Genomic DNA, 122,199 nt, shown 5'->3' with positions numbered 1-122,199 from the left:
CCCCATGTGCGCATACACAAACACACACATGAATACACACACACACACACACACACACACACACACACACACACGAATTCACACACACAAAGGCAAAAACTTCAAGTTGAATAATAACAGATTTTGGGAACCAAATGGTCACTTATTTCCAGGAGCGCAGGTGGCACAGCTATTCTGTGAGAAAATTATCTCAAGCCTGGAGGTGTTGGCACAAGCCTTAAATCCCAGCACTCCGGAGGTAGAGGCAGGTGGATCTCTGTGAGTTCGAGGCCAGCCTGGTCTACAGAGGGAGTTCCAGGACAGCCAAGGTTACACAGAGAAACCCTGTCTCAAAACAAACAAACAAAAACAAAAATCAACCAATCAAATTAAAAAAAAATGGAAGGAGAAAATGATCTCAAAGCACACTCAATTCTGTCATTTGCAACAATTATTTTCTACAAAGTTACACTGAGTTAGTGGACACGAATCGAATTGAAAGACTATAGTTAACACTTTTGGCAGCCAAATAATCCATAGCTTTACTTCACAAATGTTTGTGTTTAGAGACACTTTATTTAATGCATACTGTCAATTCATTGGACTTATGGCCGATAGCACTGTGACTCACGCCTACACAGAGCTTATGTAACACATTCCGCCTCTGTAGGCACATCACAATCTTCTTGTACTCGGACATTCTACAGGACAGGACAGCTACTTGGGGACATTTTAAGTTGAAAAAAATAAAAAATTAGCGTAGAAATGAGTTGGCGTTCTTTTTAAACTATTTTATTTGGGGTTTCTTAATACCTCTACCTCCCTTCCAGCCCTTTGCCTCCAGGTAGCAGAGAAAGAAGGTTAGAAGGGACAGGTGCCGTAGACCTCTTTAGACTTAGTTCTGGCTGGTTAGGGTCACCTGGTTCTTTGGGAAAATACCAATCTCAGTCATCAGGATATCTAGCAATCTAGCAGAACCAGCAGGCTTCTTTCTCTGGGTTCTGTATTTATATTCTCTCAGAGTCCTCAGAACTCCACTAACTCCAGCTGGCAAAGACACCACACACACACACACACACACACACACACACACACTCACACACACATACACACACACACACACTCTCACACACACACACACACTCGGAGCCACAGAAGGCTTTTATCAGCTGTGGATGAACTAAAGCAACCCCACATCAAAAACCCGCTTACATAACATAACAAACTTCCATTACAGAAATGTGGGGGGGAAAATGGCGCTAAATACATCACACAAACACATGCTGCTTCTTAGTCATCTTCAATGGACAGTTGGGTACTTTCTACCTCTCCAGTATGGTAAATGACAGAGAAACAAGTACCTATGCGGCCTCTTGCTTTCAGTTCCTTTGGTGATTTACCCAGAAGTAGCATTGCTAGATTCTAGAGTAAGTCTGTTTACCTTTCGGGTTGTTTCAGACAGCCATGGCTGGAACTAGGTAGGCGTGGTTGTCCTCAGACTCACAGAGATCTGACTGCCTCTACCGCTCCCTACCCCTGAGCAGGGATAAAAGGTGTGTGCTACCATGCCCAGGTGCATGTCATTGTTTTTAAAGTAGTCATCTTGAAGGACGTTTGGTGATGGCTCACTGTGGTTTTGACTTGTATTTTTCTCGTGGTTGGAGACTCTGATCTCCTCTTGTGCTTTTTGGCCACTTGCATGTCTTCAAAGGACTGTCTATTCAAGTCCTCCTACACTTCAAAGTGAGGAGGGGGCAGTGAATAAGGTTTAGATGGAAGGGCATGAATTCATGTGTGTGTTTCCGGATATTGGACTCAGGGTCTTGGGCATGACTAAGCTTTATTCACCACCCTTCTCACTTTCTAATTGAGCTGTTTGCATTTTTGTTGTCAAGCAAGAATTCTATGTCTATATTGTTGGTAGCCATTCCTTAACTTGTTATCAGATATGAAATTGGCAAATATCTCCTCCCATTCTGTGATGCTCTTCACACTCTTGATAGTATTCTTTGACATAAAAGTTGAGAAACACTTTTTTAAATGTGAAATGCAAAGAGGCTGTGCCAACTAGCAGGTGTGGCTATGGGTGAAAAGTCTTAACGCTGCTATGTGGCTACCGTTTCGTCTTTACTCATGATACACAGAAGAAGCCCCAAGAAGACAGTAAGTGGTGGGAAAACTATCCTGAATTCCATTACCAGTCCACTTTCTGTTTGACTAATCTTTTGTGTCATCTGGAAGGAGGCTTAAAGATGAAAGACGTCTGGGACAGAACAGGCAAAAGATTTCCCTAAAAACTGACATTGATACCCAAAGAGACATCCTGAACACAGAATTCCAACAGAGTGCTAGTTAACAAGGGGGTGAGTTGATAATTGTTCATCATTTGGTAATGGGGCAGAGAGAGTGAGACTTCACCTCTCCACATCCTTGGGTTAAATTATAATAGTTTTTAGACCTCGGGGCCAGGCTCCTGATTCACCCTCATCTTTTGAACTTGAAGATTGTGGTCCCACTGAGTCTAGACATCATTGCCAAAGAGTGAAGACTAGGCATGCTGTAGAGTGAATAAGCTTTAGATGGAAGAACATTAATCCCAATCCATTTTCCAGAGTCAGTAAAGGACACTCAGGGTCTTCCCTTGACTTGGCTTCAAGACTTAGCTTTTGTTGTCAACGCTAGCACAGTGTGTCCCAACATCTTTAATATGGTGACCCTTTAATACAGTTCCTCATGTTGTGGTGACCCCCAACCAGGATCTGAGACTTCCTGAAAGCAGAGTCCCATGATGACCATGTCCTCTTTGTTTTTTGCATTGTCATTTGAGCTCTGTCCTAGTTAGTTTTTTTGTTATTGTGGTAAAAAGACCACAGCCAAAAGCAATTTATGGAGGAAAGGATTTATTTGCCTTATAGTTTACAGTCCATTCTTAAGGGAAGCCAGGTCAGAGAGAGACTCGAGGAAGAGACCTGGAGGCAGAGGAATCATGAATCATGGCGAGTGGTGATGACGGGCTCCCTTCTCCTGCCTTGCTTGGCCACTTTTACAGCCTCGGTCCACCCGCTCACAGAGGGCTGGGCTGCCTCACCTCAATCAGCAATCAAGAAAATGCCACAGGCAAGCTGATGGAGGCAATTTCTCACCTGAGATTCCCTCTTTATAGGTGTGTAGAGGTTTGTGTCAAGCTACACCAAGTTTTACATAATGGAAAAATGGTTAGAGGTTGATTGACAGAAACTCCATATCCTGGAATGACACTGTACGTGAAAAGCCAGAGAAGAGAAAACCCAGTACTTAGCTCCCCTGCTTCTTGCTACCTAAATGCTTTGTACACTTTGGTTGGTCCCTAGATGAACAGAACTGATAGGTATTTAGAAACTTCCCTGGGGCCAAAGACGTGACTCGGTGATTAGGAGTACTGGCTGCTCTTCCACAGGACCTGGGTTCAATTCCCAGCACCCACATGGCAGCTCACAACTGGCTATAGCTCCAATTCCAGGGGATCTGACACCTTCACAGACATACATGGGTAAGGAAACTGTCATGTAGCAAGAATTAAAAGAAACGTAGTGCTTCTTGCCCAGGGGAGAAGGCTGAGGCTGCTGCACCATGTTTATGAGGAATGGGGGAGGTGCTTGGCTCCAGTGACTAGGGAGAGTCTAGTGAGCAGCACCGTGTCCCCCATGGAACTGGCATAAGGATACTGTGGTGACTGTAATGCTGGGCAGCTAAGAGAGTCACCAGTTTCCACTGCTCCCCCGAGAGGTGTTTTGAAGTGATTACTTCTGCAAAAAGGGCAAGAGTGAGTCACAGCTACGTGTCAGAAACACTGGGAATTTTCAGGAAATTTGAGACTAGATCCAAAAGGAAAGAATTACTTGGCAGCCAAATATTAACATCTCTGAAATCAACATTTTCGGAGCTGTGAACCCCCTCTCCAGTTACAATCTCTGTCTTCTCATACTTTAAGAGTGGCAACTTAAAAGTGGAACAAAAATTGGACCCATTTAGTTTCTAAAATAAGAAAAAAAATTACAATGGAGGAGACATATTTTGAGAATTAGTGGTCTGATTATTTAGCTGAGTGAATCATCCACATTTTCCTCTCTACTATTGTTGATGATTATAAGTTCAGTTTATACCATGAGGGGTAAATTTAGGGTTTCCCAATATTCTTTGGATCCTGATGACATGTCATTTTAGTGATGGCTGCCTTGACATCCTTGTTCCTCAGAGTGTAGATGAGAGGATTGAGGACAGGTGTGAGGATAGCATATACCACATTACCCATGATGTGGAAGTCCAGCGGCAGGTCAGCCCTGTAGGCCACATAGGCTATGGCAATGGAGGAGTAGTAGGTGCCCACTACCAGGAGGTGGGAGCTGCAGGTGGAGAAGGCTTTGGAACGCCCTTCCTTGGAGTTGATACGAAGCACTGAGGCCAGGATGCGGGCATAGGAGAGAAGCACCAGGAGGAGGGGGAGGAAGGACACCACCATGGCAATGCAGAAGCCCATCAGAGTCTGGTGACTGGTGTCTGAGCAGGAGGCCTGCACCACAGCCAGGTGGTCACAGAAGCAGTGGCAGATGTAGGTGATATTGTCAAATGCCATCTGAGAGGTCTGTGTCACTGCTGGGATGGGCAGGAGGAGGGCAGTGATCCAAGCACTGGCTGCCAGGGAAGTGTTGGTCTGTGGGGTCATGTGGACAGGATAGTGCAGAGGACGGCAGATAGCCACGTAGCGGTCATAGGCCATGACCACCAGGATGAAGGCTTCTGAGCAGGAGAAGCTGTGGAACAAATACATCTGCAGGAAGCAGGCAGGGAAACTGAGGAAGTGGTCCTCAAGCAGGAATAGGGACAGCATCTTAGGGACGGTGGTTGTAGTGAAAAGGATGTCCAGAGCTGAGAGGTTGACTAGGAAGAAGTACATGGGCTTGTGCAGGCTGAGCTCTGTCACCACAGCCACCAGGATCAGGGTGTTGCCCAGCAGGATGAGCAGGTAGAGGAGGAGAAAGATGAAGAAGACAGGAAGGAAGAGGGATTTTTGCAGAGAGGGGATGCCTGTGAGGTAGAAGACAGTCTGAGTGTCCCCTGACGCATTACAGGCTACTTTCTCCATAGTGGGTTAAAACCGGATGCTCAGGAGGTTCCCACACCCATCTGTAAAGAGAAGCACCAAGGTTCTGGGGTGAGAATTACATAATGGCCATTGTCTAATCGAGCTAACCAATTTATTTACTATTAATTCTAGAGGAAATACAATGGGCTCTGCCTTGTACCAGATTCCTCAACCTATGCCAGAACTCCCTTTTTCCTCTAAAATCAAGGATCAGTCAACACTTGCAATATAAACATTATATACATATATATATTACATACATATATATGTATGTATATACACACACACACACACACACACACACACACACACACTTACAATGTAAGTGCCCCTGAAGTGCCCTGCAATATAAAAACTATGCAGATTTGCTGATCAGGAAAGAGGTCTTAGCATCATAGGACTGAAAGTCTCCTGGTAAAGAAAGACATGACATAATGACAAAACAATGACATAATTATGTGATTGCAGGATGCTAAGTATTATGGATGAACTTGGATCTCATTTCCATGTCCGAGGTGACTCTTTTGGGGATATCAGATTTCTTCACTGAATTAATTTTGTCTTTGAGATTTGTCTCAAGAATTTGGTTTTTTGTTTTGTTTTTGGTACCTTCGTGGCCCTAAAGGGGGGACAGCGGGGGTGAGGCTGGGTCTCTCTTTATGGAATCTCTCTGCCTTTCCAGATTAACTATTATCCCACCACTGACTCCCTTCTTTCTTGCTGCTCAGTCCTGCTGTCTACTTCAAAGCTGAGACTTCTGTTTCCTCTTTCTGTGTGAGGGTCTCTGTCATTTTAAGGAAAGGGGGGTGACACTGAGAATGCTTTAGATAACTTCTTTGGCAATTCTGCAGGACAGACTCCATGGTGGTCTCTCTGCAGGACCCCTGACTGCTTCTCCCCAGCCCAGCAGGTGCCCTAATTAACCCCTACATGGCCATCCCCCAGCAGGTCCCCCTGACCTCTGCTCAGAAGGGGCCATGATGTTCTGGGGTAGATGAAGGTGATTTATAGCGAACTTGAGATACACTCTCACTATCAGTTCCCATGGAAAAGAACTCCCCAAAGAATCAAAATGGACTGTTTCCACCCACAGATGTAGGGACTTAAGCTAAAGGAAAATATTATTTATTCTCAGCTTTAGGCTTGACCCCTAGACCATTTGAACAATTGTTGGCTGACATTGGTGATACTGTGTCTTTAATCTCAATGATCCCATGACTTCTATTTCATCATTTTCTAACAAAACTTTTCTCACGCACAAACCATTATGTGATATTAAGAGTTCTTTTCCAGCCATCCCACTCCCTGGAGGATACAGATGTTGAGCAGGAAGATGGGGTCTTTCCCAGGCCCCATACCAACAGGCTGAAATGCCAGGAAGGTTGTGCTGAGCCTCTCATTTCTGGAACATGGCTCTTTCTCCTTTCCATCTTTTTCAAGGAACTCAGACACCAAGTTTCCAAGCCAAAAATATATGGGCAGAGGTTTTTACTTCCCCTTTTTCCAGTTGATAATATCTGAAAAGACTAAATTTCAACTATTTCTCTGAGGTTCTTTACGGTAGAATTTAAGCTAGTGTCAAGCTATACAAATACCTCCTTGGCAATATATGTCCTTGATGAAAGAATGAGCCAGCTTTTTCCCACACTGTGGCTCCATGAGCAGACCCCCACAGGCCAATAGCTTCAGTAGTCAGCCACACTCTAGGAGACGCCAGCTGTCCTACCTGGACATTGCTGTACTCATCCAATCATAGGCTGTCCGTCCTCCCAGGGTCAGACCGAGCTGGAGGAGGGGAGGGATGATGGAGGGATGAACCCTGAGGGGATACAACCCCAGTGGCCCGGCTGCCCCTGATTCTCCCTCCTCTGCCCACTGTTCGCTGACAGGGACATGGATACCAAGCTCCTGGTGGAGAGCTCGCCTGTGGATTTTGACTGCCCCGTGATGCTAGGTTGTCTAATAGGCAGTCCAGGCCTGGACCGCCGTCAAAGCTGGGCACCAAAGCTGCTCAGTTTCTTAAAGCTTGGTATCTGGTGCCAACCAGCTCATCACAGGAAATGCCAACATCTCTTTAGACTTGACTCCATTTTCTAAGACACGGTTGTTTTCTCCTGAATTAAAGGTCGTGTCTAAGCGGTACAGTCTGTGTTCAGTTAGGGCAAAATGCTAGCCCCAGGGGATCTAGCACCAGTTCTACCACTGATAGAGAGAGGACAGGTGGATGAGTCGCCTCAATGTCCAACCTGTCCTTGATGTTCACCATCTCCCACAAGAGCCCTCCCTGCTGGTTATGCTTCTTAAAACTGAAGAAACTGAGCTGTCAAGACGCTGTGGTAGGTAAAGGCTCTTGTACAAGCCTGAAAACCTGAGCTTGATCCCCAGAATCCACAGTGGAAAACAGAACCAAATCCCCAAAGCTGTCCTCTCATAGTCACACTTGTGCTGGGCACACAGATACCCATCACTCCCACATCACACACACACGCGCACACACACACACACACACACACACACACACAAACTAATAAGCCAAGTTTTTTTTAAAAATGGGAATATCTACTCAAAAAAGGAAATGAAGCAGCTAAGAACAGGTTCTCGTCCACAGGGTGGCCACAGGGTGAGGATTGAGAGCGAAGGGCTCCGCTGAAGCCAGCTATGGCTACCTGCAAGGTCTAAGCTCTACCTATTTTTTAATTTTATTTTTATTATATGGGTTTTTTGAGACAGGGTTTCTCTGTGTAGCCTTGGCTGTCCTGGGCTCTCTTTATAGACCAGGCTGGCCTCGAACTCACAGAGATCTACCTGGCTCTGCCTCCTTGAGTGCTGGGATTAAAGGCGAGCACCACCATGCTCAGCATCCCTACCTATCAATTCAGTTTGGATGCAGCCGGGCATGGTGGTGCACACCTTTGATCCCAGCAGGCAGATCTTCGTGAGTTAAATGGCCAGCCTGCTCTACAAAGCGAGTCCAGGACAGCCGAGGGTGCCGGACCAGCCTTTACCCCTTCTTGCTGTGACCTTCAGCATTGTTTATCTCATCTATACAGTAAGTTTTGATGGCTACATTTCTGAAGGATTTTCAGTTCAATGAACGCCTTCCCTGTGTTTGGCAGAGGGGGGAGGGGGAGAGACTCCTCACCACAAAGTTTCAGTCTCCCTTCACTGTGCCCCACCCACTGTAGCAGACAAGTACGAGGACTTGGGAGATAGGACAAGCTACAAATGCCTGTTCACCACTATCTCTGTGACCTCCAGCAGCCACTTCTTTTGAGCCCCATTTCCCTGTCTGTGACCTTGTAAGCCTTCATTTAGGTAGACAGTGCTTACAAGGTGCTCACGAAGGCTGGACCCCATAAGCTCCTGCTTCCATCAGCCTTGTCTTTCTGTGGGGAAAACCCGGGTCCAGACACTTCGTATCCCACTGTTACCACACCTCCTTGCTCCCTCCTGGTGGTGTACCTAACCCCAAGTCCCAAAGCTACTGTGTGTGCACTCATTCTAGAGCCTTGGGGGCCCGCCTCTGTTTACAGCCAACCCAACAGGTCTGTACTCCACAAGCCCCTGTTCTCCTCCTCACCTCTGCCCCTCTCTGGCTCCTCCATCCCCTGCAGCACTCACCCGTTGGGTCTCTTCACACTGGTGATTCTCCACGCCAGGCTTTGGTGGAAGCAACAGGCTGGGTCGGGCTGTGGCCCATTAAACCCTCAGCCTTCTCCTTTCAAGGGGGTCTCTTGGGTACTCTTCTTTAAAACACGTCTCCCTTAGCTCCACTGAAGCATCTCCAAGGACCACTTCCTGCTATCTCCTACGTCATGTATATGATGGAGGTAGGATTTGTCCCTAGACTTTGTTGCTAATGAGGAGATCATCATCACTAGCACTCATGAGCCCAGAAGTTTACATTAATGATGTAACCTTTGTTCTTGTTCCCCCACCTCATGCTTACAGGGTACAAGAGGAAGTCTAAGTGAAGGGCACTGAGGCCCAGGGAGTGACATAACACATAACCTGCCTGTTTTAACAGTGATGGCTAAAGGCAGTTAGTTTCCTGACTCAGGGATCTATATTCTGCCTAGGGTCTAGACCACTATAGCAGGACTGCGTATTGCTAGAGGAAGCCCTGGCCTATTAAATATTAAAGAACCTCCTGTCTTGGTTTTCCGGCTTCCCGCTAACTTTCATTGTTGCTCGTAGGAACACTGACACGCCTTTCTGAGACGCCCCTGGTACCAGGAATAGTTCTCCTGGCTCTCACCACATGGCCACAACTGAGTTTCCTCTTTATGATTGAGAGAGTTAGCAGTACCCTTCTTTGTCTGTTGAACACGAAGTATAAAGATCCCCAAAATCTGGGGAGGTGAGCTCAGCTTCCAGGCAAGTGAATCACTGGAGTCCTGGAAGATGTATTCTATTCATTGTTTTTGTTTTTAACTTTTTATTGATTCATTGTGAATTTCACATCATGCATCTCAGTCTCACTCATCTCCCCACTCCTTTGTATCCACCCTCTGCCCTTGAAGCCTCCCCTCAGAACAAACAAACAAACAAACAAACAAACAAACAAAACAACAATGACAGACTCTCATCATGGAAGCTGTCGTGTGTTACAGTGTGTCCTACAGTTTCACAGAGCTGGGTATCTATAGGGGCAGGACAAGAAGCCAAGATCACATTTCAACCACACACAGGAAGCAAAGAAAGCAAGCAGGAAGCGGGGTGGGGGCAGAATCCCTCAAAGCCAGCCCCCGAGTAACACTTCCTCCAGCAAGGTTCCACGTCCTAAAAGTTCCATAACATCCCAAACAGCAGTACCAACAGGAGACCAAATGTTTAAATACTTGAGCCTGTGGCGGACAAGCACATACAATGCATTTTTGGAATACACAGAAGGTGACACTGGGAAATGCATGTGAGTAAGAGGGGTGAATCCTGGGCCAAAGGTTTGGTGGGTGGGTTGCTGCCCCCTCCCTCTACTGGAAATCCTGCCTTGCTTTGAAGTGGCCACTTCAGTCTCCAGGTACCCCGCTACTAGGATTCTCAGCTAGAGTCACCCCCATATCCTCCCAGGGGCCTATTCTGTTGCAAGTCTCCACCTTGTGCTAGAGATGTTCCCCACTCAGTTTCCCTCCTCTCTCTAAGCCCTCTCACCTCTCACTGATGCTCTCCCCACATCTGACCCCACCCTTGCTCTCCTCCCCACACTCTCCCACCCAGTTCCCACACTTCATCCACTTCTGATGTCTATTCTCTTTCCCCTTCTGAGTCATAGTCAAGCATCTTCCCCTGGGCGCTCCGTGTTACTTAGTTTCTTTGAGTCTGTGGCTTGTAGTGTGATTATCCTATACAACATAGCTAACAACCACTTACATGTGAGTACATTCCAACTGTGTCTTTCTGCATCTGGCTTACCTCCCTCGGGATGATATGTTCTAATTCCATCCATTTGCCTGCAAATTTCTACATACAAGAAATGCAGGGATTAAAATAGATCAGAGATTGAGGGAATGGCCAACCAACCTGGGACCTACCCCATAGCAGAGAGCCAACCCCTGGCACTATTAATGATACTGCGTTATGCTTGCAGACAAGAGTCTAGAATAACTGTCCTCTGAGAGGCTCCACCCAGCAGCAGATTGAAACAGATGCTGAGATCCACAGTCAAACATTAGGCAGAGCTTGGGGAGTCTTGTGGAAGAGTTGGGAGAAGGATAGAAGAACCTGGAGGGGACAAGAACTCCACAAGAAGACGAACAGAGTCAACTAATCTAGGCCCATGGGGGCTTACAGAGACTGAAGAACCAATCAAAGAGTAGTCATGGACTAAACCTAGGACCTCAACACATATATAACTGATGGGCAGTTTGGTCTTCATGTGGGTTCCCTAGCAAATGGAGTGGGGCCTGAATCTGACACGGACTCAGTTGCCTGCTTTTAGGTCACTGGGCTGCCTTGTCTGCACTCAATGGAAGAGGATGTGCTTGTCCTGATGTTACTTGAAGTACAGGGGTGGGTTGGCGGGGGGGGGGAATCTCCCCTTTTCTGAGGAGAAGGGAAAGGGACAGGGGAAAGGGGAAAAGGGTGGGAGGAAAGAATGAAGGGAGGGGGTACATTTGGGATATAAAGTGAATAAATAAATATATTTTTAAAAAGAGGAAATAATTCATGTTCAGAATAGATTTTTATTCTGCTAAAGAAAAAACATCAACCCATGACGATAAAAGAGATCCAGTATCATCCACAGCTGGTTTCCTTGACCAGTGGGTCCTTTACATCAAGGGCTCAGTGTTGGTCCTTGTTGCTGGTATCTTGGGTTCTTAGCAGAAGATGAGGCATATCAGCCTCGATGAAATCCTGTCCAGTCTCCACCAATGCCATTGCAGCACTCCTTCCTTTTTCAGGATTCTTTGGAACAAATTCTGGGATGTTCACAGGCTCTAAGCAGCCTTGTGATTTTTCCAGCTCTTGCTCTTTTTTATGAGACCTTGACTATCATGGACGTACTTCAGTAAATAGTCACATGGGTGAAGATATCTTCACAGTGTGTGTCTGTTTTAGAGACCTACCACCTTAACTGCCCTATTCATGCCCTTAGACTGGCATAGATCCATGGCTTTTTGGATTTTACTTTCAAGGTATAATGGACTTGGGTAGAAAGCAGAGACATTGCTGTAAGTTCCGCCCATTGCTAAGGCTCATTTGCTTGATAGTCTCCTTGAGGGCCCTCAGCAGCAGGGCAATGTTAGCTGGTTCTGATGTATTTTGGAGAAATAGTTGTTGTTTTAGGCTTGAACTTTTTAATTCCTGAGGGAATTAATTATAAGGAGCAGAGGCTTTCTCATGAGACCATAGTTAAGAGTTGATGGAAAGATATAAATGCCGTGGGACACTGGATTGGGACTGCCTGCTCATGCAAGCTGTTCATGTCTTCAAGGGCTATTTAAGCCTCGTGATACTGATTACTTCCACTCGGTCATGAGATACTTCTGTACAGGTCCAAAGTTACCTTTTGTGGGTTCAAATGATGATGGATCCTTTTATGTGTGTCCAGTTTTATGCTGTGTGTTCAGTTTATCAGTCAGCTCATAAAGAAGGACCAGGGACCCATGTTCACAGTCTTCCTCAGTCAGGCATTCGCTCTGATTGGGGCCAAGAACTATCACTCAAAACAAGAATAGAAAATGTGTCATCTCTAAAATCCTAGGGGCTGTGATTATTCTATTAATAATGTGTGTTACCTCGAGAGACTTTTAAAGTTTGAGCTATGAGAGAGTAGCTTGTTTGAGATTAAATTTTCATTAAACTTTGCCCAAAAATTACCTTAAAAGACTGGATATACTGTATAAAACAACTGTTCAAATTCTCTGGAGTGCAGATCATGGCAGGGCTTGAAGGAAAAGAGGGACACTCAAGGTAGAGTCAATACTGGCCCTTTACTTGACACTCTTCTCCAAGGTGCAAGGTGGAAAAACAAAGTTCACTCAGAATTCCTCATCTCAAATTCTGAGATGAGGAGACACAGGCTGCAGTGTGGGTGCTTGAAGTTATTGGAAATTAAGAAACAAAGTCCTGGAAAGAATATGATAGAGAAGCACCAAAACTGCAATATAAAGTCCTTTCAGAGTGTTGGCCAACTCTCGGGTTGAGAGGAGATGACTGAAGAACCCGGGAGAAGGTAAGTGCTCGGATTTTAAACCACCTTAGACAGCTCTGAACAGCCACAGGATGCGTGTGTCTATGTGAAGGGGTCAGTAGTTAGAGTTCATACACATATATAGCAAGTCACAGGAAACAAAAACTGTGGAAGTGAAGGAAAGGTGGGCAAATCTCTGCTTAGGGCTGGAGATTTAAAACCCTCTCTCAGCAATTGCTAGCACAACCTGAGAGAAAGTCAGCTGAGGCCCAGAAGGTCCAGACAGCACTGTCAGGTGACAAGATCTAAGGGAACACTCCGTAGCAAAACACATGTCCAAGTGCATGCAAACTTCCTCCAATGTGGGCCATACTTGGGGCTAGTAAGCAGAAATGTATTTTAAAAATAGAAAAAAATTCACTGTTTGCTCTTCCTAAATTGGACCCGGGTTCAAATCCCAGCACCCACATGGCAGCTCACAACTGTCTGTAACTCCAGTTCCAAGGGATTTGACACACTCAAACCAATGCCCATAAAATAGCATTAAATAAATTATTTTAAAAAATAGAAAAAATGAAATGGATATAGGACTAAGTATATTATTCTTGAATCACAGTGGAATTAAGATAGAAAACAAAAGATAGGTGGGGGGATTGTAAAATGTCCTAAATAAAACAGTTCTAAGTGATCCATATCCCTATTTTGAAATGTCAAGGAAAAGTAAAAGTAAGTTGTGATATGTGTGTGCATGTGTATCCACGTACGTGCATGTTTGTGTAATATTTGTGCACATCTGTGTGCAGGTTTTGAAGGCCAGAAGTCAATGTCAGTTTTCTTCTTCCATTACATTTCACCTTGTTTTTTGAGACAGACTCTCTCACTATTTGATATATTTAAGTACTCATCACCAATCCCAGGTTGCTTTCCTACGGAAAATAGTAAATTTCCAGAAATGTCATAGTTTCATATTTTCCATTTCAGTCGTGTCTGATTCTTCTCCCAGAGACTCTCTCAGCCTGGAAGTCCCGCCTTTCCTCTCCTGCCTAGATATTGGTCTTCAGATTCTTATTAAGCCAATCAAAAGATGAGGAAAGAAGACCTTTACAAAATAAGACGCAGCTGCTGAGCCATCAGAATAGCAACAGAATAATAACAGAATAACAACCAAAGTCCAGACAGTGCTCAGCTCTCTGCCAGTACAAAACTAACAACTGAATACCACAGAGACACCTTCGTACAGTGCACAAAAGGATTATCCCAACAGAACAGCATGGACCCGCATGAGCAAGCACACACACACACACACACACACACACACACACACACGCACACAAGCACACACACACACACCTGCCTACACACTTGCACCCATATGACATGGACATGCACACACACAAACACACCACACAAAAAACAGAAAGATCAGTCACTGACTAGAGGAATCCACTTGTTAATCACGGGACTTCTACTTAGCATATATAGTAAAGTTTTAATATTTAACATGAAAACAGGAAACCCAAAAGTTCTGAAGAGACCTCACCAACCAGGATCAGCAGATGGAAAATGAGCATGTGAAAAAGATCAGTCTCTTAATAACATTTTAGAGTTCAGAAATCATTTCTGTCTGTTTGAGACAGGGTCTTACTATGTAGCTCTGGCTAACCTTGAGTTCATGGAGATCTGGTGCCTGCCTGTGCCTCGTGAGTGCTGGGATTAAAGACCATCGGACCGAGCCACAAAGTCTCCTCTTTGATAATTCTCAAAAAAATGTCTACCTAGCAAATGTAGTCTATGCTTACTTCAATGATAAGAACTGTGTAGAAACTAAATTCGATAATACATGTACCAAGAGAGTCTCAGCAATGCTTGTGCCGTCAGGGCCAGAGCCAGCACCCCTGGCTAGAGAACTTTTAAAGCTACAACAGTTGTAAGAATGGCTGAGGTTAAAGAACGCCAACAAGCAGGACAGCTGGCGAGAATGCAGCAGGCACGCTCATTGCTAGTGAGCATGCACGCTCAGAGAGCCCCTCTGAAGGCAGTCAACCAGCTTCTCCATAAGCCAAATGCTCACGATATAAGCAACGTCACCACGCCCCTGGTGACTAGGGCAGACTGGTATCACTTGTGCTCTGATATACCAGATGAGATGAAAGCATCACCTACATAAACCTCTTCTCCAACGATTACAGGATTACAGCACATGTCCACAGGTGAGACAACTACACGTCAAGGAACCTAAGACAAAACAGCCACGACTCTTAAATCAGTAAACTTCATCAATTTCAAGTTTGCATCAAAATTACAAAGTTTCATCAAGCCCCTCAGAAAGATATCCACTGCAGACATCCGGCAGCACTGGATAAATTCCTTTCATCTATGCCTATTATCAGGATGTGCATCAGTGTTGGTTTGGCTTTTCTTCCCAACACCCTACCCCTTCCTTCTCATTGGTTTATAAGTTAAAGAGAGGATTTCCCCCCCCAAAAAAATTTAAAAAGCTACCTCTTTTCTTAGAAAAATACACCTGCAGTTTGTTCTTATTCAACGTATCCTAGAGATGACACCATATCAGAACTTAGAGAATATCATCCATCAGTTTAGACATTCGACAATATTTAATGAGTTTCTACTCTGTGTTAAGCACCCTTGGTTAGTGTCCTGGGACTAGAACTAACTTGATTTAAAGGTTAATATCCTTATCAAAGCCTGAGTCTCGATATATATGATTTTAGTGATGGCTGCCTTGACATCTTTGCTCCTCAGGGTGTAGATGAGAGGATTGAGGACAGGTGTGAGGATAGCATATACCACATTACCCATGATGTGGAAGTCTAGCGGCAGGTCAGTCCTGTAGGCCACATAGGCTATGGCAATGGAGGAGTAGTAGGTGCCCACTACCAGGAGGTGGGAGCTGCAGGTGGAGAAGGCTTTGGAACTCCCTTCCTTGGAGTTGATGCGAAGCACTGAGGCCAGGATGTGGGCATAGGAGAGAAGCACCAGGAGGAGGGGGAGGAAGGATACCACCATGGCAATGCAGAAGCCCATCAGGGTCTGGTGACTGGTGTCTGAGCAGGAAGCCTGGACCACAGCCAGGTGGTCACAGAAGCAGTGGCAGATGTAGGTGATATTGTCAAATGCCATCTGAGAGGTCTGTGTCACTGCTGGGATGGGCAGGAGGAGGGCAGTGATCCAGGCACTGGCTGCCAGGGCAGTGTTGGTCTGTGGGGTCATGTGGACAGGGTAGTGCAGAGGACGGCAGATAGCCACGTAGTGGTCATAGGCCATGACCACCAGGATGAAGAATGATGTGCCAAGTTCCTGAGACCCCAAAAGACCACCGACCACACCAGGAGTCAGAAATCGTATGTAAAAGCAAAGAGCCTTTATTACAGGCTTAAGCTTGGCCTCCCAGCATGAACTGACCCAGCAGTCAGAGGCTAGGACCTCTGAGTCTACAAAGAAGCTATGTTTTATAGGGGAAGGCCCTTCCAGACATGGCAGTTACAGGATTGGGTGACATTTAGCAAGAGCAGGCTCGTTACATAGTGATTGGTTAGAGGCAAGCTGTAACCATCTATAGTAACTATTTTGGTAACCATAATGACAACATATAATTGTTTTAGTAACCATAAGGAAAACGGTCATTTTGACCTGTTTTCTCATCAGCTGGTTTCAGGGTTGGCACATTTTGCGGTCCTTCTCAGAAATGTTGTGGCTTTCTACAGGTATAAGCATGTTTTTCTGAAGCGGGGGTAAGTTTTAGGTCACGTATAATATGGAGGACAGTGACAAAATGGAGTCTGTTATGTTCAGGAACAAATACATCTGCAGGAAGCAGGCAGAAAAACTGAGGAAGCGGTCCTCGAGCAGAAATAGAGACAGCATCTTAGGGACGGTGGCTGTGGTGAAAAGGATGTCCAGAGCTGAGAGGTTGATTAGGAAGAAGTACATGGGCTTGTGCAGGCTGAGCTCTGTTACCACAGCCACCAGGATCAGGGTGTTGCCCAGCAGGATGAGCAGGTAGAGGAGGAGAAAGATGAAGAAGACAGGAAGGAAGAGGGATTTTTGCAGAGAGGGAATGCCTGTGAGGTAGAAGATAGTCTGAGAGTCTCCTGATGCATTACAGGCTGTGTCCTCCATGGTGGGTTAAAACCTGATGCTCAGGAGGTTCCCATGTCCATAAGACCCATATGGCTCAGAACGACCATAAATTCTGCCATGAGAATCACATAACAACCATATCATTGTTTAATTAATACAAACAATTCATTTACTACCATTTCTAGAGGAAGTTCAGTGGGATTGGTCCTATTCCAAGTTCTTCATCTCAGGTATGTCTTTAGCTCAGTGGGTAGAGGCCTGGCCTGGTACACTGAAGATTGCTCTACTCCCTAGCAAGTCCTGAATCTGGCCAGCTACACAGAGCAGGAGGATCAGGAGCTAAAAATCTTCCCCAAATTCTTTGTCTGGTACCAAAATATACTCTTTGCTTTTTAAAATCAAGTATAGATAACACATCTGCACCACTAAGTCCATGTGACGTTTGCTGAGGAGACAGTAGGCATATTTTACTCTTCTGAAATCCTAATGGTAAAGACAGACATTACCCGGCCTGTCACATGACCGCCTCGTTGAGTTATGGGAGAGCTTCGGGTGCTTGTATTCTTTGTGTATTATATGATCTTATGCGAGGGGAGGGTGTCAGAGCCCCTAAGCAAGGACTCTATTTTTTTTTTTCTGTTTTGAGAATACCTCAAGATTTTAAAAAGCATGATACGCCCTGTCACATCCACGTAGGGAAACCAGATGTCCCATCGTAGTTACTAACTGGGGACTTTCTTCCTTGTTTGCCTGGCTCAGTGTTCTGCTCTCCGCCTCTACGTTGAAACATCTGAGTTCTGCCTCCGGGATGTCTGTATCGTGGCTCTAATTTGGGGGCAGGGGTTGGCTCTGTGGCTGTGACAGGGCGAGGGGGACACTGAAAATCCTCCAGGTGTGAAGAATCATTCTCGAGCGGGGTCCTGATGACTGTCCTGTCTCACAATTCCTCAGTGAGAGAGAAACATCTAAGCAGGTCACTAAAGGCTATTTCAGCTCAGCAGGCTTTCTGATTGAACACGCCCACCGCCGAGTGGAACTCCTGGGACATTGCTCAGGGGTGCCATGGTACCCTGGGATGGTTTGTGGGGTACTGGCACATGAAGTGATTCCAAGTAAAAAGAATCTTTTCAAAGAAACCGGAAGCCAGTATTTCGGTCCACAAATCTGGAGGTTCTGAGCTGAAGAGAAATAATGACTTAGCTTTGGGTTCATCCCTTGGACGAAATAGCTCTTGCCGCATCCTTAATCCCATTGATTCGTGAGTACAGTCTCCTTGCTCGCTTTCGAGCAACCTAATTTCCCATTCTTCTAAGGAAATGTCTCTCATGCTTAACTTATTAATGCAATAACTGGAAAGTTGTTTTTTTTTTTTTTTTTTTTTTTTTTTTTTTTAATTTCAGCTCCCTACATAGGGAAATGACTGCGCAGGACAGAGGTTTTCCAGATGCCACAGTTAGCTGGCTGCTTCTGCGGGATGTCTCTGCCATGCCTTTGTTCCTGGGAAAAGACTCATTCACCCACAAGTCTTTTCCAGCAAACCTAGAAGGTCAAATTTCCAAGAGAAAAATATTATGGCAAAGGTTTCCCTCTCTATTTTAATTGATAATGCCAGATAAAACTAAAAGTTTTTAATTTTTTCTTCCGGTCTTTGAGGGCTAGGTGAGGCCGGGGTTGTTTTCATCGGAAGTACATGCTAGGTCTGAGCAGTGCTGCTCTGTGCTTAGACCAGCAGGCCCTGCCCTGAAAACATCTTCCTGGCAGTGGCCATCTAGGTACCAGTTCCAGCACTGGTGGAAAAGGAAGAGAGATGCAGGAGTCATCTGAATGTGCAACCTAAACTTGTCACCATCTCCTCTTATCACACAGCACTGACTGGTAGAAGCCATCCCTCTGCAAAACAAAGGGCCTGAGTGTAAGAGAATGGCAGGTCATGTCCAAAGCCACGGAGAGTGATGGTCCAGAGCAGAGGGTCTTTTAGAAGCCAGCCTCGAAGGGCTACAGTATGTACCTGTCAATCAAGAGAGCTCAGCCACTCTCAGGCAAAGACTTGAAGCTTTGCGCCTTGTTTCGCTCATTTGTACAGTGACGGCTGTGAGGTAAAGGTCTCTGAAGGGTTTCAAGTTCAAAGAGACACCTTCTGAGTGTCCCTTGTGTGTTTGGCAAAGAAGGGGCTTCAGGACAGATGTCCCACGATCCATGTTCTAAGTGGCAGAAAGCCTCTTCCCTTCACAAAGTGCTGGCCTTTTAAGAGTCAAGAATGTGAACCTGGGAGACAGAAAACTGATTTGCATGCATATGAATTCCTGTTGCAACCTCCACGGGTGTGACTTCACATTCAGAACCTTGGTTTTCTCATCTGCAACCTTGAAAGGTTTTGTTTTATTTTTCTAGAGAGACTGCTTAGAAAGACAATGCTTACTGAGACTAAACCACGTCAAAGCTCAGAATTTGCTGGAGTTTCCCCTGACTCCAGCTGTTGTTATCTGCCTTGTTCTCCTGTGGGAAGGGCTGGGCTCAGATGGTCTGAACCTTGCCTGTGGGCACACCTCCTTGCCTTCACCGGGCAGTGTATTTAGCCTAGGATCCCACAGCGTGTGTGCGTTGATTGATCCTGGATCCTGGGACCTTTTCTCTTTTTATACTCAATCTTTCTGGCCCAAATCTATAGTCCCTGGACCTGGTCCATGTCTCTCTACTTTACCACTCTCTGCATCTCTTTGGCTTCTCCATCCTTAGCAATGCTCACCTGTTGGATCTTGCCCCTAGTGATGTCTGCCGTGGTTCTCCACACCAGGCCTCAGCAGAAGTAGCAGGCTGGGATAAGCTTGAGCTCATTAAAACCTCAGCCCTCTCCTTCCAGCCAAGTCTCTTGGGTGCCTTTATTCAGTATGCCTCTTCCCTTGTACCATGCCACACACTCCCAGGAAATCACTTGCTGGCGTCTCCTACAGCATTCATCTCAGGGAGGTAAGATCTGCCCCTGGGCTTGGTTAATCATGGGAAGATTGTCACTAACAACCCTCAAGGGCCCAGAATTTTACAATAATGATATAGGTATATATAACCTTTGTTCTCATTATCTTTTCTGTTCCTCACAACAGAAGAGACGAGAAGTAACAATATGGCACAGCAGGAAGTTCAAAAGAACAATGAGACTTAGGGGATAAAACGACTTGTTCATTTTGGCAGTGATGGATGGAGGCAGAGTTAGTTTTCTGACCCAAAGCTGTTTCTTTCCTACTGCTCAAGAGCAAGTGACCCGGGGCTGTTCAATAGGAACTCCTTCCTGGGTTTGCTGGCTCTCCATTAACTTTCATCATAGCCCTAGGAATAGGAATATGCCTTCCAGACAAGCCTCTGGTTCCAGAAATAGTTCCACTTCCTCTGTATTTTTTCTTCTGGGCAAGCTATATTAGTTGTGTCTTCCTTAGTTTATAGATTCAGTGGCCCGGGATCTCCAAACTGCACATGATAATCCCAGCTTCCAGGCCAGTGAAATTACTGTTCTGATCTTGGGAGATGTGTGCATTCTTAGGACCTATGGTTTAGAGACACAGAATCTAAATCTGAGGGGGAGGGAGGAAATATTTGGTTCTCAGGGCTAGAGAGAGCGACCCGCCTAGCTCACATCCTAGACCTGTCTACTCTGCATGGACTGGAAACTGCATATTTATTGGCTGCTTGTTAACAGTATAGATTTTAACTTACCAGGCGGCATGAGTGCCCCCTTCCAGCTATGGTCACCCAGCCAGCACCCAGGCTGAGTCTTCAGTCTGTTTTTGGTCCCTGCCTTGTAAGTAATGGGCTGCATTGTAAGATCTGTGACTCTCGCGTGCCTGAGACTCGCTGCTTCACCTCTTTTGCTATGAATTGTGTGCCTTCTTCGAAAGCAAGGTTATACAGGACATCATTATGATGAGTAAATGATTATGGCTCGCACAGGAAATATTTCCAGAGGGCTCCTGTGTTGAAGACTTGGCTGCCAGTCAATGTGATTTGGAGAAGTGATTGGATCATGACGGCTCCCACCTCCTCGGTGGATTTAGTTATCAGTAGCGTCATAATTTGATGTGAGCTGGGAGGTGGGGCCTAATTTCAGAAAGTAAAGCACCGGAGGCGTGTCCTGTAGGGGTTTAGCTGACTTCTGCTCATGTCCACCATGAGGTGACCAGCTTTGCTGTGCTCAACACAAGCCCGTGGAAACCACGCCAAATAATCATGGCATAAGCCCTCTAAAGCTGCAAGCCGAACCGACGTTTAGGCTGACTTTACCAGTCATTCTGTCACAACCGTGAGGAGTGGCTAACAGTTAAGGCGCTTATTAGGGGCGCAGGCAACAATGGCAGATACACTGCGAGCAAGAAGGGCTGATTTATATCCAGATGGGCTTCCATTCTGGAAAGACAAACAGTGCCCCTTCATGATGAAAGAGGTCCAGCACCATCCTCTGCTGACTGACTTCCTTGAGTGCTGGCCATTCACATCCTGTGTGTAGGGGCGGCCTTTGTTGTTGGCATTTGGGGTTCTTAGCAAAAGAAGAACCAGATCAGCCTTGGTAGACCCAGGTTCAGCCTCTCTCCTTATCACTGGAGCCTCTTATTCATGACTCTTTCATACGTACATTTCATGGAATGTAGTTTAGTCATTATGTCTCCCATTATTCTCTCTCATTCCCCCACTAGCACTGAACCCCTTCTTTTCCCTCAACAAGCCCACCTCTTACTATCTTTTTTCTTTTGTTTTCTGTTTTGTTTGTTATTTTGTGATCCACTGAGCTTAACTAGGGTTGTTTGCATGAGCATAGGTGTCATCGATCTCTTGGTAAAACTGAGGTGTTGGCAAAGTATCAAACCTTTAACCCTTCAGGCCAGGGTCACCTTGCAGACTCCATTCTGCCCACTCCCGTTTATGGTGACCTTTTCTACCATGGGAATCCTTTAGAAGTCACATGGGATGGAGCAGGCACCCGACAGTTCTCACCCTGGAAATCCTCACCCCAGAAAGCTTAGCTCTCAAGGAACCTTACCTGCCTAAGCCTGCCTCCTGCTTAGTTCCTTGCTGCTTCTTACCCAAGCAGAGGAAGCCAGCCTCTTGTGTCTTTCCCAATAAATCTCTTGTGTGAGGTTTTTTTGTGCAGTGTGACTTTGTGGTATTCATAGGAAGATCCTTTGTAAATATGAGATGCTGGCTAGAAAGTTAACTCTGTGTATTAAGTAAGATATCTGTAAAAGAAAAACAGTGAGGGTTTTTTAAGTCTCCCCAGATAAACTTTTTTTTTTAACCTACACATAGCATGGTTAAATAGCTTCAGCTTTTATCAGTGAAGATCAAAGAATGGATTGGTAGCATGAAGATAATTGACTGGGTTATGTCTACCTCTCTTCTAGGAATGGGAAGGTTCATGTTTGGGATGTACATTGACGGATTTGTTTATGAAGGCAGTTTACATGGTTTAAACATTGGAAGTTGAGTAATAGTCTGTGGTTTGTGGCTTTAATTGTGAAATGGTGAACGCATAGAATCAAGATTCTTTTTTTCTCAATCATTTATTCACTTTATTTTGTTGAGTGTACAGTGGAAGAGGACAAACGGGCTGGGAGGTAGGTAGAGAACCACTTATGGGTCAAGAGGAAGGGTGGTCTTCCTATGCTGGCATGATGAAGCTTTTTTATTTTGCATCTGTGCCTTGGGGAGTAGGACAGTCAGTCAGTCCGGATGGGCTGAGGTGTAGTCCTCTGGCTTTATCAAGAAGAACCCTTCTTCTGGCCTTGACTGCTATTCTGGCCTCCCTCATGATTTTCCAAGGTGGTCGGGAACCGTTAACTCCAACGCTAGCTGAGTCTGAGGCCTGTCTGGTCTTCTTAGCAAGGACAGCCAGGAAGTGCTTCCACATTGTGCTGGAAGATATCCTTGGTGGCTCTATGCTCTTTGAGAGGCCTGCCCACTCCTTCCATGAGCCTTTGCTTGACCATGAAGGACCAGATGCTGCTGGACTCTTCTTCCAGATGACTAACCAGTGACAACCTTTGATGACATCTGTTGATAACCAGAATCAAGGTTCTTAACCTAAAGCCAATAGCAACCAACACAGGTGTTACCTCTCTGACCTCAGGCCTACTTCAGAATTGACTGTGAAAGGTTTTCCCCTTAATACAGGTGTTACAGCTCTAAGCAAAAGTGATTTGGGCCGTCTGGAACCAAGGAATATTGCCAAGTCACACCGTACAACATGGCCAAAACCTCATCTACATCAGCACTGAAATAAGCCTCAAAGATGGGAAAGTTGCTGAAGCAGAAGCACTGGCTTTTGGGATTTGTTTTGACATGAACCCAAAACAGTGCAAGAGCAGATGTGATCCAGTGACTACCACCATCCGTTGAGTATGGGCGGGGCCGCAGCTCTGAGCTCAAACAGTGCTCAGTGCTTTGGCCTTAGCATACCAGCAGGTCCTCAAGATGTCTCCTGGAAGAGGAGTCGCTGAGGGTGTGAACTTCCCAGGCTTTCACCACAGATCATGTCCTGCCTCTTCAGATGATGCTTGCTGTTTAGCAGTCTCTGGTGGTGCAGCTAACCTCCCACTTCAGCCCCACGGCATGATGGAATTCAACTCTCTTAAGTTTTTTTCATTGTTTTCTCTCTCTCTCTCTCCCTGTCTCTCTCTCTGTCTCTCTCTCTCTCTCTCCCTCACCAAAGCCTGTAATCCCAGCCCTTGGAGGTACAGACCAGAGATCAGGAATTCAAGACCAGCCTGGGCTACCTCATGAGAACCTAGATTTTTTAAAAGGGGGTTTTCTTTGGAAGCTGGCTACTCATTATGTCAATGATTTCTTTATCTTCATCTTTACCCACCTAAACAGCCTCTTCTAGCAGTACCTTTTGCTTCATTCTCCACTTCAGAGTCATCCAGGTATCCAGAGATGAGCCGGTGGCCCCCACGGCAGACTGTCTTCATCGTCTTCCTCATGACCACAGCCAGGCCTGGCCCACGGCTGGCTTCCTCTCCTCCAGCCTCGGATGGCTCCAGGCGCCAGCTATCTGATGCCACATTACCCTGCACAGGAAACTTCATACATGAGATTTACTGCAAAAGACACAAAACGGTGGCTGCCTCGGTTTGGGCGAGAAGCAGCAAAGCGCTGAGCAGGAGGCAGGCTTTATATAGGGTTTCTTGGGGGCAAAGATTTCCGGGGTGGGAATTTCCAGAGTGAGGATTGGTGGGATTTCAAGTCTTGAGCTTAGGCGGGCTCAGGGATTGGTGGGGTTTTTCGAGCTCACGAATTGATGGGTTTTCAAACTCAGAAGTGGGTTTGGATCCTCTACCCTCCACAAGCTGTCAGGGTCTCCACGGGGAGGAAGCGCACTAAAGAAGACGTGAAGACTACAAAGCTTGTCTGCAGGCCAGCTCCTCGGCTCATGCTACTTCTCAATTCAGTGTTCTGGCTTCTGGGAATCTTCTTTAGAAGTGTAGTATGCCAGGCAGGCTGGCTGCCAGGTCATGCCTGCATTGTCTCCTGCAACTGCTGCCCATTCTGATAGCTCACCACTGTAAGCTCTTGTCTAGACCTCGTGTTTCTCCCTGTTCTTTCAAATGCCCTAAATATCCCAACGACACCAGTAGCCCTTGCTAATAGCCTGGCATGCACCCACATCTCTTTGGACTTCACTTTTTAGGGGACTAAATTTAGATGAAAAATCAGAGACCCTCTCATAGAATTTGTCCATTGATAGCATTCATTTCTTTGTTCCTCTCCAGAAATCCACCTGCATGGGCTTGTAATGTGGTCTTGTTCACTTTTTAAAAGCTGCAGTATATTTTTATTTTATTTTATCTTTTTTTGTGGTATTTTTTTTTTTTGTGTGACAGAGTTTCGCTTTGCAGCCTTGGTTACAATTGCTATGTTGACCAAGCTGGTCTAGAACTCACAGAGGTACAGAGATCCACCTGCCTCAGCCTCCTAAGTGCTAGGATTGCCACTACCACCTGGCAAGCCTCAACATAATTTTAAAGAAAGATTTATAATTCCTTCCCTGAAGCCCCACCCCCACCAAGATTCTAGAACTTTTCCAATAAGGCCATATTTAGAGTTGGTTAAAAAATATGAATGCCATGAGACTGGATATCACTGAAGTGTGATCTGCCTGCTCCTGCAGCTTACGCCTTCTGGGTCTGTTTGAGCCTCGTCTGACACCCTACTTGAGCATGTGATGCTTTTGTACAGGCTACATTTTATGTTTTGTGTGTTCATATTGGTAACGAAATCGTGGGCCATCGCTGCAGGCCTATTAGATTTCAATTTGAAATATGTCCCACAGCTTGTGTGTGACTTCTTGGCTCCTAGCTAATGTTGGTTTTGGGAAGCTCTAGAAATTTTCTGTTTGGAGGAGGTAGGCCATGGGAGGTGTGTCTTGTCTTGAGCCTTTCGTGCTTCTCCTGCTTGGCTTCCTGTAGGAAGGCTAGGCTGCCTTCCTACATGTTCTTCCTCCTTCTCCTCATGTTCCCACAGCTGTGTTCTTCTGGAGCCAAGTAACCATGGAGTGAGCATTTGAAATCAAGGAGGAGAAATCTGTCCTTCGTGCTGTTTCTTGGGTCTTTTGATCACAGTCATAAGAAAAATAACTAATACAAATGTAGAGTTTTGCTTTACCTAAATATGACAACATGGTTTTTAAGCCTTTGGGACAGATTGGTGGGAGAAATTTGAAGAGTTTGGAGATGTGGATTAGAGAAACCATTGCATGTCAGCAGCTAATCTTGGTGGGGGATTCCTGTTCTGCTGAGCTACAGTCCCAGTAATGTCTTTTCTCTTAGATTTTTCTGATAGGGTGTCTCTTGCCATGCAAAAAATTTTGAATCTTTGTGTGTACGTGATCTGTGTGCATTTCTGTGTTTCTATGTATGATTGTGGGCACAGACATGCCATGGCACACCTGGGGAGGGCAGAGGACCCTGTGACATGTCAGTCCTCACCTTCCACCTTGAGATGAGAGCGTTTGTTCACCGTGGGTGTCCTGCTACAGGCTAGATGGCCAGAGGGATCCTGCTGTCTCCACATCCCATCTCACTGCAGGAGCACTGAGATTGCAGGTGGATGTGACCACATCTGGATCCCTGTGGATTCTGGGGACCTGAACCCACATCTTCATGGTTGAACAGCAACTGCTTTACACATTGGGCCAACTCGCTGGCCTCCAATTTTTCAAATATACTTTGCTTATACACATTTTTTTTCTTGCCATGCTGTTTTTTGTTTTTTTACTTTAGTAAATGTTTTTTAATTACCCAGTGGTGAAATTTTTAGACAACCACAGATTCTTATAAAAAACAAAGGTTAACATTATCTCATTGCAGAAAGGAAAAAGCCATGAACCGAGTTATAAAGATTGAAGAGAGGGCTGTTCGCTTAAGTGAATTTTTATTGTACAACATTACATTCACTAATTTGGCCATTATGTAGTATTTATTGAGTTTCCATTCTGTGCACTGGACCACTCAGTCTTCTCTGAGCTGAACATTGTTAGTTGGAGCCCTAAAGGCAGAGTTAGCTGCATTAAGAGGTCAAACGTTCATGCCACACTTTTGAGATAAACAATTTTAGTGATGGCTGCCTTGACATCCTTGTTCCTCAGGGTGTAGATGAGAGGATTGAGGATTGGTGTGAGGATAGAATAGACCACATTACCCATGATGTGGAAGTCCAGTGGCAGGTCAGCCCTGTAGGCCACATAGGCTATGGCAATGGATGAGTAGTAGGTGCCCACTACCAGGAGGTGGGAGCTGCAGGTGGAGAAGGCTTTGGAACGCCCTTCCTTGGAGTTGATGCGAAGCACTGAGGCCAGGATGCGGGCATAGGAGAGAAGCACCAGGAGGAGGGGGAGGAAGGATACCACCATGGCAATGCAGAAGCCCATCAGGGTCTGGGGACTGGTGTCTGAGCAGGAGGCCTGGACCAGAGCCAGGTGGTCACAGAAGCAGTGGTAGATGTAGGCGATGTTATTATATACCATCTGAGAGGTCTTCACCATTGCTGGGACTGGCAGGAGGAGGGCGGTGATCCAGGCACTGGCTGCCAGGGCAGTGTTAGTCTGTGGGGTCATGTGGACAGGGTAGTGCAGAGGACGGCAGATAGCCACGTAGCGGTCATAGGCCATGACCACCAGGATGAAGGCTTCTGAACATGTAAAGCTTTGGAAGAGGTACATCTGCAATAAGCAGGAAGGGAAACTGAGGAAGTGGTCCTCAAGCAGGAATAGGGACAGCATCTTAGGGACGGTGGTTGTGGTGAAAAGGATGTCCAGAGCTGAGAGGTTGATTAGGAAGAAGTACATGGGCTTGTGCAGGCTGGCCTCTGTCACCACAGCCACCATGATCAGCGTGTTGCCCAGCAGGATGAGCAGGTAGAACAAAAGGAACAGGGAGAACACAGGAAGGTAGAAGGGCTCTGGCAGAGAGGGGATGCCCACTAGGTAGAAGACGGTAGAGCCATCGACTGATCCATTGCAGCTTGTAGCCTCCATAGGGGAACGGGACTGGAGGTCTGGGTCATGGGCTGCTGGGACACCTGAAAATCAGAGAAACAAAGAATTCTATCATCGTAATAACCCCATAGTGTCTGCTCTGAATCAACCTGAGCACAGTTGTTTATAGCCAGCTCCAGAGGACTGATGGTAGGCTGAGCCCTGGCTCTGCCAAACACTAATGAAGAGTCTGCCAAACAGAAGGTGGGTGACAAAGCAGATGAAGACCCGTGTCCCAGGCTTTCCCGTGGGAAAATCAGAAGTAATGTTTGGTGGTCAGACACCATCACAAAATGCTTTGGAAAGCTTCCCTCCAGGCTTTATCTCAGACTCCACTACGTGATTTAGGCTTTTGGACCTCTGACACCAAGCTCCTCAACTCATGCCCTACTTTTGCACTCACTCAAAGCGGCTTCGGAAGGACAGCTTTGTCGGAGGTTCCCAGTAGCACATTGCAGTTTACACATTCATCAGGCCTCCTCCTTGCTTGTGGTCCTCGGCCAGGGACTCTTTCGGTTGCATGCGCGCTGGGTATCTGAGCCTTTGCTTCTTGGTAGGGTACAGTAGGCCAGACAACTAGGAAAACCTGGATAAGTGACATGGATCATCATTTTGTTGAGATCGGGGCTCATGTGGCCTGGCCTGGCTTTGCATTCACGGTGGAGCAGAGGCTGACCTTCTCCTGATCCTCCCGCCCTGGTGTACCAAGTGCTGAGATTACAGGCCTGCGCCGCCACATTCTAGAAATTAAAGCGGAGAAGCACAGATGCAAAATGGATGAAATGAATTGGACTTCCACAGGCCTTAAGACCTTCTGGAGTAAATATAAAATCACTGACTTTTCCCCCCTCAGAGAGTGTTTGATTTGGGGCTGGCTTGAATTAAGCAGGGGAACTTGGGCATGAGAGAAACCAGCAAGCTTGTGTCAATCAGTAAAGGCTTACAATGTAGATTAAACACTTAAAGCACTCTGAGTGGATAAGCCTTTCCCATAAATCACTTGAATCCTGGGGCTGTGCAAAGGAGGTTGGAGGGCTAAACTTGACTAAGATCTCCCAGGAGCCATTGGTACATAAAAGGCCAAAGGAGAGGGCTTGCCTCACACATACACTGCTCTGCTCTTAGCATTTCGCAAAGATTTGAAGCTGTGTGTGTGTGGGAAAGGAGGGTATGGAGGTGGGTGGGAAGGACAGCCAAGCGCCTTACCAGTACCTTCCAAAATGAGGCAAATCTCCCCTGTCAGCGTGGAGGAGACAGAGAACCCTAACCCAGAAAAAGTTAGACTCTTACTGCGATTGAAGCAACCAAAAACCTAAATCAAATACCGATTAGCCTGAAATGCTCAGTACCTGATTCTTCCTGCCTGAGAGAGAAATGGGAAGTGTGTCTGGTAAGACATGTTTGTTATCAAAAGTGTCCAATGTGTCTATTATTAATAATGTCAGCTCACAAAAAAATTATTTAGTAAAGTCAGGAGAATATGACCAGAAGGGAGAGTATACTATAAATGTTACACAAATGATCAAAGGCTGGGCTGTAGCCCCAAAGTAGAGCATCCACTTAGCACACACAAGGCCCTGGGTTCAATTCCCAATATCGCAAAATAAAATGAAGTAAAATATACAAATAAATTAGTTAATTTAAAAAGTCTAGATCCCTAAATGAGTAAACAAGGACATAAGTATGAATGCTCATATTTTATATAGAAAAATGTTTGTGAAAATGACTTGAGAATTTCAACAGAAAATTGGAATCTATTAAAACATATCCCAGAACTAAAGTATCCAGTATTAGAAATTAAAAACTTGATGAAGCCAGGTGTGGTGGCACACGCCTTTAGTTCCAGCACTTGGGAGGCAGAGGCAAGCGGATCTCTGTGAGCTCAAGACCAGCCTGGTCCACAGAGCAAGTCCAGAACAGCCAGGGCTGTTACACAAAAAAGAAACCCTGTCTTGAAAAACAAACAAAAAGAACTTGATGAATAGGCTAAGGTCTGATTCAGGTTAATACTGACAGTCAGCCACAGAGCTAGAACTCTCTGTGTTGGACCTCTCCCCACCAACCCTGTGTTTTGTCTTGCTTTCCTCAGGGAGTCTGGAAGCCCAGGTGTCGTGAGAGGAAGGATGGGATCAGGCTTTCCCTTACAGTCTCTGTGCCTGTGCTAACAGTGCCACTTCATTGGCATTTCGGAGGACATTTGTCAATCTCTTTAAGTGTAAAGTGAAGATGTGCCTCCATCTCCATTATCAATGAAAGCTGGTGCCATGTTTTCCTGACCCTTCACTATAGGAGCCCTCTTGAAAGTGTGTCTGGGAGTGATCCCTACCATCTTAGCAGAAAAAGCAGAGAATTAACCCACAGTGACCTAACTTGCTTAACCCACCTCATTACCTAATGCCAAAGACTGCAAACTGCATTTCCCCGAATGGCATGAAAGGCCAAGAAGTCGCTGTGCTGTGTATGCAATGTTTGGACTTGGATCAAGTTGGATCTCCAATGATGGAGGTTCAAAGCCATCCAGTCCAATTGCACCCTCTTCCCCTCCTCTGCTTCATCTATCATAGAGTGAGAGAGAGGCTGGTGTGAAGGCTCAAGGCCAGAAATAGAGAAGCCAGCAAACTCCTTCCAGAGGCAGGTCTTGAGCCCCCAATGCCCCAGCTCACTATTTTGACCACCTATAAGTCCTTTCTCTTGCCCCATACTTTTGTGGCACTATCTCAGATGTTACCTCTTCCAAGGAGCTTCCCCCAGTTCTGCGTGGCTCAGGGGCTCACAAAGTCCCCGTGTTCTCCTCTGTCACCATCAAATTACGAATGTGGCTCTGGCTGTGTGGGCCAGGAGTGCTTTCAGGATCATAATGGAGTCTGAGCGGCTCTATTGACCGAGGCGCCCCCGCCCTTCCCAGGAGCTGTCACTGCAGGCAGAGACTACCGTGTGGCTCCTTCAGCCTGCCTCACATTGCTGGTGACCATGAAACACCAAAGCAGCCATTAGTGATGAAATCAATGAAATTGGCTTAACCCACCCTTTCATTACACAGAAGGGGACACAGATTGAGGCTTGGAAATGGGCTGTGATTGTCCCAAGGCCACAGGGAAAACGGACTCTCAGTATCAGAAACAGACTATGAGCTGGTCTCAGTGGTCGGCCTCTCTGGGGCCCGGGATAAGTCCGCAATGAGTCTGGCTGCCCTACAGACCTGGACCACTGCGTGGCCTAACAAGGGAAGCCTTTGTGCTCACCCCAAAAGCTCTGCAAGTTCTGGCTCTCCTAAGCCCCTTTTCCAGCAGAGTAGATCTGGGAGCTTTAGCCAAAGAGGAGCAAGAAAATGCTTCTGGAAGAATTTGGTATTTGATGCTATATTTTAGAAAGCACTGGCTTAGAGCGTTAGATTACCCTCTACCTTTATTTTGTAACCCAGAATAAGTGATTTTATTCTGAATTACAGTTTCAAAGGTGTGTTGGGCTCTTCCAGCTACTAAGGGTGTATAGGGGCCTGGTAGGGTTTTCTCTGTTGGAATTCTCTAACAGTGCCTGAGTGAGCCAGGGAGAGGAAGAAAGGAAGCAGTCGTCCAAATGCCCAGGCTGGTGCTGTGCTTTGCAGACAGCGTCCCTACCACACAGTCCCTCAAGGAGTGGTTATGCTTCTCAGCAAATGAGGAAACAGGGGGTCAGAGGAGGTCAGGCCCTCACCCAAGGCCACAGAAGGGGAGATTGTTTCTGTAGCCAGTCAGCCATGAAGATCTGAAACCACCCGGCAAACAAGAGTTTTGGATGCTGGGCCAGCCTTCCGCCTGGATTGCTGTCTTTGGGCCTCTGAGCTCAGTCCTCACATCTGTAAAATAAGTGTCTAGAAAAGAGAAACATTTTTTAAGTCCTCTGTGCTTCTGGCTAGAAAGGGGGCTTAGAGGTAGCTATCTCATGGCCTAAGCCTTTAAAGATGTACATCAAGAACCGCCCCCCCCCAAGTTGTGGTGTGTGGGGGGTGGGGGTGCGCGCGTGCGCGCGTGTGCTTGTGGAGGCTGAGGCCACTGTTGCGTGCTGTCCTCAGTCACGCCCTGACTTTCTGAGGTTCTCTCATTGAAGTGGAGCCCAGCGACTGGACTGTACGGGCTGCCCAGGACGCTCTGGGGTTGCAGCTGTCTCTGGCCCGCCCTTCCACTAGCACCGGGACTGCAGCTCGGTGCTGCCAGGCCATGTTTTTAATGTGGCTTCTGGGGACCTGAACTCAGTTCCTCATGCTGGCACGGCAAGCACTTTCCTGACAAAGCCTTTTCCTTGGGCAAGCTTGATTCTTCGGTGCCTGGGGCATAGCCCTTCCCTGTAGCCTGGAACTCACAGGATTCCGATTGTGCTTATCCCGCAGATGGGGGAGCTGTGTGAAGCAGAGTGTGCGTCTACTCGCTCCAGGATTAGACCCAGTTTCCATCCCGGCTCCACCACCCTCCGCTTCTCTGACCTGAAGTCCCCCCACCGAGACTCCGAACGTTGAAAGGTGCTTCCTTCCATCAAGAACCTCCGGGTCACCACTGTTACGGGCTTTGCTTGTAGTCACCTCAGACCACTGCAGGTCTCTGACTGACCTGCCAGTGTCTGATCCTGGATCATACAGACCAGGTACACACCTCATGTGCCACCGGGAACCGGGCAGCCGAACGTAAGGTCAGGTCAGCGTACCCAGCCTGAGCTGTGGCCCTTCAAGTTCTCGGCGCTCTTGACTGATTCTCCACCTAGCCTTTGCCTGCTTCTGTGTTCTCCACCCCCAGCCAGCTCACCCACCAAATCTGGTCTACCTAGTGATCTGTGGAGTCATCACACTTGGACTTGGTGAAAAGAACCAGAGAGGGGCTGGGCCACGGCTCATTAAACCCTCATCCCTTCCCTGGAGCCAGGCCTGCAGGGACTCTTCCTTCAAGCTGGCTCTCCTGTGGGACCACAGAGCCAGACAACAACTTCATGGAGTAAAGTAGAAGTCCTGGCTCTGGGGTTTGCTGATAATGAAAACGCCAGCATTAACAAGCCTCGTGGGTTCTAGAATCCATCGCCTGAAACAGTTACGCTCTTAATTTCCCATCTCAATTTCACAACCACCAGGGAAGATGTCAAGGCTGTTCTGTCCCACTCTTTTAGGTTTGAGGCCAAAGGAAGGAGTTGAGGATGGATGCCTCACAGCCCAAGCCCCTAAAGATGTATGGCAGAACTATAGAAGTGAAATGATGCATGCAGGAGCACAGAGTGCCAAACCCGGGTTTGAATCAAGGCTCCAGTTCTGGATAGTTCAGCAGTATGTATTCTATTGGCTGAGATCTGGGTATCACTGAGCCTCCAATTCAGTGATTTCATGGTGTTTGACATTGGGCTCCCTGGAACTAGAGTTACATTATAGTTGTGGGCTGCCGTGCAAATGCTAGGAATAGAACTCAGCTCCTCTGGAAGAGCATCTGGTGCTCTCAACTGCAGAGCCATCCCTCCAGCCAGCCCCCATTGTAGAATAATTGGTGCGCAGCTTTGTTAAATGAAAGCTCCCTCCTTTCACGGCCCTTCCCCCGCCCTTCCTCCCGGAGGTCATCACCTTTTGACTTAGGTTTCATTTTTGTGTATTTTGCTTTCATTTATCATAAATTAAATCAACTTGGATATATTGTGTAACATGCCTTGGCTTATAGGAAGGCTTGGAAGCGTTTAAAAACACATTTTTTTCTCAGTTTTTATTAAGTTTTTTAGTATTGTTCAAAATGATGAGTTCCATTATGAAGTTTCACAAGTGTGTGTCATTATTCTTCGTTCATGGACACCCCTGTTTTACCCTTGTTGTGCCCCCTAACTAGCCACTCTCCTTCCTCCAAACTGTCCCTTCCCTGCCTTCACAGCAGTTATATATGTGGTTAATCTCCACATGTGAGAGAAAAGGTAAAATGTGAGCTGTTTTTGTCTTTTGTTCCCAGTTATTCTCCTCACTCAGTCTTTTACCCAATGAGTCCTCCTTTTACTTTCATGTCATTTACATATGCGGATATTTAAATTTAATTTTTTTTTTAGAATTAATTCACTTTTTATCCTGATTGTAGGCCCCTCCCTTGTCTCCTCCCAGATCCACCCTCCCTCCTTATTCCCCCCATTCCCCTCTCCTAATCCACAAAAAGGAGGATCCCTCTTCCCCTTCCATTTGGCCTTAGCCTATCAAGTCTCATCAGGACTGCCTGCATCCTCTTCCTCTGTGGCCTGGAAGTGATCAAAGAGTGGGCAACCAAGTTCAAGTCAAAGATAACTCCTGCTCCCCTTACTAGGGAACCCACATGGAGACTGAGCTACCTATGGTTTACATCTGAGCAGGGGATCTAGGTCCTCTCCATGCATGGTCCTTGGTTGGTGCATCAGTCTCTGCAGGCACCCTCCCCCCACTCTGGGTCCAGATTTGTCCAGATTTGGCTCTGTTGGTCTTCTTATGGAGCTTCTGTCCCCTCCAGGTCCTTCTATTCCCCCACTCTTCCATAAGACTCCCTGTATTCTGCCCAAAGTTTGCCTGTGGGTCTCAGCATTTGCTTTGATGCTGGGTAGAGTCTTTCAGGGGACATCTATGGTAGGCTCTTGTCCTCTTCCTTCTCTTCAATTGCTTCTGGTGTCTATTCTATTTTCCCTTCTGAAAGAGAATTAAGCATCCTCCCTAGGGTCCTCCTTATTTAGCTTCTTTAGGTCTGTGGATTTTAATATGGTTATCCTGTATTATATGGCTAATATCACTTATAGGTGAGTATATTCCATGCATGTCTTTCTGGTTCTGGTTCTCAGGATGATCTTTTCATCCTGAAACTATCTTTTTCTAGTTCCATCTGTTTTCATGATTTCCTTGTTTTTAATAGCTGAATAGTATTCCATTGTGTAAATGTACTACAACTTCTTTATCCATTCTTCCATTGAGGGACAATCTAGGTTGTTTCCAGATGAATAAAACTATTATGAATAAAACTGCTATAAACATAGTTGGGCAAATGTCCTTGTTGTACAGTGGAGCATCTTTTGAGTATATGCCCAGGGGTGGTATAGCTGGGTCTTGAGGTAGCGCTATTCCCAATTTTCTGAGAAAGTACCCAATTGATTTCTAAAGTGGTTGTACAAGTTTGCACTCCCACCATCAGTGGAGGAGGGTTCCCCTTTCCCCACAGCCTCACCAACATGTGTTGTCACTTGAGTTTTTTATCTTAGCCATTCTGAGAGGTGTAAAGTGAAATCTTAGAGTCATTTTGATTTTAATTTCCCTGATTCCTAATAAAATTTAATTTTTTATATGAGAGAAAAATATACTTATCTGAGTCTGGTTTATTTTGCTTAACCTAACAAACTCCATTTTCATCTATCTTCCTTTTGGAGGTGGTAGAGGTGGTGATGTTTGTTTTTTGGGTGTCTTTTTGTTGTTGTTGTTTGAGACAGGGTCTCTCTACATAGCCCTGGCTGTCCTGAAACTTCACTGTGAGGGCCAGACTGGCCTTGAACTCACAGAGATCCACCTATATCTACCTCTCAAGAGCCAGGGTTAAAGGTGTTCACCACCATGCAAGCTTCATCCGTTCCTTAAATTGTGTGATGCCATTCATTATTAATTGTCAAATAAAACTTCAGTGTATGTGTATGTCACATTTTCTCATCTGCTCATCGGGCTTCCAGGCTATATTTTGGCTATTGTAAACAGTGCTTCAATGAGCATGGACACACAACTGTCTCCACAGTATATGGATTTAGATTGCTTTGGGTATGCACCACAAGTGTGTCTATGGTGGTTCTATTCTTCTTTTTTTCAGGAGCCTCCTTACATTGCTGTACTAATCTTCAACTCTCCCAGCAGTGTACAAGGGTCCCTTTTCCCGTGTTCTTACCATTTTTGTTGTTTGATTTCTTCTTTTGTTATTTGCATATGTCCAGGCCCTCACATGCGTGTGCCATGGTGTGTGTGCTGAGGCTGTTTCTCTCCTCCTCCTCCTCTTACGGAATTCGGGGCTTGAACTTGGGTGGTCGGGCTTGTATGGCAAACACTTTTACAGGATGAGCCATCTTGTTGGCTTCTTGATAATAATAGTTCTAACAGGTGAGATGGGCTCCCGATGCCATTTTGATTTGCATTTCCCTGATGGCTTAAGTTGTTGAATATATTTCATCTGTGTTTCCACTTTTGAGAACTGTCCCATATATTTGTCTATTTTTTGATTGGATTATTTGATTGGGGATATTTGATTTTTTTCAATCCTTTATAGCTGCTGTATTGACTACTGACATGAATATCTGGCAGACATCTCTCCCATACTGGGACCTCTTTGCTCCATGAACAGTCCTCTTCTCTGTTAGTTCATGCAGCCTCACTTGCCAGTTCTTGCTATTTGTTCTTGGTATCAGAATTCTTTTCAGAATGTCTTTGCTTATTCCTGGACCTTGAAGTTTTCTCCTGTGTTTTTTCTCTAGTGGTTCCAGGATCTCAAGTCTTCCATTGAAATGTTTTATTCTTTTTGAATTGAATTTTGTATAAAGTGAGAGGTAGGGAGGATATAGTTTCATTTATGTGTGTGTGTGTGTGTGTGTGGCAATATTTTCTCCAGTGTGTGTTTCTGGTCCTCTTGTAGAAAAGCAGATAGTTTCCATTTGTTTGGTCTGTTGGCATCCATCTTTTCCCTTTCTGTATGTGTGTCTTTGCTAGTGAGGTATGTTTCTTCTAGACAATAAACATGCCTTTTCTTTTGAATCCAATCTCCTAGTCTGCATTTGCAACCACAATGTTAAGATGTTTTGCATTGAACATTGCTGTAGAGAGGATTTGCCCAATTCCTGCAATTCTATGATTGTTTCATTTCCATGTATGATTAGCATATTGTTTTTTATTTGTGTTAAACCGTGCCCTATTGATTTAAACCCTTCCTCTCTGCCATACTTTTTAAATTATTATTTACATGAGAATTTTGCCTGCATGCATGTATGTGCATGGCATGTATGAGCGATGTCTAGGAAAAAAAGGCATTGGATCTCAGTATGTTCACTTACAGGCCAATACTCCAATGCACTTGCATCTGCCACCCACACTGAAAAGCAGGAGCTGCACACACTCTTTCATGAACAGAGACTTTGGGTTAGAGATAAATTTGCAAATGCAGCTCTTTGTTTTGGTGTCACAGAGGTAAATATTGAGTCTATTTCAAGAGAGTTCTAGTTACCCTTACGTTAAAAATAACCCCGTAGATTTACCAGGCTGATGACTCTCTCACTGTTTCTTGTTTCTCAGACACTACCACAGAGATCCTTAGTAAGCGGTAGAAAGCCACCATTTGGCAGCACAAGAATAACTGGAGGCTATTTGGTATGTGTTACTGAAACTAGAAAAATGACACAGGCTAAAAGAATCCACAAGGAGGTAATAGTTACAGAATGGTAGTAAGTAGAAAACAAATAAACATAAACAAAGTTTTATATTCCCCTTTAAAATGTTTCTTATTTTATTCTGTTTTTCATAAGAAAGCAAAAAGCCTTGGCAACGATTTCTTTGCAGAAATCCAACATTCTAGGACTTACTGTTGTAAGATTCGGAAGCAACCTAGAGACTGTTCCCAACAGACTGCACTGTTTATTTCAAGCATCGAAGGGTAGACACAGTGGGAAAGGGTGTCTGCCAAAGGGAAGGGCATATCTTTGGAGTTTATGTAAGTGGTTTGGGGAATGGGAAATTAATTAAGCAGCTCCAGGGAACTATGTGCCATTCCACAATTTCTCCCTTGTGGAGCTGTTTGTCCAGACAAGGCTGTTTTATCTTTAGAAATGGTCTTGCCCAGCTATCTGGATGCAGGTCATCATAGGTGACTGAGTTTGGTGATGATGGTGATCAGAAAGGGACTGGAGTTTCAACATAGGGCCTCGGTCAAGGTCTGGAAGAGTTTGTTCACACTTTATTCCAAGTACTGTTACAAAATTATGCGTTGAAATAGAATTTGTTCTCTTCCTTCTAAGAATAAAACTGATTTCACTTCTAGGAAATGACTGGCCACAGCCATAACAGCAATCATTAGAACTTGTTTGAACTTTTTGAATTATTCAATGATGGTTCCATGCAAGTATACTTCTGAAAGCTGGTCATGCAAACCATTTTACTCCAATAAAACTTCTGCAGCTGGAGGCAAATCAGTCCCCCTCCTACCTGGAAGGCCCACCAACTTCTGGTCTAAATACGAAACTTACAACATAGCCTTATGCACTGTGAGCCTGGATGCCAGCTGATGGAGTTTGGGGAAGTAACTAGATTCTTAGGGTCTTGACCTAATTAATGGATTAGTTCCTTTTAAGAAAAGGAAATGAGTAAGAAGTTGGGCTTAGCTTGACTATGTAACCCATGGGAGCCTGTTCTTGTGGCTTATCTTAGCCATTTCATGTAACTCTCTTCTCTCCCCCTCTCCTGTCCTCTCTCTCCCATCTCTCTCCCTCTATGTCTCTGTCTCTCTCTTTCTTCCCCTCCTATCTACATTCTCCCATGATGTTTTTGTTCAAGCACTTCGAGCTAATCAACCATGAGCCAAACCCTCTGAAACTGTGAGCCAAATAAATCATTTATTCCTTAAGTTGTTTCTGCCGGGTATTTCTGTCAGCACTGTGGGAAGGTAAATAATACAACCCATTTCCACAGCCCTGTGTAATAACAACCTGTGAAGCCCAGAAGAAGACTATGCCATATAGACAGCACAGCACCCATGCGTAAGCCACTGTCCAGGATCCATTTCCTGTTGCTGTGATAAAAAAAAAAAAGGGACCCTGACAAAAAGCAACCTAAGGGAGAAAGAGTTTGTTTTGGCTCACAGTTCTGGTCCTTGGTCCATTGTTTTGAGAAAGACAAAGCATCAGAAACTTGAAGCAGCTATTCATGTCCAGTGAAGAGCAGAGAGAGCATAAGCGCATGCACTCATACTACTCCATGCACTTTCTGCAGCCGAGGAGCCAAACACAGGGAATGGTGCCACCCGCAGTGGGCTGGGTCTTCCTACATCAGTTACTATAAAGAAGACAAACCCCCACAGATACACCCACAGGCCAAACGACAAGATCTCTCACTGAGAGCTCTTCCTGGGAGAGTTTAGACTGTAGCAACTTGTACTTAAGAATATCACAAATAGTCAGGTAAACAGAGCCTTATTTCAAAAATTGGTGCAAGTTTATTATGTATTTCTGAATACTCAATAGTAATATCCCTTTGTTTCACTTCTTATTGTAACAGTCTTTTTTTTTTTTTTCTTGGTTAGTCTAACTAAATGTTGATGTATTCAAATAGCCATCTGAGGCTTTGTTTTCTGTTTTATTTTAATTCTCTGTTTTGTGTATTCCTGGTTTAATTTTTATGATATTTTGATTATTGTATATTTGAGTTTAATTTTCTTTGCCTTTCTAATTTCTTATAGTTAAAAGTTGAGTAATTTGAGTTTTCCCCCCTTTACTGTAAGCCTGTTTTTCTCTGTATTTCATAAGTTTGGGCAGATTGTTCTCATTTTTATTCCTCTTAAAATATTCTTTAATTTTCTTTGTGATTTCTTCTTTGATCCATCAATCGTTTAGGACTGTGTTGTCCAGCACCCACATCTGTGAATGCAGCATCTAATGACTGAGTTTCCACTACTTTAAAGATAACAGTCAGGCCTGATGGCACACACATGTAGTCATAGCTACTTATGAGCTGAGTGAGGAAGACCATGAGTTCAAGGCCAATCAGAGAGTCTTCATTAAACAAACAAACAAACAAACCCTCAGAAACAATGAGCAGATTATTTAAAGCATATGTTTCTCAGAACCACAAAGAGTGTTTGGAGTAGTGGAGTTTTCAAAGGAGAGGCAAGATTTTAGTGAATACAAATCTGGAACTGTGTTTTGGAGAATGAAAATTAAAGTGAATCATACTATTTTAAATACAAAGAGAAAACACACAATAAGAAAGCTGATATTATTCTTATTTGCTACCAGGAACATACACTGGAGAAATGGTATTGCTATAACCATTCTTCTTGCAATTGAGTCGTAGCCTCAAGCCTTCAAAATGACTGCATGAGTGTGTTCGCCAGACTTTCATTTTACCATGGCAAAATACTCGACAAGTAAATGTGTGGCTCACAGTTTCAGAGGCGCTCCTAGGATGTCATGGAAACTAGGAGCATGTGATATTCATTCTATCAGTTCTGTTTCTTTAGAACCCTCACTAATACACAGCTTATTGCTGTAGTTTAGATCTGGAACAGTCCCTGAAACCTCTATGTTTTAGGTTTGTTCCTCTGGTACAAGTTAACAACAGAGCTTCTGTTCTGGGAAAGTTACCAACAGAAAGTTCTGGGAACAGTTACCAGCAGAGCTTTAATGAGGTTTTAGAGATGTTCCCTGCAGGTTCCTGTGAGGCCTTGGTCCTTCCTCTTCCCTCACCCCCCCTCCCTTCTGAGATGGGTTTCACATAGCCCAGGCTATCCTGCAACTCGCTATGTAGCTGAGGAGGACTTTGAATTCCTGGTCTTCCAGCCTCCACCTCCCCAATTCTAGGATTACAAGAATGCATTGTCACACTAGGCTCCTGGCTTAGTCACTATTCTACTGTTGTGAAGAGACGCCATGACCATGGCAGTGGGGGCTGGATTCAGAAGTCCACTATCAGCATAGCAGAAAGCATGGACACACACAAGCAAACATGGCACTGGAGAGGCAGCTAAGGAGCTCCGCATTCAAATCTTCAGGCACCAGAAAGAGCAGAGGCTCTGGGCCTGGCATGGGCTTTTTACAGTCTCAAAGCCCACACCCAGGGGCACACTTCCTCCGACAAGGCCACACCTCTCAATCCTTACAAACAGTGCCCCTCCTCGGTGCCACGTTGAGCCTGTTGGGGCCATTCTCATTCAAACCACCACAGCTCCTCTCTTCTTTTCAGCTCCTGGCCACAAGGCAAACAACTTCCTGTCATATGTGTTATCTCAGACCCAAAGCAATTGAGTTAATCCAGTAGGGAATAAACTTCCAAACACTGTGGAGCAAAACTAAGACCTTCCTCTAAGTTGACTTATCCCCTGTATTCGATATAGTAACATAAAGCTACCAAACATACATCGTGTCTTAATCCTTTTGTGTAATACTTCGAGATCGATCCACGTTGTTGCACATATATGTAATGACTTCATTTAAAATCATTGTGATTGTGTATGTGTTCATGAGAGTGCAGTGTCCATGGAGCCAGAGGCGTCAGATGCCCTGGAGCCAGAGCTGCAGTTACAGTGTCTGTGCACTGCTCACCCTAAAAACCAAACTCTGGAAGCGCAGCAAGTGCTCCCAACTGCAGAGCCAGCCTGAGTGATGTGTTTTGTGAACATTTGATAAGATGGACAAACGGTCAAAGAGAACTGACTTCAAGGTGACAAAATCATGTCTTCTGAAGTTATTGTACCAGTTACGCTTTCGGTGGCGTCATCCCGAAGACCAAGCCTTCAATACATGAGCTTTTGGGGGACATTTGACATATAAACTATTAAAAACTGTCCACCCCTGGAAGGTGGAAGGCACAGGTGGAGAAGGTTTGAATGCCCTGGGCTGGAGTTGATGCAATCACCAAGGCTGGGATTCCAACACAAGAGGACAACACCAGGAGGAGGGGAACGAAGGACATCACCATGGTGGTACAGAGCCCATGAGGATCTGGAAAGTTCCTAAACAGGAAACCCAAGCCAGAACCAAGTGGTCCCAGGAGCAGTGGAAGATGTAGGCAACATCGCCCGTACTATCTGGGAGTCTGTGCCATTCCAGAGTGGGCATGAGGAGAATGGTGATCCGGGCTGACCTGCAGTGCAGTGCTGGTGTCTGGGTCCTGTGGATACAGGAAGCACAAAGCAGTCATGGGTCACGGCGACCAGAAGAAAGCTGGGAGGACCTGTGGAATGAATACATCTGCAGGTGTGCAAGCACAGGAAGTGGGGCCCCCAGCATGGCCCTCTGCCCTTAGAGAGCAATTTTAGCAGAGAGAATGCCTAGCTCTGAGGAGCTGATGGTAAAGAATTGTGTGGGTATCTAAGTTAGGGTTTCTATTGCTTCGGCAAAACACCATGACCAAAAAGCAACTTGGGTAGGAGAAGGCTTATTCAGCTTACACTTCCATATTGCTGTTCTTCATGAGAGAAGGGCAGGGCAGGAACCCAAACGGAGCAGGAACCTGGAGGCAGGAGCTGATGCAGAGGCTGTGGAGGGGTGCTGTCATCTGGCTTTCTCCCCGTGGCTTGCTCAGCCTGCTTTCTTGTGGAACCCAGGACCACCAGCCCTGGGTGGCCCCACCCACAATGGCCTAGGCCCTCCCTCATCAGTCACTAAGCTGAATCTCAGGGAGGCATTTTCTCAGTTGAGGTTCCCCCCTCTCAGATAACTCTAGTTTGCGTGTCAAGCTGACACAGCAGCAGCCAACACTGTGGTCTTGTGGACTGGGCTCTGTCAGCAAGACAGAGAATCACCCACCTGGAAAAACAGGTAGATAAAGAACAAATTCAAGGCTGGGTTGTTGGCACATGCCTATAGTCCCAGTGCTTGGGAGGCCGAGCAGAGGGACAGCAGGTGGAGTGGATGAGGAGGCCTCTGGTCTGTTATAGCTGTGTGAGCTCCTTCATAGCTGTGACCGAATAACTCCAAGAAGGGCTTGGTAGAGCTAACAGCCTCAGGGGTGTCAGCCCATCCCTGCTGGGATCTTTGTGCTTGAATAGGGCAGCATGGTGGCGGGAGCATAGGGCTTGAGCTCAGTACCTCGTGGGGGGCAGGAAGCACAGGAGACAGACACCGAGGGCCATGTGTAACCTCAAAGGCACCCTCTTAACCCCCTACTTTCTCCAACTAGGCCCCACCTCCTGAAGTCTCTATACTTCCCAAAACAGCATCACCAGCCAGTGACCAAGCACTTAGGAAATGACCCTTTGGTCATATTCAGCCCAGAATAGTCTTCCATAGTGGGTCAGAACTGGGCATCAGCAGGTAGAACTAAGAAATCCGAACAATGAGGCGATGCTTGAAGGCTTTGAGTAAAATATACATCATTTTCTTTTCAACCATCATTCTTACCCCAACATTTTCTTTGTGTGTGATGGGGTAGTGTGTATGTGTGTGTGTGTGTACATGGAGGCCATAGGTTAATGACGGTGGCTTCCACAATTGCTCTCCACCTTAGTTTTTGAGACAGAGTCTCTCAGTCTAGAGCTCACCACTTAGGCTAGACCGGCTGGCCAGCTCCAGAGAGCCTCCTGTCTCCACCTCCCCACTGCTGGGATTAGAGGTGCGTGCACTGCACGGCTTTTCTCACAGGTGCTGGGGATCTAGACTCAGGTTCTCTCACTTCACCAACAAGCCACCGAGAAATGTTATTGCACAATGAAGATGTTTGGGCTTCCGGCAAAACTAACAGTGATGACTGAAAACACTGGTCCCCTTTGGTACAAAAGAACAACATTTGCAAAGACTTGGGCTCATTGGCAGCAGCCTTGGGGGGAAGAGAATTCTTTCAATCAGCCAATCTCATAATGCAAAAGGTAGGCCTGAAAATTAGCCACTTTCTTTGCAGTAATATGTACGTGATACTATAGCCTTTTTGAATGGAATGGCAAGGGAGCTTTAGCACTTGGGAGCTAGAACAGCTTTCTAACCCTAGGTCCTTTGGCTCTAAAGAAAGAAAAGTAACAGTCAAGAAAAATCAAGACTGCCAGGTCAGTGGGTAGGTGCCACTCATCTGAGAGAAAAAAGCGCCTGGCCAATTGCTCGGCCACATATCAGAAAACCAAGTCACTTCTTTAAGGACACAGCCAAGGCCTTCGGCCAATCCCTGCTGCCATAGTGGAAGGAACATTCTGGGTGTGGCAATGTGAACCAGTCTCCTTTGAGACAAACCCATTTAGTATAAATCTCTACATAGTTTCTGAAGGGGAGTCTTCAAACTGGGACCTTCTGAATGCAACAGACTCACTGGGTAAGAGTGGGTGGAGTTAAGTGTGCGTGTATCGGTGTGTGTATGTGTTTGGTAGGATGTGTGAAAGATGTAGCTTACTCTGAGGTTCTCGTTCTCTCTCTCTCTCTCTCTCTCTAGCTTTTTGAGACAGGGTTTCCCTGTGTAGCCTTGGCTGTCCTGGACTCACTTTGTAGACCAGGCTGGCCTTGAACTCAGAGCTCAGAGATCCACCTGCCCTGCCTCCTGAGTGCTGGGATTAAAGCCGTGTGCCACCACTGCCGGGCAGTCTCTGAGGTCCTCTTGACCTGCACCTGTGAGCCCAGAGGAGTGGCAGTGGCCTCAGTAAGGACTCAGCTCAGGAGATGGCTGACACACTCCACTCCGCTCCAGATTCCATTTCTCTCTTGACTGAACTTTCCTCTCCCTCCTGGGTGGGGAGGGGCTGACCTTGGGCTTGTTCCTTTGGCAGCCGTCCAGGGCAGGTAACATTGAACATCACCTGGATCATTGCTGCTTCCTCTCCAGTGACCGAGCAGTTCACGTGGCTTTTCCAGGACTGCCACCAGCTCCTCTCTCTTCTGATGACCTCTGTCCAGTGGAAGAGTAGAAATGGCCCTGCCCAGAGTTGTGTCTGTGTCCTTTCTTGTAGAAATCAGACAGTGCCAGGGCGGCACAGGTGTCACCTCCCAGTCAGGGTCGAGTCAATGTCAGATCTTGTCGAGTAACCAGACTTCCCAGCCATGGTGCTGGCTCCTTCCCCAGCACACCAGTCTGCCTGGGCAGCTTAGACATTCTCTCTGCTTCCTACCCGGATAGAAAGGAGGTCAAAGGTTTTATTTTCTCCTCAGTTTCTCGGGCTGGTATCTGAGACAGGTATAAATTTCAGTTTTGCTCTGAGAGAACTTAAAACAGGTTAAGATGGCCTGGGTGATAAGGAGATGCTCTAAATGGTTGGGAAAAAAAATGTTCTCAAACGTGACTTAAGGAAGAGAGGGACTACTCAGGTCTTCCTGAAGACAAGTCCTGGCAGCCGCTTCACATCTGGAGGGTAAATGCTTGGCACCCTCAGCCCAGGTCACCATGAACCTGTGGCAATATCTTTCATTGGTGAGTTCATTGCTAAAAATATCTGGTATGAGTTTAGCCGAGCCTTTCCCCTAATGAACCAGCCAGCAGAGATGTTGCATCTTTAAACACAATCTGGTACCTTCTCCAAAAGTGGCCACAATTCTGAAAAGTGGCTCCTGGAGCCTGGGACCATGTGCCAAGTTTTCTGGGAGATTCTGGAACATCAGGGCCAGGATTTTTTTTGTGTGTGTGTGTGTTTTCTTTTTGTTTGCTTGCTTGCTTTTTATTTTTTTATTTTTTGAACAAGCAGTATAAGACTGGCATTTTCACTCCACCCAGCCACTCCTCTTTTCTCTCTCTCTCTCAAGTAAAAATAGCTCAGAGAAGGGAGTGTCTTGATTGAGGTCACACAGGGAGTTGGTGTCAGGTAGGTCGGAAGCCTTCTGCCTGCCCTGCCCCAGGGGCTCACCTCAGAAGAGGCACTGAACTCCACATAGGATTGCTATGCACCCATTTCTTTCGCCATCCTTGGGATCTCAGACCAGTCTCCTAGAAAGCCCACCTGCCAGGGGTGCTCCAGCCCCCAACTTCCCACAGACAGAGATTGGGCGGCGCTGCCTTGATGATGTTAGGGCTGTGTAGACAGTTCTGCAGTTGAACTGGTGACCACTAAACTCTGCAGGGAGCTTCTGCTCCAGTACCCTTGCTGATGCCAGAGGGGTAGGGAGGCCCTGAAAGGGCTATGAGTCACCCACTTTGTGGGCAATTTCAGAACAGAGACAGGTACCCAGAGTAACTCAGAGCAGGCTGGCTGCGCACTATCGTATAGATGCTGTGTGATTGGGCCTGAGTCCTCTGCCAGAGCAACAAGTACCAAGACATCTCCTCAGCCCCAGAGCGTTTTAACGTTAGCTTTCCTGTCTGGGACCTCTGTAGGTTGTTCCAGGGCGGGACAACCCAGGGTTGACCAAGCCAGGATGCTGTAGCTGGATCCTTTCTCCCCTATCCAGCACTGTGTCATCACAAACAGACAAGGTGGGATGGAGTCCGCCACCATCAGTCCCTAAGCGCTTGGTAGCTGCTGGGCTCTTGGCCTGCAAAGATCTTTTACATTCTGGGGGCATTCTCAGGCGGCTTGTTATCTGCTACTCCTGGGCTTTGCTGAGAAGTAGAACAACGAGACTGGGACACGATTTTGTGTCCTCTGGGGCTCCCCCACCCCCAGAGCAATGTTGGCATCATCACCTAGAGTTGCTGTAGATCTGAAGTCTCATGTTTACTAATTCTCTGTGTGGCTTCCATGCCACAGTGACGCAACGAGCAAAGGTGTGAGAATTCGTTCTGGGAGTGTAAGGCACCTGTGCCCTTGGCCGGTGAGAACCCTTCAGTGTTCGGAAGCTGCACAACAGCTGTGACAGAATGGAGAGCCATTCAGTTCCCAGGCTTGACTCTCTTTCACTCACTTGCCTGTTCTTTCTCCTTCATTCCTGCTTTTTCTCGGTTACCTTATGAGTAGTCAAAGTTCAGCCTCTGCCAGGGATCTCTTCAGGACTTTCTCTCCCTCCAGCTGCCAGGGGGCTTCCTCTTCTCTGGAGTAACCAGGCCCAGCTGTGGATGAGTCGCGGAGAACTCTGGCTCATTGATCATGCTGTCCTGAGTGAAGCTGGTCTTGACCATGGTGAACTGCCAATGGAGTGGAGTGGTCGGCATCAAACCCGGCATCCTAGCCATTGTGATCTGTGCACTGGGAAGCCCAGGAGAGGAAATAAGCGGGGTTGTCTCCTGGAAGACAGATTTCCAAATTAGAAAATACAAGCAGATGAGGAGAGCTTGCCCAGTCCCACTGGGAAGAGATCAGCAAAGCCACAGAGGCTAGGAAGCTCAGGAGGTGTGTTAGAGAGATAGGAAGGTGCTTATTTAAAGTGCAATGGATGTGTCTTTTATTACCACACATGACCTCGTGTCGTCCAGGCTGGCCTTACACTGGCTATGCAGTGGAAGGTGACCTTGAACTCCTGCTCTTCCTGTCTCTACCTTTCAAGTCCCGGGGTTATAGGGGTTATGTGCCTCCTCCCTTCCTTTCTTCCTTTTTTTTCCTTCCTCCATCCCTCTGTTCCTCCCTTCCTCTCCTTCCTTCCTTCTTTTCTTTCTTTCTTTCTTTCTTTCTTTCTTTCTTTCTTTCTTTCTTTCTTTCTCTCTTTCCAGGGTGTCCCTATATAGCTCAGGTTTGCTTGGTACCCTTGTCTATCTGGCCTTCTTCTCCAGATCCTCCTGCCTCAACCTCCCCGGTGCTGAGGTTAGACACCTTCACTAACACACCTGGCTATCTGTGCTGCAGTTGAGGGCTAAGAGAGAATCTGAACAGATAAAGCTAAAGTAGCCAACAAGCCAAAGAGAGAAGGCTCTCTGATGAGAACTTAGTGTGGGGGCGTTAGGAGGCAGTCCCATCCTTAGTGAAGCTAACATGGCCAGCTACAGGAATCAGAACCTCATGGTTTCTGTGGCAAGGAGAGTGGTTAGAGCATGAGAGGCTCCAAGCAGGAAGATTCTCAGGATGCATGGTGGTGAAGAATGAGACAGGAGCACAACTGACCTCAGGTAGTGCTTAGGTGTGCTAACAACTGTGCCCTAGTGCTCACATACTTAATTCAGTATGAGCAGCATTAGCTTTGCTGTAGAATGTAATTTCTGGGGCTAGGCAGATGGCTTCCTGGATTGTACTTTACCTAGATTGGTAAATTACTTCCCATACAAGCATGAAGACCTGAGTTCAGAGCCCCAGCACCATGTAAGGCCTGGGCACAGCAGTGTGTCTGTAACCCCAGCATTGATGTGGGGGAGAACACAGAGACAGGCGGATCCTCATACTTCATTGACCAATTTCAGTGCTCCAGGTTCAGCCAAAGGTCTCATCTGAAATAAATAAGTAAATAAAGTGGAGTGTGACCAAAAAAGGCACCCGACATCAACCTCTGACCTCTGCATACACGTACACACACAGGCTCATGTACTCACACACATGCACACACCCACATAAACCCATGTACAAAGCAAGAGAGACACAGAGAAAATGTTATGGCTTCTGTGTGACAGGTTCCACGAAAAGGCTCATGTGTGTCAGGCTTGTACCTCTGCTGGTGGCACCTTTAAGGAGTCAGTGGATCACAAGGGTGCCACCGTCATCAACAGACTAATCCTTTGGCACCCTTGAGGCTGAAGCTTTTAGGAGGTGGCGTCTGGGTGGAGGGAGAAGGTCACTGGGGTGGGGACAGTTAGCAAGCCTTTGATGGGGAGATTTAACCCCAGACCACAGCCCCTCTTTCCTGGAGACAGTCAAGTGAGCAGCCTTGCCCTGCCACGTCCTTCCTCCCAGGATGCTCTGCCTTGCCGTACACCCACAGTGATGAGCCAAATGACCATGAACCCCTGAAGCTTCAAGGCCTCTGAAGCCATGAGCCAAAACAAATCTTTCCCTCTTTAAGGTCTTTTTTAGGGGGTGTTGTTTTACAATGGCGGAAAGTTGATTAAGATGCCTTGTTTCATAGATGAGGAGGTCAGAGAGGTGAAGGAGTGCACTGTTGTTAGAGATGAACCCATGAAGGAAGTCTAAGCCTTCTCAACCTTCGTAATGCTGCGACCCTGTGAACCTTCCTAATGTTCTTCACATTGTGGTGAGCCCCAACCACAAAAGTATCTGTCACCACCTCATAACTGTAATTTAGCTACTGTTATGGATATACCTGATAGTTGACACCCCACCAAACGGGTTGCAACCCACAGGTTGAGAACCACTGATCTAGGTATGCCCTTTAGCCATTAAGGGTTAGAGGGAGCATTAAGAAATGGGAGAGCTGATCGTGGAAGACTTTGAGAGGATGTGTTCGGGCATGGACAGGAAGACAGACAGTATTGACACGGAGTGACAGAGGATATGGTAGTGGCTATCTGAAGTGAGATGAAGGTTTTAGAAAAAGGATGATGAGGGCTGGAGAGGTGGCTCAGGGGCTAAGAGCACCGGCTGCTCTTTCAGAGGTCCTGAGCTCATATTCCTAGCAACCACATGGTGGCTCACAACCATCTGTAATGGGATCTGATGCCCTCTTTTATCCTGCAGGCATACATGCAAGTTGAACACTCATATACATAAACAAAAGAAAGAAAGAAAGAATGAATGAATGAATGAATGAATGAATGAATGAAAAAAGATGATGAGTTAAGCTTAGGACACATTGCATTTGACAAGGGTTAAATGAGAGGCTCAATATCTGGAACTTAGGAGAGGGCACTGGGGTGCAGATAGGGCATTGAGTTCAGAACCCTAGCGAAGCCAACTTGAGGCTGAGACAGAGCAAGAAATATCTGTAAATAGTGAGACATGCGGGCCAGAGAGGATGCCACAAACACAGAAGTTGTTGTAAGTGGAGGAAAATGTGCTAGCCAAGTTGAGTGCCAGTGGACAGGCATGCCAACACTGCACAATACTGATAGAGCCAACCACAGTGGCACACATTTGTAATACCATTTCCCAGGAGGCTTATTCAAGAGGATGTACAGTTCAAAGCCAGCCGGGCTACCTACATATTCAAGGTACAAATTCAAGGCCAGCTTGAGCTACATGCCAAGACCCTTACTCACCAACCAACCAATAAACAAAACACTACTTCTGATGGCCCAGAAAAATGGAATCTGAATGTGCCTGTGAGATTCAGCAGAGAGGTCCCTGGTGACCTCAGTGTGAGCGGGTATAGTAAGCAGATTTTGGGAAGGGTGATCAAGTGGAGCCAGAGTAGGGAACACCTGCCAGATGTCTGGCTGGGAAGGTGAGACCTCGCTGGGGTCAGAAGTATCTAAGTACATTCCAGTTGCTCTATCAAAAGTCTTCAGCCTGCGTGAGCGATAGACAACAGATCTGGGAAGGTCAAGGTCAAGGTGCCAGTGGATTCCTCATCTTCCGAGGACTCACTGTCTGCTTCATAAATGACCTCAGCTGAGCCTTTGCATGGCGAGGGCCAGACTAGCTCTTCCTGGCTTCTTTTATAAGGTCTCTGATCTCACCGGTGAAGGCTCTGCTCTTAGGACCTGACTGCCCTTCCGACTGACACACTGGACGCTGTCAGTGTGTCTGACTTTGTGGGAAATACTTTGGGGTTGAAGGCTGGTGTGTGGTATGTGAAGGCTGGTGTGATGGCTATTCTTGGTTGTCCACTTGACTGTGTCTGGAATTAACTAAAGCCCCAGTGTCTGGGCACACCTGTGAGGGATCCTTTTCTTAAATAAATCCTTTGAAGTGGGCTCTAATTTGAACCTCTGAGGTGGGAAGATTGACCTTTAATCTGGGCCACACCTTCCCTGGCAGTAGAGCCCATTTCTTCATTATTCTGGTATACATCGAAGGCCCACTGAGACATTCAGCCTTGTGGACTGAACAACTGCTGGATTCTTGGACCTTCTGTTGGTAGACGGCCATTGTCGGACCAGCTGGACCACAGCCTGTGAGCCATTCTGATAAATCCCCTCTATGCTGTTTGTTGTTGGGGAACCATGAGTAGAGGGTGAAGGAGGGTGCTGTGGACGGGTGTCAGTCTCTTTTCTCATTGCTGTGACAAGATGGCTGAATATGTTAAGGAAGGAAGGGCTTCTTTGGGCTCTTGGTTTGTGGGTGCAGTCCTTCATTGATGGGGGTGGGGGTGGGAAGCATAGTAGCAGATGCAAGAGGAAGCAGAGAGCAATGGATGCTGGTGCTCCGCTCACCTTCTCTTTTTCCATCAGCCGAGACGGCAGCCGTGGAACGGCATCTCCCACACTGAGGATGGGTCTTCCCACATGAGTAACTCAGTCTAGAACCTCCCTTGTGATGTGTCCAGAGCCTTGTCTCCTAGGTGGCCCCTTTGATAGATTTGTCAAATCAACAGTATTAACTATTGCAGGGAAGAAGTGATGATGGGCAGAGCATAAGAGCTCTGAACCTAGGATGGGTTCTAGGTCCCAGGTGCAGGAAAGGAAAAACCAGAGACAGCTAAAGGGTACCTCGAAGGCTGGGGTGAGGATTGGGGACAAGGCTCATTTAAGCCCAGAGTGGGATCAGAGGTTGAAGGCACATTTGATCACCATTCTGTGGGCCTGAGGGCAGCAGAGTGGACCAGGCTCAGATCTTGCTGGGTTGATTTAGACCCAAGCCTTGCACATCTGATTGATAATCTCTTTCCTTCACTGCAAAACAAAGGGCTATTCATCAAGTGAGGGCTTCTTAAGTGCTATGTCTGTGCTGATACAGTGAAGGTTAAAGAGGTGAAAGGTGCAGGCAGGCACCGCAAACACCTCTCAACCACATTGCACAATCCCTGTTCCTCTGCTCCAGGACCGTAGGAGGTCCCCATACTCTCCCTAACTGTGAAGGAGAGAGGTCCTCAGATGTCTCCAGGAGGAGTCCACACATTTCAGGAGCATGTGCACACACACTCAAAGCAGAAAATAACCCGGGGGAGGGGGCAATGCAGAGAGATGACTCAGAGTTTAAAGGCACCTGCTGCCGAGGGGACCTGATGGAGGAAGAGAACCAAGTCCCATGGGTTTTTTCTTGTTTTCCATATGCATGCACACACATGTATGCACACACGCACATATTCTTTATCTCTCTCTCTCTCAAATGAAGAAAAGAAAGGAAGGAATGGAGAGAGAGAGAGCACGCGCCCTCTGTCCAGAGGCCAACTGGCCAGCTGCCTGTGCCTTGCCCAGACACCTCTCTGCTCTGGGAGAGCTGAAAATGGTGAAGCACCAGCGAGACAGTCTCTCTCTGTCTCGCTCCCCCTGCTCCTCACATCACCTCCACCCCCTTAGAAGTGTGAAGCTCTGACAGACATGACAGGCTGGAAAAGGAAAGTGTCAAGGAAGAAGGGGAGTTAAAAATACATCTCAGGAGAGCCTGGGTTCCTTCCGAGCCACGGGCAGGATGTCCACAGTGCTCTGGGGAGCAGATCAAGCTCAGACCTCACGTCAGGGCCTCTAGCATGGCTATCTTTGTCGTCCTCACTTCCACCAGGAGGTAGTGTGACCAGAGCAGAAGTCCATTTGTCTCCGGGGCTAACCTCACCTAGGTTGAGATCTGAGCAGCACCAAGCAGCTGTGCATCCTGGGAAAGTGGCTGCACCTCTCCTCTCCACTTCGGTTTATCTTTTGTAAACAAGGGTGATCAGACAATCAGCGCTGGCTTAAGAGAAAATGTAGTGAGCAGCCGTCCGTGCAGCCCTCACCCCTCTACCACAGAGCGGAAACACACACATGCACAAGCACCCGCACGCAAACACACGTGTTCATGCAGCCCTCCCTCTGAGGCTTTGTTCCGGTTCTTTAGGATTATGATGCCTGTGGTAAGTGACTCCAGGGGACCCCATCCTCATCCTCAGTCTTAGATGAGGAAGAGACGTCAGAACTCTGTCTTCACTGGGGAGACCCAGACTGAGGGCAGAGGAACTGACTCAGGAGACTGTGATGGGATCAGCGTGTTGGGTACTCTTTGGCTTAGGACCTGAACAGTACATGAGCCTCACAGCACCCATGTTCTTCCAGAAGATCAGGATGTATTAGTCATCTGAGAGCTTGGGTGGCTCCTGAAGGATTCAGGAAGAGTGTTTGATCAGAGAAACTGCTCAGGCTTAGACGTGGAGATTGGGGTGCATGGAGCTTCAGTGAGGCTGGGAGGGAGATTATGCTTTGGATGTGATGAGCAATGGGTATTGAGTTATAAAACAAGCATTGCTCTATGGAGAAGGCTGGGTACAGGAAGTTAGGGGGTCAGAAGGATCTGTGACAGGATGTAGAGGATGGACTGGGATCAGGACAATGGAATTACAGAAAAGAGAAAAAGAAAAACAAGGTTCCAGGAAGAAATCTGAGTGGACCCTGGGTAAGAGGTGGGGCAGGAGCAGACAGGAGGGTGAAGGACATCATCAGATAGTTTGAGGGGAGACAGGCCTGGTTCTGAATAAACATGAAATTTCACCAGTTTTTGGGTAAGCCTCATATACCTGAGGTCTCCTCAGAGTTCAGGAGGGGTCTGAGTGGGGCAGGAACCTTGGAGTCACTAGCTGGGGTTCAAATGCTTCCTACTATATGTGAAAACCTGAGATTTGACAAGGCAAGTGACCAGCCAAGATCCCCCAGACAAGTGGATCAAGCCTGGATCCCTGTCCATTAACTCAGTGCTCCAATACCCAACCACAAAGTGCAGACGAGTGGCTGGTGAGCAAGTTGGTGACTGGCCTCTGGTCACACTGGCTTTGGTCATGATCCTGACGTGTCTCTTACTGTGGGGCACACGGACTGTGCCCCAGAGGAACTGGCATGGGACAGCTGGCATGGTGAGGTGGAGCATATTCAAGCCCTGGAAATCTCAAACCTGAGATTTAAAATCTCATCCTTAGACCGGCAGGAGTGAGGCAAGCTCCCTCCCTGTTTCTGTGAAGCTTGGAGACCCCAACCAGGTGAACAGTCAGTCAGTCACGCAAGCCGGCACCCGAACGCAGACAGAGCATGGCCCAGTGTCTCAGTTCTGGCCAATGGAACACATTTCCCTTAAACCCCCCCTCGCACTGACCAAAGTTTCTATTTGTCTACTCGGATAAAGCACGCACCATCTATTTCACTGAAGATTGTCTGAGACTGGCTGTCTATTCTGAGCTGTAACTTTGGGGAAAGAAGGGCCCCCCTCTCCTGACTCGATTGTTGGTTAGGCTTTGTCTCAACCAGCGGAGCCAGTCACTGAGACCACTGAGGTAACTGCCTCTGAAGCTAGCTGAGGCAGTGAGCTGCCACCGTTGGTCGGTTCTAACTGCCACCTCTCATTTTAGTGTAAGTCCCGTTTTCTGGGAGAATCTATGCCCTGTTCCTGCCTTTGGGAGGGCACTCCATTTGAAAGACCTGAGACCTGGTCTTCTCCCTTGTTAGGGTCACCCAGTACGCTCCTCTAAACAGTGCGGAGAGGACAGCATTACCCGGAACTCATTAGACATGTGAATGGAGGGCGTGTGCTGGGGTGATGAGAGTCGGGAAGTCTCCAGATGCAAGCTGACAAAACTCCGGACAAACAGCACTGGTGGATAACAAGGACCCTGGTCCAGGTCCTGTTCCTCCCTCTCTCCGGAGAGTTGGCAGCAGCAAACAAGTATCCTGTCTCACCCAGCCTTAGCCCCAGGGCCAGGCCAGGCCGTTCAGAAGCGCCATGTGACCCAGGCCCCCTGAGTGAGCCTTCCAAAAGCCACTGCAGCTGGGGGTCACTGGTATTCCCGCCTTCCACCCTCGGACTCACAACCCACCAGGGAGGAAGTGAGTCACCTTCCTGGATGAAGCTGGTGGTGTGCTCCTGCAGCTGTCGTGACCGCTGAGAGCTTGGGAAGGGACGTGCAGCATGGTGGCCATGGGTTTTCAGAGATCACAACCCCCTTTTAGAGATGAAAGCGATGTGGTGTTGGGTGAACACCTGTTACCCCTTGACAATTCCACTCACGGCACCTGTGCTCAGTGCCACCCAGCTGTCCACCTAAAAATGTGCAAGAAGAGACAAGCATGGTGGCACACACCTGTAATCCCAGCATTTGGGAGACACGGGGATCAAGAGTTTATTCTTACCTACGTAGGGAGTCCAAGGTCAGCCTGGGCTACAAAGGATACTGACAGCACAAATGTGGGGAGGGGGAGAGGCATGGAAAGATGTGTGTGGTAAATCACACCTGTAATCCCATCACTCCGGAGGCTGAGACAGGAGATGGAATGTGAGGCTGTCTCAAAAAGATGAAAACTAAAAGTTAAAAAAAAATGCAGTGGTAAGCCTGGTGCATCCTTCAACTATAAAAATGAGGAAAAACAAGTGGAGAAAAGCCAGGACTCACACAGACAGAGCATCCTTGTTTGGCGCTGGCCCTTCCAAAGGTCCCTTCCGCCCTTCCTGGAACCTAGGAGAAAGGCCATGGTGCAGACCTCCTCTTTGCCTCCAGGGGGCAATGTTGCAAAAATGTTTGGGGGAGCCAGGCTTTTCCTCCAAACTGTTTCTTCCCGGCCTACACTGATTCCCGCTCTCTACTCCACTCTGTCTGCACCCTCACTCCAACCCTGTGTCCCCTCCAACTTTGCCGCACCCATCAGTAGCATCTCCCCAACGACACAAATTATTAATTACTGTAACCCCATACCTGACCCTAGCTTGTACAATCCTTCCAAAGTCAGAGAAGAGTGGGAGCTCTGCCAGCCGTCTCCCCACTTTATAATAAGGAGGCTAACCATGCAGATGCAGGACCTGACCAGTGCCAGCACAGAGGCGGCCAGTCCCAGGCTGGCCAGTGCCCAGCACCCACGGAGCTCCAGCTCTTAACACCGACCCCCCAACCAGGCTGCTGAGCTCCCAGTTTGCCCTGGAGCTCCCTTCCATCTGTGGGGGTGGGGGTGGGGGGTTCTGGTGATTTATTGCCTTGAGGCTGTCAGTCAGGTCGGGCTGACCCGATGCGCACCTTCTGTGATGGACTCCCTCCACTTCCTCTGCTTCCAGATCACAAGTCATCACCAGCGTCACGGCTGCTATATTAATAATGGGTCTGTGTCTGCTCAGCTCTCAGGACTTAGCAGGCACCAATCCATCAGCTCATCCCAGCCTTGACAGCTCTAGAGAGGCATTTCACAGACAAGGGCATGGAGGATCAGGGAGGGCAATCAACTGGCTCCGGGTCATCCAGAAAGGACTCTCTTTAGGAGAGAATTTTGTCTCCTGGGAGAGATGCTGTCTATTCCGGAGGAGATGGGGCAAGATGATGGGGCTCTGTGTGGTCCTGCCAGGAGGTTCCTTAGCCTTTTTACTGCAGAGGAGGACACTGAGCCTCAGAGAATTCTTGCTGGGTCAGACTTGAAGCATCCAGTGCCTAAAAAGTCTGAGGTGACTCAATACCTGCTCTCTGGAAAACAGGCCTGTCACTTCCAGAGGAGGATGCAGTTTCCAGCTTAGCATGGAGGCAGTGGGACCCAGGGGAAGACAGTTCAGACAATAGAACCTGGGGTGAGTGGCACCCCCATAGTCTTGGGAGTGTGTGTGTGGGGGTGATCCAGGAGAGTTAAGCAGCCTCAGAAAGCACAACTGGCTGAGCCAAGGGGTTCACGGAACCGCCCCTCGTAGAGCCCCCTTCATTCAGCTGGTCTGCAGATCATGACGTGTCTGGAAATGAGCTGCATATCATCGGGATAGAGAGGGCCCTGACTCTTAGTGGGATGGAGGCCCAGGGAGCAGTAGACAGCCACTCCCACGCTTGCCCCTCTCTGTAGCCTCAGTCTCCCAGTCTGAAGAAGGGACGTTGAACTGAATGAGCTCTACATTTCTTCCCACGCTCACCTCAGGACAGTACATCTGCTTTGACATTCTTAACTCATGGCCCATCTCCTGCTGTCGAGGACCTAGAGTGTGTGGGTGTGGCTGTGTGCATGCATGCAGGGGGGTAGGGGCCACCTCTGAGCAAGTCACCTCTCTGAGTGGCAGTGTCCTCTCATGCCACTGCCTTCCCTGGACAGAGCATTGTTTATAGAACTCCGCTCCCTGACTGACAAGCCAGAGGGAAGTGAGGACGAACGTGCTGAGGGTGCAGTTTGGAGCAGTTTGGGGGACAGCGGCTGACTATCCCTCCACTTCTTTATCTTCTGAGCAAGGTCACAGTGACCATCAGGACCTTCCTGCAGGGTGGTGGTTTGATGCCCTGATCACTTAACAGATGGTAAGACTGAGCGGTAAGGAGCGAGTATTTGGCCAGTGTCCTGCAGCAGGGTTGTGACAGAGCTGGGACCAGAATGGAGCCCAGCAATCTAGTTCCCAGCATCCTTCCCTGTACCCAAAGCAGATGGCCCCACAGATGAAGTCCCCTTCGTGTCGGGTTCACAGAAAGGCCCGTCTCTACGCGGGCTACTCAGAGAGAAGGCTCCAGTTCTGCAAACAGCTCAGGGATTTACAACAGCGTCAGGCTTGGCAGGAACCACGAGACTGTGAGAATCCTGTCAAGGGTACTGGGAGCTGCAGAGTTTTGCAAACCACGCCAACAGCAGGAGACGCTAAAAAAGGCATCAAGTTTCACAAACAATGGGAATCTGCAGATGGTGCTGGGATACACACACACACACACACACACACACACACACACACACACACACGCACTCACTCACGCACCACACTGTGCAAAGAATGCAGGTTGCCGGAAACACCAGGGCTCCCAAGTGGACTAAGCCATGGAGCAAGGCAGTGTCCCAAAGCTTAGGGCTCCTGTTGATCGGACCCTACCGAACTATTAGTTCAGGAGCTGGTCTGAGGATCTGTTCCAGTTTCATAAGATCATGTCTGTCCCTGACCTTTGCTCCACACATCCGAGTACAGAAATATTCTGGTTCCATACAAAGAGCCTTGCCCTTGAGGCTAAGCCAGAGATAAGGGAGTTTCTACAAGTCTAAAGCAACCTTCCTTCTTGCAGCTGTGCATCTGTGATTTGAAATCTGGAAAGTTGCCTCCTCTTCCAGTCTCCAGGAGGACTCAGTGCTGGCTTTGAAGGGCTGAGCGCAAGATCTGATGGAGCTTTCCAACCAGGACTACGGTCCTTTCTATCAGTCCACCACAATTGCTCGCCTTCCTCCACCGCCCCATGATCATCTTGCTGGTCCATCAATGACACCTTCATTCAAGAAGTGTTGGGCATTCGGCTGAGTCTCCTCTTATTGCCAGGCAATCTTTATTTCAGATGTCCCTGCTTTCTATAGCCAAGTGGGCTAAAGGAGGGTCTCTGTCATTCCAGAGGAAGCTAGACTCGAAACCCACACCTTGATTCCATGCGAACGTCCTCTTCTAGAGAGGGAGTTGGGCTCATGTCTGTATCTGAAGTTGAGGCAAATGAAGACTCTTTCCCTGAGAAGATGGCCTGGGTTAAAGGAAAAAGCCTGGCTCTAGCGTGGGTGGGCTGGGACATGCTGCTCAACCGGTGAGGTGCGCTGTGGCAAATAACTGAGACTCATTGGCTCATCTGCGAGATGGAGGGCTCCCAGCCTGCTGCATGAACAGGCCCTGGAGAGCCTCACAGTCAGGCTCTGCCAAGAGAACCTGCTGTTTTCTCCCCAGCCTGGTGAAGGCCCTGCCTGCTGCCACTCCCTCCAGCCCAGCCTCTGGCCTCTAGCCTTGACTTTATTTATTTCCTCTCTACTCACATCAGCTCTGCAAAGGAGAAATGCTGCCTTGTGCAGATGAGGTTACAAACACTCAGAGAGGCTCAAGGACTTGCCTGTGACTCCTGTCCCTTGGCTAAGGCTAGCAGTGGGATGGGATCATTCTCCCAGCTGTCCAGACATCTATAAGAATTTCACATTTACCCTTTTGTCTTGCTTTCCTTCCCCCTCCCCTTCTTTCCCCCTCCCTTCCTTTCCCCATCTCTTCATCTTGGGGGCTGTGCCTGATGGAGTTTCTAACCTGAGCCCCCAGGTGAGCTGGCCATGATGCTTTGGGGGGACAGTTGTCTGAATCCTTAGGGCAGATGGAAATGAGGGATGGGGATAGGGCACAGGAGTGCAGTGGAGGAGGTCCAAGGCTCACTGGGAAGCTAGGGCTCGCTTCAGAGCTCATAGAAAGCCAGGGAGACAGCAGTCCCATCAGAAAGGGGGGCTCGTATGGGGGACTGCAGCAAAAACTGAACATTCTGGAATATTTGTCTCTGCTATGTGCCTGAACTCAATAGTCATCAACAGCTTCTTACTTTAGCCTGTGCTCCTAACACAAGAAAACTATCCAAAGGACAGGAATTAGGAAATTACCCGAGTAAGCCTCAGGGGGGAACCAGCCTCCCAGAAGCATGGGGGCTGGACCTAAACAAACCCGCCCCCTTTACAACTCTGGTCCTGGGCTGTCCCAGCCACAGAGCAGAGGAATCCATGGAGCCAAAGAAGCAGACACAGCAAGGGTAGGGGCCTAAAGCCAGACAGAGAAGCAAGTACCCAGAGCAAGGAGCTCTCGGGGAAGGGTCAGTTTGAGCAGGGTCCTTACACCTCTGCCTTGAGGGCAGCTGCTGTCTAGTGTGGCCAAAGACACATGGCCTAGTGAGGGACAGTCCTGCATCAATGCTCCCTTCTGCTGCTCTCTCAGAAGCTGTCTCCCGGAGCCCCCTGACAGACTTGCTTCCTCTCTGCTAAGCTCCAGGTTGAACTAGGGGCCACAACTCTCTGCATCCCCCGAGCCATGGGGCCCAGAATAGGTAAGTCCGAGTGAAGGGAGGGAGGGAATTGGGAGGGAGCCTCGGGGCTTCGTCAACCAATGGTGAGACCTTATAGAACGGTGTGCTGTGGAGACAGAGGCTGATTTTGCACAGAGCAACCCGACGGTCTATGGAACACAGGGAGGGTATATGAGTGAATGAGAGGGGCAGGATGGGAAGCCATTTACTCAGCTGGACGCAGGGAGCCCAGCCAAACCACCCCTGGTGAGGTAGAGACCCAAGGTCTTAGAAAGGCAGGCCTGCCCATTCACCATCAAGCCGACCCCCACCCCCACTGCCAGTGTGGGGGAGACAATACAGAGATGAATGGAAAAAGCAGACATCCACAGAGAAGAAGCAGAGAGACAGGGCGCGGGAGCGAGCATGTGCAAAGTGGCATCACAGGGACCAACAGGTGCCATCAGGACAGGGGGGCAAACTGAGAAGGTGGCCCGGAAGAAGGTCATAGTGGAGACCTGGAGGGCCATAGAAGGAGAGCATGAATGTGAGCCAGAAAGGCAGAAAACCACCGACCCACAGGGGCTAACACCCAAGGGACTGACCGACCAATTTCAGACACGATCCTCAGGATTCACACAGACAGGGGATCCGCAGAGAGACCCACAGACACTAATTTGGGGTAGATGGCGGTGGGGTACGAGGAGACTAGAGGGAAATGTCTAGAAGCTTCCTGAAACCAAGTTTGGGATGGCATAAGAAGAGCACCAAGTGGCCAGAGCAGAGTGACAGACCCAGAAGGTCGTTCCACAGGGTGGCTGGGCTCCATGCCCTGTAGTAGCCCTCGGCCTCCCTGCTGCTGCCTACCTGCCTCAGTGTTGGCTTCACACCCACCCACCCAGGCAAGACCAGGCTTGCTCCCGCTCAGCCACAACGAAGGCTCCGGGCCAGACAGACTCAGCCGTGTGACAGACAGCACACCAGGAAGAGTGGGGGTGGGCGCTTCCTTTCGGGAGGCTTCATATGAGAGAGGAGGGTGAGGTCAGGTTTGGGGGAGGGGCTTATTTGGGGGTTTGGTGACACAGGATTTTGCTTGTAGCCCAGGCTCATCTCCAACAGACACTCCATTCTCTGGCCTCTGCCTCTGTGTGCAGAGATCACAGGTGGCCACCACAGAACTTAGTGTAGAAGATGGTTTCAATAGGTTTATGGGCCATTAACAAAACAAAATTCCCGATCATCTTCTCAGTATGAACGGGGGGGATCGAAGATCCTGCGGCATAGAAAAAAGTGCACCTGCCTCTTGTCCCGCTAAGCGCTGGGCTCTGGGTTCTCTAACTGATCCCTGACGCCCATATAACAGGAGGCCAACCCAAGTCCTTGCACTCAATCACCAGGAGCCACTTCCAGCTGCACTTCCTCGGCGTCCCTCGGGGCTATGGCCAAGCTCAGTGGGCAGAAGGATGAAGGGACACAGATGACTTTCAGTTGTTCCACTGGAGACAGACACCAAAGGAAACTGAGAGTCAGTGTCTCTCTCACAGAGCTAGCCTGCCAACTTGCATGCGCCCTTAGGTAGCAGGTGGGGTTCTGTCAGTGCAGGGAGATCAATGTCCCCACACTGTCCCCATGGTGAAGTCCAGGGAAGCCACTCTCTGGCCTCTGCACCTTGCTCAGGGAGTCCCTGCCCACTGCCTTTCCTTAGGAAATTTGACATTTCCAACAGTTCCAAAATGAAGCCTCCCTGGCAGTCCCTCCGCCAAACAAGAGGAACCCCTGTCACAACAGTGCACGATGGACACACACCCCAGTTCATCCTTCCTTGCTCCCGCTGTGGCTGCTGCTGTTTGCCTCCTTGTGGCCCTCTGTGTTCGGATGAGATCTTTCCAGGGCAGATATGGGAGTTGAGGGAGAGACCTGTCAGCTTCATGTTCAAATCCCAACTCTGCCCCATGAGAGCTCAATGAAATCTTCCCTCCTTTTTAATAGGTGAGGAAGAGATACCCAGAGAGGGCAAGTGATTTGCCCAAGATCACCCAGCACCTAACCTGCAGAGCAGAGGTCAGAACACTTACCCCCTAATATTAAGCTCTCTCCTCTCTGTCACTTGCCTGGGCCTTTCTCTTTTCTTCTCTCCATAACTGGTGAACTCTGGCCTACCTTGTATACCTTGGCTCCCCACAAAGCAAATTCTTTCCTGAGTGCCACTGACTTGGGAGCAGACGTGGAGGTATGTGTCCCCCATGACTGGTCTAGGAAGTGCCAGACGGTGACTTTAGCATAGGCTCATGTTGTCAGTTAGTGCCCAATCTGCCTGCTCCCTATCCCTCTCAGGGATTCAGTTTCTCCATTTTCACAGCAGGTGGCAGAAATAGCCCCTGGGTCCCAGGCTGTGCTTATAAACTTGGTTATGGAGGCGGCAGCATAGCCAAACCCTCTCTGCAGGGACTGACTGGGTCTTTACATCAGTATGGGACTCAAGCATATGGAGGGCCATGAGAATGGTGTTGCATCCTCATAGGCTTCAGCCAAGGCCTGGCAATGGTTCTGGGAATGTGATGGAAGGAGCCCACCTCGGCCAGGACTGGACAGAGTTGGGCTATCCAGTGAGAAAACAGCTGTGTCCCAGGTCCCAGCTCTGTGGAGTCAGAAATACAAGCGACATGAATGAAAATGCTGAAACTTTGGAAGCCCGGGGTATAGGCATGTCATCCCAGCCTCCTGGGAGGCTGAGTCAGGAGGGCTGGAAGTTCAGCCTGGTGAACTATCTCAGTGGTAGAACTCATGCCTAGCATGCTCAGGGCCTTAAGTTCAATGCCCAGGATCACAGAAAAGATGAGAGAGAGAGAGAGAGAGAGAGAGAGAGAGAGAGAGAGAGAGAAGGGGTAAGAGGGAGAGAGAGAAAGAGAGAGAAAGCTCAAACTGAAATATCTCCTCATGGAAGAGGAGATAGAGCTAATTGTTTTTCTAATTTCAACTGTTGTGTATTTCTTGTATTTTTGTGGTGGATGAGTACATTAAAAATGTAATTGGTAGTGAAAGTGTAAAACCCTAAGTGAGAAGCCACAGCTTCAGAATGGCTAACTGCAAACTACATCGAAACTCACTAAGTGAGATGTACAGCCTGGGATTGAGCAAGGACTTGAGTAACTGTTTTAATCTAACTGTGTGATGTTTTTATTTGTAGTTTCACTACAATAAAGTGATTTTTGTTTAAAAAAATAGTAATGAAAAAAAGCAAAAAAGCCAAAGTTTGAACTAGGAAAAAAAATAAACAGTTGGCCAGCAGATGGGAAGGGAGATCTCCACCCAAAGTGTGTGGAGAGCAGGATTCTAGGGGAGGGGATACCAGCAAAGCCTGAACAGAACATACATTCTAGAAGGGCAATGCCCTGGGCCGGGCGTGATTGTGGACAAAGGCACGAGGAGATATCTTAGAAAATTAAGCCAAAGCTAGCAGAGCTTTGACACAAAGAGCTCATCATATGAGAACCGACCATATAGACGAGCTCAGAGGCCATTGGGGCTATAGAAGGATGTGACAGAGAGTAGGGGTCTGATGTGCCTGATGTTATGACTGTGTCCTGGGACTACCCTACTAGTGTGTCACAGTTTTATGAGGCCAAGTCAGACTTCTGTCCAATTTACAAATGAGGAAAACAAGACCAGAAGGAGCCAATGATCTGTGACCTCAGGCCACACATCCGGTCAGAGGTAGACTCTGAGACACCCAAGCCCCTGGGCTCTCGGCTTCTCTTTGTCCTCTTTCTTCAGAATCACACTGAAGACTCCCAGGTGCCCAGACCCTGCCTGGTGCTCATCGAAATGACCTGTGTGTGGCAGCTGAGCCTTATAAAGACCCCCCCAGACTCTTGTTGTGAGGCAAGAATGATTAAATGGATGACTTGTGAGGTCAGTTCAAGCACTAAGGGTGACCAATGAGCTCTGGTTGTGCATGGGGGGGGAGGGGAGAGGACAGCACAGCCTCTAGCCAACAGCTTCTTGTTTAGTTCTAAGGAAACTGTCCTGCTTCCCCCTGAGACGCCTCCCTCATGACCCTCCCCGCCCCCATTCTAGTATCTATTATTAAGGTCATCGTGGGTTTAGATGGGGTAGCCAAGAGTCAGAACCTGGAACAGAAAGTCCCAGCACAGGGTCCCTGACCCAACTGGGAAACCACCAGAGTGCCTGCCCCTCCATCCTGACAGACCTCCCTGAAAAAGCAACAGCTAGACCTCAAGATTCTCTTCCTGCCGGCAGGCCACCCAAGGGTCCTTCCAGGAGGAATTTCCCAAAAATGACAGCCAAGCCTAATTCCCGTCTGGAGACTCCCTCTCCACTCTCTGCCTCTGACTCCTGCTTCTAAACAGTGCTGGGCTAGGTCACAGTAGGAACTGGAGCTTCAGGCCCCACAGGCCCTGTGACACCAGGACCACCCCCACCTATAGCCCAGGCTCCAGTCTTGCTGGCTCTCTCGTTTGAATGAGCTCAGCTGAGCAAGCTTGCTCTTACGTTGGACCGGGGCCAAGAGATGACAAGTGATGGGCTGGGGAAGGAGGCCAGTCGGTCAAGGGTATGGCAGGTGTAAAGGCAGAGAGGCAGGGCATGATTAATTTGGGGAATGGGGGTGGTTATTGTGGCTAGAGGATTATGTTCTTAGGAGTGGGTACATGGATCCTGGGGCTCTCAAGGGCCTTGAACTTGAGACTGGGAGTCTGGACCCCTGGTGCAGAGGAGTGTGGGTAGAAGGGAGGGAGTTTGCCACTGAGGGCTGCAAAGTACCAGGCCCAGGACAGAGACTGACAGAGAAGGAAACTGAGGCTTGGATTTAAAAAAAAAAAAAAAAAAAAAAAAAAAAACCACCTAAGGTCACAAAGGTACAGGGCTGCACAAACAAGGTTTTTAATCCAAAGCCTTTGTCTGGAGCGGTTCAGCAAGAGCTACAGCCTGGTCTGTCTGGATTGGCACAGCACTGCTCCGGAGGAGTTTACCTAAGCAGGCTGATGAGAAGCACAGGGCGTGAGCAGCGAGAGCGAGGCCCACTGGCCGCAGCCGGAGAAAGGGCTGGAGAAAGGGCTGTGGGGACTGCCTCACGAACTGCCTCACGAGGGCACAGGCTCCTGCAGGGAGGGAGCAACCTCAGAGCTGGCCTGCAGTCTAGAGGAGGCCAGGGGGACTTAGCAGGCAGGGCCCAGGAGTCTAACCCACCTTGAGTCTGACTTCTAGCTCACACCTCTGAAAAGGGGTCTGCCATCATCTTGAAGGATGGGATGACTCAGCCAATATCCACCACCTAGATGCGACCCTTCCCAGGCTCAGCCTTTAGTGCCGAGAGCTAGCAGCTTTGCCAGTGACACTCTCCTGACGGGTGGGTCGGTGGTGGAGGTCCCCTCTTTCTTTCTCTCAGCTGGGGCACAGAGGAAGACAGGTTCAGACACCAGTTTGCCTCTCATGCCTCCTGAAGCCCTAGAAGTGTCTTCAGCTCATGACTTTCACCTGGAGGCATGATCTCCTAGGGAAACCCCCTCCTCAGGTGCTACTCGCCTGACCATATGTCCAGTGCTGAGCACACTGTCATTCTGTCCTCCCGGCTCTCAGTGACCAAGTTCACCACAACAGGATGCCAAGACAAGATTCCGAGCTCCTCCTGCCCCATCGCCAGGCCCCTCAAACCTCTCCAACGCCACATCTCTTCTGTGCCCCAGCCTTGCCACGTTCATTTTCTGTTGACCTTTCTGCTTTCATGCCACTGCCCTTTTCTGTTTCTTCCGAGAAGCCTTCTAGCACCTTCCCTGCCAGGCTAAGCCTTCTCTGCTGGTTCCATCTTCTTGCCAGACTTGCTGTCACCCTGGGCACCTGTCCCTGAGTGTTACGTTTACTTATTGTGTGTATGTTCATGTTTGCACACCACGGTGCACGTGACAGCACACTTCTGGGGGTAAAAGGACAACTTTCAGGAGCCTCTTTTTCTCCTTGAAATATTTGGGTTCTAGGGATGGAAAGGCCTTTCGCATGGAGCCTTCTCACCGGCCCTGGAATGGATCTTTACTGTCAGCTTCTGGAACCAGCAAAGCACACTTCTGGGCACATTCTGGGCCGCCTTTGGCCTGTTTCCCCAACTACCAATGGTTTACCTAACCCGGGAATCCTGTCCAGGCGGCTCCCATGCCCAGTGTTCTGGGGCAGACAAGGAAGCCCACAGGCAGGTGAAAGGGGACCAGGAAACAGGCAATGGTCACCCCCTGCTGAGGCCGTAGCAGGAGGAACTGCTCTGAGCAGGCGCAGTAGGTGGGCGGCTGAGTCCTTTCACAGGCTCTGTGCGCCAGATCTGCTGATCTTTCAAGACGAAAACAAAAGTCTGCAGTTTGATGTGAAATTTCCCGATTTTTAAAAATGCTGGCAACTAATTTAAAAAACATTCAGCAAGCCAGCATTTTGCAGGCTTCAAAACAAGTCCCAGGGCCAGAAGGCGCCTCCAGGCAGGACAAGGAGGATGCCACTTGCCTCAAGGAAAAACGCTGAATGGAGGCCTTGGGCCAGGGTTTCCCTCTGCCTTTTCTGCATATTGTGTGATGGCTTGGGATGGTGGAGGTGGGTGGACAGCACAGTGTCTGTGGAGGGGGGCAGGGGTGGGCGTGGTGTTTCTTCTTGTACACCAAAATTAGGAAAAAAAGAAAAAGTAAAACAAACCCTGGAATGCAGCTGACTTGGGGACTTGGGGTAGAGGCCGTGTGGATACTGGATGAGGGTGGAGTGGGGGTGACATCCAATGGGGTCTGTGCTGCTTCCTGCATCACATGAAACTAACTAAGCTGAGCCTTCCGTAGGCAGGAAATAAGTTATTTTGAGGCCTGGTGGCCAGAGTTGCAAACAAATGAGCTGGTGAGTTTGGGGCCAAGGCTGACGAAGCTGGCCTCAGTAAGTCTTTTTGAAGTTGACCAAGCACCTTATTCCAGGCAGCCTCCCAGGGGAGCTGGGAGCAGGGCTCGTTGTTTTCCTCTTACCCATGCTAGGAGGAGTGGTCAGAACGCTGGCCACAAAGTACCCAGATCTCCACGGTCCTGGGTCCCGTTTTCTCTAAGGTACTGGTTAGAACGTTCTATAGAGAGTGTCATATCTTGACTCTCTCAGATTCTGCCTTGGCATTTCTTGACAACTGTTGCTGTGGTTCTCTAGAAGTTTCCAACCCAAGCTTTGGCTGTGGCTCCCAGAGCCCATCCATCATACTGTGGTTCCCTGGGCTGAGGCCCTCACAGCTTTCTCCCCACCTTTCCTGTCTTAGGCTTTTCAGGCCACAGAAATAAACACGTGCTGACCAGTAAGCTGACCCACAAGCTACAGAATGAGCTGGTAAAGTGGCAGATGGTAACACAGCCACCGTTGACAACTCGCAGAAGGGAAGCTGGGCCAGAATAAGAAGTGACCACCTGGGGACTGTCATGATATTTGTTCCAAGGCCATCAGTTCAGATCTGACAGCTGACATCAGGAGCCCAGGACTCAGACAGATCTGGGCTGGCATCCAAATCGCTTCTGGGACCCTGGATGCCACTTCTTCTCCAAGCCTGTTTGCTCACAGGCATCCGGAGCCCTGGTAGCAGGCTCTGAGGATGTGAGGACACATGCATGCCCTGCATTTGGTGCTGCTTCCCCTCAGATCAACATGGGACACACTAGCTGGGCATGGTGACACATGTCTTCAATTGTTGTGCCCGACTCAACAAGACCCCAAAAGACCACCAGGAGTCAAGTCCGTTGCAAAACACATGAGGGTCTTTTTTATTACAAGGTACAGCTTGGGCTCACATACCCTCACCCGAAGCAGTTGAGAGCCAAGAGCCTTGTGGTCAGATTAGTTGGGTGATTTAAAAAGTCCAGTCCCTCCCTGCATGCCCAAAGAAGGGGGATTCCTGCCTGGCAAGCATCTATTGGTCTAAACACAAAAAGGGATGCTGCACTTTGAACTGATTGGCTATCAGAAGGCCCCCAAAATCACTCAAAATCATTAATGGTGTAGCTTCCCTTGTTTGGCTGCCCTTCGGGGAGAGGGGCCGGTTTCCTAGCAACTGTATCTCTAGTGGGCAGGAAAGGAATGCAGTAAGGCTAGTTCTTCCCCTCAGAGCATTGAGGCTAGTTCTTCCCCAAAGGTGCCTGGACATATCTCCACCTGGCTGGCCTTAGTTCAGCCTTGTGCTTTAAACTTTAAAACAATACCCACTGATTTTTAATTCTTTGGTCTCTCATAATCCCAGTACTCAGGAAGCAGAGGCAGCAGATCTCCGAGAATTCAAGACCAGCCTGGTCTATATAGTAAGTTTCAGGCCATCCAGGTCTACATAGTGAGACCCTGTCTCAAAAATGGAAGGAAGGAAAGAAGGAAGCAAGCAAGCAAGCAAGCACTCTTTCTAGTGGGGCCTTCAATGACTGCACCAACACTGCCCACAGTGGCAAGCTTCAGACCAACTCTCTGGTTCTATATGTAACAACAACCTGTTGCTTTATGGAAGCAGACATCAGTAGAGCAGGTGGTGCTTCATGGCAGGACAGAGAGCTGCTAGCAGGACGGACTCCCTGCCAGGGAAAAGAGAGCCATTTAGTGATTGTGTCAACACAGGACACAACCAACATGACTTCCCAATGAGGTGAATTTTATTGTCTGCCACAGCTAAGACACTGCAGTGCCACTCTGTGCTTTGTTTGTGTCCCAGCCAGGCAGAAAAACTGGAAATTTGTTTATAACCTTTCAGTGCAGTGGGGGAAGGATGGCCAGAAACCTAAGAAGGATTAGCTAAGAATCACAGTGTGGCAGTTTAGGATTGGTGGAAATTATAGAAAGGTGTGGACATGGAGCAGGAGGGATCAAAGACTGAAGAATGATGTGGCAATGAATAGGCATGACACTGATTGCAAGTAATTCCAGCACTCAGCAGGCTGAAGCAGGAGGCTTGCAAATCTGAGGTCATCTTGGACTACATGGTGAGACCCTGTTGATAGGAAAGAAAAGGGAAGGGGAAGGAAAAGAGGGGAGTAAAGGGGAAGGGGAAAGAGAGGAAGGAGAGAGAAAATAGAAGGAAACAAGAGCGAAGGAAGAAAGGGAGGGAGAGAAGGAAGGAAGAAGAGGGGAAGGGCTGGGTGGGGGACAGGACAGAGGGAGGGACCTATGGGCCAGTATACTGTTGATGGCTCCTCTTGAATATGGATCAGATTAATGAAGCCCATTTTCTTGGACTGGAAAAACTAGGAAGAGAAAAAATGCTTATGAAAACTGTAAAATAGCAGTGCCATGTGAGTGGTGGCAGGCAGTGACTCTAGACACTCTAGTGCACAGGCCCAGTGTGCCAAATAGGTACACTGGGCAGGTAAGCAGGATGGGCTCTCCTGGGTGCCTTCTGCACTAGGTAGCGGGGGCTGCTGTCCCTGCACTGGATGTGAGGAGCCAAAGGGTCCTGAATCTAAGGCTGCATGGCTGATCTTCAGCTTGTGTTCTGCCTTAGTCAGGGTTGCTATTGCTGTGACAGAACACCATAACCCAAAAGCAAGTCGGGGAGGGAGGGAAGGGCTTACTCAGCTTACACTTCCACATCGTTGTTCAGGAAGTCAGGACAGTGACCCAAACAGGGCAGGAACCTGGAGGCAGAAGATGCAGAGGGCGTGGAGGGGTGCTGCTTACCAGCTTGCTTCCCATGGCTTGCTCAGCCTACTTTCTTATAGAACCCAGAACCACCAACTCAAGAATGAAACCACCCACAATGGGCTGGGCCCTCCCCCATCAATCACTAATTAAGAAAATGCCCTACAGCTGAATCTTATGGAGGTTCTTCTCGATTGAGGTTACCTCCTTTCAGATAACTCCAGTTTGTGTGTCAAGTGGACTTAAGACAAGCCAGCACATGCTCCAAATCTGAGTCATGTCTTCTAAGGCCATCGAGTGCACTCAGGGGTCTTGTGGTTGCCTGGAGCCTGGATGTAAGAGGGAGAAAGGTAATCTAGTGACAGACTATTGCTCCGGCAGACAAGGAAGAGAACTTGGAAGCAGGAGGTGGCTCTAGTTGAGGTGTGCTGTCTAGGACCTTTTGGGAGATTTATCTGGAATTAGAGGAAAATGGCTCTTGGTGGATGCCAGTCAGAAGGCCAGTCCTGATAGACACCTGCTTCATGAGCCTGAGGTAGTAGAGGGGAGAGTTTTCTGTCCTTCACTGATCCTGGCTTCATGCCTGAGACACTCTGACAAAAGACAGATTAGCAAGCTAGGAAGCACACAGAATTATTTAAAGTTACTAAGTTATGGGAGTCTTCAGTAGAAAACATGAAGAAATGGAGAAGTGTTTGCGTGTGTTTTTATGCTGGGCCTGTTGAAATATCTGATTGTGGAGGGGCACAATTGGATAAATGGGGTATGACCTGATGGTGACAAACTGAGGGAGGAGGACTTAGCCAAGCCTGCTTTGAAATGCTTCAAACGAGAGGGGAGGGAGGAGATCAGCGACCTAGGACACTGACCTGCTGCAGGGGAGGAGGGGAAAGAGACAGCTGACTTCTGTTGGTTTCTCCATCACCAATGTGCTATATCTGGGAGCAGCGTACCCTAGCTCCTATCTCTAGATAATGTCGTCATAGCTGGTAGCTCAGGAGGTTGGGGCTTAGAAAGACCTAGAGGCATGTTCAGGCTCACTGTGGAAGCTTGCAGGGAGCGAGGAGTCCAATCAGCTCTATGTCTTCCCAAGGGTTTCCTTTTGCAATCTGACCCTGGAAGGCGCTATGGGTTGGAACGTGGTATTGAGCCTTCCTAGGAAAGAATGAGCAGAGAGCGAGGGGCCAGGCTGGTCTCTGAACTATCGCCCCTTGCAATGTGGCTGCAGCTAGACTGAGCACAGGCTCCTGTTCATGAGGAGCAGCCTCACACCAGAAGCTTGCACTGACCAGCTCCTAGGGAGAAGTTTGGGCTGGCAGTCCTTCAGGGGGATGACTGCTCTCAGAGCCAAGAGCACACCGCTGGATTTCCTCCCCCACCTAGAGAGTAGAGCTTCGGACTTTGTGCACCAGAAACGGACATTTCAATAACGGATATAATAAGCCAGGGGGACTTTGAGCTTTGGTGGAGGAGGCTGAGTGGAAGCTCTGGGAAGACCAAGAGTCAGGCTGCAAGTAGGAGCTCGCCTTAGGCAGGTGAGCAAAGCCCTGGGAATGAGCAGGTGAGAGGGCAGAGGGATGTGACTAACATACAGTCTGCAGTGTGTCAGGGGCCCAGGCTGAGAGCCCAGGGTCTGGCCTTGGGCTGGGGGATGCATGTTCTGAGCCAGCCCACTGCCCTTCCTTCCCTATTCTCGTTCATTCCTTGCATTTCTCTCTGAGCTGGGGCTTCAAGTCAGTGACTTCAGACCTTCCAGCTGCAGCTCGACCTGCTGTCTGGTTGACCAGGCTTTGGGGCATGCTAGCACTGTTGTCAAGGTGACCTGCTTAGGTTAGAGTGGACCAAGACAGAGAAAGGCATCTGGGCTTCCTCGTTCTGTTCAGACCTTTTTGGGGAGTGTGGAGGACCGTTGAGTTTAACATCTGGACTGAGCTGCTGGGAGTCCTTCTCAGAGGCTTGGAGATACAAGGGACACAGGGCGCGGAGCTCTGACGAGCACTTGTGCGCTGTGCGTGCATATCAAGACCTAGGTGGCTGCAGGTGGGGGGGCTGTGCCGGTGAGGGACCTGAGGTTCACAAGGTCCCCTCAGGGTCTGGGGTGGGGGCATTTGCTTTAGAGGCCCTTACCCCCTCTTCTCTAGGTGACCTCAGCAGTCTCCTCCTCTTTCCCCTTCCCAGTGGGACCCCCTCCCCATCTCCTTCCTGCCAGGTGTCACTTTCCTTTGTTTCCTCTGGATGTTTGTGCCCCAAAAGGAACTCCTCCCAGCCATACGCTTTTTCCGTTTCCTCAAATTCTTGCAGTTACTGTCTAGGCGTTTCTCTGGAGAGTTATACAAATGAAACACGAGAACATAAAAAGATGCCAGACATTACAATCAACCCGCACAGGCCTCGTCACACCTACCTGGCTGGCTACCACTGAAAAGACGGACCATAGTGTACCAGAGCAGGCGTAGAGAGACTGGAAAGTTGCTGGTGGGCTTGTAAAATGGTGCTTCTCCTCAGGCTCATTGAACAGGCCTGAGGAGGGGAAGAAACAATGCCCTTGCCTGTTCGTGCCTGCTCAAACCTAGCCAAGCCACCCCGGCAGCAGTGGGCCCTAGGCCCAGGCCAACCAGACAACAGGGCTGGTTCCAGCTGAGCCTGGAAGGGCTGCAGCAGATGGCATAATGGTTTCTCGAATGGTCAAACATAGCCCTGTCACACAACCCAGAAATTCCACCCCCCCGTCCCGAGACGTATGCCCAAGAGAGCTGCAAACGCATGTGAAACACTGCAATGACGGCTCACAATAACCCCAAATGGCCCAAGTATTTATCAGTTGATGAGGGTACAAACAAAATGTGATCTGCACATACAACGGAGTGCCATTCATCCATAGAAAGGAATGAAGTGCAGACAGATGCTACAATGTTGAGCAGCCTTGAAAATACTATTGAATTTTTCAAAATTAGTAAGAGATGACCGACCACATATTAGATTATTTCATTTATGCAAACTGTCCAGAATAGGAAACCCAGAGAGCCAGGAAGTAGATTGAGGTTTCCAGGACTGGGAAGTGACCGCTTGGTGGTTCCGGGCTTCCTGATGTGGGAAGGAAGAGTTTTGGAACTGGACAGTGGTGATTGCTGTACAGTTTTGTGAATGTACTAAAAATCCATGAATTGAGAGCCTTAAGGGTTTTTATGGTCTGCGAATTATATGTCATATCAGTCATCTTACTAATCGGAGTCACAAATACCTGACCACAAAACGACTTAGGGAAAGGCTTATTTGGTCCCATAGTCTGAGGTGCACTCAGTCACCGTGGAGAAGGTGCACCTGCGGGGCCGTGAGGCACCAGGTTGCCTTGCAACCACAGTCAGGAGACAGAGATGGTCTGGTATGCCAGTTATTTTGCTCCCTTTTTCCATTCCGATGGCAGTCAGCCCATGCAGAATGATGCCACATCATTCTGCATGGCTCCTCCTCAGTTAAATCTCTGGAACCCACCCTCCCAGACACCCTGAAAGATGTGTCTCCCAGGTGATTGTAAATCTTGTTACATTGACAGTCACAATCCACCGTGATCTGTGTTCCTAGTTCTCAGGGCTGGCGGGATGGCCCAATGGTTAAGGGGATGTACGGCTCTTGCAAAAATGTGTGAGTTCCATCCCTATCACCCACGTCAGGTAGCCCACAAGCGAGTGGAGCTCCAGCTTTAGGGAGTCCAGTGCCTCTGGCCTTTACGCGTGTACCTACACACAGGCGGGGAGCTGGAGAGATAGCTCAGGGGTTAAGATTTGCACTATTCTTCTGAAGGTCTGAGTTCTTCTCCCGGCACCCACACAGCAGCTCACGACTGTCTGGTGCTGTCTTCTGGTGTGCAGATGTACATGCAGAAAATGTACCCGTATACATAAAATACAGAAATAAATCAATCTTTAAAAAATACGCTTCAGGCTCCGAGGCACCGTGTGTGAGAAGCACAAAACCTTGGCCTGTCTAGGGTCATGATCTCAGGAGCCCTTTTTGAATTATCTCCCGGGAATGGAGATGGAATCCATAACATCAGAGGTGTTCTCGGGTCCCCAACAGGCCATGTAAAATGAAGAGAGACTGCAGCCTGTGGTGAGGGGGACATGGAACAGTGGAGGAGGCTTTCCACAGGAAATGGGGGGAAGCTCTGGTCTGTAGCTGAAAGGATGCTTTAGAGTACTGGAGAGTGAACTTCTGGGGTTTCCCCTGAGAGCCAGACACAGGAGGTCCCAGGAGATAGTAAGGAAATGTTGCCATAGTTAGTGTGAGAAAGCCACCATGGCAATGAGATCAGGGGTCCCAAACAGTTCTGCCTCCTAGGTCTGTTTGTCTAGGCAACTGGCCTGTGTCATACATTCGCAATAGCCGTGTGCTTTGATATATGACTTGCAGACATGACCCCTTGGCTCCATGGCTGCATGAATGACGCTGTCCTATGAGAGCAAGGGTATCTGTCTGCAAAAGGGAAAGCTTTTCTCCCTTGGCTCTGGACTCGACCTTGTCCCCACCCCTAGCTTAAAGCCTACACAGCTAACACATAATGTGAGGGTGCTTGTTCCAGAGCTTTCCGGGGGGGGCTGTTGCTTTTTAAGAGGTGTGCACCTGAATGGAGTGAAGAAACACATGGCCTCTCAAGAAAGTCCCTCCCGGGCTCTCACAATCAGAAAGGCTGAAGAGACCGACTCTCAGACCCTCACAGCCACCCGGGTCACCTTTTCTAGAAACAGTTTGCTTCTGAAGTCAACTCAGGTCAAGGGCCATTATCTGGGGTTTCCTCTCATCAGCTGATTGGATGTCTCACTGGGCCTGCAGGTGAGGGGCCTCAGATGCCAGACAGGAGTACCAAGGCCACAATGGGCACAGAAGACTCGCATGAAAGCAAAGCCAGCATGGAGCCTCAGGACTTCTGTGAGAATGCACAACCCCGAGGGCTGTTCCACAGCATCAAGGTATGCATATGCTGTCGGGCAAGGCAGGAAAGGGGCCGCCAAGCCCAGTCATGCAACACGGAGCAAATGTCTGCCTTCTCACTTTCTCACCTTGAGGATGGCCTCCTGGGATGAGTCAGAGAAGCTCTTAGCTTGGTTCTGGGAACAAAGACGGTGAAGCAGGGTCTTCTTGCGGAGGCTGCTATGTGTTCGTCTATAGATGATGGGGAGATGACCCTAAACTTGTGTGAATACTGGAGCCCTGGCTCCACAACAAGGGCCCTAAAGACTCGCCCAGTAGGTGTCAGAGCCTGCGAGGGTGCTGCACACCAATCTCTGTTATTGCTTCAGTGACAAGGATGGAAGTGTAGCCCTTGCACTTGTTAGGCGAGTGTTCTACCACGGAGCCCCACCCCAGCCCCCAAGATCTGAATTCCCTCGGTAATCCTAGGAGGTGTGGCCCTTGCCCTTGCACAAAGTACTGAGCAAATGTGTTAAGCTCTTAAACACATTTGCCTAAATGCTCCAAGATTCTGGTTCTTTGAAGCAAGTGTTTCTTCCTCTGGGAATTCTGCCAGCTTTTTCTGGGCAGGCTGGGTTGTTTGGGGGTGAGGTGGGGTGGGGCAGCTTGGGGAAAGCAACCGTGTGAGAATGGGTGGGATCAGGATAAAAATATAGGGGCTGGTGTTGAAAAAGAGAGAGGAAAGTCCAGCCCAACCCCTGGGGAGATGAGAGGGTCGGAAGGGCTCTGATGTTCCTGTTTTCAGTCAAGTGGGTCTGTGGTAGCACCCGGGCCCCTAAGTTCTACCTTAGCTTGTCAATGAGGCTCCATGGGCTACTCCAATTAACTAACTCTTTCTCCCTCCCTCTCTCTTTTTCCCTCCTCTCATGTATCTGGCTTCCCTGACTTTGTTTACCCATCCTCTACTCCTCGCTCGTCTTTTGACCTCACTCTCCCTCTGACCCAAACTCTGTCTCTGTCTCCCTGACTTCATGGTCCACCTGCCACCGTCACCTCTTCTCCTCCAGTTCTTTGTCCTGTGCCACAGTGTACTGCAGCTGGCACAGCTCATGATCTCTGGCTACCTCAAGAGCTCCATCTCCACAGTGGAAAAGCGCTTTGGACTGTCCAGCCAGACCTCAGGGCTGCTAGCTGCCTTCAACGAGGTACTGTTCCTAGCTCCCCGTCAGGAGTGCGCACTGAGGGAGCCCCATGCTCCCACCTCACTAGCCTCCTTTTTGCACCATAAACATTCTTCCCATGCCTGCATGCAGCCCTCAACACCGCCTGCTCCCCAAATCTTTCACAGCTTTCCTCTTACAGCATCACAACCCTGGCCTTGGGTTGAAGCCCAGAAAAGCCTCCTCCTGCCCTGGATTATCCTAGTAGGGAAAAAGAGCCAACCATCATGCCCTTAGCAGCCCTCTGCTAAGGGACATGAGATATTTTCTAGCTTGCCAGAGTTGGGTAAATACCCACCCTTCTTGTGGTTCCTTTGTGCCTTGGGTGGGTCCTGTAGCTATCGGCTGTCCCAAGAAGGAATCACAGAAAGTCACTTGTACCGTCCCAGAGAGAGGTTTGAGTTACCTCCAGGCCCCTCTCTGACTGACCTTGGAGTGACAGGAGGGAAGGATGATACTGCAGTGGAGGTCTGTCCCCAGGATGCCCTGGATCCACAGGCCCCTGCCTATGGCCCTCAGCCAGCAGGGAGAAGCTGAGCTGTGCCAATCGGATTCGGTGGAAATCAGTTCTGCTGGGCCACAGCCATCTCCCACCAGATGCTGTCTCTCTCAGGAAAGGGAAGGCTCTTCTCCCCCAAGCCCCATAAGACTTCTGTGAAAATTCTCTTCCCTGGTTAATAAGTCATATTCCTCTAGACCCAAGGCCTGGTCCACCAGCGGCACAGCGTCCCACTTCATATCTCACACGAGGAAAAGTCAATCTGTTTGGTAAATGGGAAGTGCCCTGTACCCCACAGTCAGAACCCCACCAACCCTTGTTGATACGACTCACTCCCTTTGAAACCCTGGAGTTCACCCAGCCCACCCCTAGATCCCTGGGATTATAAGTCTAAGACTTGAAATTCCAACCCTTAACCCCTGGTTTCAGACTTTCTTTGTCCCTCTCATTCTTGAGGCCCTGGAGCTCCGAATCCCTTCCCTGCCCAGCCCACTCCAGAGTGAACTTGACCACGCAGCTTTGTCCTTCCTTTTCTCCTCTGAAAAGGCAATGGGACCACTCCCTTTCCTAAGGAAGGGAAGAAGGCTCAAAGTCTGCATGGTGTCATCAGTTCAGTGTTGTGTTTGTTGCTCAAATAGGGTCTCACTGCATAGCCCAGGCTGGCCTTGAATTCCCTGCTGTCCTCCTGCCTCACTTACTCTCTGGAGTATTTGGACGGTAGGCATGAGCCATCATGCCTGGCTCAGAAGCTCCATTGCAAACATAGCCAAATGTTCTTATGCAAACCAGCCAGTCCAGTGCACACATGGAAACACTGAAGTTAGCCGCAGAAAGAATGATATAGGCCGTCAGTCTCCGACTCTGCCCCGCTTTGACTGACATTTCCTCCCTTTGCAGGTAGGGAATACATCCTTGATCTTGTTCGTGAGTTACTTCGGCAGCCGAGTACACAGACCCCGTGTGATTGGCTGTGGGGCTTTCGTGGTGGCGCTGGCAGGCTTGCTCATGGCGCTCCCACACTTCATCTCGGAACCATACCGCTATGACCACAGCGGCCCTGGTGAGAGAATGGGCAAGAGATGACTGAGGAACTTCAGTCCTGAGTAAGGGGTCTATTCCCAAGCCTGCTTCCAGGATGGGTATCACTGTCCAGTGGCCCTGATGGTCCACCCTTCCTCACCCCAGTTCCTGTTAGGAAGGGTAGCTGCAGGGCAGAGGTCAAATCTTCTAGTCTTCCCTGGGCAAGGGAATACTCAGATGTCTCTGTGGAGTTTTGAGGTGGGAGTGAATTTCTGACATAGCCTGCTTTAGGGCCTGGCACACAGACACCCTTAGGAGGAGTCTGTAGAATAAAATGGCAGCATTGTCCAGTGCTTCCTGGATGCCGCACATAGTTTGAAGCATTTTGTGTTTGTGCATTTGATTCTCATTCAAGACAGAGGAGCCAGGCTTGGAGGAACACATTAGCAGTTGGAAGGTAGAAGCAGAATGATATGGGGTTCTAGGCCATCCAGAGGCCAGCCTGAAATGCCTGAGACCCTGTCTTATGAAGAAGAAGAAGAAGAAGAAGAAGAAGAAGAAGAAGAAGAAGAAGAAGAAGAATCAATGCTTAAATGAGTAGATGAATATAGTAAAAAAATAATAATAATAATAAGATTTTGTTGAGAGCCCATATGAAAATTAAAATGTCCCTTAGAGCAAGCAGCCTGAGTATTCACTTTCCTCTCCTCATGCATCCATCCACACATCTATCCATCCATCCATCCATCCATCCATCCATCCATCTATCCATCCATCCATCCACTAATTCATCCATCCAAAGGTTCATGAAGCAAATCTATAATACTACCTACTCAGTACCCAGCCCCTCAGGGCATTCAGCCTTCTCTCCAGGAGGCTCCTTGGAGAGGAGAGAAACAGACAGAAAACGTAGCATGCCAGTTTCCTCTCTGAGATGCTAAGACCTGGAGAAGCATGAAGCAGACAAATCCTGGAAATTTTAGGGTGGAGTGAGTATAGCAATTCTACCTAGGATTGCTTAGGAAACAGGGAGAGGAAGCCATTGGACCCCTGGGTAGGGGAAGAACACCGAGAGCTGGAAGGAACTAACAAAAGGCTAGAGGAAGTGGCTGGGAGAAAAGGTAACATTTCAGGGCATGGGGTGGGGTGTGAACAGGGTCCCCCAAAGTGAAAATGAGCAGAGAACATGAAGGAGACAGAGAGCCAAGCTTTGTGGCTCCTACCTATCATCCTAGCACCCAAAAGACAGAGGCAGGTGGATTGCCACACTTTGAGGTCATCCTGGGGTACATAGTTTCAGGCTGCTCAGGCTTCATAGTGAGCTCTTTTCTCACATTAAAAAAAAATGCTGAGTGGGTATCTAGAGCGGAGAGGACAGCTATCAACAGGGCATCTTAGGATGCTGAAAGTAATACTTCCCCGTGTGTCTTTGCCCAGAACGTCCACTTTAACAGAGATTTTTCTGTGCAAGGTCACATTTTGTCCTCATTGCTGGCTCTTCTCTGGTAGGAGCCTCAGCATTCGCAAGATCAGCTCAAAGGTCACCAGGACTCTAAGCTCCAAACCCTCCCCCAACTCTGACATGCACTGCTCTTTCCTCAGTTTATCCTTTCTGCAATAATCATGCAGCTGGGTGAGAGGCCAGGCCGTCTGCAAGATCCTGGAGACCCTGGGTTGGGAAGAGCAAATGTGACCTCTAGGATAACTACTGAATTTAGCATCTGCTGGGAACTAGCCAGGGGCACTGCTCACCACCCCATCAATGTCCCCATGGGGCAGAGGTCACCACTATTGCCTCATGGCCTCGAGGCCAAAGAGGGAAATGCAAGTCCGTGTCCACAGCTAGAACCATACCTGGAGCCTACTCAGAACTATTCTGCATTTTAAGCTTCTAATGTCTAGAGAACACCAGCTCTGAGAGACTTATTTGAGGGCTGAGGGCCAGAGAGGCCAGGGTCACACAGGAACAGCTACTGATGACAGCCACTGAGAACTTTGGTTGCTTTGTTCTTTCCAGTACCAAGGTGTGGCTCTCTGCGTTAGCTTGACACCTCTGAGTCACTGCTGTCACAGAGAAGGCTGACTGAGAAGGCCACTTCTCCACATCGGGGATAATAATAGGATGAGGGTCTCTTTACGTTTGCTCACCAAATATTGGCTAAGGAATAAATATCTGGTACTAAATTAAGAAAATGTCCTTTTCTGCACTCTGGATCCTGAACTGACACAGTTCCCTCCCTAAAGTGAAATGCCAAGGCTCCTGGTCTGGGTCCTTCCTGCTCCTCCCAGCTCTGCCTATAGCCCTGGCCTGACCCTACCTTGACTCCCTATTTGGAACATCTCATTCCACCAGCCCTGTGCCCTTTGGAGGCCCTGGGTTTGTCCTACTGTGAACTCTCCCAGGAATATCCTTCCCTTTCTTTCTTTCTGGAAAAAATCTTATTTGTCATTCTCCACCCAGTTCAAATTCTACTTTTTTTTTTTTTTTTGGGACACCACTGCCCAAGAGTCACCACTGTCATGACCCTTCTGAATGCCCCTACTCAGAAAAGTGACCTGTAGCAGGTTAAGGACAGCAATTATGAAGCCAGACTGTGAGGCCCAGTTAGTTGACATGCATCTGGTCTGTGAGCCTTAGATTTTTGGGAGATCAAATGAGTTCCTTACATTTGGTGAGTATTGGTCATGTTTCTTATCGTCTTCTCCCAGAAGATAGGTCACAGGACTTTGATGCATCCCTGTGCCTGCCCACGACTGTGGCTCCGGCCTCCACCCTCTCCAATGACAGCTGTTCCAGCCGCACAGAAGCCAAGCATCTGACCATGGTGGGGATCATGTTCACAGCACAGACCCTGCTCGGCATAGGCAGTGTGCCCATACAGCCCTTTGGTGTCTCCTATATTGATGACTTTGCCCACCACAGCAACTCACCCCTCTACCTTGGTAAGGATGGTCTCTTCCGCTTAAGTTCTGAGAGAGGGGCCGGGGCCAGGCAGGAGGAAGAGAGGTCCAGCAAGAGGATGGGCCAAGAGAAATGTGGAGAATCCCTGAATTGCTCCCCAGTCCTGACCAGGAGACACAACTGCTCTTGCCAGGGAAGACTGGGCAGGCAGAGACCCACTCAGGGCAGGCAGAGACCCACTGAGGGTGGTCACAGACCCACTGAGAGTAGGTAGGGACCCGCTAAGGATTGGCAGGGACCCAGGAAGGTATGCAGTGACCTACTGAAGATAGGCAGAGAGATGCCGAGGGCAGGCGGTGCCAGGGTAGTCTCACCAAAGCACTGTATTGCAGGAATCCTGTTTGCAGCAACCACCATGGGGCCTGCCGTGGCCTATGGGATGGGCAGCCTCATGCTCCGCCTTTATGTGGACATTGACCGGATGCCAGAAGGTGAGCCTGGGGTGTTCACTCATCCTCAGGGATGCACACACTCTGTAACTGATCGCTGGTCTTACCGAGAGGCACGAAATCCAGGAACCCACATGGGAACTGCAGCAGCAACCCTGACCATGGAGGAGCCTTTTCTTCCCACTTTCTGGGCCTCAGTTTCCTCGTGCTTGAGATAATCTCTATCCTCCTGTCCCCCATGACTGTCACCATATCCAGTGAAGTGTCAGAGATAAACTGTAAAGTGAAGAGCTGTGCCCTCCGTCACCATCCTACCTTGTCACATACACTGTCCCCCAGGCACAGGTGAACTGTTGACAGATAGTAAAATATACCCTCTTAGCCGGTAGGGAGCACCATCTCCGGGGGGCGGGGAGGGGAGGAAGCTTTCTAAGGCCAGGGCCATAGCATGCTGAGAACTTGGAGCAGAGCTCAATGCTCGTGTGTTCCCTTGGGCCTCTCTCAGCTGAGACATGGCCTGGGGGACCCTTTTAGCCAAGAGACTACCTCAGAGTCTGAGAAACTTTTGGAGGTGTCCCTTGGGAAATTGTGCTCTCAGAATCATCTGGAGATCAGAGTGGGTCAAGAAGTCTGGCTAAACCTTGGTCTGAAAGAGGCCGGGAAGGTGTGCTGGGTCCAGAGAGCTCTGGATGTCTGCATGCGCAGGGAGCTGGGAGATTCCGGGGATGGGGGACGGTGTTCTGTTGGAGCAGGTTACTGTGGTGTCTTAGCTGCCTGGATGTCACAGCAGCATGAGTGCCAGGCATGCCTTCTGCATCCAACTACTCAAAGTCCCGTCTCTCACTCGGGGATTTTCTAGCAGGTCCTAGAAGCCACCTGGGTGATGATCCTCTAGCTTTTTCCCATGGGTTCTCTGAGCCGAAACAGGTCTGGACAGTTCTGCCCACCGCCCCCAGTGACAGTTCTGCCCATCTCTCTTCCTTCTAGAACACTGGGCCCCAACACTGGACCTGGGCTCCGATACCCGCCTCTTGATACCCTGAGAGAAAGGCCCTGAAAGTTGGGGTGGCCTAGGTTTTCCCAGCCACCTCCACTTGGGAGGAAGTCTCTGTCATTGTTGCTACCATCTTGGCACAGGGTAGACGTCTCTGAGCCGCCTCCCAGGTTCTTCTTTCTTCATGGGGAATTTGAAGGGCGGGTGGTTTCTGCCTGCTGCAGGCACAGACTAGCAAGTGCACAGAAGGAGCTTGGCTCCCTCTAGTCTGGCTGAGGACCAAGGCAGACGAGAAACAAGGAAGGCACTGAGTGCCATCAGTGGAGGAGCCGCGCCCGTCGTGGCCCTGGAGGTGCATCTGCCAAGTGCCAGCTGTGCCCTCTAGCTCCTGCCCAGAGAAGCTCAGACTCCAACGCCCAGAGGACAGGTTGTGTGAGCCGCTGGCTGGTGCCGCTCTTGGAGACTTGTATTTTTATACAAGTACCTGTGAGGTTGAGGTGTTGTGTGACTTTTCCTGGAGAGAAGCGAGCAAGCATCTTTTCACCCCAGATAGGGCAATGATGACAGACCAAAGATACAATTCCATCTTAGGCGAGCTTGGTGAGCCAGTGACTTTGTTGGGGTTACTTACAGAGGCATGGGGGACTCAAGGGTATCGCTGAGAGGCCCACCACAGTGCAGGTGATAGCGCACTGTGTCCCTGCGGGCCCCTGCCCAGCTTGCAGATGGTCCCATCAGTGTCGTGTTCTAATTAGAACAGGTAAGGGGCCCAAACCATGGCATTAGGACTTATGAAAGGAACACATTCCTTAGCCCCCTCCCCGCCCCCAACCCTGTGGTCATCTGAAGCGGGTCTTCAGTAAGGCCAAATGCTTCCATTAAACAGTCTCACTTGTTTTAAACATGGCCTGGAGACAGCAGCAACTCCGCCTTCATTTGATTTGGTAATAACGCTTTGTCTAACAGTAGAAATTGCAATAGGACGGAGAAGAGGAACACGTGCCTATAAAATGAACAACTCGTGAAGTGCTTTTCATGCCTGTCTTTTGTAGATTTTGTTTGTTTTCTGAAACAGGGTCTTATGTAGCCCAGACTGGCTTCAAACTAAATGCTTAGCCAAGAGCAACCTTGAATTTTTGATCCTACTGCTTCCATTTCCAAAGTGCTCAGCCTGGATTTTTAAATTTTTAATAAAATTTACTTGTTTTAGCTTTACACACACACACACACACACACACACACACACACACATTAGTTTCTGTACAAAACTTTAATTACCGATGCTATTAATATCTGTATGTCACAGTGGAATAAACTGAGACACAGAGATTAATTAGCTGCCCAAGGTTTAAGTTATCACTGGATCCAGTACTCCATTGGTGTAGTGGTTGGAGGTTCTCAGAGGTAGAAATGACAGCCAGCTGTGACACTAATGTCATCGTGGTTTTTCTCTTCCAGGAGGTATCAACTTGACCTCAAAAGACCCCCGATGGGTGGGCGCCTGGTGGCTGGGCTTCCTCATCTCTGCAGGACTGGTGGTGCTGGCTGCCATCCCCTACTTCTTCTTCCCCAAGGATATGCCCAAGGAGAAACGTGAGCTTCACTTCAGGCGGAAGGTCTTGGCCAGTGCAGCCTCGATGCTCAGCAAGGTAAGCGCCCTCCATGTTCTGGCACCAACTCAGGCTCCAGATCCCACCAGCAGGGGCCAGACTCACAAAGCCTTTGCTGGCTTCAGGACTCAAGGTTACCCTTGGGAAAACAGGGAGCAAGGACTCTCTTTGGCTGCTTTGCCGGGTGCTGGGTGCGGAAGGAGTGGAGAGAGGCCACAGAGGCCATGATGGCCATGCTGGGAGCAGGCAGCAGAGCACCAGTGGGCAAGGAATGCGATAGGCACAGGCTCTGCTGCCCTGAGACAGGGCTTGCCCAAAAGTGGGCTTATCCTGCAGTGGTGGTTCCCAGAGACAGTGAATGACTGGGCTGACAGTGCTTGAAGGTAAGGGGAAGGTTTGGAATCTCATCAGGCCAAGATTCAAATTCTCAGAACCTGGAGAGGAGTCCTGGGAAGGAGGAGTGTCACTTAGGAGCACAAGAGGCTGTGAGGCTGTTGACAGATGCCTCTGAGTTGGGCTCTGTGTTTGGACAGAGCACACTAGGGGAGGGTGGCTGTCTGTCGTGTACCTTTACAGCAAGTCACTCCCCTGTGCTTGCTGTCGTGTGTGGAGTGTATACGGTGCAGAGGCCAGATTCCTGGAGCACTGATCCAATTGCCTTGGGTTCTGAGAATGTGCAGCCCTGGCTGCTGTGGTTCCTAGAGTCGGCTTTTGAGAGCTATGTGCTGTGAAGCCTCGAGACGCTGGTCTTGATTGTGTGCCGTCTGGCTGTCTGCATCTGCCTCGTCAGCTCACAGGGTTCTGGGAGGAGAGGAGCTGAGAGGTTCTTAAGAAAAGATTGAAGGCTGAGAACATGGTGATCTGCTTCCAGCAGCTCTTGGGCAATAAATATTGATGTGGGAAGAATCGATCCTCCGCCTCCGCCTCCTCCTCCACCTCCTCGAGGCTTCCAGGGCTAGGCTTGCAGTAAGGTTGGCTGGCTTGGCCCACTCGGGTCACTAATAAAGAGCCCGGAGAAGGGGCCCACTTGGGTCACTAATAAAGAGCCCGGAGAAGGGGCCCACTCGGTAAGACTGGCTGCTCCATCCTGCAGCGTCTGTCCTGCAGGTCAAAGCTGGTCTGTATGGGAAATCTTTTCAGACATCTCCCAGACGTAGGGCCCAGGACCTATCTGCACAGGAGGCCATGGCTACGTCAAACAGTCCAACAGAGGCATCATCTCACACGGTTGCCCGGTGTGGACATTTCTCAGGTTTCACTGTTGTCATCACAATGCACAGTAGTCCTCTTGAACTGGCTCCTTCTGTGGCTCTGCAGTTTGTATGTCCCTTGCAGCAACCCCCAGTTTCCTGCCAGCCCCTAGGAACCACCACTGCACCCTCGCTTCCCTGAGTTCCAGTTCCTTAGACTCCACCTACACACATCTGTCCGCCTCCAGCATCTTACACTTAATGCAATGCACTCCGTATCCATCCACTGTTCTGACAAATGAAAGAGCGTTATTCCTTGCTAAAAATAGTACTCGCTGGCCCAGCAGTTAAGAGCGCTGGCTGCTCTTCCAGGGGACCTGGGTTCAATTCCCAGTGACCACATGGCGACTCACAAGTGCCTGTAACTCCAGTTCCAGGGGATCCACAGCCTCACACAGACATAAATGCAGACAAAACACCAAAGCACATGAAATAAAGAAAGAAAAAGAAGAGTACTCACAAGGTCTTCATCCGTTCACCGGCTGAGGACCGTTGGGAGACGCTCGGGCTGACTGTTGGTCTCAGTGATTGTGAGTCATGTGCAGTGAGCACGAGCATGCGGCCTTCCCCAACACTAGACGCCGTTGATTCACCTGCCTGTTTACTTTTGAGATTCTGATAAACCTAGGACTGTGAGTATGCTGGGCAAGCACTGCACCACTGAGCCAGATCCCCAACCCTGTGTTCTCCCTTTTATTTTTCTTTCTGAGACAAGGCTCTGTGTGTTTCGGGGTCATTACATAGCCAAAGAGGACCACGAACTCCTGATTCTCCTACCTCCACTACCCGCGTGCTAGGAACACAGGAGTGGGCACCACACCCAGGTTATGTGGTAGTGGGGCTTGAACCCAGGACTTCATGAATGCTCTGCAAGCACTGTTCTGGCTGAGCTGCAGCCCCAGCCCTATTTTTGGGTTTTGTGAGTCAACACCATACTTTTTGGCTTAATGACTACACAAATTCACATTCCCAGTGATGTGCAACGGTTCCCCTCCTACAGCACCTCACCAGCGCTCTTTTGCCAGCCGCTCTAACCGGAGCGAGGGCACTGACCACCATGTTTCTTCCTTGCTTTTCAAAATCTTCCTTCGTTATGTCCTGGAGAGAGTTTGAGGCAGCTCCCACCAAAGCCAGGTCTGGTGCTAGGTAAAACAGCAGGAATTAAGTTGGCATGTGTAATGTTCTTCGTGTCCCTGCGGGGTCCTGTGTGTGCAGCACCTCACTTACTCCCTGCCGCCTGCTGCTCTGTTTACCCTTGAGGCACTTGGGTTGCCGAGAATGAGTAGCGTGGTCACATGGCTTGTAAATGCCACCGAGGTTCAGTTCCAGGAAAACCCATTGCTGTGCACTCTCTCAACTGATCAATCAGGATGAAAGAGCAGCAGAAACGTGAACAGGAGCAAAGGTCCGTGGAAGGACAGAGTTGTGTGTCAATACATGAGTGGAAAGATCAACTAGAGATGCGTGAGCCACTCATTTGACTCGGCGCTTCTGGCGGGCTGCCACCAGAACCCCACCAGAAGAAGCCGAAGGCCATGGTGCCCTGACGCTCTGCCCACCCCCTTAGAGGGCCACCAGCTCTCAGGTTGCTCTCTGTGATAACACGGGTAGGCAGTGAGAGCCGACAAGGAGTCCTTTATGAACTGACATCCCAGGACGAAGCCTTCCAGGACCTCAGCTGTCCCCTAAGATAGCTTCAGGATGGCTGGGGATCCACAGCAAGTCCTGTTTCACAGCATGCATGTCCTGTGGGCTTGCAGCTGTCAGCACCAAGCCCCTAAGAGAGGAAGTTCTACCAGGCTTGCTGACCTGGACAAACCGCAGGCCAGATGGGCCATCCTAAGGCCCTGCTTTGAGCAGCGCAGTGCTTCCTGTCTGAGGAACCACTATTAGTCAGCAGTTCTCAAAACAGATGTGGGTTGAAAGGTAGAAACAATTTGGGGGTGTATGAACCTGGGACTGTAGGAGCTCTTGACGCCTCCATAAAGTCCCCGTCCCTTCTTCTGGCCATAGACCACCAAGGTCTGGCCACAGTCTGTTAGTTGTCCCGTTCTTCCCCAGGGAGCACTGTCTTAGTCAGGTTGCCGAGGTGCCCACAGTCTGTTCTGATGCACACTCTGTCCACCTCCACACCTCAGGTCATACTGTGGCCCGTTCCGTCACCCCTCCTTCCAGCCACACTCCTCTCTGAACACCTCTTCTGAGACCCTCCCCACCCCTAGGCCCCCGCCACCACCCAGACAGATCTGTCTCTTTCTCCTGTCCCCAAACCCTTTCCACAATATGTGCCATGGGTGGCAGAGAAGCTGACTTTGGTGGTCTGCTCTACCGGGTCTTCTTGGTGGGTAACATTTCCCATTCAGTGTTGTCCTCTGCCCGACGAGCGCAGACAGACCGTGCCTGAACCGAAATGACAGGGCGGATACGAAAGTGTAGTGAACCTGGCAGCAATGTGCAGGGTGCAGGTAACACTGTGACCTGGGCACGAAGAACACAAGATTCTGCTTGCTCTCAAGGGCGAGCCCGCCCCTCCCTGGTGAGAAATGTAGGGAAGTTGTCTGTCTGTGGCATCTACTACTTTCTTCTACTCCTGGCCTCTTTCCTCAGCTGTCCAGGCCCTTCCCCCTGGCCACTGTGGTTAGGGCCAAGAAAGAAAAAGTACCTTGGTCTATGACAGCATGTCCAAAAGAATTACCAGACAGGTCATGTGTGTGATGCTGAAGTCTCTAGTAGTTTCAGCCAAAAGTCAATTAAATTTATTTTAATAACAAATTTGGACTGAGCATAATGTCACAGGCTTGTAATCTTAGCACTGGAGACACAGAAGGAGTTTGAAGTCAGCTGTCTGTGGTAGCTCATGCCTGTAATCCCAGTATTCTGGCAGCTGAGGCGGGAGGATAAACCATGAGTTAAAGGCATGATAAGCTCTAGGCCAGCCCGAGCTACATGGTGAGATTCTGTTTCAGAAATTTTAAAAGGAGTTTGAGGTCAGCTTCAGTCAGCCTGGACCACATGAGCCCTGACTCAGAAGAAAAAAAAAAAAAAAAGCATGCATACACACATGTCTAAAAATTCCGATTTGGCATATAACATAAAAAGTTTATTGCTACATCTTGAAAATCCAATATATATTTTACACTTGTGACACTTGTGGCATGTTTTAGTTGGCCATATCTCAAGTGCTTCGTCACTGCATGTGAGTGGTGGCTGCTGGTTAGATATGTGACTATAGCATGTCCAACCTGCCGCCCAGAGGCCACGCTAACCCCGGAGAGCCTTGACTGCAACCCAACACAAACCCTCAGCTCTTACTTGTAGCACTTTCTAGTGCTGCAACACTCCTTCTCAGAGCATGTTTGCTCACCTGTGAAGAAGCAGAGGCCTGCCCACACCCTGCCCTTTGCAGATCCCGAGGAGGGCAGAACACATGAGCAGCCCCGAGCCCACACACCTGAGGCCTGGCATCTCACAGCATCTCGCTCAGTTCTGCTCGCTCCTGGGGAGCACTGTAACTCACTGCTGGATGCTGAACCATCCTGGTCTGGGGGCTTCCTTCAAGTGTGGCAGCATCTCTTTTCGCTGTTCTTGTTTTTCTCCCAGGAGCTTGGCATTGGCTGCAGCAGCTGGTTAGAGCCATCCACAGCTCTTCTTTCAGTGGAGCTTCATCAGATATGGTTTTGCTTCAGGCCCCTGTAGTGAGGACTACAGCTCAGACAGGGAGCAAGATAAACACGGTGCCTGCTTACAGCTTATGCAGAACCCTGTCCAGCAGTGAACGAGAGACCCAGAACAGGTTTTGACTCACACCCGAGTGACTAGATATTGATTTCATTTCTATAGAAATTGATTTAACTTCTGTTCTGAATTCCCAGCCTCCCAGGTAATTCTGAAAGTCAACCTTATTTTTTCTCATGGCTCCCCCACTAAGGTCAAGCAAATCCTGTCATTCACCGTCACTACACACCACAGAGGCCTCAGCTCTACCTACAAGGCAAAGCATCAGCTGACCCTGGTCACGATGGCAATGCTCACCTGCCACTCTGGCCCATATGGTTCCATATGCTTGGAACAGAGGACAAGAACGATATGGCCAGGAATTTGGGAAGTCTGCCTCTGTGTGTCAGGTCTGTCAGTACACGGCTTTCTGCAACCAACAGAGGCTGAAGGCTGCTTGTTGCCTGCCTCATGCTTATTTCCTGCCACAGTCTCATTTCTGTTCTTCCTCACTGGGAGAATGGCAAAACCCATTAATGCTTTCTACCCTGCCACCCAAAGCCAGGCCAGAAAACCCAACCAAAGCTGTGCCCAGCTAAAACATAAGATGGAAATGCAAAGACCCAAGGAAGATGGCACGACTGGATTAATATTTGAATGAATTGCATGCTGGGACAGGTCAGACTTTGGCAGCCAGTGCAGGAGTGAGATGGGCAGCTTGGACATGAGTTCTGTATAGAGGTGACCCACGCAAGCATTAAAGTCTCTTGAAAAAAAAATGTGATGGGAAACTGGAGCACAGTGGTTCATGCCTGTGATCTTAGCACTTGGTAGCAGAGGCAGGAGGATAGCTTTGCCACATTTTGAGGTCAAACTGGTGAGTTCCAAGCAAGTCAGCTTTACAAAGTGGACCCTGTCTCAAAAAGAAGAAAAGAGAAACGAGTTGAGAAGTAGGTGTCAGTCTTAAGCACTGAGAAGCCTACTCTCTCAGCCCACAAACTTAGCTCCAGAGAACTGGCTTCTCCTTACACTGGGCCAAAGTCTTTTTCCCTCAAGTTGCTGGCTACTGACATCAGACCCACAGTCACCATAGGGTCTTATCACGTTGGGTAGTAAGAGTGACAAAGATGTTGCTAAAGGTCATGGTGACATTGACAAAGGATGCTAGTGGCAGTGGGATACATAGCTTTGGTGATACGTTCCAATTTAATTTCCTGTTGATGTAATGAACACCTCAAACGAAAGCAACTTGGAAAGGAAAGGATTACAGTCCATCCTTGATGGAAGTCAGAGCAGAAACTCAAGGAGAGCTTTCCAATGGGGAAATTCTTGAAGTGATAAATCATGGAAGAATGCTGCTCAGGGGACTTTTTCCAGGCTTGTGTTCAACTACCTTCCTATGCAGCCTGGGCCCACTTGCTTAGGCGTACTGCCACCCACCGTGGGCCAGTGCCTCCTATGTCAACTGGCAATCAAGAAAACGACGCACAGACATGTCCATAGGCTAATCAGATGAAGACATTTCTTCAGTTGAGGTTCAGTTGGAGCATGTCAAGTTGATAACCAAGATTAGTCATCACATAGTATCAGTGACATTGATAATGATGTCAGCAATGGAAGTATTATTGGGGACTGAAATGGTGATAAGACTGGGGGTTGATGATGTCTCTTTGGTGACATTAGTCTTTTTGTGCTTGAGGTGAGGTTGGTGTCATTGACACTGATGAAGACTATTATATTAAAGGTAAGGATGATGATGTTATAATCACAGTGTTGCAGTGATTCTGAAGAGATGGGTAACAATGATAATGACAGACAACCTATGCCTAGGACAGAGGCAATGATAATCATGATAATGATAATGATGATAGTATCATCATGAATAAATCGGTCATCTAACTGGTTGCGAAGATAGCACTGAAAGCCTAGGGATATTAGGACTGACCTTAACTGTGGCTTAACTGTCCCCAGCATCCTGTTTAATTTAGCATGGTAATGGCAACATGTTACAGTCCAACCACAAGAGTTTCATTCAGTCTTTCAAACCCTCTTGTGGAGTATGTAGAGGGCCAAGAACCAATGGAATACTGGTGGTCTATACTCCTGATGAGGTGCCGGAGCTGCTGGCCCCTCCTTATCCCAGAGTTCCCCCGCCGCTGCTAATCCCACTGCCATGTCCGAGCAGGACCTCTTACGTCCTGCTGACTGGCCTGGCTGTATGTCTTCCTAGGGCGAGGAACTCTCCTCTCATCAGGAGCCTTTAAAGAAAGAGGCTGAATTGGCCCAGGTTGCTCCGGACTTGACGGTGGTCCAGTTTATCAAAGGTAAGTGAGCCCAGGCAAAAACGGAGGGAGGAAACCAGAGGTGCCTTTGAAATTATACAGAGCACAGTCCCTTAAAGCTTTTTCTTATTAATTAGTCTTTCTACAGGCCTCTCAGTAACTCAGACACTCGTGGAAAGTTCTGTCATATACCCCTTTCTGCAGGGGTACCAATGTCCATCACACTCTTGCTTGTCCCCCTAGGTCATGTTTGAGCCCTCTGTCCTCTAGACCTGCCTGGCTCCCACCAGGAACAAGCCTCCACCCTCCGGGTTCTCAGCAGCCGGGAGCATCTGTCTCAGCTCTGCCTTGTCTGTGCTCACCCCCTGCCCTAAGTAGTGAGCTTCTGAAGGTCAGCACTTGTGTCCTTCACCCGCTTTCCTCTAAGCCTGCAAGCCGGAAGCCTTGAGTAAATTTTCACCAAATCTCCAGGCTGTGGCACAGATAGAAAGCCAGGAGTGGTTTGGTTTGGTTTGGTTTGGTTTGGTTTGGTTGGTTTGGTTCTTGGTCCTTGCTCTGTGGGCCTTGGTTTCCCAGTACAGTAAGAACTAGAGTCACTGACAGAAACTTCAGGCTACCCTAATCCTGACACAAGGAAATCAATCAGTCAGCTACCAGAGCCCACAGTGGCACCAGGCAGCATTTTCTTAAGAACTCAATCCTGAGGGCATTGATTGAGTGCCTGCTGTGTGCCAGGCAGGCAAGTCAAAAGGCCTTGATGTAAGGCCTGCCAGACACTGGTCAGTGTGCAGTCTTGTGAAGTTATTTTCTGACTCTGACCTGGGTTTTCTGATATAAGATTGGGCTGGTAATATTTGTTTTGCCTTCCTCAAGGATTAGTATGACTGTCAGGTAGGATGAGGCATGGCAGTGAACACTGCCAACAATTTTTAAAACTGCCTATGTACAGGCCTAAGGTATAGCTTTTCCTACTTTCAGTTCTTATTCATGCTTGAACAGTAAGTAGATCTGTCATGGTTTAGGAAGGAATTATCCAAAGGGGTCCTTCACCCTTCACCAAAGACATGTGTAGTAGGAAAGAATTGGATCCAGTTCTTTGTTGGGGCATCTCTGACCCTGCCCCCAGTTTTCCAGCATTCCCAGGAGAAGGGAAGGCTGGTCTCAGGTCACCCCCAGTTGCTCAGCACACTGTAGCATGGAAGAGCATATTAACCACCGCTCTCTGTCTCCTGCTCGAAGAGCAGCTGGGACTGGTTGCACAGATTAAATCGTAGAGAAGCTATTTGATAGAAGAGACCAGACCAGGAGGCTAGGAGAGGTCCTTGTCTGATAGGAGCCACTTGGCCCAGGAGAGGCCGGCAACTTCAGGGAGGAAACAGCACTAAACTGAGAGCATGCTTGTCCTGTTTAAAAGGCCTGTGTGTGGCCTCTGAGCTGGGCAAGGCTGGTGAGGGAGGCAGTCACGGAGCTGAGGAAGGTCCTGCACTGTCTGATGGGGAGACCTTGTGCTGAGTGAGGGAAGCCCTGTCTAAAGGGGAGGCTGAACCTCTGAGCAGGAGACAGGCCCTGGAATTCCCCCTTCAGGCAGTTAAGGGAAAGGCATGGCCCTGCCCTCCAGGAATTTTCCATCCCTTGTGGAGGAAGCTGTCGCTGTTGGGGCGCAGGATGGGGGATGGGCGTGCAGTCCACTGCAATGATGAGTGCAGCAGGATGAGCAGGGTAGAGAAGGAGCTCTCCGGAGCCAGAAAGAATGGGAACAGAGTGGGAGGGGCAGAAGGGAGAGCAGTTCTGTGCTAGAAAAGAGCCTGGCCTTGCCCTGTACAAAACTGAGTATGTCCCTGGCTCTCTCTCTCTCTCTCTCTCTCTCTCTCTCTCTCTCTCCCTCTCTGGGTTCATTTAGCAGTGAAGCCCAAGTAATATAAAAATCTCCCGGCACATATGGAACTTCAGATGCCCTGGGCAATGCATGGAGGGAGGGAGGAGGAGAAAAGAAGGAACGGAGATGAGGAGGAGGGAGAACAAGGGATGGAGAGAAGGAAAGGGCTGTAGCCGGGGTGGGTGTAGGGCCACCTACCCCATTTCAAATGCTAGCTGAATAGACTGGAGGCAAGGACCAGGGACTTGGAGGAGGAGGCGGTCCACAGCTGTAGCCCCTAATCACTTCCTCCTGGGCTGACTTTATTTTCTGGCTCCAAAGAAAACAGGCCCAGCCGGGAGGGTAGGGACCAAGCTAGTCTGACTATGCTCTGAGGACAGACAGAGTGTGTCTCCCATAACACGGGACACAGGCTTCGGTCTGACAGGAATAGAAGGCCCTCTCACCTGACCTCCACGGCTGTCTCTCACACCCTGGTTTCTCTTCCCTTTTCCCCCACGCAGTCTGTCTAACAGTGGAGAGCTCTGTATGTCAGAACAGAAAGTGTCCTCTGACACACATGGGCATCCCTACTCTCCAGGACGCTGAACCCAGGAGAAAGGGGACCTACCTACCATTCTGAGCTCAAAGGCTTAGCACTGTCAGGGAGGGCAGCCTGAAGGAGGCTCTAGGGCACTACGGCAGGATTCAGGGACTACCCAGAGCCTGAGGAGGTCCCCAATGCCAGGACCACTGCCTGTCTCCAGCCTGATGTCCTGGCCACACCCCTGCAGGGAATTCCTCTTCAGGTCCCCTCATTCTCTAGGTCCTAACTCTGTCCTGCATCCAGGAAGCCTCCTGGCCCAAGGCTGCCCAGGTTCATTTTCTCTGGAGACCTGAGATTCTTCAGCACCAGGCGTTTGGACATTTGCTCTGGTCCTCACTCATTAAACAGTATTTACAAAATGACTGCTGTGCCCTGGGCTCTAGAGATAAAGCAACTGATAGCATAAAAAAAAAAATTACAACTGTGAAATAAGATGAGGGTGAGGTGGCAAAAAACCCAAACAGCTAAACAAATAAAATGTGCAATCTGTTAGGTCCAGTGTTCTCGAGAAACACACGCTAGCTGTGAGGCGTCAGGGCAGCATGGCCACCTGAGGTGAGGACAAAGAAGGGAAGGACCCAAGCCCAGGTTGGCATGGAAAGAGCACAGCGGGGGTAGGGGAAGGGAGAATAACTAAATGGAAAAAAGCTGAAATCAGATGGAGTGAATGAAACAGACTCAAATGAGATGGCGTGAAACAGAACTATACCGACTCCAACAGAACTGGACAGAGAGAAACATGTCAAACAAACTCCCATGGAACTCAGCGAACAGGGAGACATGAAGAGAATTTCAAAGCTGGAGCCGGACGGAAAGGAGTCGCATGCAGTGGGGGAGCATGGGAGGCACTAAAATTAAACAGAATGAAGAGATAGAAAGGAACGGAAGGGGCGGGGTGGGCAGACATGGATGGGGTGGCTGGGATGGTGCTGACCTCCTTCCCACTTATCCCGACAGTCTTCCCTAGATGGGTGGCTGGGATGGTGCTGACCTCCTTCCCACTTATCCCGACAGTCTTCCCTAGGTGGGGTGGCTGGGATGGTGCTGACCTTCTTCCCTCTTATCCCGACAGTCTTCCCTAGGGTGCTGCTGCGGACCCTGCGCCACCCCATCTTCCTGCTGATAGTCCTGGCCCAGGTGTGCATGTCATCCATGGTGGCAGGCATGGCCACCTTCCTGCCCAAGTTCCTGGAGCGCCAGTTTTCCGTCACAGCCTCCTTTGCCAACCTGCTCATCGGCTCCTTCACTGTCCCCCTGGCCATCGTGGGCGTCGTGGTGGGAGGCGTCTTAGTCAAACGTCTCCACCTGAGCCCCACGCAGTGCAGCGTCCTCTGCCTTCTCGGGTTGCTGTCGTGTCTGCTGCTCAGCTTGCCACTCTTCTTCATCGGCTGCTCTACCCACCATATTGCAGGCATCAGCCGGGACCTGGGGTGAGTAGGCCTGTGCAGCGGAAGGTTCATGGTGAGGGTAGGTCAGTGGGCCACCTCCCTGTCCTGCCTCCCCTGGGGCACTGTCTCCACCTCAATGCCTATGAAGCTCTATGCAAGTCCCCCCTTGGGCTCAGGCACAAGCAAGCAGTGGTCACTGGAAGGCATCAAATGCCAGAGATGAGGCATGGATGGAACCTCAAGGGCAGGAGACCTGGGAAGGGTCAGAGGTTGGGTCAAGGTGCAGCCACCTGTGTGATGCCATTTCCTGGGAGGCTGAGACCCGAGGGCCAGCAGAAGGGAAATGGAGGCCTCGCTTAGAAGACAGAACTCAGCACAGCCTCGGGGAGGCTTTTGCTCTCAGCTGAGGTCAGATCCATCCAAGAAGAGACAAAGCTCCATGCCTTAAAGAAGGAAGACTAGCAGGGAGCTGGGTGGTTCTTCTCCAGGAGACAGAAGAGGTTAAGAAGCCTCTTCCTACAATGACCTCATTTTCCCTGGAAGATGTTATAAGCTTTATTTGGTCCAGCACTCAGCTAGAATTTCCCAACGTCCTCCTCCTTGACACAGCATCCCTCACTCAAGTGCCAGGTTCCCTCACCTTCAGAGCACTCACTCAGGGCCAACACACCTTGGGCCCCACCCTCCTCACTTGGCTCCCTTCCTTCTCCTTTCCCTCTCCTTTTCCCAAACAGCCAGGCTCTCTGGAGTGGGGCCTTCCATGTGCAGGGTGCCCCAAGTCTGAGCAAGACCTAGGTCCTCCCATTGATCTTTCAAGTAAAAAGTCAATGGATATTTTACCATCTTTTTTTTTTTTTCCTAGACAAGGTTTCTCTGGGAAACCTCGGCTGTCCTGGACTCTCTTTGTAGACCAGGCTGGCCTCAAACTCACAGAGATCCACCTGCCTCTGCCTTCCGAGTGCTGGATCACAGGTGTGAGCCACAGCACCCAGCTTACATCATCTTTCAAGAGTCAGGGGGGAAACAATGCAATGATAGCAACCACTGCAGAGATCTCGTGGAGACTCACTGGAACTTACGAGGGAAGCCTTGGGCCCGCTGGGTGCGTGAGACACACCGGCTCTGGCAGGCATTCTTGACACTAGCTGTACAGAAATAGAGAAAATCTCCTCAATTAACTTAGTTGGTCTCAGACATCCTGCCTGCCTGTGTCTCCTTCTTTCTCCCCTCCCCCCTCACCTTTGGCATCACCTCTCACTCATATTCTCACCAAAGATCTTATAAGTTAATTGATGAGTTAACTTAATTGATAAGTTAATTGATGAGCCACTGAAGCTGTCTGGGGCCAATCGAGTTTCCCTCCATAAGATCTCTTACTGGGTTCTATTGTTAGAGCTACTTTACCGATGGGACAGTTCACTTAGCAAGGGTGCTGTTTCCTCCTAGCATGAGGCCCGGTCAGAGCCTATGTCCCGAAGCCATCCTCTTACCCCTACCCCAGGGCAATCACTCTTCCGACCCAGCCTGTCTTTGGGCTCCTGCTCCTGTCCAGCCTCAGTCCTCTAGCTAAGCAAGAGCACCCACCCTGCGATGCTTGGAGTAGGTCCTCTGGTGGGGACATTTGACACAATGAGCAGGACGGGAGAGGTTGTGAGACTTCAGGAGGGTGACAGTGAGAAGGGATCCCCAGCCCAGGTAACAGAGAAATTAAGGTCCCAGAGGGAGGAAGGCACACGTTGAAGGTTCCACAGCTGGTCTGCTCACCAGGCTCCATCACAGCTGTACTTTGCTGAGACAAGACAGCGATTCAACTCCTAGAGAGAATGGCCTCTTCATCCAACTCTCACTCGTGGGAGGAATTTCTCCTGTGTTCCATCCATACACAGGGATATTGGCAGAAGCTCCCAGACATGCAGAATCCGGGGTTGGAAGGGCACTCCCACAGCCTCTGTCCCAGACTCCTCACTCCACCATTAGAAAGTCCCTTTGAATGTCAGCATTTCTCCCTCACGGAGAGCTGCAGCTGAAATTGCTGGCCAGTCCTCTCAGAGTAGGAGCCAAGCTACAGCAAGGGGCCTGGGAGAAGAAGGCCCGGCCAAATACACATGTCTTCTCTCTGTCTAGTGTGCAGCCAGGGCCAAGCCTGTTTCCTGGCTGTGCCGAGCCTTGCTCCTGCCAATTGGATGACTTTAACCCTGTTTGTGACGCCAGTGCCTACGTGGAGTACACCACACCCTGCCATGCTGGCTGCACACGCCGTGTGGTCCAGGAGGCTCTGGGCAGAAGCCAGGTAAGGCCAACCTCCTACACAACCCCAGCTTCCAGTCCCCTACCCTCCTGGCAGGTGCTGCCTGTCACTGCACCTCTTCCTTTCCCCCTCTCTCCCTCTTCCTCTCCCCTCTCTCCCTGTCTCCCTCTTCCCTCTGTCATTGCCTTGTTCCTATGCTTTGGCAGGTTCAGAGCATCACTCTTTCAGTAAGTTTCATTGGCAGCCAGGGCTCAAGGAGGTGAGGCAGAGCTCGCAGCTGCTGGTCTGCTCAAGGAAATGAGCACAGGAATTCCAGGCTGCGGGTGGGTGGGAGTGGTCTACCAGGACATACAAGAGCAGGGAGGACACAGCCCACCTGGGAGGGTCACAGAGGGCTCTGAAAGAGGCAGTGGCCTCTGTGACGGCTCTCCCAGGGTCACTAGGCAGACAGGGACTTGGGATGGGAGGGCTTTCCAGGCAGGACAGCAGCATATGCAGGGATCTAAAGAACACACACCGTGCACGAGCTTCCTAGACCCCAGGCCTCGCCATGCGTGGTTTACGTGGGTGAGCTCACTAAGGAGGAGGCAGAGAGCCATCGTGCCTAGAAGATATTTAGCACTCAGTTTTAGTCTGCTCATTGTACAGATGGGAAATGAAGGCCTGGAAAAGGACCAGGCAGTGCCCAGAGCTGGGACTGGCCCCTCCAGCCCAGCCGGCCCTGGAGCCGGAGGTCGGGGTCTGATGGTACCCCTTACAGGGGAGGGTCAACCCTCGGGGACACCTTTCCAGCCTGGGATTGCCTCTCGCCCTGCCTACCTCCTTGGCTCAGCAGGAGCACCCGGGCTCTGGTATGGCCTGGTCCGTGCCTGAGGTGTACTCAGGTAGACAACAGGGGGAGGTGCAGAAAGGTAGACACTGACTGGATCTCAGGCTTAAAATCAGCCCTGTGGGAAAGACTGGAGACGTCTGTGAGAAGGCCCCGCCACAGACATTGATATCTTTGAGGGAAACTTGGGGAAGAACCTAGAAAGCAAAGTGTCCGGCCTCAGTGGTCACCCCAGCTGTCCTCCCAAGCCAAGGAGCAGTATGGGGGCTGCAGTGCCAGCGCCCTGCTTTGGCATGTTTCCCCACGACCTGGCTCCAAGGTGTCTCCAGCACAGTGGGTTACTCAGCATGTAACTGAAGATCAAAGGCCACTTTTTAGTGGTGTGAAGTTGTGTGAGGGCTTGGGAGCACAGCCTGGCCATGGCTATCAGCTCTGCACGGCAACAGGTAGACGTCTTGGATACTCAGTGATCCAAGCCCCAGTTATCGCCCTCTGCCATCCTACCTCTCATCTTCCACTAATTCGCCTCAAATAACTTCGCCTCAAAATCCTTTCCCAGTTCACCCTGACAATGGGAGCTTCTTCCTGCTCAGCCAGTCCATTCCAGTAGCCACTGAGCTTAAATCCTTCCAAGGCTCCAGGCTGCCACCTTGGTTCTGTCAGCCCTTCTCATACCGGGAATTATCTGAGGTTCTGTAGTGGGAAGCAGGAGGCCCTGGGGGCTCCCGGTACCTTAGCCAGCAGTGGCACCTTTGAGATGGGAACAATCCCTGCACATCCGGCTGAGGCTGCCAGTAACTGCAGTCCGTCAAGGTCTGACCTGGTGCTGCAAGGATGGTTCGATGGTTAAGAGTGTATTGCTCCGGAAGGGGACCGGAGTTCAGTTCCTAGCATCCATGGCTGGCGGCTTACAACCACCCAGGAGCTCTGACACCCTCTTCTGGTCTCCGTGGGTACCTACACTCACATACACAGACCCACAGATAGACACACACACACACGTAAATAAACAAACACACAGACACTCTGACCAGTAAGAAAGGGAAAAGAAGCTCTGGCTTAGACCTTCTCCTGAGAGGCCCTCAAGGATACTGGTGGCCAGGCCACTTCTTAGTTGATCCCTGGGTGGACCAGCCTCCGCACAGTCTCTCTGCCGCACAGCCGTGGGCCAGTCTAAGCACTGCCAGTCTGCCTCCAGGCACTTGCCTGATTCCAGTGAGCACAGATCAACTGATGGTCAGAGTCTGGGACTCCGGCCAGCTCTGCCCCGCTGGCTGCAGACACTGGGGAGCTTCCCAGGCCCTAGGCCCTTGGCCAGCTGCTTCCCTTGGAGGTTCCTGAAGGTTCTTCTCCTCCTTCTCCTCACCCCAGGTTTTCTACACCAACTGCAGCTGTGTAGCAGGGGATGGCACGGTGCCTGCCGGTTCCTGCGAGTCAGCCTGCAGCCACCTGGTGCTGCCCTTCCTTCTCCTGATGAGTCTGGGGACAGCAGTGGCCTCTGTCACCCACACACCTTCCTTCATACTCATCCTAAGGTGGGCCACAGGGTGGGTGGGTGTGTACCAAGAAGCCCTTTCCCTCAGCCAGGATGGGACATTCAAGGGAAGAGTTGGAGGATTGAGGCCACACAAGTGTCCTAGGCCCTCACAACAGACCAGCTCCTCCCTGTCACTCCCCTGGAAGCCTGAGTTTTCTTTCCCATCTTGCAGACAGCCAGGACTATACAGAAAGACCTTGGCTTTACAAAAAGAAAAAATGAAAGAAAGAAGGAAGGAAGGGAGGAAAGAAGGGAGAAAGGAGGGAAGGAAAGGAGGGAAGGAGGAGGGAGGGAGGGAGGAAGAAGGAGGGAGGAGGGAGGAAAAGAGGGAGGAAGAGAAGGAAGAAGGAAAGAGAAAAGAAGAAAGAAAAGAACATTGAAGATGGAAGGTCCATTATGCAGGCTGTCATGAGAGAAAATGAGGAGGGAGCAGACGACTGTGGGGAGTTGAGACTGCATGCTGTGGTGACTTGAGTCCTGGCTCTAACCTCAACAGTGGCCTGTCCCTTTATCTGCGGAATAGGGATGGAGGAGGGTGTCCAGGGGTAGTTGGTATGTGGGCCCAGGATGCACAAAACTGGCCTCTGTACATTGAGGCTCTGAGCCTCCCCCACACCCCTGACCTTCAGCCTGGGAGAAGACTGTCATGGAGGGTGGAACCCAGCTATTGAGAGCCTGCTGCCACGTGGTACTAGGGCTGCGTCTCTCCGTCCATCCTCACACAACCATGTCTTTCTTGGTAGGGGAGTGAAGAAAGAAGATAAGACCCTGGCAGTGGGAATGCAGTTCATGTTCCTGAGATTATTGGGTAAAGAGTTTGCCCAGGGTCCTTGGTTGGGTATCCAGATGTCTGCTCTGTGCCAGGCCTGGGAGACACAGCATGAGTGGGACCTTAGGGCTCCTGTGTGTGTGGGTGAACAAGACCTGGCCGTATGTTAGGAGGTGGTGTGCCTGGGCCACACCAAGCCTCATGGAGGCTCCCTCCGGATACACGCTGAAGGATGGCTGGAGGCCAGAGACTCTGGAGCCGAGAGACCCAGCACCCTTCTGGCTTGCATGTGGTAAGGGTGGGAGACTGGGGAGTGGTGACCCTCTGCTGGCCCCTGAGCCTCTCCTTCCCTAGCCTGGATGCCTAGCCCCGTGATCCATGGCAGCGCCATCGACACCACCTGTGTGCACTGGGCCCTGAGCTGTGGCCGACGAGCCGTCTGCCGCTACTATGACCATGACCTGCTCCGAAACCGGTAAGTGCCAGGCAGGAAGGTCCATGTCAGGGCATGTCACCCTGCGAGCCAGAGACTGCCTCTGACGGAGATCTCATACAGCTGGTCTAAAACTTACCATATAACGGAAGCCAGCCTAGAACTCCTAATCTCCTGCCTCTGTCTCCCAAGCACTGGAATTACAGGCATGTGCCACTAAACCTTGGATTTTTGTTTTGTTTTGTTTGAGTCAGGGCCTCATTCTATGCCGAGGCTGGTCTCAAACTCACTAGGTCAGCCAGACTGACCTTGAACTTTAAGTGCTGAGATTTCCCACACAGACTTCCACACCTGGATAACTCCCTGTATTATACCCAAGGAAAATGACATCTAAAGTAAAAGATCCCAGGCTTATATTGACAGAACCATATCTCGTGCTTTAAGCTATCAGACGGTGGAGTCACTGTGGCAACCTGAAGTACAGAGCCCTGACACGCCCCCCACCCCGGGGCTTAGTCTTCCTCTCTGTACAGGGGTGAGCTCAGAGGATCCCAAAGGCTTGGATATCATAGACTGGCTGGAGGTAGAAGAGCTGACAACAAGGCCAGGGCCAGCCCGGGAGTGGTTGCCTCTAGGCCTGAGCCACAGGATATAGTTTCTGCAGGCTGGGGCCGTCTAGTGAGGCTCCCCTGCCAAGGAAAAGCCAAACAGTGGCTGTCAGGAGTTCAGTGGGAGTTAAGTCCTGCTTTCAAGCGGAACTATGCAGGGCTAGACAGGGTCGTACATTTGTCTGTGACAGAATGTGAGAGATGTTTGGTCTCTCCACACATACCCAGAGTCCCTGGGGAGCTCCCCCCTCCCCAGGCCTCAGGGTTTCTAATTGCACCATGTCTCCTGACTGTACCATCCCTACCCAGAGGCTAGCCAGTCCCTGAAGTGCGGGCCTCTGAGTTCAAGGTTTCTCATTCTTCCCTCAGATTCATAGGCCTCCAGTTCTTCTTCAAAAGTGGAGCCCTGGTGTGTTTTGCCTTAGTTTGGGCCGTCTTGAGGCAGCAAGACAAAGAGGCCAGCGCCGAGGTCACCGTGAAGAGCTCTGATCTGCAGCAACAGCAGCTGTAAGCATCAGGACCACAGAAGGAACCCAAGGGTCCCAGAAGGCCGACATTCCCAGCCCCGCCTAACCAGGAGTGGCAGCCGCGGCCATGCATCTTCTGAGCCCTTCGCCAAAGACGACCAAGGCGGCACCTGCGCCGTGAGAAGCACCGTGTCCCGTGCTGGTTCCTCTGCTAAATTACAAAGTGACTGTGAACAAGTTCCGGGCTTTGCTTGCTCTTTGGAACCAAGGCGTTGTTGTGTTGGCCATTTCTCAAGCAAGAGGGTCATCCTCACTCCTTCCCCCAGCCACATTGACAAGCTGGCCCCAAGTGTTGGTGGTGGGGAGGAACTTCCCCTCTGATGGTAGTAGGCCGACTAGATCATGCTACTCTTCACACAGAACCTGAGCCCAGCTCTGCCGCTCTTAAGCAGGAGGTAGACTCCAGCTCTCAGGCTCCCGCTGTGCCCATCTCTGCAGTCCAGTTAGGTACCGGCCTCCTCCCCTAGCCATGGCCGCCTTCAAGAAGTGTCTATCTGGCGCCCCCTAGAGGCAGAGTTCAGAGAGGAGATTATGGAGAGCCCCAAATGCGGGAGGGAGCAGGACACCCTATTTGTGGTCAGGAGCCTTAGCCGGGGTGGGAGGGGGCTCTCTGGTTCAGAATGTCTCCGCTTTTGTCTTCAGGAAGCCACGGTTGTGGAAAGGGAGGTCTAGCCTTTCCTTTAGAGGCCTTGTAACTTCAGAGACCACTTTATATTCGGACCCGCACCTACTGAATGTGTGTTGTCAGGACCTTTTGGGAAAAGAATCCTGGTCCATTTCACGGAGGCTTTGCAGCGAATACCTGATTTTGTGATATCCAAGGTGACCGCTGGTTCTCTGAGCTCTCTGGGTCAGTGTGAGGGCTAGAGGCAGAGAAGAGCAAAGCTCAGCCCTGCACAGATTCCTGGGACCCCCAGTCCTTCTCCATGCCAGGTCTGTCTGGCTTTCCGGCCAGTTGCCTCCAGGTAGCAGAAGAGAAAGCCCTCATCTGCTCCCAGCCAGGTCTGCTGGCACCATACACCCCACCCGTGTGGCCACGAAGGGAGGTAGGGAGCTAGTAACGGCCTCCCTGTGTGCCTAGCTCTTAGCTAATGGACAAGGCACTTGTCCCCTGTGCAGAAGGGACTGCAGAAGCCCTCATTCCTGCCAGGCATGTTGGCACACATCTGTGACCTAGCATTTGGAGCCCTGAAGATGAGGAGTTCAAATGCCGTTCTCAGCTATATAGTGAGTTTGAGTCTAACCTGGACAACATGAGAAAGTCTCAAAAATCTAAAAAGAATAAAGAGAAGAGGGAAAGAAGAGAAGAGGAGGAGGAAGGAGAACCTGGTCACTAATCTGTATCACAGTTGAGCGTTTAACCAGTACCTGAGCCTACACTGATCAGTGCCAAGAATTTTGAAGTCACTTTCACCAAGACAAGTCTGTTAGTGGGTTTTCATTCTGTCTGCTCTCCCGCTCCCCAGGTCGTACAGGAATAGCCTGGCTGTATGCATACGGCCCATTATTGAATTTGCCTTTGCATAATGCCTCTTTCACAACAAAAATTTATCCTTCTAAACTGCATTAGAGGTTTGCGTCAGCCACATCTCTTCCAGTTACTTAGACTTCCGCCTCACCAGGTTTATTCACTCTGGCATCTTGCATTGTCTTCTCTCTTTATATTCTGGTTTAATTTTTCCTTTGACTGCCTTATTTCCTCTAGTAATGGTTTCGAAAATGGAATACAGTCACGAGGCTGTAGGAGTCCTCACCTATCTCAATTGTCAATCACATTTTACAGAAGAGATACTGCCTCAGAAAGCTTAAGTGATTTGCTTGGGACTATAATAATACATATAAAATTATGTGTGTGTACACATACACACATTGGTGGGGCCAGAGCTGGATCCAGATTTGTAAAAAAAAAAAAAAAACAAACAGAAGCTAACAAATTTCAAACGTTCTCTTTATGAAAAGAGAATACAAAATAATGAATGCAGACTGAATATGTAAATTACATTTCATCAAAATGCCTGAGACCAGAAGTGTTTTGGATTTGAGATCTCTTTGTAGTTTGAAATATTTGCATCCTAATCATGAGATCTCTCAGTGGTTAGGCCCGAATCTACATACAGATTCGTCTAGGTTTCATGCCCTCATGGGCACAGCCTGAAAGGCACCGTATGCGTTGTAGTGTCCCCGTGCGTGATGAGGACCTGTCACCTGAAGTCAGGTCTGAAATAGTCCGCGCATGATACACGAGCACTAGAGAAGTTTTCGTGGGAGAGACTTTCAGATAGTGGGTTTCGCATTAGAAACAGTCAGCCTTTAGAAAATTAGATAAGAAAGGCAACACCCAGAATGAGAAGAGAAAACCCCACTCCACCCAGAAAATGTCATATTTTTAAGAATTAAAGAATTACCCTGCACACCTCTAATCCATCCACACACACCTTTATGCTTAGAATTTTCCACAGACTGGCTTCTGGCCCCCGCCTCTTTCATAATTCTTCCCTTCCTCCTCCACTCCTTTTGTTTCCAGGGCCAGACGCCACAAACAGAAGCCATGACCTCAGTGTTTGGCTCTTCAACATCATAAGGCCAAGTGAGGTGGACAGTCATGGGGAGGTTCCCCAGGAGCCGTTCTTTATGCAGAGACTGCTATGGTGACTTCCCTCTGCATAGCAGTAACTGAGGAGGACAGAAGTTTACCCTGGGGACCCCCAACCCCTTGACCAGGTCCTAGAAACCAGAAGCCACTCCTGAGCCACAGGGGAACAGGAGCGGGAGGAGGGGGCTGAGTGTCTTCCCTGTGCAAGTTCCCCGCTCTGAGAATAAGCAAACATTTCTCCAGTGCCTCGCTGGGCCAAGGAGAGGAGCGTGCCCACCAAGCATTCACTCTGGACTCTGGGGGAACTGCAGGAGACGAAGCCTTCATCCCCCTCTGGGATGTGGCTCTTGGGGAAACTGAGGGCGAGTGAGCAAGCCTTTGTCTGTGAGTTTGAGCTCTTCTGGCTCCTCAGGTGAAGATGCTTAGGCATCCCTGCAAAAGAGCTGTGCAGCCATGTGCCAAGAGTAGAGCAAAGAGGGCAAGAACATTTTCCCTAAACTGTGAGGGAAAATGCCTACACTCAAATACACAAGGATAAGCAACATGCATGCATACACATGTTCACAAATACACACATATACCTTCATATGCACAGGCACATACCTCCTAACATACATGTACACATGCATGCAAACATGTATGCATACACAGACACATACAAAACTCACACAAGCACCTTTGTACCCACTTACATGCACACATAATAAGCCACATGATCATGTGCACACATACACACATACACATGTACACATGGCACACACAAACACAGATTCACACACACATGCATACACTCACAAACTCAAACATGAGCACACAGAAGCTACACATTCTCACACATGTGTGTACACATACTCCCCACATTCACATGCACACTTGCAGACACACAGTCTCATATATACATCCAAACACATTCACACATACACACTCACGCACACACCAACTAACACAGAATAAAATGCATACATATCTATGCACACATGCAGACACTATGTACAACAGGTACACACGAAAACGCACACTCGCACATCCACATGACCACATACACACGTGCAGACACATGGGCACACATGCAAAACCACACACATGTGTACGCTTGCACAAACTCATGCACGCAAAACTCCAACAAACACGTAGACGCACACTGGTCTCCTGTCACTGAAAGCCTCGAGCATCTGCGTCTGCCAGCCGCTGCCTCTACGCTGCCCCGAGCTCGCCCTGCTTCAGCGCTGGTGAAGAGCAGCGGCAGATGGGACGGGCACCAGAAATAGCATCTCCGTGCCCGGCCTTCCGTTCCTTTTGCTCGAAGAGGCTGGAAAGCTCTGGGGCCAGTGGATGCCCCTTGGCACCTGGCTCCAGGAACCGTAGTCAGCATACTGCATACCCCCGTTCATTACCTACACGTGTTGATCACTCCCCCTCGATAAGCGCGGTCGCCTTCTTTGGCCCGGCTCTCCACCCCTCTTCATCGTCCTATCCCCTATCAAGCCCCACTTCAAAAGCTACATGGCAATGAAGGGGCGAGTTGGGGAAGTAGCTTCATTAAAGACATAGATGCCATTCTTAAAAGATAAAGTTATAAGCCAAGCCGGAGGTGGGATGCAGGCCTGTAATCCTGGCACTCAGGAGACAGAGGCAAGAGGATGGTGGGCTTCAGGGCAGCCTGGGCTACATAGCGAAACCTTGTCTCAAGATCCAAAATAGATAAAATTTGCCACCACTCCTCTCCCCACACACATACAAAGACTCGCCATTGTGTGTGTGTGTGACTTTGGGGGTGGAGGGCCCTCTAAAGTGCAGTACAGTCTTAGGAAGGTCAAAGCCCTTCATATTGGAGCTGCAGGGACATCAGACTGACACTGAGGCCCGGGGGTCTGCTGTGTACTCACAGTGTGGCCCTGAACAACTGGCCCCAGTCCTCTGCACCCAGCCCCTTCCCTGGGAGGTAGGTCAGTGTGCCCTGCCTCATCTCCCACGGTCGGGGGAACAGGTAAGACAGCAGCCTGCGCTCACAGGCTCAGCACCTGATGGTTTCTAGCTTACGTCCCCTCTCCTGTCTGAGCACCTGGAGCAGAGAGCGGGAGGGCAGAGGGGATGGACAAGGCTCCTGCCATGCTCTGCCCTGGTGCAGCTCCCTTGCGCTCTAATCTCTTCCCCGCTGTCACTGAGGGTTCAGCTGGCCCGGTCTTATCTCTCCCCACAGCCAGCTTGGGACAGCTTTTCGCCTCCAGATTTACATTTTTATTGATTTTTTTCTTCTCCCTCCAGAGCTGCCCTTCCCTTCTGCCTCCATTTTGGCTATAAAATGGGTCTACTGGGGGGAAAGACAGTTCTGGGCCAAGCAGAGGTATTGGATGAGTCAAGCATGGGCTCAACCCCATTCACTCACTCAGTTCCCCACCCACCCACCCAACGCACCCCACGGGCCTCTGGGGACACAGCCACCCTCTGCTCTCAGGAGTGCAGACAATCGTGGGTGCAGGACAATCAGAAGGCTTTGGACGCCTCCCTGGAGGGCAAGGAGGAGACCTTGAAAGATTGATTGATGGATTATTCCATTGACTGGTTATTTTAGGCAGAGAAAAAACAAAATCTGTATTTTAAAGGGGCCACTGCTGCACCATAGGGCCTTAGGGAAGGAGGGAGAAGGTGAAGGTCCAGGGCTTAGACAAGAGGCTAGAGAGGTAACCAGGAGAAGGTCTCAAGCCGCTTGCCACGTCAGAAGCGGTGCCCTGGAAGTGGGACAGCCAGCCTGGGTTTTGAAAGATGAGCAGCAACTGGGTAGAGCCAGGAAGGGTGCCGGGCGGAAGAAGCTGCAGAGATAAGGGGAAGGCGGGCAGAAACCTCCTGACAGACTGAGGAAATTTCCACTCTGAACTGTTCCGCATGACCTAAAAGGGCAAGGTGAGGGGCTGAGGCTGAGGAAGTGGGTCAGGGCCCTCAGCCTCGCCTGCTCGCTGTCTCCTGAGCCTGGATACAGGTAGAGGTGTGAAGGGAGCTGGGCCCCGAGCCCCAGGCTGGGCTTCTTCCTCAATATAAACCTTCCCTGTCCACAACCCTACGGTGTTATGTAGAAAGGAAGGCAGATGTGGGTCGTTCTTCCTGTGGACTAGATGAAGTGACTGAGGCCCAAGGAGGGCAGAGATTTGTCAAATGGAGCACAGTGACACACATGTGTTTATCCCCACACTTAGAAGGTGAAGGCGGGAGGATCAGAAGTTCAAGATCGTTCCCTGCTACAGAGAGTCTGAGGCCAGCCTGAGCCTAGATGAGACCCTGTCTTTAAGTATGCAAGCAAGCAAGCAAGCAAACAACACAGACCAGACACACACACAAAAGGAAGAAAGAAAGAAAGAAAGAAAGAAAGAAAGAAAGAAAGAAAGGAAGGAAGGAAGGAAGGAAGGAAGGAAGGAAGGAAGGAAGGAAGAAAGAAAGAAAGAAAGAAAGAAAGAAAGAAAGAAAGAAAGAAAGAAAGAAAGAAAGAAAGAAAGAAAGAAAGAAAGAAAGAAAGAAAACAGCAAACCAGGAGCTGAAGACGATCAGCTGTTAAGGATGCTTGTTACTTTGCAGAGGACCCAACTTCTGTGCCCAGCACAGAAGTCTCAAAGCTCCCTGTAAGTACAGATCAAGGGAATCTAACACTCTCTTGTGGTCTCCTTGGGCACTTACACACACACACAAATAAAAATAAAACAAATAGTTTTTACAGAAAAGAAGTGTAGAGATTTGTCTCAGGTTATTTAAGAACACAGGTACCCCATTTTCAAATCTCCATGTATGATTTTGAAATCACCACATACACAGTAAGTGGGATGGGAAAAGGAAGAGGAGAGAAAAACACATCAAACAGAGCTGGGATTTTTGTTGGTGGTGGTAGTGGTTTGGGTGGGGTTTTTGAGCTTTTTTCAGCCTTTTTACTGGCTATAAGAAAACACAGGGCCCTCTGTGCGTTGGAGGCATATCTCAGCTCTGTCACTTACCAAATGAGCAAAGTCACCACACACAACCGCATCCTGTCCCCACCCCACCCCCTTTGTAAATAATAAACTCCAACCATCAAAACAGTTGAGGCGAGAGCACAGAATTGTAGCAGTGCAGTGGTTACACCTACTGCTGAGTAACAAGTGACCCAAACATTTATCAGCTTAAAGCAACAAGTATTTCTTTTTAATCTTATACCATTTTTGGAAGTCAAGATTAGTGAGTTAAGTAGGGGCTGGGCTCAGGGTACTCACTGAAACTGTAGTCAGGAGCCTGCCAGGGCCATCTTCAGCAAAAGGCTCAGTGAGGGACAATACAAGTAACACATTTCTGCAATCTCAGCCATCAGAAGGCAAAGGCAGGAAGATTGCCACAAGTGTGATAGAGGCTACAGAGCCAAGCTCTTCCTCAAAAACAAATATATGGGATAGGGTATAACAGCACACATCTTTGAGGATAGCTCTTAAGATGCAGAGGCAGGAAGATCTCTGTGAACCTGGTTTACACAGCTATTTCCAGGCTAGCCAGGGCTACATAGTAAGACATAAATAAATAAATAAATAGATAGATAGATAAATAAATAAATAAATAAATAAATGCCGGCAAAGTTGCTCGGTGAATAAAGACACTTGCTGCCAAGCCTGATGACTTCAATTCCATCCATGGTGCCCACATGATGGAAGGAGAAAAATGATTCCCAAGAGTTGTCCTCTGACCTCCATATGTATGAACCATGGCAAGCGTGTGCTCACATACATGCACATAAACAAACAAACAGACTCAGCTGAGGCAGGAAGCTGCATTTCAAACCCAGCCGTTGGCTAAAGGCTTCTGTTATTTGTGCACGGTCCTCTCCTAAGCCTGCCCATCCCATAGATGTGCAACTTCCCCTAGAATGAATGACCCAAGAGGCTGGTGCTGTCAAGACGGAAGCCTTGGTGTGATGGAGACAACACATACAATCTTAGCCACATTCCCCTGACCATCAGACCAATCCCACCACAACGTGGGAGAATACAAAAATGCAGGACCACCACGAGGTGTGTGTGCATCGCCGGGGTCATTTGGAAGGTGTCACCCACGTGCCCAGAATGACAGAAACATTAGGTACACAGTAGGCACTTAATCCTTAGAGGCTCCTATTACTCTCATAGTGATCGCAGCTAGGCTGAGAGAACAAGATTGGGATGAGAAAGGAGAAAACGCGGCAATGGGAAATGCTCTCTAATTAGATCATACTCAATTGCAGTAAAAATAACAATAACGTCTAGATAAAGGGATGTAGCCAGGGAGCCTTCCTAGCAGAGTGATCCTGAGAACCGCAGAGGTGAGTGTGACAAGCCGGTTGCCACCTGACATGGCTGGGGTGTGAGAGCCTCTTCTATAACACGACTCTCGGGTTTGAATGGTCCCGAAGGGTGGCACTGTTTGAAGGAGCCTGTGAATTTCTGAGAAGTGAAGCCTCCTGGAGGAAGCGGGTCACTGGGGAGTGAGCCTTGAGCTGTAGCTCCCAGCTCCAGGTCCTCCTGGGTTTCTCTGTGTCTTGCCAGCTGGTGTGATGTAGCCTTTTCAAGCTTCTGCCGCAGCCATAAACCACTTCTGCCAAAATGGCCTCCCCACCACGATGAACTGTATCCCTTCAAACTGTGAGCCAAGCTAACACTCTCCTCTCTTTAGCTGCTTCTTTTCAGGTGTTTGGTCACAGCGATGAGCAGAGTGACTGATGCACCAACCCACCATCAATATCCTCTTCTTTGGTCCAGTAGCAAGGTGTCTGGCCATAGCAATGACCCTTGTCCTCGGTGGCCATAACTTCCTCTCTGCCAATGATGTTTTCATGTGACTCACTTTGATGGACAAGATGAAAGGATGATCTGGTGGGAAGTCTGTCTTCCTGGATGAAAGGGTGGGTAGGAGGATACCACCTTCCTTGCCACCATGCACTTCCTTTGGTTGATGCCACACCAGACATTTATGACCATGGCGGGTGGGAGCTCCCCCACAGCTCAGAAAGGGAAAAGTCATCAGAGATGTGGTTCGATCACCAGGTCAAGCCAGGGAACACTTCCCTCCAGCCTCCTTGCTAAATAAACATGCTTCTGTGGAGCAGGTTCTGTTCCATGTCTTCTAACTGATCCTGCCTCCCTCTGGGGTTTTCTTTTTCTGAGGAAGATTTGGAGAAGAGTGGGGCCATGGAGGGCCCTGGACTGGGAGGCAGATGTCCTTGGCCTAACCCCAACTCTGCCTCTGAGATGCTCTGCAATCCTGAGTAAGCCCCTACCCCCACTGGGCCTCCAATAATTATAGCTAATATTTATCGACTGCCTCTGTGTGCCAAGCACTCTGCTGAGAGCTTCCATGGCATTCTCCTGCTCATGCTCTCAGAAGCTCCCTTGTGCTGATATTGTTCTCTTTATCTCCTGGGTAAGGACACTGGAGGCTGGGGCCTGACGCTGCACAGCAAGCTCACGGCAGATCTCTGGATTTCAAATCCAGGTTTGTCTCCCTGCCGTAGATGCTGTACTTCCTAGCAGTAAAAGGACGCCTATGGTCAAGGTGATCTCTGAGGGCCTTTCCAGCCCAAATATCCTTTGATTTGTTGCCCCATTTGTAGCTAGACAATCAACAAGCCAGCTTAGCCTAGCCGAGAGAAGAGAGGAATAAGGGCTGCCTTTAGCCATCCCAACAGCTGTCATGTGAGTGGGGATTAGACTTTACTCGGCGTGGATCAGAGGGCAGGAGCTGGGCCAGCGTGGAGACACTACATGGAGACAGCAGGAGCCACTTACATAAGGGAGATCCCTTGTAGCCCTCTGGCAATGGGTAGAGCTCTACTCCGAGGCAACGAGTCCCCTGTCACGAAAGTTACACAAAGCTTTGTCTGGCATGGAGTAGAGACAGACGTGAATGACTTAGGGCTCGCAGTAACTAAGCTGCGTAATAAGACCAGAATGCAAAGTTAAAAAAGGAGGGGTCAATGAACTTCGTGGTTTCTCCTTTGGACACTGAAACTCTTAGACTTTAAGATTCTCCAGTTGTTTTTTTCCACTTTATGGTTCTAACACTCTGTAGTTCTGTGATTTTTAAAATGCCCCAATTCTTCCCTCCCGAGATGCTATGGATCTTTAATACTTTAGCTTGCTGTGACTGGGATTCACAAAAGCTGAGAAGCCTGTGATTTTTTGATTTAATAGCCTCCAGCTTTAACGATTCATTAAAGTGCCTCTTGTCAGCTCCAGACACGAGAGGGAATTGCTCCAGATGCTGCGATTTGGTGGCCTGGCTACCAGCTGAGCTGCTCTCCACACTGCCCTGTCGCACCCACCACAGCCTCAGCTCTCCTCCCTACCAAGCAATGGTCTCCCCCTCCCCACTCCGCTGCTGCCTCTCATCCAGCCAGAGGGGCACTTCACTCCCCTCATCCTGGATTGCTTGTTAGACAAGAGCCTTCCTGTAAACAAGCTCAGAGATAGTTGTTCCGAAGGGGACAGAGGAGAATGATGGGACTTGGCCCCCATTCTTGAGGCTCCCAAAGGTTAAGGATTTGTGTCTCCCCTTTTGTCTTTTCTTTTCCTTTCTTGTCCTTCTTTCATTTTTTTTTTAATCCAGGTATCACGGGCTGACTTTAAACTCACAATCTTTCTCCCTCAGTCTCCTAAGTTCTGTAACAAAAGTGCCACACCTAGTTTCTTGTTTTTGTTTAAACCCAACTCAAACTTATCTCCACCAGGAAGTCTTCCATGATTGGCACTAAATATCTAGCATAATGCAAATTATGAGTGTGAAGTTCCATGCCCTTTAATTAGTTGTTGTGCACACAGGAAATGTATCTGCCTGTTCTGCCTCCCAGTCTATATGTGAGATTTCCCTCTGAATCCTCGGCAAGGCTGGGAACTTATCTACCTAACGGAACGGAGGCTTCAGAGGGACACAGACACGTCCATTGTGCTATACCTGAACTGTAGTGAAGGTTTGAATCATGCTCTCTCCCCAGTTCAATACATTCCCGAAGGCAGGGAGGACTGCATAAAATTAGAAAGCACGGGTCCCCAAGGTCAAGGGTGTGTCTCCACCCTCAAACTGCACCGGAAGTCTAACTGACAGCAGGAAATCCAGGGCTCCTCCAAACTCTACACATTCCTTCCGTCTCAGCCCAGAACTAGACACAAAAAGGGTGTTTTCCTTAAAGCAAACAGACAGAATTAAAAAAAATAATAATAAAGATTTTAGGAAGTGTGTGGGAACTCAACACCTTTAGACCCTCTCGAGGGTCTGTTCTGCACCCTGTTTTCTAGAAGCTGGGGTAATCCTCTCCAGGCTCCTCCCAGGAGCTCGAAGCAAGTGAAGATGTCAGCACCTTGGACAGCGCCCAAGCCATTCCAGGCCTCTGGGCCAGAGGAAGCTAAGCTCTCCAGCTCCCTCCCGCCTCCGGGTGATGGATTTCCTCATTCTTCAATTTGATTAAAGCCCAGTAGATAACCAGAGCGCCTTGTTCCTTTCTCTTCTCCCTTCCTGATGAACATAATTAACTCCGTTAGGCTGGGGATACTTGCTCTCGAACGCAGCCTCCCAGCCCCCTCCCAGGCATGAATCAGTAGGACACAGCCAGGACACTTGGAAGGCTCACAAGACTCTTCCTGGGCAGTGGAGCTGGAAGAGGAAGCTTGCCTTGAGACACACAGAGGCTGAATACGGAGACTGGAATGTGGTGGTTAAATGCAGGTATCCCTAAACAGAAGGTCAGAAAATTTGGGGGTTAGCCCTAACTTTATCACAAGTCTAGCTAGGGCTAGCCACATGCCTTTTTTTTTTTTTTTTTTTTTTTTTTTTTTTTTTCCTGAACCTCATCTTACACTGGCAAGATGAAGATATTAGACTAGATAACATCAAATGCTACATTTGTTATTAAGATGCTATGAGAGGAAACCTTTAAAGCACAAGGAAATGGGCTTGACAAGGTCATACAGAAGCTCCAGGCAGAACTGGGCTTGAGTTCATGGCTTCTGGCTTCTACCCCAACAGAATTTCCCAGGAACATAACTCATCTCTTCATCTGCATCACCGACTTTTCTGCCAGGGAATGGAAGCTTAGAAAGTTGAAGACAGGTAAGATTTTATTAATTGGTGTTGACAAAAGAAAGCAATATTTAAGATGTATAGAAGCAGCAATGTCCCTAAAGAGAACAGAGTACCCCACGAATCATTAAGATTAAGAAGAAATGATCACCTGGAGGTCATATCCAACCGTAGGTGCATGTAAACCCAGAAATGTTTTGGTATTTACCAAGGCCATCCAGAGAGGCAACTGTAGACTGTAGAGTACCCACACACACACACACACACACACTCTCCCTACTGTCCCTCCCTCCCACTTTCTCTCCTCTTCCTCTTCCTCACTCTCTTTATTTTCTTCTCTCTGTTTTATGCAGGATCTCATGTATGCCAGCCTAGCCTCAAACTGGCCCTGTGGCCAAAGGTGACCTTGAACTTCTAATCCTCCTACTCCACCCCCAGCATGGACTATCACACTACTGCACCATGTTTATACGGTGCTGAGGATCAAAGCCAGGGCTTCAAGCACACTAGGAATGCTCTATCAAGCCAGCCATTTCCCTGCCCCCTGTAGAAACCTCTACAAAGAAAAAATGAATTATCCCAATTAAGTATCGGTATGCCCCATCAGGAAAAAAAAAATGGGAGAAGAGATAAGCCAATCAGAAAATACAGTGTAGGAGTCTGTACTGTGCCCAGATCTTTGACCGACAGGCATATAAAGAATGACACATGACTCTCATTCTCTAAGGGGCACATCTTTAATGTGTCTCCTCTGCTTGGAATTATACTCAATGAACCTATGCATCTAAACTGCTGTTCCATCAAGGCAACAGCTACTCTCCTGCCAGGAGGGCATCCAGAGCCTCGTTTTGATGGAACTTCCTCCTCTGACTCTCCAGAGCTTTTTGTTTCTGATCTATTATTCAGCACCAATTTCTTTATGTGCTTCTACCCCCTTCAAGAACAATGATAAAGAGAACCTAAGAACACATTTTATTCAACTTTGAATTCCTCAGAATCTTCAACCCAATATTTGACATGTAATGGGGTCTCAGCAGGATGGAAGGAGAATAGATAGACAAATGGATAGATAATTTATGGGCAGATAGATGATGGGTAGATAGATAATCTATGGGCAATGGGCAGATGGGTGGATGGGATAATGTATGGGCAAAGATAGACATAGAGATAAATAATGTATGGGCAAAATAGACAAATGGATAGATAACTTATGGGCAGATAAATGATAGATGGGTACATGATGGATGGATCAGTAGGCAGATGGATGATGAATACATAGAACACCGGAAAGCAAAGAAAATAAAGAGATAAATATGTGGATTGAATGAATGTGTATTTGAGTAGATTTGTGGGTGAACTGATAGGTAAACAGTAGGGTGAGATAGAAAATAAACTAATTGGTAGATGGTCAGGTGGAAAGAGGATGGTATTTGAGTGAGTTTCTCGATGGAGTGAGAGAAGATATACAGGCAAGGAAGAAAGCTGGTGTGCTAGTTGAGGTTCATCAACTTGGCACAAACCTAGATATAGATAGGAAGAAAAAAATCTCAGCTGAGGGATTGCCTCTATCAGATTAGCCTGCAGGCATGTCCGTGAGGGCTTTATCTTGATTGATAATTGATGAGATAAAACAGCCTAGTATGGATGAGGTTACTCCTGCGCTGGTGGTCCTGGGTGGCAGAAGAAAGCAAGCTGAACAGGCCCTGCAGAGCAAAGCTGGGAAGCAGCACTCCCTGGTTCCTGTCCACTTCTGCCTTGAGTTCCTGCCCTGTCCTCCCTCAATGAACTCAGAAGCCAAATAAGCCCTTCCTCCCCCAGCTTGGGTTTGGTCAGTGTTTTATCACAATAACAGAAACCAAACTAAGAAGCTGGTAAATACATGGAGTCATATATAATTGGATGAGTGAGTAGATGTAAAATCACATTACTTTACAAGAAGATAAATGTCAGGGTAGGTGGAGAGTCCTATGTAAGAAAAACATATAGATGCACTTAATATCACAAAGGTCCTTTTATGGCATTTACTTATCTATCTATTTAGTGGTGTGTGTATGTGTGTGTGTGTGTGTGTGTGTGTGTGTAAAACTGTGTGCCTGCATGCCACAACACTGGGAGTTGGTTCTCTCTTTTACCATGTAGGTCCTGGGAATCAAACTTGAGTTGTCAGTCTTGGCATCAATCACCTTTAGCCACTGAGCCATTGTGACAGCCCACAAAGGTCTTCTTCCTGGAGACTTTCCTTTAGTAGTGCCAGGATGATGAGGTTCTGCTGACTCTGCTTAGCCGAGTCAAGAGTGGAAAGTGCTCAGGTGCCAATGGCTTCAGACTGTATCAATGGGAATGTAATAATAAGATTAAAAAAAAAAAAAAAAAAAAAGACAGATGGTGCTGCCATGCCCTGAAGTGTTCACACAGCCCTGGAGCCCATTGGACCATCTACATCTTATGCTCACAGGAGATGCAGGAGGGAGTTATCTAGAAAATATACCAACCAGAGAGCTAGTGAAAGAGTCAGGGGTGTGCATGCCAGAGAACAAACTCAGGAGAGATGGTTGCTTTGCCCCAGGATCTGGCTGTCATAATACCCACGGGTGTGCCCTGGGCTTCGAAGGCAGAGCTAATTCCAAAGAGCAGCCCAAGACTGCTATCTCTGACCACCCCCACATGAGGAACAGCATCCCTGACGTGGGGTTCTCACACAGAGAGGGACTGTTCTAGGGGTGAGCGTCCTATCCTTGAAGGCACCCAAGCAGGTCTGAGCACCCTCTTTCAAGGAAGCTGCAGAATGCAGCCTCACTCACTGCAGAAGGTAAATTAAGGTCTCTTCCCCCCTTCCCACTAAATTAAACCATCTGTTCATCTCTTCACTCCTCAACAAATTAGGTTTCTCTGCATCCTGTGCTCAGAGTGGAATGCAGGGAATTTCTGTCGGGGATTGGAGGAGATCTGGGAGGCAGACAAGGGCCTTACGGGATTCGTAGCTTCTTCTTTCCATGGAAGCCTGGGACTTGAGGAATGAGGAATTACTGAAAAGGCCCTTTCAAGCACCCCAAATGACTGGAGAGGAGGATCAGAGCTACTGAGAGCCAATCCATGACCCAGTTTCCCTATAATGAATGTACCTACGTCACTGACGTGTTGGCTCCTGATCAACGCCATCTCTTCAACCCTGGCCTCGCTCTCTGTATGAGGAGATTAAATCAATTAGAAGGAGATCTGGCTGGCGCTGGTTAGGGACAGAGGATAATTCACTTACATAACACGGGATTGAGGTTTGGGCTTGGCACTTGAGGGGAGGGACAGGGACCTCAGATACCATGCCTTCACTCGGGGTGGGGGGGGGCACTCCTGGACCTGAGAACTAATACAGATGGGAGAAGTTCAAGGAGTGGTGAAGCCATGCCCACCTCCCTCTTCTTCTGGGTCCTAACCCTCCATTCCTTGGGCTAGAAGAGAGCCAAATGAGGGTACCTCATCCTTCAGGACCCCTCAGCTATGCCAATCTTCTCTCTTTAGCCTGGCATCAAAGCCTTGAGATCTCTCCAGCTGCATCTTCTGTCCATGTGGGGTATGGCGGACAGAGAAGCACCATGTCCTAGTACCCTCTGTGTCAAGTGGTGTAACAGAGTTTTGTCTGGGCAGAGCATGGAGCAGGCACAAGCCAGGGAGGTCTTTGGGGCCAGTTCTGGAAGGTTCTCCAGAGGAGGCAATGAACAAGCTCACCAAGCTGTGAAGGAAGGATGGATTAATGAGAGATAGCCTGCCTGACAAGGTGGAGAGGGGGCTTTGGAGCAAACAGAACATACAAAGGTATGAGAGAGTTGTGAGGCAGCTCCACAATAGTTATGGTGGATGGATCCTCAGGTGAGGCAGGGGAGGGGGAGATGAGGCAGGAGGCCTTGCTAAGTCCAGGTCTGGCTTGGATGGCAAGTCAAGATAAGAAGGACAAGGCAGGGGGATCCCAGTGTCTCAGATTACCCCCACTTCTTGAGCACTGACAACATACTGAAATCAGTCTGAAATCAGGGGTTCAAAGCAAACAGAGATGAACCTAACTAGGGTTTTGGCCCCAGGAGTTTTAAAAAATTCTCCCTTGTGGAGCTGGTTAAATCCATTTAGCTCTAAGTGAGATGGGCCTGGCTGGATGCTTCTAACACTCTCATTGGCTGGGCCTGCCTTGAGCCCCTTGCCAAAGCCCAGACAAATAGACTTGCTGGCCCAAAAGGAACTGACCTCTGGAGGCAGCTCCTGACAAGCCAGTGGTCTCCAGAGGATGCGGTGAGCAAGGAGCTCATGAACAAACACCGACAGAAGAAGCGGCAGCTGGACAGAGTGGCACCCTGCCGGTGGGCACGGAAAGGTACCTGGTGTGTGCTCGGCAGGTCCACCCACCAGCATGGAAGAGAAAGCCAGAGGGCACGTTGGGTGATACTTGCGGCTTTTGCCTTGAGTTGTGCTGTCTCCTGGAGAGCAGCCTGGGAGGGCAAGAATGGTGTTTCTGGCTGTTCGGATCCTGGGATGGATCCTCTGAAGCCTGTGAGCCTGAGTTGAAGTAGCCTACCCAGAAGATGCTGCGTGGACATACTTCCTCCTCCCCAAACCCTGTTTTACTCCTGAGTCTCTTCCATTCTTTCATTCACTGCTTTCTCTGAAACCTTCCCTTCAGGCTGGCTCGGCTAAGCAGGGAGACACAAACCTGAGGGCTGCCCTGTTCTTTGCCCAGAAGCCTGGCACCAAACATGGTACCTCCAGGGTTCTTCTGCATAAAAGCCTGGGCTGGGAAATGAGTCACATGCTTCAAATTCATTCTCTTGTTGAGAAGATTTCAGAACTAACCTTTGTGGTTGCAACAGCTGGTCCCAGTGCTGGGAAGGGAAGGGAAAGGGAGGGACGGGAAGGAAAAAGGGGCAAGGGAGGAAAGAAAAGGGGAGGGAAGGAGGTGTCGAAAACAGAAAATTGTTCAAAGTAACTATTCCAGTGTTTTCACGTGATGATTGATGGGATAATGAAATAGAGTAATATTTTCCTTTGTTTTGTTTTATCTTTCTGTATGTTCTCTAATGAAATAAAAGGCACAGAAAACAAGGTCAAAACAGCTTAAAAATAGCATCATCAGTACATTAAGAGATAAATATGCCTAGGAAAAAAAGAGAAGAAGGAAATTGGTCAAACAAACGTGTTGTGTTGCCCTCTAGTTCTATTTTTCAAGTTTTCCATAGTGAACAAAGTATAAAAAGAAAAAAAAAGGACATATGCTTTAAAAACAAAGCGTGTGGAGCTTGTGCAGGCCTTTAGTCCCAGCACAGGGGAGCAGGCACAGGGGGGATAGTCTGCTTAGCAAGTTCCAAGCCAACCAGGGCTGCATAATGAGACCCTGTCTCAAAAGAGAAAAAGAAAGAACACATAACAATGAAATTAACAAGAGGCTTGGTCTTCTGTGCTGCTGGGGCAGACAGTCCTCAGATGCAAAGACAACTGGGAGTTTTCTGGGCATCCTGGCAGCTCCACGCTGCCGGCAGACAGAGCTGCTGCAGCCTCCTTCCATCCCAGTAAGCATCGTTATCTCAGACCGGGCACCGGGCCTGGGTGGGAAGAGCCCAGAACTCCCACAGCTTGTAACGAAGTGTGTGTTATCGGCCTGGTGTGTGCTGGGAGTATTCCAGCCCTGAGGAGGGGCTGGCCTTCTCTCTGCTGGTTTTATCTCCCATTTCCCAGGCTTTGAGGCTTAATATCCTTCTCCAGGTGTGGCAGGGCTGCTCTGCTGCGGATTGGGCCCTTCTGAGGTTCTTCATAGTCTCTCTTATCTGGGTGGTAAGCCCTGCCCCCTTGCCTGCCACTTACTCTATTCTGCAAGTCCATTTACTCAGCTAGACAGATGACGGTGATTTGGGACAGTCCTGCAGTCTCCCAGGACCCAGGCTAATGGGAAAGCTATTCTCTATCCTACAGATGCCCTAATCAGATGGAAACAGGCAAGACTCCCCAATGGTGGGAGGCCTGGCATGGACAGAAGAGCCTATCTCAACCAGCTTGGACTCCCCCAAACCATCTCCAGCCTCCCCAGGCCTCCCTTCTCACTCTCATGGCATTCTCAGAACCTTCTCCTTTCCACGCCCTCCAAAGTGCAAGGAGTCTTCTCTGAGAGCTGTGCATCCTCTAGCAATGCGCTTCCCCACCCCCACCCCTTGCCTTGGTATATTTCCTCAGCAAATCTGTGAAACTGACTAACCTGGAGGCCTTGCAGCCCAGTAAGAACATTCTAAGTCTTTCTTGCTCCTTCCCAGACCTCTTTCCTCCTGACCTTCTCTCCTCGTCCTTCCAGAAGCACCCCTGACTCTGAGTGCCCCTGGAATCTCCAGGCTGGGACATTATTAGCTGTGCCCTATGGCTGAGTGCTGCAGAAAGAGCTGCATTTGGAGAGGGGGCAGCTGGGGAGGAGAAAGGCCCAGGCCAAGGCTGGGGTTGAGAAGGCAGGGCAGGGCATCCAGCCAGCCTCGCAGCCCATGCCAGCACTGCCTCAGCAGCTTCTGCTAAACTCTAGTCCAGCACCTACATTTGGGTGGCAGCCACAAGGTTGGGCTGCTATCTTGCTGAGGTCAGCAGCCTCTAGAACCCTCCCTGCAGGAGGAGGAGGCTACAGAGAGCCAGGGTCCAAGCCTGGACTCAGGGATAGCTGGAAAATATGCTTCTGCTACTCCCTAGGGGTAGGTGACTCATGTCTCCTAGAATCTCGGCATGGGCAGGACCCCGAAAGGATAGTAATGGACGTAGGAGTCTCCTCTAGCAAGCTGAGGATAAAACTTAGTGGTAGAGCACTTGCCTAGTATGTACGAAGGTCTTGGAGTAGCACCCATTCTCCCTAAAAGAAGTTTCTGGGTAGAGGAACATCGAGTTGTGCTCAGTTTCTGGCTATCATGACTAAAACTGCAATCAACATAGTCGAGATGCACATGGCATGTGCTCACTTATAAGCGGATATCAGCCAGAAAGTACACGATAACCACGCTACAATCCACAGACCCAAAGAAGCCAAGGGCCCAACGGAGGGCACTTGAATCTTACTCAGAAGGGGAAATAAAAATAGGCATCTGTAGTAGATGAAGGGAGGGAACCGGATGGGAAAGGGGGTGAAGAGGGTAACAGGGGTGGGGATTGGGTTTGGGGAGAGTGTGGTGGGTAGGGGGGAGAATGAAAGTCAGTGGGGAGTCATTTCTGGGACGGGGGGGACTCCCGGACCCTAGCTAAGACTCCTAGCAGCAGGGGATATGGAACCTGAAGTCGCCATCTCTTGTAGCCAGGTGGGACCTCCAGTGGAGGGAGGGGACACTAACCCACCCATAAAACCTTCAACCCTAATTCTGTCCTGCCTATAAGAAGTGTAGGGATAAAGATGGAGCAGAGATTGAGGGAATGGCAAAACAATGCTGGCCCAACCTTAGACCCACCCCACAGGAGAGAGCCAACCCCTGACACTATTAGCAACACTCTGCTATGCTTACAGACAGGAGCCTAGAATAACTGTCTTCTGAGAGGCTTCATCCAGCAGTTGACGGAAACAGATGCGGAGACCCACAGCCAGCCAAAAGGCCAAGCTCGGGGAGTTTTGTGGAAGCTGGGAGGAAGGACTGAGGGAGCCAGAGGGGTCAAGGACACCACAAGAAGACCTGCAGAGTCAACTAACCTGGTCCCATGGGGGCTCACAGAGACTGAACCACCAACCAAAGTGCATGTATGGACTGGACCTAGACCCCTACACATATGGGTGTCCTAACAGTGGTAGTAGGGGCTGTCTCTGACTCCGTTGCCTGCCTTTAGATTCCTTTCCCACCCACTTCTCTGCATGTCCACACCACTTCTCCATCCCAGCATCACCGTCCCTCATGCCCCAGACCCTCCCAAGCTTCCTGTTTGTCTTGTGCCTTGCTCTTTCAATCAGGCTGTGAGTCCTCACTATCAAGTCTTCACAAAATGCAATAAACTGGTGGCACCTCCCAGACTATAAGCCCTCGGAAGCTCTTTCTGACCTCTGAGATGAAGGTCAACCTCTTTTGGAGAATTGAGGAAGAGGGTCACTTGTAGCCCAGGCTGGCCTTGAAACTGATGTGTAGACCAAGAAGGTTTTGAATACCTGATCCTCTTGCCTCATGCTGCCAAACGCTGGAATTGCAAGCTTGTGCACCGCCTTTGGCCAAGGTCCACATCTTTAACAAGGCCTTTGCCTGAGCTGGGGTGGAAGTCAGCAGCTGCTCCACCCCCTGCTGGCCCCTCGCTTCCAACCCACCAGGCCTGTCTCCCGCCTTAGAAACCTCTGCACGTGTGCCTCACCTTGTCTTCTTGTGGGCACAACCCTTGGGCTGCTCTCTCTTCTGCCCCAAATGACTCCTAGGACATCTGTTCCTCAAATGTCCCCTGCCCCTGCACATGTGTCCCCAGCCCCTTCTACCTGCAGGAACAGCTGCAGAACTCGGCAGGACAGTTACAAAATAAACATGTTCAGAGCCAAACCACCCCCCACTGAATAGCAGGGCTTTCCAGGCCCCAACACCCTCCTGCTATCCTCTCCCATTTATGAGGCAGGGACAAAGGGTCTAGAGACACTCTCTCTGTGTCTCTCTGTCTCTCTGTCTCTCTCTATCTCTGTCTCTCTGTCTCTCTGTCTCTCTGTCTCTCTGTCTCTCTCTCTCTCTCTCTCTCTTTCTCTCTCTCAGCCTGCTCCTCCTGGGGCTTTGCAGCGGGCCTCAGAACCCCTGAATACTGCCTGACAGAGGTGAGGTGCCAAGACAGGTCTACTCTGCCTACTCCTAACCAACCCCATGGGCCTGGGTGCTCAGGCCCGGAACTACTTCTTGCGCAGACTTCAGGGATTCTCCGAACCCTGGCTTTCTCCGAGCCCCTACGGCGTCCTGTACCCCATCTGCTGCAGTATGGGATAGGGGTTCTCCTCCTAGACCAGGAGCTCAGCTTGCTCCATGGCTTGGGGTTTCCATGTCAGCACCCCAAGCTTGGCTCAAGGACAGGCCCAGGAGAGAAGCTAAGAAAGGCTCTACGCACTCATTCAGGAATTGTAGCGTTGACATATGCTTCTTGTTGTTGTTTGCACAAATTATATTGAGTACTATTTCCTATGTGCAGAACTTTCCATGAAGAATGAAGAATCTACCCAAGGAGATGATGAATCTGGATTTTAAAACACCCACACACACACCAAAAAAGAGGAGTTTCACTATGTCACTCTGACTGGCCTTGAACTCACAGAAACCCTCCTGGCTCTGTGTTGAGTGCCGGGGTTAAAGGCTTTCAGCACCACCTCCAGCAGAACCTGAGCTGTGATATAAGCTCCATCCATTTCTTGCTTTGCTCGGGGTTTCTACAATTAAGTAAGCTATTGAGAGCAGCGCTTCCTTCTCCCCAGGCTCCGAGTCCTAATGGAGATTTGAAATTACCACCATGACCTTAAAGCTATCTATGGTCGTTCCCTGTGGACCATCTTGTCACCCAGGGCTTCCAGCCAGCATCATCAATGTCCCACCCACAGGCCTGATGGGTGTGCTTTATTTGACCTTATCCAAATCCCTCAAAACGTATCAGGCCGAGTGAGAGAGCATGGGGCTCTGCGCCACTGGCCCTCCGTCTAGCTGTCACTCACTCACCACTCTACTCTTGACACTGTCCAAGCGACAAGGTAGCCCATCCATCACTGTGTGGTCCAGCATCCAGACCCCATCAAAGGGCTTTGTCTGAGATACAAACGTCTTTAAGGTTTGTATCTCAGGTGTATGCCTGCATCCAATGTGGTACAGACATGTATGTATGTCTGTGTGTGCACCCGCATGTACTCATGTGAAGTCTTTATCCCTCTCCCATTTATTCCCGTGAGACAGCATCTGTAACTGAGCCCCACACTCAACACTGGTGTTATAAGCATGCACAGCCAGGCTCAGCTATTACATGGTGCTGAGGGTTCAAACTCAGGTCTTATGCTCGCACAGCAAGTGATCTTACTCACCGAGCCATCGCCCCAGTCCAACCTTAATCTTCTTGCCTCCACTTCCCTAGTACTGAAACCATGAGGAGGTGCTACCATGCCCCGTCGGTGCCTCTTTTCGGCAGTCTTTGTTAATGATATTAAATCTGAAGAATTTCCAGTGATCAGTGAAGAGACGCTCCCAGAAAGGTTGCTGTCAACATTTTTATTATTATTGCTGTTGTTGTTGTTTTCCAAGACAGGGTTTCTCTGTGTAGCCCTGGCTGTCCTGGAACTCAAGTCAGAGACCAGTCTGACCTTGAACTCAGAGATCCATCTGTTTCTGCCCCCAGAGTGCAGGGATTAGCCCGACTAGGAAATCTACTTTCTAATGAACAAGGTCTTTGGGAGAGTGATCAATGTCTGTCCTGCTCTGAGTGACTGTATGTGTGGAATGGTCAGATTCAAGCAGTCGCTGCCTTGTATTAATAACAGAGCGTCAGGCATTCACTTGAAGACACTGTGCCTTAATAAAAGCTTGGCTGCCTATTTTTAAGTCCTAGAAAATAAACTTAGCTGACCACAGCGCTCAGGTTTTTGTATGATTACTGAGAACACAAAAGCCAGCCAGCGCAGGAGGACGCATAATGGAATCCAGCAGGAGTAGTCCGTGATTAGAAGCCCCGCACAACACCTCAGCCAAGGGCAATGGCGATCCATCTGAAGTG

General features: G+C 49.1%; 4 protein-coding genes across 4 annotated transcripts; 1 reads left to right on the top strand and 3 right to left on the bottom strand.

The window, feature by feature from the left end:
• Positions 1 to 4,134: 4,134 nt before the first annotated feature.
• LOC132647058 (olfactory receptor 2AT4-like) lies at positions 4,135 to 5,101 on the bottom strand. The gene has a single exon (XM_060366277.1). It carries the CDS (start codon positions 5,099 to 5,101, stop codon positions 4,136 to 4,138), a length of 966 nt encoding a protein of 321 aa, XP_060222260.1. The 3' UTR covers position 4,135.
• A 10,303-nt stretch (positions 5,102 to 15,404) lies between these two features.
• LOC110560403 (olfactory receptor 2AT4-like) lies at positions 15,405 to 16,874 on the bottom strand. The gene is made up of 2 exons (XM_060366276.1): positions 16,534 to 16,874; positions 15,405 to 16,038 (listed from the first exon to the last, which is right to left on the bottom strand). The coding sequence occupies exons 1-2, from the start codon at positions 16,872 to 16,874 to the stop codon at positions 15,405 to 15,407; spliced, it is 975 nt and encodes a 324-aa protein (XP_060222259.1).
• A 9,526-nt stretch (positions 16,875 to 26,400) lies between these two features.
• On the bottom strand, positions 26,401 to 27,351 carry LOC110560410 (olfactory receptor 2AT4). Its single transcript, XM_060366275.1, has one exon. It carries the CDS (start codon positions 27,349 to 27,351, stop codon positions 26,401 to 26,403), a length of 951 nt encoding a protein of 316 aa, XP_060222258.1.
• A 30,940-nt stretch (positions 27,352 to 58,291) lies between these two features.
• On the top strand, positions 58,292 to 100,038 carry Slco2b1 (solute carrier organic anion transporter family member 2B1). The gene is made up of 14 exons (XM_021656287.2): positions 58,292 to 58,623; positions 73,042 to 73,178; positions 74,187 to 74,324; positions 75,736 to 75,898; positions 78,568 to 78,801; positions 79,153 to 79,251; positions 81,662 to 81,852; positions 89,008 to 89,101; positions 92,594 to 92,951; positions 95,034 to 95,199; positions 97,358 to 97,521; positions 98,267 to 98,331; positions 98,647 to 98,767; positions 99,703 to 100,038. The coding sequence occupies exons 1-14, from the start codon at positions 58,608 to 58,610 to the stop codon at positions 99,842 to 99,844; spliced, it is 2,088 nt and encodes a 695-aa protein (XP_021511962.2). The 5' UTR covers positions 58,292 to 58,607; the 3' UTR covers positions 99,845 to 100,038.
• The last annotated feature ends 22,161 nt before the right edge of the window (positions 100,039 to 122,199 follow it).

This window comes from Meriones unguiculatus, chromosome 14 (assembly GCF_030254825.1).
Source record: "Meriones unguiculatus strain TT.TT164.6M chromosome 14, Bangor_MerUng_6.1, whole genome shotgun sequence".
NCBI classification, from domain to species: Eukaryota; Metazoa; Chordata; class Mammalia; order Rodentia; family Muridae; genus Meriones; species Meriones unguiculatus.
This window is presented reverse-complemented; position numbering and strand designations above follow the sequence as displayed.

Excerpts from the sequence above, each read along its gene's own strand:
- LOC132647058 (XM_060366277.1), bottom strand. The coding sequence starts at position 5,101 with ATGGAGAAAGTAGCCTGTAATGCGTCAGGGGACACTCAGACTGTCTTC.
- LOC110560403 (XM_060366276.1), bottom strand. The coding sequence starts at position 16,874 with ATGGAGGACACAGCCTGTAATGCATCAGGAGACTCTCAGACTATCTTC. Across the intron at positions 16,039-16,533 it reads TTGTTCCTGAACATAACAGA|ATTCTTCATCCTGGTGGTCA; the intron begins CTCCATTTTGTC and ends ACTTGGCACATC.
- LOC110560410 (XM_060366275.1), bottom strand. The coding sequence starts at position 27,351 with ATGGAGGCTACAAGCTGCAATGGATCAGTCGATGGCTCTACCGTCTTC.
- Slco2b1 (XM_021656287.2), top strand. Across the intron at positions 89,102-92,593 it reads GGTGGTCCAGTTTATCAAAG|TCTTCCCTAGGGTGCTGCTG; the intron begins GTAAGTGAGCCC and ends TTATCCCGACAG. Across the intron at positions 97,522-98,266 it reads TCCTTCATACTCATCCTAAG|GGGAGTGAAGAAAGAAGATA; the intron begins GTGGGCCACAGG and ends CTTTCTTGGTAG.